Genomic DNA, 101,275 nt, shown 5'->3' with positions numbered 1-101,275 from the left:
TCCAGCCCAGTATTTCTCATGATGTACTCTGCACATAAGTTAAATAAGCAGGGTGACAGTATACAGCCTTGATGGATTCCTTTCCCTATTTGGAATCAGTCACTGGTTTAATGTCCAGTTCTAACTGTTGCTTCTTGACCTGCATACAGATTTCTCAGGAGGCAGATAGGTGGTCTGGTATTCCCATCTCTTGAAAAATTTTCCACAGTTTGTCATGATCCACACAGTCAAAGGCTTTGGCATAGTCAATAAAGCAGAAGGAGATATTTTTCTGGAACTCTCTTGCTTTTTCGATAATCCAATGGATGTTGGCAATTGAATCTCTGGCTCCTCTGCCTTTTCTAAATCCAGCCTGTTCACAGTTCATGTACTGTTGAAGCCTGGCTTGGAGAATTTCGAGCATTGCTTTACTAGCGTGTGAGATGAATGCAATTGTGCAGTAGTTTGAACATTCTTCAGCATTGCCCTTCTTTAGGATTGGAATGAAAACTAACCTTTTCCACTCCTGTGGCCACTGCTGAGTTTTCCAAATTTGCTGGCATATTGAGTGCAGCACTTTCAGAGCATCATCTTTTAGGATTTGAAATAGCTCAACTGGAATTCCATCACCTTCACTAACTTTGTCCCTAGTGATTAACCCTAAGGCCCACTTGACTTCACATTCCAGCATGTCTGGCTCTAGCTGAGTGATCACATCATTGTTGTCATCTGGGTCATGAAGATCTTTTTTGTATAGTTCTGTGTATTCTTGCCACCTCTTCTTAGTATCCTTTGCTTCTGTTAGGTCCATACCATTTCTGTCCTTTATTGTGCCGATCGTTGCATGAAATATTCCCATTTCATGTGTCTAATTTTCTTGAAGAGATCTCTAGTCTTTCCCATTCTATTGTTTTCCTCTATTTCTTATAAAAGTAAATAGACAATACAGTATTGTAAAGTAAAATAAAGTAAAAATAAAAATTTTTTTTAAATCCTAAAAAAAAATAAAAAAAGTAAATAGAGTTTTCTATTTCATATAAAATTACCATATAACCCAGCAATCCCACTACTGGCCCTATACCCTGAGAAAACCATAATCAAAAAAGACGTATGTGCCCCAGTGTTCATTGCAGCATTATTTATAATAGCTAGGACATGGAAGCAACGTAGATATTCATCAACAGATGAGTGGGTAAAGATGTAGTACATATATACAATGGAATATTAGTCATAAAAAGGAACAAATCTGAGTCAGTTTTAGTGAGGTGGATAAACCTAGAGCTTGCTATACAGAGTGAAGTAAGTCAAAAAGAGAAAAACTAATAATGCATGCATATGGAATCTAGAAAAATCGTACTGATGAACCTGGTTGCAGGCAGGAATAGAGATGCAGATACAGAACAGAATTGTAGATACAGTGGGGGAAGGAGAGGATGGAATAAATTGAAAGAGTAGCATTGAAACACACGCATTATCATATGTAAAATAGATAGTTAATGGGAAGTTGCTTTATAACACAGGGAGCTGAACTTGGTGCTCTGTAACAACCTAGAGGTGTGGCATGGAGTTCGAGGAGGGAGGGGCGTTCAAGAGGGAGGGGCTGTATGTATACTTGTGGCTGATTCTTGTTGTAAGGTAGAAACCAACACAATATTGTAAAGCAAATATCCTCCGGTTAAAATGTTTAAAAAAGAATAGGTTCCTTACTACCATCCTTCACTCTTCAGCTCCTTATAACCAGCCTTCCTCTCAATAACTCTCCTCTTCCTGATTTCACATATCTATATTTCGAAAAATGCAGCCTTTGGCCCCTTGACTCCTTACCTTAAAAGCTCTCCCGAAGTAATGTCATTCTCTCCCTTAGCTTCAGTCAGTACTTACTTATTGATGTTGTTCAGTCGCTAAGTCGTGTCCAGCTCTTTGTGACCCAATGGACACAGCACACCAGTCTTCCCTGTCCTTCTCTATCTCCTGGAGTTTGCTCAAATGCATGTCCATTGAGCTGATGATGCTATTTAACCATCTCATCCTCTGCTATTTAACCATCTCATCCTCTCATCCCTTCTCCTTTTGCCTTTAATCCTTCCCAGCATCAGGGTCTTTTATTAATGCTCCTAAATCCAGATCTCTCTTCTGAACATCACGCGCGTATTTCTAGGACATTTTAACTTGCCTATTCTTTGGGTCCACTAAATGTATTAGGTTTAAATGAAACATACTATCTTCCCTCCCCCATCCCAAGTCCTTTGGCTTATTCAGACCTTTCTCATTTCCAAACTTGGATCACTCCCTTCCACTCTATCTTTCTCTCTGTTGCCAGTGTGATTTTTCTGAAAGAGAAATCAGTTTACCCCTCCATTGCCTAAAACAATTCAGTGACTCCCCACTGCCCACAAGATGAAGTCAAATCTTCTTGGCACTCTGTGTAAGGACCTTGAGTCTCCCCCTCCAGCCTTATCTCCTGTTGCTCCTTGTGTATTCAAATCTCAAACTTGCAACACACACATTTTCTAACTAGACCCACCAACTGGTTGTTCTACCAGCTTGGGGCTTTGTTTCTGCCTCTGCCTTTACATGATATCACAAAAGACTTAACGACTAAAACAAAGTACTCCCTTGACATGCTGTTTTCTTTGCCTGAAATCCCATCCCCCTCCTCTCTGCCTAGAGATCCTGTATGTCCTTCAGGACTCAGCTTTGGTCTTTTTATGCACGTGTGCTCAGCTGTGTCCGACGCTTACAGCCTGGAGTGGGTTGCTGGTTCCTTCTCCAAGGGAATCTTCCAACCCAGGGATCAAACCCACATCTCCTGCATCTCCTGCATTGGCAGGCAGATTCTTTACCACTAGAGACTTCAGGGATGCCCCACGTCTTCTCGTTGATTCCTCCTCAACTTTCCTGAACAGAATTAGATGTTCCCTTCCCCAGAGAGCCTCCTTTGCACTCCCAGAGCTCTGCATTTTACGACATTCTATGGCAATTTCCTATTTACTTTTCTCTCTGTCCTGCTGGTCTATGCACTTCTGGAGTGAAAGAAGCAGTGCTTAATGTATCTTTCTGCACCCAGAACTTGGCTCAGTAAGTGAGACTCAGGAGTAAATGTTGTCTAGTGAAACAGAAAGGAGAAGAGTATGAGAGGAGATAAACTAGAAGCTTGATGTCAAAGGGATCTTTCTGTATTTTACAGATAAGGAAATAGGGGTGGAGCAGGTAACTCATTGTCCCAGAATCATGCGGCTAATTAAATGGCAACACTAAAACTGGACGCTAAATGTCCTGATTTCTTGTTCAGTAGTCTGTCAACTGTACCATATTAACTGAATATTCACTGTTTCACTTGAAATAAAGTTACAAGGCAGTGGCTCTTAGCTTTTTGTGGACCCATGCTCTCTTTAAGTGGAGAAGGCAATGGCACCCCACTCCAGTACTCTTGCCTGGAAAATCCCATGGACGGAGGAGCCTGGTGGGCTGCAGTCCATGGGGTCGCTAAGAGTCGGACATGACTGAGCGACTTCCCTTTCACTTTTCACTTTCATGCATTGGAGAAGGAAATGGCAACCCACTCCAGTGTTCTTGCCTGGAGAATCCCAGGGACGGGGGAGCCTGGCGGGCTGCCGTCTATGGGGTCGCACAGAGTCGGACACGACTGAAGCCACTTAGCAGCAGCAGCAGCAGCTCTCTTTGAGACTTTAGCGAAAGCTACAGGCTCTCTCCAAAAAAAAAAAAAAAATTGCACATACAATTTCACTTCCATTTTCAGGGGATTCAGAAAGTTAGTGGTTGAGTGAAGGATGACTGGAAGGAAGAAGAATCTAGAAATGGAGAGACCAGTGGAAGACTCATGCAGTAGTTGAGGAGTGAGACAGAGCAAGCAGGCTGCAAGAGTAGGGGGATAGAAAAGAAAGTCCAGCTTTCAGATGTGACCTGCAGGTGGGATGCATACAGCTGAGAAAAGAGGAAGCATTTAAGATGACTCAGGTTTCTGGTATAGATGTTAAGGAAGATGGTGATGCCACACATCAAATTAGGAGCTGCTGAGAGAATAGGTTTGAAGGGTAGATAATGTGTTTCATTTGACAGGTGTCTTAAATGTCTGCAGGCCATCAGGGTGGGGATGTCTACAGGAAGCTGGCAACAGCACAAGTACTTTCCACATCTACTCCTGCTGCTCTTCCTCAGGCCATCTGGATGATCTATTTTTCCCTGAACCAGATGCATACTTTCCTGCCTCCATCCCCTTTGTTCATCCCACGGACCTTACACATTCACCCTTATCCAAAATATTTCAAGGTCCAATTCAGGGGCGACTTTCTCTGTTAAGTTATTCCTGACACCACCAATGTGATCAATTTAATCTCTGACCTCTCTAAAAGCCTAAATTTTTCTCTGAACCTCTCTTACCATATTTTCTATTTTGAATTTCAGTTGTTTTATTGAGAAAAGGGCAGAAAAAGAGAGAGTAAGAAACCAAGGAAAGATAGCACAAATAAATGACAAATAGCAAGATGGAGAATTTAAACCTAGCTATATCAATAATCATATTAAATGTAAATGGTCTAAACACACCTATTAAAAGGCAGCATTTGTCAGATTGAATTATAAAGAGTGATATTAAACTATATACTGCCTACAAGAAACACCTTTAAATATAAAGATATGAATAGGTTAAAGGTAAAAGGATGGGAAAATATATGCCATGCTAACACTAATCAAAATAGAGTTGGAGTTACTATATTAATACTGTGCTAAAGTAGATTCCAAGGCAAAGGTATTAATAGAAATAAAGAGTATCATTTTTTAATAATAAAGAGGTCAATTAACAGAGATAAGTACATGAAGCAAACACTGATAGAACCGCAATGAGAAATGGACACAGTTATAATCAGAAATGTCAATAAACATCTCTCAACTCATAAGACAAGAAGACAGAAAATCAATAAAGATATAAAGGACTTGACCATCACTATCAACTCACTTGACCTAATTGACATTTATAGAACAGTCCACTCAACAACAATAGAATACACTTCTTTTTCAAGTGACATCGAAGACTTTCAAAGATAGACCATATCTTGGGCCATAAAAATGGGCTTGATAAATTTAAAAGAAATCAGATTGTACAAAATATATTCTCTGTCCACAGTAGTATTACATTATATATCAATAATAGAAAGATAGCTGGAAAATCTTGAAATATTTGGAAACTAAATAACACATTTCTAAGTAATTCATGGATAAAATAAGAAATCAAAAGAGAAATTAAAATTTTTGAACTGAATGAAAATAGGAACACAAACATAATCAGATCTGTGGGATGTATCTAAAGCAGTACTGAAAGGGAATTTACAGTTTTATCAACCTACTAACAGAAGAGAAAATATCCTCAAGTCAAAGATACCAGCTTCCACTCTACAAGATTAGGTGAAGAGTGCAAGTTAGGCCCCAAGTAAGTGAAAGAAAGGAAATACTAAAAATCAAGCAGAAATCAATGAAATAGAAAATTAATAGAGAAAATCAATGAAACCAACAGCTAGTTCTCAGAGAAGACAGGCAAAATAATAAATCTAGCCAGACTGATCAGAAAAAAAAACAAGAAAAAAAATACAAATGACTAATATCAGTAATGAAAGAGATGACATCACTACAGATTCTAAAGATGTTAAAAGGATATCAGAAAATAAGTATTAAGGTGGCTCTATGCCAATAAATTTGACAGTTTAGATGAATGTAAAAATCTCTTGAAAGTACCAATATGTCAAACTCACTTAAGAAGAAATAGATTATCTGAAACACCCTGTAACTATTAAAGAAATTAAATTGTAGTTAAAAACCTTCCCACAAAGAAAATGCCAGGTGTAAATGGCTTTACTGGTGACTTTTACCAAATATTTCAAAAAGAAACAATATCAATTTTATACAAGCTCTTCCAGAAAAGTAGAACACAGGGAATACTTCCCAAGTCATTATATAAAGCCAGCATTACTCTGACACTGGAATAAGACAAAGAAATTACAAGAAAACTACAAACCAATATCCAATATAAAATAAAGAATCCTTGACAAAATTTTAGCAAATCACATCCAACATCATGTAAAAAGGATAATACATCTGGGCCAAAAAATTCTAGTTGGATTTAACGTTTGAGACACTGAAAACATTTTAAAAGATTAAAAAGGAGGCAGAGGGAATACATGGTCATCTCAATATCTATCAAAAAAACATTTGACAAAAATTCAATATCAATTTCTAATTTCAAAAAACTTTTAATAAATTTGTAGCAATAATAGTGGGCATCTACAAAAAATTATGGGTAACATCATATTCAAAGACTGGTTCTCCTAAGATCAGGGAAAAAGCAAGGATGTATGTTCTCCCCACTTTTGTTCAACATTATGCTGGAGGTTCTAGCCAGTGTAATATGCCCCCCCAAAAAAAAAAATTGGAAAGATTAGAAAGGAAGGAGTAAGATTGCCTTTATTCAGAAACGACATAATCAGACTTCCCTGATAGTCCAGTGGTTAAGAATTTGCCTGCCAGTACAGGGGGCACAGGTCTGATCCCCGGTCTGGGAAGATCCCGCATGCCGTGGGGCAGCTAAGCCTGTGTGTCACAACTGCTGAAACCCACACACCTAGAGCCCACGCTCTGCAGTAAGAGAAGTCACTACAATGAGAAACCCACACGCTGCAAGCGGAGAGGAGCCCCCACACTTTGAAACTAGAGAAAAGCCGATAGGCAGCACTGAAGACCTAGCCCAGTCAATAAATAAAGGAATAATAAATGAATAATTTTTGCTGCTTCTGCTGCTGCTAAGTCACTTCAGTGGTGTCCAACTCTGTGCGACCCCATAGATGGCAGCCCACCAGGCTCCCCCGTCCCTGGGATTCTCCAGGCAAGAACACTGGGGGTTGCCATTTCCTCCTCCAATGCATGAAAGTGAAAAGTGAAAGTGAAGATGCTCAGTCGTGTCCGACTCTTGGCGACCCCATGGACTGCAGCCCACCAGGCTCCTCCGTCCATGGGATTTTCCAGGCAAGAGTACTGGAGTGGGGTGCCATTGCCTTACATAATCATCTTTAAAGAAAATTCAATGAAATCTTTTTAAAAAGTTATTAGAACTAATAACTAAGTTTAGCAAGTTTTAAATATATAAAATCAAAATGCAAAAATAAATTACATTTCTGAATACTAACTATATGAATTTCCTAAAGCTGTCAAAACAACAAAATATCACAAACTGAGATGGTTTCACACAGCAAAAATGTATTACCTCACAGTTCTCAAATCACTTATTATACGGTGGAGGTACGCGAGTCTGAGTGAACTCCGGGAGTTGGTGATGGACAGGGAGGCCTGGCGTGCTGCGATTCATGGGGTCGCAGAGTCGGACACGTCTGAGCGACTGAACTGAACTGAACCAGTAGACTGAAGGGATTGAATCTGGTGCACAGAGTGCCTGAAGAACCATGGACAGAAGTTCATAACACTGTGCAGGAGGAGTAACCAAAACCACCTCCAAGAAAAAGAAATGCAAGGCAAAGTCATTGTTGGAGGAGGCTTTACAAACAGCTGAGTAAAACTGAAACTTCCCTGGTAGCTCAGACGGTAAAGCATCTGCCTACTATGCGGAAAACCTGGGTTTGATCCCTAGGTCAGGAAGATCCCCTAGAGAAGGAAATGGCAACCAACTCCAATATGTGTGCCTGGAAAATCCCATGGACCAAGGAGCCTGGTGGACTACAGGCCATGGGATTGCAAAGAGTCGGACACAACTGAGCAACTCACTTCACTTCACTACAAACAGCTGAGAAAGGAAGAGAAGCCAAAGGCAGTGGAGAAAGGGAAAAATTATCCAACTAAATCCTGAGTGCCAGAAAATAGCAAGGAGAGATAAGAGGCCTTCTTAAATGAACAGTGCAAAGAAATAGAGAAAAACAATAGAGTGGGAAAGACTAGGGATCTCTTCAAGATAATTGGAGATATCTAGGGAACATTTCATGCAAGGATGGGAATGATAAAGCACAGAAACAGTAAGGATCTAATGGAAGCAGAAGAGATTAAGTAAAGGTGGCAAGAATACCCAGAAGAACTATACAAAAAAGATCTTAATGGCCCAGATAACCACGATGATGTGGTTACATTCCTAAAACCAAACATCCTGGAGTGTGAAATCAAGTGGGCCTTAGGAAACATCACTAGGAACAAAGTTAGTGGAGGTGATGGAATAACAGCTGAGCTATTTCAAATCCTAAAAGACGACACTGTTAAAGTGCTGTACTCAATAGGCCAGCAAATTTGGAAAATCAGCAGTGGCCACAGGACAGGAAAAGTCAGTTTTCATTCCAATCCCAAAGAAAGGAAAGGCCAAAGAATGTTCAAACTACCGCACAATTGCACTCATGGTAAAGCGTCTGTCTACAATGCAAGAGACCTGGGTTCAATCTCTGGGTCGGGAAGATTCCCTGGAGAAGAAAATGGCAACCCCCTCCAGTACTCTTGCCTAGAAAATCCCATGGACGGAGGAGCCTGATGCAGGCTACTGTCCATGGAGTCGCAAAGAGTTGGACACGACTGAGCGACTTCACTTTCACTTTCACATGCTAGTAAGATTATGCTCAAAACCCTTCAAGCTAAGCTTCAGCAGTACATGAATCAAGAACTTCCAGATGTACTACCTGGATTTAGAAAACACAGAGGAACCAGAGATCAAATTGCCAATATTCACTGGATCATCAAAAAAGAAAGAGAGTTCCAGAAAAACATCTACTTCAGCCTTTGTGTGGATCAGAACAAACTGGGGAGGATTCTTAAAGGGATAGGCATACTAGACCACCTTACCTGCCTCCTGAGAAACCTGTGTGCAGGTCAAGAAACAATAGTTAGAACTGGACATGGAACAATGAACTGGTTCAAAATTGAGAAAGGAGTATGACAAGGCTGTATATTATCACCCTGATTATTTAACTCATATGCAGAGTACATCATGTGAAATGCAGGCTGCGTGAAGCACAAGCTGGAATTAAAATTGGCAGGAGAAATATCAACAATTTCAGACATGCAAATGATACCACTCTAATTGCAGAAAGTGAAGAGGAACTAAAGAGCCCCTTGATGAAAGTGAAAGAGGAGAGTGAAAAAGTTGGTTTAAAACTCAACATTCAAAACACAAAGATCGTGGCATCCAGTTCCATCACTTCATGGCAAATAGATGGGGATAAAGTAGAAACCGTGAAAGATTTTATTTCCTTGGGCTCCAAAACCACTGCAGATGGTGACTGCAGCCATGAAATTAAGATGCTTGCTCCTTGGAAGAAAAGCTATGACAAATCTAAACAGTGTATTAAAAAGCAGAGACATCACTTTGATGACAAAGTTTTGTATAGTCAAAGCTATGGCTTTTCCAGTAGTCATGTACGGATGTGAGAGTTGGAGCATAAAGAAAGCTAAGCGCCAAAGAATTGATGCTTTTGAATTGTGGGGTTGGAGAAGGCTTTCGAGGGTCCCTTGGACTGCAAGATCAAACCAGTAAATCCTAAAAGAAATCAACCCTAAATATTCATTGGAAGGACTGATGCTGAAGCTGAAGCTCCAGTATTTTGGCCATCTGACGTGAAGAGATGACTCATTGGAAAAGACTCTGATGCTGGGAAAGATTGAAGACTGGAGGAGAAGTGGGTGAGAGAGGATGAGATGGTTGGATGGTATCACTGACTCAATGGACATAAGTTTGAGCAAGCTCCGAGAGATGGTGAAGGACAGGGAAGCCTGGTGTACTGCATTTCATGAGATCACAAAGAGTTGGAAACAACTTAGTAATTGAACACCAATATATGCATATCTGAGGTTTTTGCTATTTCTCCTGGCAATATTGACTGTAGCTTGTTTTTCATCCAGTCCGGCATTTCACATGATATAATCTGCATTTAAGGTAAACAAGCAGGGTGACTATATACAGCCTTGTCATACTCCTTTCTCGATTTTGAACCAGTTCATTGTTCCATGTCCAGTTCTAACTATTGTTTCTTGACCTGCACACAGGTTTCTCAGGAGGCAGGTAAGGTGGTCTAGTATGCCTATCCCTTTAAGAATCCTCCCCACTTTGTTGTGATCCATAGGGCTTCCCTGGTGGCTCAGAGGTTAAAGCGTCTGCCTCCAGTGTGGGAGACCCGGGTTCGATCCCTGGGTCGGGAAGATCACCTGCGGAAGGAAATGGTAACCCACTCCAGTATTCTTGCCTGGAGAATCCCATGGACGGAGAAGCCTGGTAGACTACAGTCCACAGAGTCGCAAAGAGTTGGACACGACTGAGCAACTTCACTACTACTACTACGCCACACAATCAAAGGCTTTAGCATAGTCAATGAAGCTGAAGTAGATGCTTTTCTGGAACTCTCTTGCTTTTTTGATGATCCAGTGAATGTTGGCGATTTGATCTCTGGTTCCTCTGTCTTTTCTAAATCCAGGTAGTACATCTGGAAGTTCTTGATTCATGTACTGCTGAAGCTTAGCTTGAAGGATTTTGAGCATAATCTTACTAGCATTGAGTGCAATTGTGCAGTAGTTTGAACATTCTTTGACCTTTCCTTTCTTGGGGATTGAAATGAAAACTGACTTTTCCTGTCCTGTAGCCACTGTTGAGTTTTCCAAATTTGCTGGCCTATTGAGTACAGCACTTTAACAGTGTCGTCTTTTAGGATTTGAAATAGCTCAGCTGTTATTCCATCATCTCCACTGACTTTGTTCCTAGTGATGTTTCCTAAGGCCCACTTGATTTCACACTCCAGGATGTTTGGTTTCAGGTAAGTAACCACATCATCGTGGTTATCTGGGCCATTAAGATCTTTTTTGTATAGTTCTTCTGTGTATTCTTGCTACCTCTTCTTAATCTCTTCTGCTTCCATTAGATCCTTACTGTTTCTGTGCTTTATCATTCCCATCCTTGCATGAAATGTTCCCTAGATATCTCCAATTATCTTGAAGAGATCTCTAGTCTTTCCCACTCTATTGTTTTTCTCTGTTTCTTTGCACTGTTCATTTAAGAAGGCCTCTTATCTCTCCTTGTTATTCTTTGGAACTCTTTTCTCATGACAAATAGAAGGGGAAAAAGTGGAAGCAATGACAGATTTTATGTTATTGGGCTCTAAAATCACTGTGGATGGTGACTGCAGCCACAAAATTAAAAGAAGCTTGCTCTTTGGAAGGAAAGCTGTGACAAAACTAGACAGCATATTAAAAAGCAGAGATATCACTTTTCTGACAAAGGTTCGTATAATCAAAGCTATGGTTTCTCCAGTGGTCATATTACAGATGTGAGAGGTGGACCATTAAGAAGACTGAGCGCTGAAGAATTGATGCTTTCGAATTGTGGTGCTGGAGAAGACTTTTGAGAGTCCCTTGGACTGCAAGGAGATCCAACCAGTCCATCCTAAAGAAAATCAACCCTGAATATTCATTGGAAGGACTGATGCTAAAGCTCCAATACTTTGACCACCTGATGTGAAGAGACAATTCATTGGAAAAGACCCTGATGCTGGGGAAGATTGAAGTCCAGAGGAGAAGGGGGTCAGAGAGGATGAGATGGTTGGATGGCATCACTGACTCGGTGGACATGAGTTTAAGCAAACTTTGGGAGATAGTGAAGGACAGGGAAGCCTGGCATGCTGCAGTCCGTAGGGTAGCAAAGAATTGGACGTGACTTAGCAGCTGAACAGTGACTCAGTTCTGGAAGCTAGAGGTCTGATATCAAGGGGTTGACAGGTCCATGTCTCTTCTGAAGGATCTGGGAGAGAATCCTTCCTTGCCTTTTTTAGCTTCTGTTGTTTTCTGGCAAGCCATGGGTTCCTTGGCTCATAAAAGCGTCACTCCAGTCTCTACCTCCGTTGTCACGTAGCCATCTGTTCCCTGTGGATTTTTACATTATCTTTCCCCTCTGTATGTTTGTGTCCAAATTTCCCTCTTTTTATAAGGACACCAACCATATTGGATTAAGGACCCACGCTACTTAAGTATGATCTCATCTTAACTCTAATTACACCTGTAGAGTCTATTTCCAAAGAAGTCCACATTCATAGGAACTGGGGGTTAGAATTTTTACTCTTGGGTGAGATACAATTTAGCCCATAACATTAGCAAAGAACACTCAAAAAATTAAAATTATAATTTATAATTGCCTTAAAAAATATAAAGTATTTAAGATAAGTCTGAGAAAAGATGTGCACTGAAAACTGGAAGACATTGCTGAGATGAATTAAATATGACCTAAATAAATGGGAAGATAAACATTGTTTATGGGTCAGAAAACTCAGTGTTAACATTTCAGTCCTCTCAAAATTGATCTAAATATTCAATGCAATCCCAAACAAAATCACAGCAATCCTTTTTTAATATAAATTGACAATATGATTCTAAACATGATATATAAATGCAAAGTACTTGGAACAGTCAAAACAACTTTGAGAAAGAAGAATGAATTTGAGCAATTTATATTATACAAATTCAATATTTGTTATAAAGCTATAGTAATCAAGACAGCATTGCATAGGCAAAAAGAAGATAAATAGATCAGTGGAACAGAATAAGGAGTTCATAAATAGATCCACATACATATGGTCAACTGATCGTTGATAAACATGCAAAGGATAGTCTTTTTAATATAGAGCATTTGGGTATCTACACATCCAGGAAAAGAACATCAATCCATATCTTATGTCATACACAAAAATTAATTCAAAGTTGATCACAAAACTAAATGTAAAACATAAAACTTCCAGGAGAAAATCTTTGTGACATTTGGATGGGAAAAAAGCTCTTAGATATGACATTCAAAATATGGTCCTTAAAAGATATAAAATGATAAATTGGACTTTACCAAAATTAAGAAGTTGTGGTTTCAAAAGACACATCCAACAGGTGAAAAGATAAGTCACAGACTCAGGGGAAGTATTTGCAAATCACATATTTGATGAAGAACTTATCCAGATTATAAAAATAATTCTCAAAATTAAAAAAAAGAAGTGATATATAAAAATATTGCAAAGGTATAAATAAAAATGCTCTTTTAATGAAAAAAGATGGATTGTTCAATAAATGGCATTGGGATAATTAGCTAATCATTGGGAAAAAGCAAAATTGGATTCCTATCTCGTTTCTTATATCTAATGAAATGCAGGCAGATCAAAGGGCCAAAGGTAAACAGCAGCAACACCAGAACAATAATTATAATATAAACACTAGAAGGAAGCCACGGAGTTTCTTTTTTATCTTATGATCTTGGAGCAGGGAAGGCCAAGGCCCAAAATACAGAGTCCATAGAAGAAAACAACTATAAATTTGACTAAATAAAAATGTTTTGCATGGCAAAATAGTTAGTATCTATAATTCTATAGATTTTACAATCCTATAATCCTACAATCAATTAGAATATTCCCAACAATCTAACAAAACAGTAAAACAATACTTACCACTTTACATCTACCTGAACAGCAAAACTTACAAGCAGGATAATGTCAGATGCTAGTGAGGTGGTAGGAATTAGAGATCATCACAAGCTGTTGGTGTGAAGATGCGTTGATACGTCTTACAGTACAGTTTAGAGGTGCCTCATACAATTAAATATGTGTGTAGTCTATAACCCAGTTCCACTCCTAGGAATATAGTCACAAAAAATGACCCTGCAAAGGATAAATAAACTGACATATTCAAGGATATCCATTGCAGAAAAAAGCTGGCAGGAAGATCTTATATAACAAATACATGGTATCAATAGAATATGCATATGGCATATGCAGATAAAAAAAAGAACTAGTTCAACATATGTTCAGTTACTTCAGTCGTGTTAGACTCTCTGCAACCCTGTGGACAGTAGCCTGCCTGGCTCCTCTGTCCATGGGATTCTCCAGGCAAGAATACTGGAGTGGGTAGCCATGCCCTCCTCCAGGGGCTCTTCCTGACCCACGGATCGAGCCTGTGTCTCCTGCATCACCTGCACTGCACGCAGACTTTTTACTACTGAGCCATCAGGGAAGCCCATATATCGAGTTTTAAATTCCATCTCACAGGAAAAGCAGAATAGGGTTTTAAAACACAGTGTTCAGTAAAAATTAAAAAATAAGATAACTTATACATCACAATACTGTCCTGAAATATAGAAACATGTAAAATAATGTAATGCACTGATCATGGATACACTCATGCATCAGTAAGGGGAGGAAAGGGAGATTCAAAGACGTGCACTAAGAAAATGAGTAGATTCCTATGGGAGGGGTGGCAAGGAGGATAGGGTCAAGGATGGGGAGGGAGGGCGCAACAAAAAGGGAGGCATGGGCAAATAACTCAGTGTGCCACAGACTGAGGCATTTGTTTGATAAAAGTATTGCAGTTGAACAAAAGCAGAACAGAAGCATTTTTGTTTTGCTTAAAATCAATTGTATTATTTCATTTTACTCTTATGTATTTATTTGGCTGCTTCAGGTCTCAGCTGCAGTACAGCAGCTTAGTTCCCCACAGCATGCGGGATCTTAGATCCGCAACCAGGGGTCAAACTGCATCCCATGCATTAGAAGGTGCCTTCTTTATCCCTGAAGTACCAGGGAAGTCCTCAACTGTATTTTTAAAAGCAAAAATATTGCATAAAAAGTTTAAAAGGTAAATGAAGAAGCTTTTTTCAATAAGCCAGTGATATGAACAGGCAATTCACAGAATAAACACAAACATCTAATAAGCATATGAAATCATCATCAACCTCAGATAAGGAAAATTCTAACTGAAGAAAAATTTAATACTTCTTTTGCCCATAAAGTTGTAAAAATTAAAAAAGAATGATAATATCCTTTGCTATGAAGGGTATGAAGAAATGTAGACTCTTGTGTGTGGTTGGAACTAGTATAGAAAATAACTTATGAGAACTTCATCTGAAAAGTCAAATGGACTGGAATAGATGAATACATATTCTCAAGGTAAATGGTAACAGGTGCGTGTTCAGAAAATATAGCAACAATGAAAGCATAATTTCTCTTAATATAATCACTGTTTATTGACTTTTGTTATGTGTTAGCACGGGGTTAAGGGCTTTACATGTTATCTCTAATAAGAATACAGATATTTGAAGATTTCAAGTAACTCACTCCAGGTCACACCAAAACCCATGTGATAGTAGATAGATGATCTCAGTACAATTCAACGTGGTGATTGAGATGTGCACAGAAACGTGCGTTGAAAGCTAAGAGGAAGCTTAGCTTCCGAGTTTGGGGTGTCCTGGAAGAGAAAACATCTCTGTTGTCTTGAAGGATGAGTAGGACAGACATAGGTGCAGTAAGCAGAGGAACCACAGGAGCAAAGGCACAGAGCTGGGAACGCTGTGGAGTGTGTCAGAGACCTCCCTAGAACATCAGAGAACCCAGTGAAGGCTGGGATGGTATTAATAGTCGGGGTGGAAAGGTTTGCAGGAGCTGCACCATGAAGGGACTCTCATGCCATGTTGAAGAATTTGGATTTTATTCCAGAAACAATGTTGTTGTTGTTCAGTCTCTAAGTCACGTCCGACTCTTTGATCATGGACTGCAACACACCAGGCTTCCCTGTCCTTCACTATCCCAGAGCTTCCTCAGATTCATGTCCACTGAGTTGGTGATGCTATCTCATCATCTTATCCTCTGCCGCCCTCTTCTCCTTTTGCCTTCAATCTTTCCCAGCATCAGGGTCTTTTCCAATGGGTCGGCTAGAAATAATAGGGAGCCCCTAAAGGATCTGATGAGTTTGGGTGAACTCCAGGAGTTGGTGATGGACAGGGAGGCCTGGCGTGCTGCAATTCATGGGGTCACAAAGAGTCGGCCACGACTGAGCGACTGAACTGAACTGAACTGAACTGAACTGAAAGGATCTGAGTCCAGAACTGTCCTGATTAGATATGCACTGGGGGTGGATCATTGGTGGCAGTCTGGCGGGTGGACTTAAGGAGAGGAAGCCAAGAGGCAAGGAGACAGCTTGGCAGCTGTCATAGTCCAGGCAGACAAAGCAGGGGTGGTACTGGTGGAAATACAAAAACAGTTCCAAGTCTCCTTTAGAAAGCAGAATGGATAGATGTTGATGATGGATTGGAGGTGGGAGCAGAAGTAAAGAAAAGCAGTCAGGGCAATTGCATGTGGATGGATCATTATTCATTTAAGAATACCAAGGGAAAAGTTGGGTTGAGGGGTGCAGAGAATAAGGGGGCCAGTTTAGGGTTATGAAGGTGGAGATTTCTGGGAGGTATCCTAGTAAAGAGGTCCAGCTCTTTAGTCACAAACCCAGAGAACTAGCTTCTTTCTGGACAGCTCCTCAATGGCTCTTTTAAAAAAAAAAAAAAAAGTATTGATTAGGCTGCACCAGGCCTTAGTTGCAGCACTCGGGAACCTTTCAGCTGTGTCATGCAAACATTTAGTTGCAGCATGTGGGATCTAGCTCCCTGACCAGGGAGAGAGTCTGAGCCCCTGAACTGGGAGCGTGGAGTCTTAGCCCCTGCACCCCCAGGGAATCCGCCCTCAGCAGCTGTTGTTCATCGTGTCCTTAGTATATCACCACTACTGCCACCATCCCCACCGCAGCCTCCGACAGTTCCTCCCTCCATTTTGTCAGTTTTGGAAGGCAGTACCGCCGTTCATTCGGGCTCCCAAGCCGGAAACCTGGGGGCTGTCTCTTAACCTAGCACATTTCATAAATCACCCAGTCCCACTGAATCTACATTTAAGTAGCCTTCCTAAATCTGTCCTCTCCTCTCCATTCCCTCTGCCACTGCCTAAATATTCTCTTTCTCTCAGCTGACCCTCTAAAACCGTTCACAGCACTACTGCTGCTTGCCTGTCTTCAGAACTGCCCTTAAAGTGATATTTCTAAACTGCAAATCTAACAGCGTTTATCCACCCTACTAGACAACATTTACTGGGCTTCCCAGGTGGCTGCAATACAGGATACACGTGTTCGATCCCAGGGTCAGGAAGATCCCCTGGAGGAAGGCATGGCAACCCACTCCACTATTTTTGCCTGGAGAATCCCATGAGTAGAGGAGCCTGGTGGACTACAGCCCGCAGAGTCACAGAGTCAGATACAACTGAAGCAACTGAACACACAGTCACAGACAGCATTTACTATTCTCCCATCTCTACGTGGCAAAGGACATGCTCCCTAGCATAGCAAACACCACTGCCATTCATCACTCTCCTGCCGCACCAGCCCGCTGCATTTTAAGTCCTAACAATACCAGAGTGTTCATAGTGTACTGTTGCTCACAAGGCCTCTTCAGGCCTCCATGCCTTCATATCTACAGTGTCTTCTACCTGGAATACTGCTGTCTCACGTAGGGTTTCCTGGGAAAGAGATTCTTACACACTGAGGTATATGCAGGAACTTGGGAATACCTGTTAGGTGTGAGAGAGGCTGGATTAAGCCGCAAGAGAAGTTGAAATACACTGTGACTGCAGAAGAGGCATCTGGCAATCCCATGGGGATTCTCGAGCTGGGCGAGCCCTTCATGGTTATCCCTGGAATGGGGCTGTGTAAACCCACACGCCAAGCAGTCCCTGCATCCACACTGCCTAGGGAGGGAGGGCAGTCTGAAGCAAGATGGCTTTCCTCCTCCACAGGCAGTTCTGGAGAGACTTGGCTGTGAGTCAACACTGCTGTATCTGGGGAGGGGAAGGCTTTGTCCAATGAAGGAGGAGCTTTGTAAAGGGGGGTCTTGGCAACATACTGCAGAATTCTCTGCAAGCACCTTCATAGATCTGGAAAACCCCATTCAGTCTTTGAAACCCAGCTCAGATTTTACCTGCTTCCTTCATCATCAACAGTCCCTCTGAATAAATCCTGACTTCTGATCCTCGCATAGGCTTTTCATCCTCGGGAAATGCATGTTTCCCTGTCTGCCGCCCCAGCAGATAGTGAGGAGGGTGTAGGCCTGTATTTCAGAAACTACAACAGTGTCTAGCCCACACTGGCTAGTTAATAAATGGACAATATACTGAATTAAATGGGATTGACTCGTGAAGGAGACAGCTACAAGGTTATAAAAGAAGGCTGGAGTTTAATCACCAGTAAGGATGGCAGAGAGGTACTCATCTCAGGTCCCCCTCACTCCTCTCACTTCACTTGGGAACCAGGTGAAACCCAAGAGTCCCAGATTAAAGCAAAACAAGGCTCTCCTGCTTGGAATAATCAAAGCAGGGCAGGAAGACTGTCACTTGTAAATAACCGTGAGGCTGATGGAGCTGAGAGGCAGAGGTAAAACCTAGAGGGAAGGAGAGGAAGTTAAACAGCTTCAGGCCTCTGCACCATACCTGACAACTGTCACTTAGATTCCAACATGAAAAGCGACAGAAAAACAAGCACACCGTCATATGCACATAGAGCTGCCGAAGAAGCAGTCAAGCATCCCCAGAGACAGAAACACACACACACACACACACACACACACACACACACACACACACACACACACACACACAATGAATAAAAATGGACACAGGAAAAGGCAATCTGAAAATTACAGAGCACTGTTATATGTAAATGAAACACCTATGAATTTCTGTCTGTATTTATCCCCAGACAGCAATCAACCCTCATTCACCTTCCAGAAACCTCTGGCTGGAACAGTAGTTTGGATTGCAGGTCCCACCACATCTCCTTCGTCCTTTGTCCCCAGTCTAGCATGGTCTTCTCGTTTCCTGTTTCTTAGCAGTTCCCACGCATAAATGCTTAAGCACAGCACGGCAGGTATGTGTGTATTTATAAGGGCCCTGGTGGCTCAGACAGTAAAGAATCCACCTGCAATGTGGGACACCTGGGTTTGATCCCTGGGTTGGGAAGATCCCCTGGAGGAAGGCATGGCCACCCACTCCTGTATTCTTGCCTGGAGAATCCCCATGGACAGAGGAGCCTGGCGGGTTGCAGTTTCGTCCATGGGGTGGTAAAAAGCAACTAAGCACAGCACAGCAGCTCCCAGCCAGAGGGAGAAATGTGAGAACATCCCTGAGTGTGGCCAGCAGGGGGCAGTGCTCCACAAGAAACAACCAGAACTGGCTTAAAGAAACCTGCTTTAAGTGAAGGAACAGGGAAGAGGAGGAGCAAGAGGTGCAACCAACACAGCGTTCTGATCATATTCCCGACCCGGGGCTCCCTGCTTTTCAGCTTCTGGGGCTCCCTGCTTTTCAGCTTCCGCAGCACCCACTCCCTCTTAGCTGCAATGTCTCCATGCTCAGTTTAGCAGAGGTCAGACTTTGGCTCTACTCAACTTTCCAGAGAAGCCCGAGCTAAGAGATCCACTCTCTAGTGCCACCCCCCCCCCCGCCCCCCGCACCGAGTCTCTTGTCCCCTCCTAGCCTATCATGGTTTCCAAGATGGTCAGGACTCCGGAGTTTTTGCTTGGACTCCTGACTGATGCCCGGGAACCCACACAGGGAGCTTGATTCCAAGGCCACCTCTTGGAGGAGCCAAGCATCCTCACTGACACCAAGAGCACAGCTGGTCTGGTGGCCCCTTCTCTTCTCTGGCCTGGCACACGGTACAGTGCACAAACTGGGCAACAGTACAGGTTGGCCCTCTTGCTTACTGCCCCTGAGGTCCCCTAAGTGAGCACTCGTCATCCTAAGCACTGCCAGGACGATCTCATTTAATCTTCCTAACTAACATCCCTGTGTTGTTGTTCAGGGGCCAAGTCGTGTCCGACTCTTTTCGACCCCATGGACTGCAGCATGCCAGGCTTCCCTATCCCTCACCATCTTCCAGAGAATGCCCAAGTTCGTGTCCATTGAATCAGTGACAATTCAGCATCCCTGCAAGGCAGGTCTTACCTTCCCATGTTACAGATGAAAAAGTTGAGGAGCAGGGAGGCATGTGCTTTGCTCGTTATGGCACAAAGCATAAAAGTTAAGGATGGGGCTAGAATGCAGGGCCTTCTCTCCCCTCCGACACAACTCTGCTGCTGCTGCTGTGGCCGCTACACCGCCTCCCTTCTCCCCAGCTCCCTCTCTGCTCTCTTACCTCTTCTCTCTGGCAAACTAACATTCAGAGATTGTGACCTTCCTATCAGCTTCTTTCTCCTGCCTCCAGTCCTCACTCAATCAGGTTTCAAGAGCTTACGGAAAGGACATAAGAAAGCAAGAGTCAGAAAGAGAAGGCAAAGAAGGCCAGCACCGCACTGGGAAGGAAGGAAGGTGAGTGAAAGAGGGAGAGGAGCCCTGTGCCCAGATGAAAGGGGCACAGGCAGGGTCTCCATTGTGTGGGTACAAAGGGGCCATATGCCTGGCAGCCTACACAGTGTGTGTGTGTGTGTGTGTGTGTGTGTGTGTGTGTGTGTGGAGGAGGGGAGGAGTGGCTAAGAGGTCCCCTTCAGCCTCTGAAACCCCTGAGGCCCTGCTGTCTGTCACTAGGGGTGGAGTTTACTGATAAAAGGGCAGAGGGGAGTAATTATGACAGACAGCACGGGAGGGTCAAGGCTGGAGTCAACCGGGGATATGGAAGAGGACTTGGAAAGCTGAAAGGGGCGGGGCTTGATGGGAAGGGGCTGGAGGAGGAAGGGGTAAGACCCATTTGCCAGGTGCCTCCAAACCACCCCTGCCCACCCACTGGCCCCACGTGCTGCATTTTGGAGGTTGTGAAATGAGGCCCCCCCAGATGCTTCTTCTACTAACCTTCCGTTCCTCCCCGCTCCCTGAATGTTAGCCCCGGAGTGCTCTCTCTCCCCTCATCCAGGGACTTCTACCTCCCTGACAGTCTCCTCTCCCAGGGCCTGGTCCCCTGCTCCCTTCCCCTCCCCTCCCCACCTCCTTCCTCTCCAGTCCCCTGGAGCAGAGCGGCAGCCGAGGCCAATTGATTATCTGAAGAAATTCGGAGCTAGCAGTAGAACAGCTGCAGCTGCCCCCTCTCACCACCTCCAGGCCCTCAGGGATCCTTGAGGGGAGGGGCCCAGTAACCCCTTCTGCTTTCCAGCGGGACACAGTGTTGAGAGAGAGGCAGGGCGCTCAGGGGACTGAGGTTGCTGTGCAGGGGAAAGCACAACGCCCTCGGGGCCAGGAATGGAAGACACTGGTTCTAAATCCACCATCACCTTTGCATTTTACCTGCTTTTTAGACAAGGGTGTTGGAGTCAGCAAATTCTGTTTTCCCTTCCAGCCCTGGCCCCTTGTAGTCCTCAGATTCTCCCTGGTCTCTGTGGCTCTAGGCAGAGCACATTTCATCAAAATCAGATGGGAAGGGAAGATGTCAGCCTCTTCCTCTATGGGAGTTCCTCCCTGAGTCTAACTCAAACTGCTCCTGCTGCTGATGTCATTCTTTGCCCATCAGAGATGACAAGAGCACCTATCAGGTGCTGAAGGACATCCCAGCATTTTCCACCCAGTGTTGGGACCTTATGGTTGAAAAGGATCTTCAAGTTCACCTAGCCAGTGTTTCATCTCTGCAGGAATGGCTCACTGGTAATTCTGCCTATTTGGACTCCTTATTCTTGAGGCAGGCACCGCCACTGCTGGACAGCTCCAGATGCTGCAAAGTTTTTTGGAGTTAAAAATCTGTTTCCTGTCACTTCCACCTGCTGGTCTTCATTCTGCCTCCCAGGGCCTTATAGAATGTCTGTTTTTGTTTTTCTTTCAATATTTGAAGATGGGTATCCTGCTGTCCCTAAGTCCACACTTGTAAAGGGCTTCCCTGGTGGCTCAAATGGTAAAGAATCTGCCGGCAGTGCATGAGACCTGGATTGTTCAATAAGTTCAATCCCTGGGTTGGGAAGATCCCTTGGAGAAGGAAGTGGATACCCACTCTAGTATTCTTGCCTGGAAAATTCCATGGACAGAGGAGCCTGGCGGGCTGCAGTCCATGGAGTCGCCAAAGTGGACACTACTGGGCAACATCCACTTTTTCTACACTCGTAAAGACACATGTCCTCCGTGTTTCACCTGTTCCTTCTCTGAAGTTATTGCCAGGCTTCACAGAAGTCAAGTGTGTGGTGCCTTCTTGACCACACAACTCTGAATACTCTCTAGTTTATCGAAGTTCCTGTTAAAATAGGAGTCCATAGAGCAGCACCTGGCAGGCTGGTTCATTTCAGAGAAGCAGAGAGGTCCTGGCAGTATAGGACACAGAAAAATCTGGGTGTGAACTTCCTCTCTTCCCCTGACTAGCTGTGTGACTTTGGGCAAGGCTCTTTTCCTCTCTGGACTCCAGTTCCCTCAACTATAAGGTAGCTTTAGAGCTGCTCCCAGAGCCCCTTTGCTATTCCTTCAGCTCCCCTTTGCATCCCTGCCCCTATTTCCCTCTTAGTCCCGGGGGCTCCACTGTGTTCTTCCCTGCATCCAAAAGCTGAGGAACACAAATGTGCCAAGAACTGTGACCTCGAGGAATTTTGACCCAGCTCAGAGGCGATAACGATTCATAGCCACGGCATGAATTGTTGCATAGCCCAGCAGCAGGGACCCACAGACACACGTTTAACATGGGTTTCACTAGGACACTCAGCTCTTTCTCTGATCCACAGAGAGCAGAAGCAGAAGCACAACATCAGAAGACTCAGGAAGTGTCCCTGGATGGGTATCAAGGTGGAGGTACTCCACTTTAGGTGGAGGAGTCTGGGACCTGCTACACATTCCCCTACACACTCTGGCACCCCTCTTCTCTCTTTTTTCATTTTCCCACCACAATGAGCTCTCATGACCCCATAAGAAGTCTTCAAAGCTTGGGACCCTCAATGCCTGCCCTGCCATAACCTGCAACCCAGCGTCCCAACCCAGTCGAATGATCCACAGCCATACCTGGTGCTAGAATGAGGTCACTTTAATTTTTCCTTGTATATGAAATCAGAATTTCAACAGGAGGGACTCACACATGGGACACAGACCCCTGAGGGCCCACTGTTGTGGGGGGGGGGGGTTTCTTAGGAAGAAGTGAGGATTGTGGGGGAGGGTTGGAAAGGGAAAAGAAGCAGGCAGGACTGGGGTGGGACTGTCTGGGGATGAAGGGAGCTGAAGAAGGATCCAGGAGTGCTGGCAGGGTAAAGGGGGTATCATCCCGAGGATTAGGGCGTCAGGACAGATGGGTCCTAGGAGGGGATATGGGTGTGGTGAGGGAAAGGGTCCCCACACACCTGGAGTTGCAGAAGGGACAAGAAAGGGAAGGGAATAACCAGGGAGGAAGTAAGGAAGGCCAGGCGAGGGCTGCCAGGAGCCTCCTCACTCCACCCCAAAGTGCACGACTCGGCAATAAATAGTCATATTTATAAATAAATAAGTAAATAAATAGATGAATAAATAATACGTAAATAAATAATATCCTTGTAGAGCTTAGGAGTTTGGTGTGAGGGAGGTGGAACATGGGAAGTGTGGGAGCGCATCTCTTCTACACAGGTTCTCTGGCCCTTCATTCTGTCACTGACCCCAGCTAGTGAGCAGGTGGGCTCAGCAACATGGGGGGAGGGCGGGGACAAGAGGGCCTCAAGGTGGGGTGGGGTAGGGGTCTCTCCCCTGCTAAAGGCAGCTTAAGGAAAGAGAAGAAAATACAATAAACAAGTCATGGGGCAGAAGAGCTGAGCTTTCCCAGAGGGCAATAATGGGGCATAACCCCTGCACCCAACAGGGAAACCAGTGTGGGCTTCTCACGTCTTCGTGGTGGGCGGGGAAGGAGGGAGCAGACCCGAGATCCAGCCCACCCACTGCCGGGGCCTTTTGCAGATCCTCTGGGCTGAGTCTGGGGACATGCTCCCCGACCCCCAGATCTAGGTTTCCCTTTCTCTAGCTGCACACAAGGAAGAAGCAAGTTGGGAGGCTTGGGTGGAAGGGGAAGGGAGAGGGCCAAATAGCTCAGAGAGGGCAAGGCACTCACTACCAAGTAAGAACCGAGGTCTGTATATGCTAAGCCTCAGGAAAGACGTAGAAAACAGGGAGTTTTCCCACAATTCCCAGCTACTGAGATGCCCCTCAGAGGAGTTAACTCCTGGAGCCCCGCCTCCCAGGACTAGACTGGGATGCTTAATAAAAAGCCCACCCCACTCTAATCCCAGCTTTCCCCCTTCCTGTTCTCATGCCCCTCCCTGCTATAGGCAGGAAAAGCTGGAGCGGGGTAGAAGGAGGGTGGGAGGCAGAGTTGGGGTCTGGGGAAGGGAGGGGGGAAGTCTCTGAAAATCTGGGACTAGGAGTAGAAGAGGGAGCAGCCCATAAGCAAGCCAAGACTATACCCCCAGCCCAGCAAACATTTCGAGCCAGCTGGGCCCCGACCGCTAACCGTGGAAGGTACCCACGAGAGGAGCCCTCTGGGTGCCTGGGTGAGTCAAAGAAAGTCGCCTCCATGACCCACCAGTGGGCTCTCTGCCTGGGCCCGGGGCCTGTGGGTACATGCCATGCCGAGGTACAGGGGCTCAGGAAGGAGAGGCCGTTCTAAGCAGTGAGAGGGTGAGACGGGTGGACCCGGCGGGGAGGCAGGCCGTGTTCACACGTCCAGCACGTGGTTCAGGTAGGAGATGTAGCAGATGGCCAGGCGCAGGATCTCAATCTTGGAAAGCTTCTTGTCGGGGGGCAGCGTGGGCAGCAGCTTGCGGAGCTCGGCGAAGGCCAAGTTGAAGGCTTCCACACGGATCCGCTCCCGCGTGGCATGGGCCGTGCGGTACTTGGCTGTGGCGCGCCGCCGGCGCCGACGCTCCTCGCGGCTCAAGTGCTGCAGGTCTTTCCGGCCCGGCTCTCCAGGTTCCAGGCCCCGGGCCGGGCCGCCCCTAGGCCCCCCGGGCCCCGCCCCGTCGGGGCCCGCCCCGCCCCCACAGTCGCTGAAGCCGGACTCGGTCTCAGAGTGGGTGAGAGGCAGGTCCAGCTCCATGGTGTCTGAGTTGAGCATCATGATGGATGCCCCCCGCCCAGTGAGATCAGGACCCCCTCCCCACCCCTCCCTCTGGGAGCCTGAAAGCTGGTGGCGGGAGGGGCAGGAAGGGCCTGGGGTGGGGAGGTCTGCCACTGAGCTCAGGAAGTCAGAAAACTTCAGGATTCCATGGTCAGGGTTCCGGGCGGGAGTCTGGAAGAAAGAAGGGGAAATGAGTGAGGTCAGAGGCAGGAAGGAGGGGACAGCTCAGAGACGCGGAGCCAGGAGGAAGGCTTAAGATGGGCTGGGAGGGGGAAGGTACTGTAATCTTGGGGAAAGGACAGCAGAAACATGGGGAGGATTGGGGGGTGGGGCGCAAGAGAGAGGAGCAGGTGGCCACAGTGTAAAGAGGAAAGCTGGAAAGAAGGGAGGAGACCCAGAAAGTCAGCAACTGGAAAGGAGGAGAACCCATGAGAAGAACACAGGGCAGGATAAAACTAAACAAGAGGATTAAAGACCTACACGTAGGACCTAACGCTGTAGCTCCTAGAAGCAACCGCAGAGGAAAAGCTTCATGACACTGGACTTGGTGATGATTTCTCACATGACACCAAAAGACCAAGAAACAAAAGCAGAAATAGACAAACGGGACTACATCAAACTTAAAGTCGCCTGTGCATCACAGGACACAATCAGCAGACTGAAAGGGCAGCAGGAGAGAATATTTGCAAATAATATGGATGATAAAGGATTAATATCCAGAGTAGTATCAAGAGCTCCCACAGTTCAATGAAGAAAAAAAAAAAACTTGACCAAGAAATGGGCAAAGGACTTGAAGACATTTCTCCCAAGATGATATACAAATGGCCAGCAAACATAAGAAAAGATTATCAACATCACTAATCATCAGAGAAATGCAAATCAAAATCACAATGAGATGTAACCTCACACTTGTTAGGATGATTATTGTCACACACACAAACACACACACACACACAACAGGATAGGGAGACATTGGGACACTTTGCCCTGTTGGTAGGATTGTAAAATGGTGCAACTTATGGAAAGAGTATGCAGTTTCCTTTAAAAATTAAAAACAGAAGTACCACATGATCTCACAATCCCACTTCTGTGTATATATGTCCAAGAGAATCGAAATCAGGATCTTGAAGAGATGTCTGCACCCCCATGTTCACTGTAGCATTATTCACAATAACTAAAATATGGAAACAACCCAAATGCCCATCAAAAGATGTACAGATTAAAACATGTGGCATATACTCACAATGGAATATTATTCAGCCTTAAAAGGGAAGAAAATCCTATCACCAGTGCTACAGTATGGAAGAACCTTGAGGACATTATGCAGAGTGAAATGAATCAGTTGCAAAAATACAAATATCCTTTGATTCCACTTCTATGATGTATCTAAGTAGTTAGCAGAAAGTAGAATGATGCTTCAGAGTCTGAGGCCAGGAGTTGGGGAGGTATTGCTAAAAAGTTACAGAGTTTCAAGTTTCCAAGATGAAAAAGTTCCAGAGCTCTGTTTCACAACAACATGAATATACTTAACATTATTGAACCATACGCTTAAAATTTCTAATTATATGTTATGTGTTTTTATCACAATAAAAAAATGTTTAATAATTAAAAGGACAGAGGACTGAGCAAGACTGGAGCCGCAGCTCCAAGGGAGATGGGCTATGGCCAAACCTCTCCCAGTTGTGAGGGGAACGTTGCAAGCCTTGGCCCTGCCACCCCCGTCCTCCCAGGGCCCCTCTCCACCCTGGCTGCTTCCGGATGTGTGTGTGGAGGGGTACGGGCGATAAACACACAGCCTGCCCTTTGTAGAGTGGACTAGGGCATTTGGCGCTCAGTCCTCCCCAGCCCCCAAACCCCACACAACAGGACCGTAGCAGACGTCCGATCCTACCACCCTGACCGCTAGAATCAGGGGGACGTAGCTCCTTGGGCAACGGTCCCCCTGCCCAGGACAGCCCCTTCCTCCAGCTCTGTCATCAGCACTCTCGACCTTGCTGCTCCCTGGCCCTTTTAGCAACTGTGCAAGGAAAACTGGGGAAAGGGAATGTGATCAGCTCTCCATTCCGCAGCCTCCCCCAGCTCAAAGGCAGTTCAGAGATGGTCTGCACAGGAGGATGGGGATAGCTTTGGGGACCTCTGTTTGGGGCGTGGCTAGGGTTTGCTTGTCTCTGGGAGCAGAGGAGGTCAGGGAGAGGCAGCTGGAACATGGGCCGGGAAAGGCTGAGGAAAGGGCTTCGCTCTGGGGGAATGTCAAGCCGAAACAGCGGATCACTCATTGTGAGCTCTATGGACCTAACTTCCAGAAACAGAAGCACAGAGGCTCCTTTGCCATCACCGTCTCCCCTTCCTCACCAGCCTGAGTTCTCCTGCCTGAAGCAGACCTTCACAGGGGTCAGGACTCCCCAGCCTTGCTCCGCCCCACCGTGCAGCAAAGAGGCTCAACCGAGTTGTTCACTAACAGTAAGCTCTGAGGGTTGAGGGGTGTGAGATCATCACCATCTGATGCATGTACACACACAACCATAACAAAAAACAGAAGGAGGTGAGTGCTGAAATTTAGGACACACTCCACACTCCAGGATTCAGAGGAACAGGAAAGAATGCATGGCGACAGCGCAGGAGGCCCTGAGGTCAGCGCCTCCCAGTATGTCTTCAGTGCTGCAGCCCCCCGCTCCCACGCTCCAGGAGTTCAGTGCCGGGTTCTCCACGCCGGTCACAGCCTGGTTCCCCCTCTCCCCGGCCCCCACATTCCTTCATCCCTGATCACTTTACCCTTCCTTCCCTCAGCCCACTCCATCTGCTCCCAACCGGACCCCAGTCCCATTGCCACCTGCCCCACTGTCCTCCCCAACTCCAATCTGCACAGCAGCGTCTATTTACCCATCAAGTCAGTCCTCGCCCCAAAATCCACTTCTGCTCTCAAAGTTCCAGGCTCCGAAGATCTGCAGTTCCAAGCATCCGGGGAAGGACTTCCAGCCCCGCTTCTGCCATCCCCAGCCCCACTGAGAATGATAGGCACAAAGAGTCCAAGGGGAGAAGTGGGTAAGAGGGAGGTCCAGGGATTCAGGGAGACACGGCACGAGACAGAACTAGAGGGAGGCTCTTGGAGAGGACTTGAGCCAGAGAACGGGAGGGACACGCCCAGCCTTCCCAGCCCGTGGTTCCCCCTTTACCTAGGAGGACCCTGTGAGGGGATCCAAACTGGCAGGACAGGGGGCCAGCGCTGACAGCCCCAGTCTCCTCTGGCTGCTCAGAGCTCATCCGTCTGCAAAGTTACTGACCAGCTTTCTAGACCTCTCCAGGGCAGCGTGGCATGGCTGCACCGGCTCCGGGGCAGACGAGAGGGGTACACATGTTGGGAATTAGAGGGCCCAGGTGGAGGTGGTGAGCTTAGCCAGGTGCTGGAGCCACCCACACTCACATGCACACACACACTCACAGACACACACCTGAGCTGGCCCAGCCCTATGTATATATATGGAGATGCGCACACACACCCCCAGCTCTCCATTGGCTGGCCCAGCCCTCCTTTCTCATCAATATTAAACAGCCAGGCCAGGCAGCCATTGGCAGAGAGATCTGGGAACCCCCCTGGGAGCTGGGGGCGGGGGCTGGCCCTGGGGGGGGCGGGGAGTGGGGGAGCAGGGACATCTGTTCTCCATGCATATTTCATAAGCAAGAAATGGAGAGCTGGGGAAGGGGTGGGGCTGGGGCGAGAGCCAGGGCAGGATCGCAGATGAACCCCCTCAGTCTCTCACACCAGAGGCGGCAGGGACAGAGGCCCCTGGCAAGCCAGGTTAAACCATGGTCCCATTCGGAGTCCCAGCTGGACTGCGATAGCCCCTTCCCCTGTCTCCTTTTCCCTGGGAGAAAGACTCCCCAAGGTGCTAACAGGGAAGTCCAGAAAAGAGCTAGTGGACAGCACTAAAGCACGGAAGAGGACCCTAGAGCCCTTACCCTCACCAAGCTCTCATTCTTTGCAAAGCTGGCTCCCACCAGCCCCCTTGCCAGGCTACCTGTGGCTACTGTTCAGGCCCCTGCCCTCATCACCCCTGAGACTCACCGCACCCTCTTATCCCAGCCCCCAGCCTCCCACCTACCCCATCACCAGAGGAGGAGTGGGGTCAGATGCCTGACGCAGATCCTACAAAGGGTTTTTCTAGGCTGGCTGGCCTAGTCGGACCCACTGGGAATTGGGGGCTCTCAGGAGGAAAGAGGTAAGGCTAAAAGGAGCAGAGCACAGGAGTGCCGAGAGAGGAGGAACCGGGGTGGGAAGGACATTGGGGGAGGAGGGCAGGGCACCCAGGCAGGCGCCAAGCATGCTGGGGCATCAGATGAGCAATGCAGAAAACCAGCTATAAAATAATATGCAAATGGGCATTGATTAAGTTCACATCAATAGCTCAGCTGCCTCCAGTCTGCGTGTGCATGTGTGTGCGTATCTGAGGGGGTGTGTTTGTGTGAGATGAAGGTGGCAGGAGCAGGGAGCAAGGGGAGCACCACAGAGAGGCAGTAGGCTTTGCTTCAGTACCTAAAGTTCTCTTCCCCACTCAGCTGTTGAGCGTCTTCCCTGAACCTTTGTGAAGATCCAGAAATGAACCATGGCTGGGAAGACTCCAGAGACTGTATGCTACAGTGAAGAAAGCTCTGTCGGCTGTGTGACTTTGGACAAGTAACTTAACCTCTTGAGCCTCAGTCATGTCCAACTCTTAGCGACCCTCTGGACTGCAGCCAGCCAGGCTCCTCTGTCCATGGAATTTTCCAGGTGAGAATGCTGGAGTGGGTTGCGATTTCCTTCTACAGGGGATCTTCCCGACCCAGGGATTGAACCCACATTTCTGGCATCCCCTGCATTGGCAAGTGGATTCTCTACCACTAGCACCGCCTGGGAAACCCTCTTAAACCTCAACCTTTCTTTTCTGTAAAATGGGATTAATTATAGCTGCCGCTTAGGTTGCCAGGGAGATTAAGTAAGATAATGCATGTCATGGGCCTGGCCCTTAGTAGGCGCATAGCCTACCTTCAGGCTTCTGGAAGCACCTGCCATTTCCCCGTTGCTGATCAACCTTTTCTGGGCTTTCTCCAGGGTAAGGCATTCCCAAAGGGGAGTCCTGTAATTCTTTCCCAAGCTCCCCCACCCCTCCCCACTCCCAGGTCTGGGAGGTGCCAAATCCCACCTGGGCAGGCCCAGACAGGTGCCCAGGCGCCAGCAGATGGGCTGAGCTGGAGGGGAAAGGAGGTTTGAGGAGGGGGGCTGGGGGGCAGGGGATCAGGTGGCATCTCAGTTCTTGCATCATCATTGCCATGGTGCTGATTAAAAACCAATCTCTACCTAATGAGCCCCCAGCAACAACAAGCCTACCTCCCCCACCCTCCTGTCCTCCACCCCATCCAAGGAAATTGGGTGACTAAGAGATTCAGGAGAGAGCGCCATGGAGGAGAGGAAAGACACAGGACAACTGGGAAATGGAAAGGAAACAGAGGAAAGGAAGCGGGAGACATGGGGAGACACTGAGACAGGGAAATGATGAGAAAACAGCGTTGTCAGGGCACAGACACGGGAAAGATGCAGAGGAGTGGGAAGACTCCTGATGGGGAGAAGGGTAGGGGGGACAGAGATGTGGGGAGAGACATGAAAAGAGGAGACGGTTAGGGAGACACAGAGCTGGGTGAGCTGTGGATGTGGAGAATACACAGATATTCAGGGACGGATAGAAGCTGATGCTGGGAGGGAGTCCGGAGGGCCTCTGAGACAGCATGGAGATACACAAGACACGAGGGAGGCAGAACGCAGAGGGTTGTGAGGAAACAATAAAATGACTGGAGACAGGGAGGCAAGGTGGGGAGACAGGACAAACAGAGCGAGAGTGAGGACGTTACTGGCATGGTGAGGCCTGGCTTCAAGGGTGAACGGGGAGAAGAACAGCAGCAGAGCCTGGAAGGACCCTAGAGGCAGAAAGGAACCGTGGTAGGGTGGAGATGGGAGACAGAAACCAAATCCTGCTCCCAGCCTCCCGCCTTGTGGGCAGTTTGGCTCAGATATGGTGGCTCTGCAGCCTCCATCCCTGCAGCACCCGCCCAGGCTGTGCCCAGCGCGAGTTGAGGGCTGAGGGTACAGACGGGAGAGAGCGTGCTCTAGGACCACCTCCGCCTCCTCTGCTGTCCTTCCAGGATCCTGGACTTTGGAGCCTCCAGCCCCAGTCTTCACTCAGAGATCAGTTTCTGTTCCTTGAGAGAGCAGCTAAGAACATAGGCATGTGATAAAGAGGGCTTCCCAGGTGGCACCTGTGGTAAAGAACCCACCTGCCAATGCCAGAGACACAAGAGACAGGGGTTCGTTGACCCCTGGGTCAAGAAGATCTCCTGGAGAAGGGCACGGCGACCCACTCCAGAATTCTTGCCTGGAGAATCCCACGGGCAGAGGAGCCTGGTGGGCTAGTCCACAGGGTCGCAGAGTTGGACGTGACTGAAGTGACTTAGCATGCACACACGCACATGAGATGATCATTGTGGTTTATTTGCTAATTCGTGTCCCACTCTTCCGACCCCATGGACTGTAGCCCACCAGGCTCCTTGCCCGTGGGATTCTCCAGGCAAGAATACCGGAGTGGGTCATCATGCCCTCCTCCAGGGCATCTTCCCGGCCTAGGGATCGAAGTCAGGTCTCCTGTGCTGCGGGCAGATTCTCTACCGGCTGAGCCACCACGTGGTGATGAGGAGCTAAAAACAAGCAGTGGTGGGCAGAGCTACTAATTCTTCTGAGCTTGGGACCGGCAGACCAGGGTCCGAGTCCTGGTGACCTTGGATACACCATTAACCTTGACTGAACCTACGTTGTCATCTGTGAAAGGGTGACAGTGTCACCTCCCTCATAGGGCTTTTGTGCTACTGTGCGTGGGCAAGTGTTAGGCCGCCTAAGCCCTTAGGTCGTGCACTGTGACTCAAAGGTGGCAAGAAGCTTCTCTGCACATGTATACGAGGCGTGATGACTGAGGGAGGCTGGGGGCAGCTCGGAGGTCAACCTGGGTTGCCAGCAGCCCCACGCCCTGAGTGTGGAGGAGAACCCTGGGAGTTGTATAAGGGCCTTTGCTGTGTTGGGGGCGGGGGGCAAGAGGATGGGGATGGGGGTGGGAGGGTGTGTGGCTCTGTGGCTTTATTGCTGTTTTGCATTTTACAAGGCATCCACTTTTTTCAGATTGGTACTCACTATCTCTTTTCATCACCACACTGCAGGCCTGTGAGGTAGGTGGTGGGGGAGGAAGGGGGTGGGGTAGAGAAGACACAGGGGCAGGGGCCTGCACCTTGAGGGTGGGGGTAGGGCCTGGAGGAGCTGGAAGCTGTGGGTTTGGCAGGAGAGGGGGTGACATATGTGGGGAGCCCTGGGGACCCAACCAGGCAAGCGACTGGCAGGGAGAGCAGACGGCATTAACCCTCGCTGTGCCACACCGCCCGACCCTCCCCCAGGAGTGGCTGGGGGGCAGGGCTGTTATCAGCTGTGCTGGGGTCACGGAGCCTCTGGGCTGGAGCCTCTGTGTGCCTAGGAAGCAGCGGCTGTCTTGGATCTCCTTCCTTCCCTCCTTGGCTGCTTCCAGGAGCTCTCCCTCTGTCTCCCTGTCTCCACCCCTCTGTGCCCCGAGGTGACAGCGGGTCTCTACCACCCTGGCGGACAGCGCAATCTGTCCCTTTCTCTGCCGCCAGCCCACTGGAAGCCCCTGAGCCCTCTCTCACTCCCGGGCCCCCTAGGCCTTGTCGCCTTTGTCTTCCCTCCGCTCTGCTCACCTCTCCCCAGCTCCGAGCCCATCCTCAATCTCATTAGGGCTTCCTCCGACCACTGCCCACCCCCCCCACCGCCCCCCGCCGCCTCTCCTACCCCCTCCCCCATCCATCTGTCTCCCCCAAGCCCTCCTCTTTGTGTCCACCCATCTGTCACCACCAGCTCTGCGCCCACTCCCCCTGGCCACGCCCGCCCGCCCGCCAGCCTGGCCTCTCTCCCCTCAGGCTCAGCTCCCTCGCAGGCTCCCGGGCTCCTTCCCTCCTTCAGCCCGATGAGGACTGCCTACTGCCACTTGCCCTTCCCTCCTTTCTTCTTTTCCCAGATGTCCTTTCGGCTCTGTTGTTCCTTCTTTCCCTCCAGTTTCTCTAACTCCCCCTCAGTTGATGGGGGAAGAAGGAGGGGACTCTGGGGTCCTGGCCCGCAGCCCCTGAGCAGCCAGCCGGCCAGAGCCAGCGCTGGTGACAGTTACTCACAGTTGCATCATCTCCTCAGGCCTCCTGAGGTGCCCCCTCCCCTCCAGCCTCCACGGCCTCTCTGGATGGGGACAGGGGCTCCAGCTGCCCCCTTCACCACAGCTATGTGCAAGCCCCTCTACCTTCTGAGCGTGGGGCTCTGGAAGAAATCAAATCCCACCTGACCCTGACCTTCCAAGGCTCTCTGCTTCCCAAAGGTCACTTCAGCAACCCCTACCAAGCTTGTTTTGAGTTGGGGAGGCTGAGTTTCAGGATGGCATTTCTACCACGCTGCGCCACTACCCACAGTCATCTGTCCCCGAGTTAGAGGGCGATCAGCCCCCCCCCCACCCCCACCCAGCCCCCACCGAGGCCTCCCTCTCCCATGGGAGAACTTTCTAACCACCTTAAAAAGCTTGTGAATCAGCCAACCCTTCAAGCCATCCCCTGTCCTGAGGGGTTTAAGATGAAAGGGAAAAGGGAAGAGAGGCGGCCAGAGCCGGGCAGGGCCTCAGAGGACAGCCTGGTCTGACTGCACACAGATGAAAACACTGGGGCCCAGAGAGGGGAGTGCCCTTTCCAAAGTCACACAGAGCGCTGGAGGCACTCCAGAAAATCTGGTCCTGAGCCCTTCCCACAACTTGAAACTCCTCCCTACATGCCTGCCCAGAGCAAACCCTCCATCCTCTGAACTCAGGTAGAACCTGTTTACAGCATGGGTTTTGCACGGAGCAAATGCTGCCTTGCCTGGTTATTTACCCCATGCTGCCATCGAGACTTTGGATCCCAAGTCCCTATGGGAAGGTGCCGTATCTCATACCCTTTTATGATGCTGGGACAGTGCCTTGCCCACTGTCAGGCTCAATAAATGTTTATTACCGCTGTAGCTGCCAGTGGAGATATAAGAAATGTCTCACACAGCTCTAATGTGCTGTGGAGCCTTCAGCAAGCCACGTCACTCCTCTGAGCTGCCGTTTCCCCATCTATCAAATGAGTTAGACCATAAACACAATTCCTAAGGTCTTATTATATGGTCCCTGAAAGAAACAAAGTCCTTTTAAACAAGGTGGGATGTTGGTGCAGAACACCAGACTCTGGATGGGAATACCTCCTCCCAGGGTGCGCCTCTGGGAGCAGTGACCCAGACGTTAGAAACAGGAAAGTAAAGCCTCTACTCGGAGAAGCTGGGAAAGAGAAACCAGGGAACAGAAGAGCCTTCGGTCTAGTTTCCAGGGACCAGGTGTCACAGAGGGGAGACAGGACAGACTGGGCCCCGGAGCAGGGTGGTCACTCACTCAACTGTGCACGAGGGTTGGGTGGAGGCGCAGTGTGAGCTGGCAGTGGGTAGGAGGCAGGGAGGGAAGCCCTGTGAGCAAGGTGCGGGGAAGGGAAGACAAATTTCAGGAGGCACAGGGCTGAGCAAGGCCTTGGACGGAGAGAGAAGGAGCCTAAGGAGTTAAGTCTGTGGCCTTACGATGCTGCTGGTCAGTCCTGTGTGGTTTTCGGGACACAGGAGGAGCCGGGGGAGGAGTCAGACTGTGGTCTGAGAGGGGACCCCAGTGAGGGTCTATGCCCCTTCCATGGAGGCCAAAAACCATGTTCTTTGGTTTTGTAAGTTTCGGGGAGAGGAGGGAGGGTGGGGTAGGCATAGTGCGGAAGGCGAAAGACAAGCTTTGCTGCAGATTCCTCCCGAGGTGGCGGGGACTGATATCCTGTATCCTTCTCTCCTGTCCCTTGATTCTTCCCAACCCTCTGCTTCCCTGTTCAGCCCCCTCACTGGTTCTCAGCCACTTCCCCACTTCCCGAAACTGCCAGCAGGATGAGGGAGCTTAGTGCTCTGTCCGCTGGGAGACCTGTTGGCCGAGGGAGGCGTGGAGTGGGCCCAGGCGATGGTGGCAGCTGTGCTCAGCTCCCGCCAGCACGGAGCAGCTTCTCCAGCTCAAACCGGGAGGGGTGTGGTGGAGGGAAAGCAGCGGGGTTTATTTCCCCCACAGCCCCAAACCCCAAACAGGCCCCCTGAGGGAACTTGGGAAAGAAACCTCGAGAAAAATCACCTCTCAGCAGGATTTGCAAAGGTAAATAGTTCAATCAGGAAACTAAGAGGGGTGCTTAGGACTCTGAAAATGGCCAGTTCTTTTCCATCTCTGCTGTCTTCACACACGTTGGAGACAGGCTCTTGGCCAGCAGTGAGGAGAAGGCTGGCTTCAGCTGCCACTCCTGCAGGTTCCACGCTCAGCTGATTCAGCCCCTTCCCAGCAACATCCAGCAGCTCTGCCACACTCCAGAATTCTGCCTGTGAGGACCCAGGGAATTCGAGTACCTACCTAGCGCACAGAGATCCTTTCTAGAAGGGTGTAAAACTGCTCGTTTTGGTCTACATCATGCCCACTGACAGAGCCCAGACTGCTTAGTGTGCCACCCAAGCGTCTTTGTGACCTGCCGCAACCTCACTGCCTCAGTTTCTATGGCTCAGGCACACTGAACAACCTACAGTCCTCAAACGTGACCCATGCCTTTTCCTGGCTCTGTGCTTCCACATCTGGCGAGCTCTAAATCACTGCCCAAGTGCTTCCTCTCCGCAGCTTTCTAAATGCCACCACCACTGCCTTGAACCCCTCCATGTGCTGCCAGAGCACTGTGGAGAGGCTGTGATTTCTCCATTACCCCTAGTTGTGAGTGTATGTTTCTCCCTTCCCCCCAGATGTGAGTTACTCAAGGGTCAGGGCTGCTTGCTGTACTCCATTCATCTCTGTACCCCAGCTTGGGTCTCAGACAGGGAAAGAAATGTCTGTCGAATGCAGACCAGGGGCCAGAAGGAACTCTTCTGCTAGTGTCTGCTGTTTTTGACAGTCATACTGCTGGGGTCCTCTGGGGACTGAGAAGAGAGCACGGTGGTTGCAATTCTACGTCTCTAACGTAGGGTCATTGAACAGGGGGCTGGGGAAAAAATAGGTAATGTTACGGGTTGTGTGGGGCAGTCTCTTTTAATGAAACTCGCTATTTATATATTTACATACACACATATACACACACACACACACACACACACAGAAAAAGGAAACAAAAATAGATATTACAGCATAATAAAAATTACAACCAAGTACTGTGGGCTGGAGGTGGGATGCCCCCCCCTCGCCCCCGGCAGCACACCCCCTTGATGTGCCATCTAAGGGCCTGGAGACGGGACAGCTGGAGGGAGACAGAAGGCTCAGCCCACAGATGGCCCTGTCCTCCTGAGGGCTTCCTTGTCATTTGTTCCTGGCATTCAACCCTTCATGTCCTTCCTGGTCAGGAAGGGAGAGGCGGGAGCAGGGAGCATGGGGAGGCACAAGACAGGAAGGAGAGAGAAAATGGACGCTGAAGAAGGGGAAGTTAGGGCAGGCAGCTCTAAACCACCATGGGGCAGGAGTCAGACAGGAGCAGGAAGCTTCTATTTGTCATCCCAAGATCAGGCAGGGGCAAGGAAGAAGGAACGGGGACGAGCAGACAGGAAGGGGGAGATGCGGGCGGTGGGTGACTCGATTATCTCTCATTGTCTCTTTCGGGCAGTTCCGCTTTATGTCAACGTCAAGTCTGAGCCAGGCCCAGAGAGGTTCCATGACAAACTAGTGGTTTATGTCCCCGTGGGACAGATGATCTAGGAAGCACACTGCAGAGCTGGCAGGAAAAGCTGGGGTCCTCTTCAGTAAGACACAGATCCTGGTTCCCGGGGAGTGATGAAAAGGACGTCGGCTTTGGCATTGATGCAGTAGGTGACGATGAGAGAGAAGACGAGGATGCCGAAGCCCACTATCAGGGTGATAAACTGCAGGAGGGCGCGGGCAGGGAAGGAGAGAGGTGTTCTCAGAACTCCGGGCAGCTGTGGTGACTGCTCGGGGCGGGGAGGCAGGGCTGGCTCTAAGCACCAAGTACTAAGCAATCACAGGCAACATCTCCCCAGTCTGGGGACTCAGTCTCCCCATTTGGGAAGAGGAGTAAAATACCTGTCCTTGCTTTTGCACTTTTTACGTAAATTTTAAGCATCCTGAAGGTAGGGCCATGACTTTGATTCTCTGGTGGCCAATAACGTGACTGTGACCGGTGCTCAATAAGCATTAGAGTGACGTTCTAGCTCTGTAGGTGGGTGTGCTGGGCGGGAGCGGAGCTGGGGAAGGGCTCCATACTGTCTCCTTGGGTCTCCATGGGTGCACACGGCCAGGATGAACACATCAGCAAACTGTCCGTGAGGACCAGCTTCCTAACGGCGCATGCTGGCTGACCAGGGACAGGTGTGCAGCAGGTTTTGGGGGCAAATGAGAGCTAGCAGGGGTAAGAGACAAGAGGCAATAGAGAGAGGTCAAAGAGACCTCTGCCACCCACCCTCCCTATCTCACCTCCAGCTCTTTGCTGGCTATCAGAAATATCCGTGCGCGGATGTCTTTCCAGCGGCTCTCGGTCCACGTCGAGTATTCGGTAGAGCCCCACTGCTCCAGTTCAAAGGCAGGGGACAAGGCCCTGGCCAGGCGTGCCGTGGAACGCACACACCGGGGGAGCCGGTCTGTCTCATTGGCGTTCAAAGGGCCCTGAACCCAGGTGTACTCGTACAGCTGCACAGGACACAGGTCACAGCAAGGGGCTGATGCAGACCTCTCTCACCCGCTCCCTTCACCATGTGGTTAGTCCGTTTTGACCCAGGGTGCTGCCTCTTCAGTACTCGAGTTCAATGGGCTGCATCCCTCCACCTCTCCACCCCAATCCCTTGGGTCCAACCAAGCCTAGGAGATCCAGCAACCGTCCCAGCGGAAGGAGGGGTAGAGGGGGCCCTGGGGTCCCCTCTGATGTCCACTACCACTCACATCCTTGTTTTCAGTGGGGACTTGACTCGGGTTCTGGCACTGCTCTCGGGTAAGGTCTAGCACCTTGCCGGTCAAGTTAGCCAAGGCATACTGTACAACGTAAGTGGCGTTGGTGGGGCTGGAGACAGCGATGTAATGCTGAAGAGGCCCGTCACCTGGGCGGAGACCACACGGAAAGGGGGGGATTCAGTGGGTGGAAGGGGGCGGGGCGGGGGGGGGGAGGCACAGATGGGCAGGGCCAGAGAGAGCCCAAGATTGGCAGCAGCCGGAGAAGAGAAAGTCAAGAGAAGAGAATCCAACAAATTTCAGGAGGAGGAAAGGAAAACGGGGGGCAAGAAAATAGAAAAAACAAAGAAGTAAAGATTAAGTCAAAATGATGACTTTTCCTGTATCCCTTCCCTTGGTTAAGGACTCCACCCCACACCAGGTACTCACCCAGGTAGGACCTGAGGTCTGGCCTGAGGATAGACTGGAACCATGAGTTATTGGCTCTAACCAGGAACCCATAGAGCAGGCGAGTAACCTAGGATGGGGATATGGGGGAGACTTGCAGCCCAAGCAAAGTTTTATTAGTGGAGATTTCAGTCATGGGGTAGGAACCAGACTGGCCAGACACTGGGGTAGGGAAAACGGTGGCTGGTGACAAGACACAGATGAGGCCCGCTGGGGGAACACCCAGGGCATCAGTGGTCCTCACCCACACATCCAGGCCTGCTAGATGCCAAGGTGTGGGAGACTACCAGGATGAAGGACGCAGTAGCCCACTGTGTGCCAGGGAAGCCGCTCAGCCGTGTCCAGCTCTGCGATCCCATGGACTATAGCCCACCAGGCTCCTCCATCCATGGCATTTTCCAGGCAAGAGTACTGGAGTGGGTTGCCATTTCCTTCTCCAGGGGATCTTCCCAACCCAGAGGTCCTGCATTGCAGGGAGACGCCTTACCGTCTGAGCCACCAGGGCAGACACACAGAAAGGAACCGGGGCCCACTTGCTCCTACCGTGTGGGGGTCAGCCTGTATGGTGTCCCTGAAGCTGGCTCCTCCTGCGAGCTGGTACAGTGTGCGTGCCAGCACCGTGGCTACACCTGCCAGAGCCTGCGGGAGGAGCAGAGGGGCTGAGTGGCCCAGATTCCCTGACCCCCAACACTGACACGTCAGCCTCGTGCACTGTGGCCCCCACGCACCCCCCAGCCCGGGTGCTACCTTGGCGGTGTCTGTCACAAAGTTCAGGTCCTCTTCGGGGCTCTGCCCTGCAGGGTAGGTCACATTGATGCTCTTAGCAGTGTCATAAATGCTTTGGTAATAGCTGTCAGGAAAGCCGGAATGAGCCTTGACTGCACTCAGCCAGGGCCCGGCCCTTTCCTCCCTCCACTGTCCCTTCTGCAGGAACTCGGGGTCTCATTTTCCCTCATCCGAGGATGAGGGGAGAGAGGAAATCAGGATTTCATACTGAAGAAGGAGCAGAGGCTGGGGAGGTAGGAATGCAGGTGAGAGTGCTTGAATACAAAGCCTTGTGTGACTGACAAGACAGAAGAGGCAAATGAGACCAAAATGCAGAATCTGCGCCTTCCTGGGAGATCCTAAAACATAAGCAACACTTCTGTGTCGTTTGGGTCAGAGATACAGGAGGGTGGCTGAGAGAACCCTACCACACATTATCAGAGCAATCGTATGACTGTTTCCACGCACATTCATATTGAAGGTGGCTGGGAGCAGAGGGTGACGAGCAGGCCTGTCCACAGACATGTAACACTACACAGGGTTAAACCACCTCAATACGCCTTGGAGCCCCAAGGAGGCAGATCTCAGAAGAGAAGGAAGGCGAGAGCTCCCAGCCTCTACCATCACTGAATAGCCTGCCCCACAAGGAATCAAGTCGATCACATGGTCAAGTCCAGTGTGTGCTCAAATGATGGATCACCTCTCACCACACAGTAGCACAGAAGATAGGTCTGGAGAAGAAAGCTGATCTTACGTTCTGGAACTGTCACCACCCCAAATAAATGAGAAGGTGCTACTGGGCAGAGGCTGGAGAACCAGAGCTTATGCATTTTGATTCAGAAACTCACTTGGGGGCTTCCCTGGTGGCTCAGTGGTAAAGCACCTGCCTGCCAGTGCAGGAGATGCCGACCCGATCCCTGGGCCAGGCAGACACCACATACCGCGCACCAACTCTGAGACTGCGCTCTGGAGCCCAGGGGCCCCAACTACCGAGACCAGGCAGCACGGCTACTCGGGCCCTCGGGCCCGTGCTCCACGACGCACTGAAAGGCCCACGCACGCAACCAGAGTGGCCCCCACGCACCACAGCTAGAGGAAAGCACAGCGACAAAGACCTAGTACCACCAAAAAAAAAAAAGTTAAAAAAAAAAAGAAACTCACTTGGCCTGTTGGAAGAAGGGAAGGGAGGCTGGGGGCCTAGCAGTCCAGCCTGAGTACAGTCCCATTGCCCTTGGCATCGAGTTAGCGGCAGTTTAGGGGTGTCAGGACTGGCAGAAAAGTGACTAGCATGGCCTTGCCCCAATCTCTGCAGCCCCCTCGGCTGCAGGAACATTTTTACACCCACACTGAACCACATGCAGTTACCACACAGTAAGAACATGTGACATTTCAGGGTGAGTACCATCTGTGTCCCCCGCGGGCCAGCCCCGGGCAGGGGACAGCTCCATGTCCTCCGGCCACGGGCTCCCCGTCACCACTGTACTGTGCATTTGTAACGATGCCCTCTGCTGGCAGCCCTGGGGAACTCGGGCTCCTGGAGAGCGTGGAGAGGTGGAACAACGGGTTAGGAGTACCGAGCTACGAAGGGACTCAGCTGAGGACTGCATTCTAAAATGAACTTCTAGTCCAACGAGAGGATCGTGTGAGATGAGAACAGGACACTGAGCAAAGAGCACAGATTGACCTGCGGTTCTGGAGAGGGTGGCATGGGGATAGGAGCGAGCAGGGGTTCCTCTTGACACAGGGACTCTGTTCCTCTGTGGGCCTCAAACTGCAGAACAGACTCTCTTCAGGAATGTCAAGGAGGCGGGCTGGGCAACTCTTACAGGTTATGGAAGGAATCAGAGTGGTCAGCAAGAACAACGCCAGAGACGTTTCGTGCCCGAAGAAATCGCTGCAGAGAAGACGGTGGCAGAGGCTGGGACTGATTCAGTCTCCTGAGGACGACAGTGGGGACAGCAGCGCTGCTCTGCTCCAGGGTGCTCAGGAGCGCCTCCACCTGGGAGAGGAGGGGCATGAGCTGACGGAGGCTGTGAGGGGAGGAAGCAGGAGGCCCCTCAGACCTGCAATGCTCCCCAACTTTCAAAGCAGCCCTAAATCCACCTGGATCTAAATCCTGCAAGCCTTTTGGTATCAAGCCTCTCTGGATTTTCCTGCAGCATCTACTATCCTGTTTAAATCACCACACAAAGAAGGAAGAGATCTGTGGTGGGTTTTTTTTTTTTTTCCCCATATTTATAGGTAAACCCAACTGTCCTCAGGACATTGTCTTAGCCGACGTGTTACTTATTATTTACTGTGCAGAACTGGAGGAGCAAAAAAATAATACAAAACAGTGCTGAGTGCCATACCAGTAGTCCACTCTAGGCTGTAAGAGGCACGGGGGGGTATTGAAGCTGGGCTGGCAGGAAGAGGACCTCAGGGACAAAACAGACCTATAGCTGTACTTTGAGGGAGAGAGGGTCTTGAACAAGAAGTGAGAAAAGTGGAAAACAGTTTGGGTAGGGAGTTTGACACAGCCAGGAATGGGGCAGGGTAAGCAGGACAGCCGGGTCCCTGGGGTAGCAGAGAAGAAAGGAGATACCCACACCCTGTCCTAAGTGGGCAGTGATAGTTCGCTAGGTACCGAATGATCAGAGAACTACCCATCCCAGGGAATAGTGACAAGAGCTGAGCTCATGGTTTTCCCGGGGAACTGGAACAGGTGGGGAGTTCACCCTTTAGTCAACACCCAACCTAAGGTCCTGTCTTACACGCCCTGGAGGCTGGTGGGGATAAGGCCAGGGCAAGCCCATATTTTGAGCTGCTGAAACAGGAAGTGAGGGGAAGAGATGCTCAGGTTACCTGGTTTAGTACAGTTTCATTTTTCTGAGACATGGGGTCTGTGTGCATCCAAAGCTCTAGTGAGTTTCTTAAGGCCACCTGGAGGTAAGACGAAGGAGCAACGTTTATAGTTAAGTTTCCCCTTCTGGCCCATACCAGGAAGAAAGGAGTGGGAGCAGAAGTCAAGGGAAGGGGCGGCAGCACCTTCAGTGAGGACGAGGGAGTAGCTGAGGGAAAGCTTTGAGGAGGAAAGGAAGAGTAGGGAGGAGACGTGCCACACACCTGTCCCAGCTCCACAAATGAGTCGATGTTCTCTAGCTGCACAGGAAAACTGCCCTTCTCCATGTCGTAGACCATTCTCGAGCTGCCAATGTAGTCAAAAGTTTCCTGAGGGGCACAGACAGGTGGGAAAGGGAACAGAGATCCCATAGCATGAGGGCAGCCTCAGTGACCTGGGGCCAGATCCTCAGAGCTCTAGGCACAAAGGCTACTACTGTCCGCGCTATCTCAGCTGCCGGCCAGCCGAGTCACACGACCCTGCCCTCCTCCCTACCCTGCCTCCCAGCTGCAGCGAGGCCTCACATGTGTGTGTCTCAGGACTTCTTGAGCCCAGACATGGGGAGGGCAACAGTGGCAGAGACCCAAGGCGGACACCAGCTGTTATGTGCCTGCTTCTTGCTTCTCCCCTCACCTCCACCCACTTAGCCACAGATGCTGGTTCCCCTACTCCGTGGCCAGGCTGTGGCGGCGGTAGGGAGAGGCGGGAGCCTCAGGGCTCCTGGGTCCACAGAATAAAAAGACTCCATCAGTGGGGGAGTGAGGGAGTTGGCAGTTTAGCAATTCTGGGTCAGGGTGCAAATGCTTCCTGTGATGAGGGAGCCTGAAGGGGAGACTTTCCAGGAGCTGAATAACAACTAGACCAAGTGCTGAGATCTTCCCCAAACCACAGCCCTTCTCACCTTTACTACCTGCTTCTTCCTGCCATCCCACCCCAGCGAAAGAGCCCTCACCCCTTGGAAGAAGACAAACATGACGTTGCGGGGCAGGGTGGCCACGTCAGGTGCCTTCTGCAGGGCTTCAGCTGCAGCCAGCTGCGTGATGAAGGAGGCGACGGCGCTTTCAGCCCCTGGGGCCACGTTCCAGAAAAAAGAACGGCTGTCCAGCTGGGCGCAGCAGACAAGGCAGAGGGGGTACACTTTGAAAATGGAAATTCGAGCCAGACCCTAGTCCCCCTTCCCCTGCTCTGGCCAAGAAAACATCCATATCCTGGGGCAATGGCTAGATGCCCACAGTCCAGAGCCTGCTCCGTCTGAGGCTCCCCACGGTAGCAACTTAGACACCTGATAACCCCGTCCTTTCTGTGCCAGTCCTGCCCACCCCAATCGGGCCAACACTCACTCGGGTGGCAGCCACCACAACCCTGTCATCGGGCTCCAGCATCCTAGATGTATTTATAGGCTTCAGCATGCTCCATACATTGAAGTCGGACAGGGGGTCACAGACGACTTCTGAACAGGACACAGTAAGGGAGAAGGCGGCTGCGGAGGCGGCCTCTGACCAGGGCCCCGCGGACTCTGCGAGTCACTTCCCTGACTCCGTTCTTCCACATCACTTTCTCTGCCACTGGAGACAACCTACCTTGATTTGTGTGGAACCATTCTGGTTCTTCCGCCTGGTGCCCCCTGCTCTGCCCAGCGCCCCCTGCTCGGCCCACCCCACCCGGCCCCTACAGCGGTCTCAGCCACGCCCGCTGGCCGCCCCTTTGGCCCACCCCAGGCAGCCAGCTCACCCCGACGTGCCCCACCTGGGCTGATGGTGAATGAGCTCTGGATGAGGTTGCGGCGCATGCAGGTGACGGTGCTGACGACGGCGTGCATGTGCGAGAAGAGCTGCATGGCACACAGCGGGAAGGCGGGCGCCGAGCCGTTTGGACTCAGGTTGTGATCTCGGTAGCACTACAAGGGGAGGAGGACCCCGGTGAGGCTGGAGCTGTAGTGTCCCTCCCATACCCCCAAAAGGAGGAAGGCCCGGCTCCATCCTTCAGCCGCTCCCACATCTGTCCCTGAGCTACAGGACTGTGCCCTGTCTGGTACAACCACAGGGGCTATAAGGTCAAAGAGAACAAGTCACCAAGGGTCACAGACTCAACGACTTAGCTGGGGCTGATGAAATTACCCTATACCAAATGGCCTGGCTCAATATGGAGCTTGTTTCTAGTATGATTTGCTGTAAAGAGCACCAAACTGGGAGATGAAAAAGCAAATTCAAGACAGCCTGGACATCAACTCACCATGAAACTTTTGCACAAACCTCTTAACTGCTCTGTGTATCAAAATTAGAGAACATTAGCTTAGAATTAGAGAACACTAGAGCTAAAAAGAACTTCAGAAATTACTAAACTGAATCTCTCAATTCCTAGTCCAATGCTCTTTCTTACCATACAAAGTGTTCTTAATCATGGCTCTACAGCTTATCTCATATTAAATATTCTTTATGTTTTGTTCTAGTCTAAAAGCCTTTAATGTTATACTTTAAGGCAGAAGAGAAATAGGAGAGGGGAATATGAAAAAAATAAACCTCTTGGCTCTTCTTAGGGCAACGGCCTTTCAGAGGGTAGACTAGTACAATGAGGCTCCCTCCAAACAGGAGGAGAGCCTAACAAATAATTCTAAGTAAGAAGTGCTAAGAGCTGGCGGAGTCATTACCTGCTTAATGACATTAGTTTCATTTTCATCTTCAAGAAGAAAGATGGGGAAACTGAAATCTTCATAAGCCAAGCCGTCGCCCACCTTGTTCCACTGAAAGGCTTTGCAGTGAGCAAACTGTGACCCATAAGAGTCGGAGTAAATACCTGAAAGGGAGGACAGGAGATAGGATGTTGGGACACCAAGCACTTAGAAACCAGGTAAGGGAGGAGGGCTAGGATATCACAGGGTTGGGACTAAGAGCTCCAAAGGAGGGAGTGACTCAAAAAGAAGTAAGCATCAACTTCTCATCACCTACAGTAAAACAGACACTGGTATCAGGGACCCCTAGGCTAGCCAGTTGGGGATCTAAACACGTGACAGAAAGGGAGAGTGGAAGGTAAACAGAGGATGGGGGAGCAGGAGACAGAAGAGATGAGTGGCAAAGACAAAGAAATCTTCTGTTTGGGAGGTAGCTGCTCACGGTATACACAAACACGTACTCCTTCATAACCTCCACCCCCCAGAGAACGAAGCAACGATGAGCTCTGGGTGACAGCAGTCTGCCCTGACCCACTGGGGCTTACCAAACCCATCATTGGGACATTGCACACTGGGAGAGAAGCCTGAGGCAGGACTGGGCTTGGCTAAAGACACTGCAAGACCAGCAATTCGGCCGGATCTCCCCTTCAGCTTCTCCATCACATCCCTGGAATAGGGAGACAATGCCATGAACGAAGGCGGGGAGATTATCAGGCAGCCTGACATCCTGCCCTCTAGGGTGGAAACAAATGCAGAATTAGGGGCATCACCACTGCTGACTCATTTCTTGTCTTTCAGCTTCTGCATGAAAACTATGACCTAATCTGAGCTCAAGGCTTCATCTCATCTACCATATCTCTGTACATCCCTTTCCTTCCTGGGGTCCTTACGCACCTAGAGTTCTACTTACAAGGTCACTGGGACTCCTTTTGATGGCACATCTTTTGCTCTGAGTACCAACCCACCCCCTGCCTGGCAGGACCAGGGCAGCTTACACTCACAAGCTGGAAAACTGTTCACTGACTCTCCCCTTGTCTGGATGCATTTGCCCAGCAGGAACACCGAGTTCTTACCTGGTAAAGAGTGTGCCCTCTAGCAGAACCACGTAAGGGGGGTTAGGGCCATCAGTCAACACCCACTGCAGGTCCTCTTTCTTCTCTACTACGTGGATAACCCCTGTGTCCCCACTAATGGAAGCTGCCAGGATAGAATGAGTTAAATTAAAGCATCTACAGCTAACAATTCTGACTTTGCCTCACTGATTCGGCAGATTATTCACCACCACCACCACCACCCCCTGCCCCCCACTTCCAAAATATCACAAGACTCTGGGTTAATGCAGCCAACTCTAGAGTGAAACTGAAGGGCAGAACTGCCCTGGTTCCATCTGAAGATTACTAGGAAGAAATGGAGGACAAAAGAGCTCAGAAGTCTTATTACAGGCCTTGCTTATTAAATGTCAGAAAGGCTCTGTGATCTTCATTTTCTTGTCCTCTTCCCTCAACCTCACTAAGGCTTATATATGAGATCCTGTAGCAGTAGACACCAAAGTTTTTTAATATGTGTTTTCTCCAGGAAATGGCAGGCTCTAGATGTCAAGCCTGGAGTTCCAGCACTAAATCTTCTTTTGTGCAGACTTCCATGCCCTCATAGCCTCCATGGATCTCCATTCCTTTGCCCTATTTGGGTAAGACTTCACTTGCTTTTGGTCAGTTTTGGGTAAGGTTAAATCAAGAGGTTCAAGGAGATCTGTAGAACAGAACTTCCCAAATGATGGTCCTCAAAGAGATTAGATGTGCTGATATTAAAGTCCTCTCATTTCTGGGGACCAAGCATCTCCAAAGACCTTAGGCTGTTCACCCCAGGCCAGGAGCAGACACATATATTACTCCAGGATGCTTTACGGATAACTTGGAAGTATCTCATACCATAGGGAAAGAGTTAAAGAAAAGGAACGCAAAGAAAGCTATAGATTACCCCTTTTGAGCACTTTCAAAAGGGTCCAATAGAAACAGCATCAGAAACAGAAAATCAAACCTAGGTCTTTTACTCCAAATTTAAGAGGGTGTAGCTTGCTCAGGATGGACAGATATGCAGTAAGATTTAGAAATAAGTAGGCTGAAAAGGAAACAAGATCCTAATGAGGAAGTGGCCAGAGACCAGCCCCGCCCCTCTCGCCTCTCTGTATTGGCTCCAGGCTTTATGTCCACAGGCTACTGCTTTGCTTCCCACAGGGCTGCTCTAAGGACATGTAGCCGAAGGACTCAGTGCCAGAGGGGATACTGTAGAGCTCAGCTTCAGGAGGATGGGAGCCTAGCTTTTTGCACTAAAGTGGAGTTCCAGCAAGACCAGCAATACAGTCCGATCTCAGTCCACACTGCACCTGACTCCCCTCTCCTCACAAGACTAGTTTAAGAATGAGGTCCAACAAAAATTTTACTTGGAGCTGTTTGGAACCAGTTAACCCACTCCCAGTACTTGCTGTAACAAGGACATGGATAATTAACACAGAATATAGCCAAGGGATGGGTGGGTAGAAGAACAGTAATTGCCACCTTGAGCAAGTTCTTCACTTCCAATGTCTAGTTTTCTCCAACCAAATGAGAAGGTTTCAGACAATTACAAAGTACTGCTGAGATGGCACTTAGCATCACCAATAAACATCTATTAAAGGTGATCTGACTTTCAGCTTTGTGCACTTATATTCCAACCATTTTTACAGGAATGAACAGATTCAGAGGGAACCAATTTGATGAAGAAGCCAAGATCTGACTTTAAGTTTCCTGCATCCCTGCCAAAAACTACATTCTACCAAAGCTACTATCCAACAAACAAAATTTGAAGACAACAGGTTAAGTAACAAGGAACTGGAGAATTCGGCCTTTTGATTACAACTTTTTTCCCCTCGTAGTTTTATAACCATAACATGTTGACATGGGACACATTTATAAAACATAAAGACAAATTTAAATGCTTTATTATTTCCTCTTGCAACTATTTGGCTTTCTCAATGTCTTCTTCTTCAAAGGGTTCACTGCCTTAAAGAAGCTCATTTTGGTTCCAAAAAGAGCATTCAGAGTGCAGATGATGACTGGACTTCATAGAATATGAGGCTTTTTCTCCTAAGAAAGAGTATAGCTTTCTACCTAACTTACTGGGTGGTTAAGAGTCCTAGATTAGAACTTAGACCACCAAATCCAAGCTTCATCACTGACCAGCAGGACAATCTTAGAAGTTACTCACTTCTCTAAGTCTCTGCTTCATATTGGTAAGATGGAGGGTAATAACAGGGGGGGCTACTTCATGAGGTTGTTGTGATGGTTAAATGAGATGCACATATAACAAGTTTAGCATGTAGTATTTCCTCAATGTTTGTTCTTATTAATTACCTCGCCTGGTTTGACAAATGGTTCTCTACCACCTACTACCCTCATCGCCTAGTTTGTGTTGAGGTTCCCCACAAGACTTGAATCATTACACCCAGGGGACAGACTGAAATGTCAACAGCCACGAACACAGCTCCCAATCTCAACTCACACTGGCAGCCAATCTGATGTGTAGCATTAAGCAGACGGACACAGGGAGCTGTTTTATTTAAGGGGATGTAGATCTTCCTCTCCACTGAGTTTCCTTCGCACAAACCTGATCAGAAGATATAAAAAATGTAAGAAGAAATTGGAAGACATTGGTGATAGCCTCTGTCAGACCACAACTAGGTTGAATGGTTTTGGGTATATCATACTTTCCAAAATGGGACTGATGTCTACCCTTCTCACCTCCTGGGAACATTACTGGAACAAATAAATGCACTCAGCTATGTACCACATACGGTTGCTACAAATCATAAAGCAACTGACATTGAAGCTTAAAGAGGAAACACTTGATTCATCAAAACAAAGGCATTTAACATTAGATGTACCTGCTTCTGGTTGCATACTCCACCACACTTCCATTTTTCTACTCTGTATATACATCACTAATTAGTTAATAAACTGGTGCCAGTCTAAGAATATAGATTACAACAACAACAAAAGTCTCCCTGAGACATTTTTCCAGGAATCTGAACAGAACTGGGAGAAAACTTATGCCATATCCCCTGCCAGTTAATCTAATATCAGTAAGTAATTTGTGTGTGCCCACAGTGTGGGGCAGCTAGTTTTTCCTTTGTTGTTGTTGTTTAGTCACTAAGTCCAGTGCCACTCTTTTGTGACCCCATGGACTGTAGTCCCCCAGGCTCCTCTGTCCATGGGATTTCCTAGGCAAGAATACTGGAGTGGGTTGCCATTTCCTTCCCCAGGGGATCTTTACCGACCCAGGGATCTAATCAGCGTCTCCTGCATTAGCAGGCGGATTCATTATCACTGAGCCAACAGGGAAGCCCAGTTTCTCCTTTGGAGGTCTTTAACACAAACAATCTCAATTTGGGGGACGGTATCATCATGTTTATAAACAAGCATGTTTGCATTTTAGGGCCTCATATACCAGAAAGTAAATGCGTGTAGGCAAACACCTGTGCACAGTATAAATGCCTAAAGTTCCTTGAGTCATTATTTCACAGCATAAACAGTTAAAAGAACTAATATCTTACCTTAGTCTCACTTTATTAATGGGACAAACCGAGGTGAAGCACAGGGACGCGTGTTTACGGTGGAATCAACCGAGAAAGAAATAAGGCATCTACCTTCCTTAGCGCTGCAATGCACCCACAGAACCAGGCGCTTTCATCTTAAAAGTCTAAACGCATTGGAAAGAAAGCTGAACTCTTAACACTTGTCCTTTCTGATTTTGAATGGGGTGGCTGGGCCGTGGGGGAAACGAGGTATCCGGACAAAGTGGGAGAGAGTTGAGCTGGAAGTTCAAGAAGAGGCCTGGAAGAGGAAATCGGGAGACTTGACCTGCCGCGGGGGAGAGGGGACCCTCAAGTCCAGGCAAAGGGGGAACTTCTGTTGTAGGAACGAAAAAAAGAGGATTTACAGGGTGGGGGGACGGAGGGGCTGCTGGGACCAGATGGGAGACGGCAGCGCTCGCGGCTGGGCAGATCCGGAGGGTTCTCCTTACAGACTGGAGCTCACGGGCAGGGGAGGCCTCACCTGCCAGTAGGGCGCAGAAAGACAGAAGGCGAAGAAGACTCCTACTTCCCGGGTCAGCCACAGAGCCGCCCCCAGCGGTGGCCATCTTGCCTCTCGGCTGAGCGGAAGCCTCAATTCCCACCTTCTCCGGCAGTGGCCTCTCTAGGCGAACCTTGGCTTCGTCTCTATGGCCCGGAGCTCCTGGGGCCGGAAGTTCGTATCCGCGGAACTTCCGGGAGTCGGGGCGGAGGGACGCTGACGTGGAGGCAACCAAAGGGCGGCAGGGAGTGTCAGGACTCGGATTAACAACTCGGAGCCTGAAGGATGCTAACCAAATTTGAGACCAAGAGTGCGCGGGTCAAAGGTAATGGAGATTAAAAGAGGGGGCGCGGAGGCTGGATGTCAGGGGCAGCCCTGTCACTGGGGAAGAGAGAGGGAAGATTTAACGGGCTGAATTGGGCCCACCGTACGAACCTAGAGGAACCTGAGACAGAGGGAGGCTTTTAGGCCTGGCGGCGATTCACCTGCAGTCCTGTCGCCTTTGGTTTGCCCTTGGGATTTGGTTTAACTGTAGTGGTTAACGCACCGCAGGAGGTTCGTTTGGCTCGCCCCCTGTTTCTTTCTCCTCCCCTCTCCTGGGTCCTGTACTGCTACTTTTATTCTGATCCCAAAGCTCTATACAGTCAGCAAAAACAAGACCGGGAGCTGACTGTGGTTCAGATCATGAACTCTTTATTGCCAAATTCAGACTTAAATTGAAGAAAGTAGGGAAAATAACTAGACCATTCAGTTATGACCTAAATCAAATCCCTTATGATTATACAGTGGAAGTGAGAAATAGATTTAAGAGCCTAGATCTGATAGATAGAGTGCCTGATGAACTGTGGACGGAGGTTCGTGACATTGTACAAGAGACAGGGATTAAGATCATCCCCATGGAAAAGAAATGCAAAAAAGCAAAATGACTATCTGGGGAGGCCTTACAAATAGCTGTGAAAAGAAGAGAAGCAAAAAGCAAAGGAGAAAAGGAAAGCTATAAGTATCTGAATGCAGAGTTCCAAAGAATAGCAAGGAGAGATAAGAAAGCCTTCCTCAGCGATCAACGCAAAGAAATAGAGGAAAATAACAGAATGGGAAAGACTAGAGATCTCTTCAAGAAAATTAGAGATACCAAGAGAACATTTCATGGAAAGATAGGCTCGATAAAGGACAGAAATGGTATAGACCTAACAGAAGCGGAAGATATTAAGAAGAGGTGGCAAGAATACACGGAAGAACTGTACAAAAAAGATCTTCATGACCCAGATAATCACAATGGTGTGATCACTCACCTAGAGCCAAACATCCTGGAATGTGAAGTCAAGTGGGCCTTAGAAAGCATCACTGTGAACAAAGCTAGTGGAGGTGATGGAATTCCAGCTGAGCTATTTCAACTCCTGAAAGATGATGCTGTGAAAGTGCTACACTCAGTATGCCAGCAAACAGAAAACTCAGCAGTGGCCACAGGACTGGAAAAGGTCAGTTTTCATTCCAATCCCAAAGAAAGGCAATGCCAAAGAATGCTCAAACTATCGCACAAATACACTCATCTCACATGCTAGTAAAGTAATGCTCAAAATTCTCCAAGCCAGGCTTCAGCAATACGTGAACCGTGAACTTCCAGACGTTCAAGCTGGTTTTAGAAAAGGCAGAGGAACCAGAGATCAAATGGCCAACATCCGCTGGATCATGGAGAAAGGAAGAGAGTTCCAGAAAAGCATCTATTTCTGCTTTATTGACTACGCCAAAGCCTTTGACTGTGTGGATCACAACAAACTGTGGAAAATTCTGAGAGATGGGAATACCAGACCACCTAACCTGCCTCTTGAGAAACCTATATGCAGGTCAGGAAGCAGCAGTTAGAACTGGACATGGAACAACAGACTGGTTCCAAATAGGAAAAGGAGTACGTCATGGCTGTATATTGTCACCCTGCTTATTTAACTTCTATGCAGAATACATCATGAGAAACGCAGGGCTGGAAGAAGCATAAACTGGAATCAAGATTGCCAGGAGAAATATGAATAGCCTCAGATATGCAGATGACACCACCCTTATGGCAGAAAGTGAAGAGGAACTCAAAAGCCTCTTGATGAAAGTGAAAGAGGAGAGTGAAAAAGTTGGCTTAAAGCTCAACATTCAGAAAACGAAGATCATGGCATCTGGTCCCATCACTTCATGGGAAATAGATGGGAAACAGTGGAAACAGTGTCAGACTTTATTTTTGGGGGCTCCAAAATCACTGCAGATGGTGACTGCAGCCATGAAATTAAAAGACAGTTACTCCTTGGAAGGAAAGTTATGACCAACCTAGACAGCATATTCAAAAGCAGAAACATTACTTTGTCAACAAAGGTCTATCTAGTCAAGGCTATGGTTTTTCCAGTAGTCATGTATGGATGTGAGAGTTGGACTGTGAAGAAAGCTGAGCACCGAAGAACTGATGCTTTTGAACTGTGATGTTGGAGAAGACTCTTGAGCAACTGAACTGAATTGGATTTGAATTTCAGATAAAAAGTAACATTTTAGTATTTTTGGTTGTTTGTCTGAAATTCAAATTTAATTGGACATCTTTTATTTTTATTTCCTGAGTATGACAGCTCTAAAACTTGTGCGTCACTGAATGTAGGTGGATTGCAAACTGCTATTGCAGTAGTAGTCTCTTAGAATGTTAGAATGGCAGAGTCAGAGATTTGGGGGAAAGATTTGTACCTTGACTATTTACTAATATAAATTTTTTTTAAAAAAAAGATGCAGTATAGCAAAGTGGTTAGAAACTCGCTGTATGCAGTCATATGGGCTTACTTTGGAATTCGGAAACATTCAGTAATGAACTCGGAGAAGGCAATGGCAACCCACTGCAGTACTCTTCCCTGAAAAATCCCATGGACGGAGGAGCCTGATAGGCTGCAGTCCATGGGGTCACTGGTAGTCGGACACAACTGAGCAACTTTACTTTCACTTTTCACGTTCATGCATTGGAGAAGGAAATGGCAGCCCACTCCAGTGTTCTTGCCTGGAGAATCCCAGGGACGGGGGAGCCTGATGGGCTGCTGCCTATGGGATTGCACAGAGTTGGACACAACTGAAGCGACTTAGCAGCAGCAGCAGCAGTAATGAACTGCAGGACTTTGGGCAACTTAACATTTCTAAATCTTATTTCCTTATTTGTAATACATGAATAATTAACATTCTTTTTTAGAGAGAATTAAAATGAGAAAGTATATAAAAGATGACTGGCGTAGACTCAGTAGCTCAAAAACTGGAGCCATTATTAATGTAAGAATAAATTTTGAGACGTTTCTATGTCTCTTGGGAATCTTGATCATAAAGAGGAGTGCCATTAAGAATTCCTGGACGGTTGAAATGTGTCTTTATAATCCTTCAGCTTTCTCTTCTGCTCCTAATTTCCTTATCAGGCATAGGGGAGAAAATTGGCCAGGGAGGGGATATCGAGATATTTGAGAGTTAATATCTATTAATGAATGTTCCTGTATATAATGGGAGTGAGAGTGGGGAATGAGCAACCTAATGGAAAACGGACAGCTTAGAAGAAGAAATAAAAGTGTTAAATAAATAAATGAAAATACTCTTTCCCTCACTAGTAATGAAAGAAGTGGTGTTAAAGTACTAAAACAAAACAACAAATAACTGATAACATCCCATTCTCAGTACCTTCAGAAACTTGGTGAGACTGTATATTGATACAGTCTTTTTGCAGTTAAATAGTATCTACCAAAATGTTAAATGCACATACCCCTGTTCCTGAACAAATCTCATTTCTAGTCTTTAGTGTAAATCAGTAATAATACAAACAGACTGGATTATGTGTGGAAACATTTTCATTGGATCATCTTTTCTGGTAGATAAAAGGGGAAAAAACTTATATGCCCATTAGTAGAATAGTTTAAAAAGTGGTGTATTTGTACATTGCAGTCATTAAAAAAAGGGGGCTAAGTCTAGATGTACTTAAAATGTTATGAGATACATTGAAGTTGAAGTGAAGTGACGTCGCTCAGTCGTGTCCAACTCTTTGCGACCCCATGGACTGTAGCCTATCAGGCTCCTCCATCCATAGGATTTTCCAGGCAAGAGTGCTGGAGTGGATTGCCATTTCCTTCTCCAGGGGATCTTCCCGACCCAGGAATCGAACCCAGGTCTCCCACATTGCAGGCAGACACTTTACCATCTGAGCCACCAGGGAAGCCCCATGAGATACATTATATGAGATGCTTTATATGTAGTTAAGTGAAAACAAGTTTGTAGAATATTATAATGTTATCTCCATTTTCATAAAACAATATGGATTGCATTAAAAACCTGAAAGTATAGTCTCCAAACTTCTGTGGACTCCCATTTCCAGTGATAATGGAGTAACAGAGACCAAGTTTATCTTCCCACCTTAAATATCTGCACAACTGAACAAAACATGTGAAACAAAGGTTTTCAGGCTTTGGAAAACAGGCAGTGCAGGAGAGTGATTCTTTCTTGTTCAGTCACTCAGTCATGTCCCAACTCTTTTGCGACCCAAATGGACTGTAGCTCACCAGACTCCTTTGTCTGTGGAATTTTCCAGGTAAGAATACTGGAATGGGTTGCCATTTCTTACTCCATGGGAATGACTCTTGAGAAAAGGGAAATAAACAAGATGAGTCCGGCTTCCCTCATGGCTCAGTAGTAAAGAATGCCTGCCAATGCAGAAGACACGGGTTCAATCCCTAGTCTGGGAAGATCCCACATGCCACAAAACAGCTAAGCCTGTGAGGCTTAACAGCTGTTGAGCCTGTGCTCTAGGACTTGGGAGCCTCAACTACTGAGCCCATGTGCCTCAGTACTGAAGCTCGCGTGCCCAAGAGCCTGTGCTCCACAAGAGAAGTCACTGCAATGAGAAGACCACACACTGCAATGAAGAGTAGCCCTTGCCCACCACAACTCGAGAAGAACCTGCACAGCAGAAAAAGACCCAGCACAGCCATAAATAAATAAGTAAAATTACTTTTAAAAAAATCAAGATGAGTCCTATGATTGTGTTAGCTTGTTACCTGGAGAGAGTTTCCAGGCTGAAGTACAGGGATGGGGAGAAGAGCCCTGTGGTCTCACTGAGAAGACAAGAGTTTAGAGTTCGGGGAAGCTGAGATAGCTAGAATTTGCTGGACAAAATACTAGAGAAGGAAGAACTGCACAGAGGAACTTGAAGTTCTGCAGGGGATCCTGGCAGGCCTTTGTCCGAGTACTAACGCATGTGAGGAAATAAACCAGGGCCTGGGAAAGAACCGCTGGAGAGGAGAAGACAGAACTATCCGTGGAGCTCACATAGAGCTGGGAGTAATTTGTGTTCCCACTGGCCAGTATAGACCTCCTAATACTATAGGGCATCATATAGAGATCTCAAATGGGTATTGCTTTAACAGTGATGCCAGATTAGGTCTAGGCTAAAGGCTGCTGTGGACTCATTCAAAACTTAAAAAGCAAACCTCAAAAGGATCGACTAATTCCAAGTAACTACATTCTAAACCAGAGCCCAGCAGTATTTAAGGAAATATAACAAAAAATCCAACACATGATACCATATAAGTCACAATGTGTGGCATCCAGTGAATGAATATATAAACCCAGTTTTTACCTAGCTGTCCCATTTTCTTATCACAGTTGGCAGGAGGTGACATTGTGGGGCTTGCTTTGCTCATTGGATCATTGTCTTTTTTTTTTTTTTTTTCCTAAATCCAGGACTCAGCTTTCACCCCAAAAGACCCTGGATCCTGACCAGTTTACACAATGGGGTCATCCAGTTATGGGACTATCGGATGTGTACCCTCATTGACAAGTTTGATGAACATGATGGTAAGATAACAGTTTCTAGGAAGAGGCTAAAAGAAATATAAGTATTGTTTTCTGGAGCAGTTTAACCTTTCTTTAGGATTAAAGAACGTGGGAGGGATAGAACTGGAAAATTCTGAATAAGAATCACCTTGGAGACTTGGAGCATAACTGTCTTTTTAACATGTATTGCCTGCTTTCTTCCCTAGGTCCAGTACGAGGCATTGACTTCCATAAGCAGCAGCCACTGTTTGTCTCTGGAGGAGATGATTATAAGATTAAGGTATAGTGGGTCTGTCATGACTGGGAGTAAAGGACAGGCGATGTGAAGTTTGGGAATCACAGAAGGGACTGAAAAGCCAGATGTCTCATTCATATAGAGCTCACGCTTTTTATCCAGAGCACTTATCCAGTGAACATTTATTGAATGTTTACTATGTTGCAGGTGCTGGTTTTTATTTTTAGAATTCAAAAGTAAATAAGAAATGGTCTCTGTTCTCAAGGAGCTTTTATTCTAATGGAGGAGTTAAATATTCACCCTAATAATAGAGTGTACAGATTAGTGAATATACCATAGATAAACAATGAAATGGGTAAGGACAATCTAGGTACAAGAACAAAAAGCATGACATAGCTGGATACATTTGAGAAACTATAATTAGTTTTGGATAAAATCTGGAAGAAAGGTGAGAGGAGCAGAAGATGAGCAGGGCCAGATTATGGAGTATCTCTCTGTAGTACTCAGAAGTTTGTATGTTATTAAACAAATAACAAGGAGCCATTAAAGGAGTTTAAATAGAGGAGTGATACTAGATTCACGTTTACGTATTTATTTATTTGGCTGTGCTGGGTCTTCGTTGCTGTGCAAGCTTTTCTCTGGTTGCGTGAGTCGGGGCTACTCTCTACTCTCTACGTGCAGGCTCCTCATTGTGGTTTCTTCTCTTGCTGTGGGCACAGGCTCTAGAGTGCATGGGCTCAGGAGCTGAGCGTGTGCACAGGCATAGTTCCTCCATGGCATGTGGGATCTTCCCGAACCAGGAATCAGATCTGTGTCTCCTGTATTGGCAGGCCGTTTCTCACCACTGAGTCACCAGGGAAGCCCCCAGGTTTACACTTCTTTAAAAAAAAATAGGTTACTTAAATGGCAATATAGAGAGAAGATTGGATGACTTGGGCAAGACTGGAGGCAGATACTAGTTAGGAGACCATTGCAAAAGTCCACGTGGGAAAGGGGCAGAGCATGAGCTTTGGCAGTAACATTAAAAATGCAGAGGAGATGATGCATCCAACCACACCAGAGAAACTTACTTCATGGAAAAAATAATCTTTTTCAAAAGCTGCCTTAGGAAGCTATAAATTATACATTAGGACTTACATGACAGGCATGAGGAGTGACAGCTGCCTGTAGAGAAATTGTGCATTAGAATGATAGGGAGGACAGCTCCCTTCCTAGATTTTAGGCACTGATCCTGGGGGCAGGCAGTAGAAGCTTGGACCACCTGATGGGCCTCAGAAGCTCCTCAGGCTGTCCCTCCCTGGTCATATTTCTAGTAAAGTGATGACCATAGAGTATTAAGAATGGTTAACTTGGGTTCTTCATGATCTGTTTAAGACAAACACTGAGTGACATTTAAGAAAACATTTTTTTCCCAAAGTCATTAGTACTTTTGAAAATGAATTATCTTTCATTTACTTGCAGTGTTCAGATCAGTAGAGCAAATCAGTAGAGACAGTTGATTAATGCTTGTCTGGAGGTTGAGGGGATTGGGAGAAAATAAGGAATGACTCCTAATGGGTATCGTTTTCATTTGGTGATAATGAAATGTTCTAAAATTGATTGTGCCAATGGTTAAATAACTATGTATTAAGAACTACTGAATTCTAGAATGGGTGAATTATATGGATTTGAATTATATCTGAAAGATGTTATTAAATAAAGGAATTATCTAATTGATGGCTATGTAGTGCTGTCATGCTGGGGTTTATATTTCTCTGATGAAAGTAGGATCATCTTGAAAAGCCATGTTTGTGGACTGTCATATTTTTTGCTATACCAGGTAAAGGTAGCATTAGTATAATCCTGATTTACAAACAGTAAGACAGGAATCACAAATGGCCCGGGTCTAAAAACCCTACAGGTCTTTCAGAATTCATAGTTCTGGAACTTGATAGAGGCCTATAAAGGAATCAAGATGATTTGAAGCAAGAAATAATGAAAGTTCAAAAAACTGAACTCTATATAAGGGAGAAAAAGCTAGTTACACGATAGTATTTATGGTATGATCTAATTTTTGGGTGAAAGTCAAACTCCACTGTATACATGTGTATTTATTTATAGATAACTCATGAAGGTGAGGATATTCTAATATTTTCACTTTTCTTGTTATTTATCTTTTCTCATTTCTGCCGCACATCCCTTTTGTGCACCTACTAAGTGTTAACTGCTACATTAGATGCTGGAGGAGTAGTGTTGAGCATGATGGACAAGGACCCTGCCTTTAGGGAGCTTACATTCTTGTTTGGAAATGCTGGATTTGGGGTTATTCAGATTTGTTACAGGAAATGGCTTACTTGTGATTTATGAAAGAAAACAATTTTTAAGTAAAAATAGGAAAAAACAGTAATAGCCTGGCCTGGATAGATTATAAACAAGCATTAAATTTTATAGAAGGAAAAAAAGCATCTGACTTCTTTTTATACTTTGGGGAGTTTTTCTGCATGGGAAGTGTGAGCTATCTTACCTTTATGGTCTTGGTTTCAGCATCTTTCTCAATTGTGTCCATTGATGCCTGATGCTTGGTAGCTGTGTTAACTTCTTATCTAAATATGATATTTTTCTGCTTAGCTCAGCCTATCTGAGCAATGTTGTATTTTCCATAGTGTTGAGTTAAAGTATATTTGCATGATAGATGAGTACAGACCATGAATGTATGGGCATCATTTGCCACCAAGCCTAACAAAAGGTGATGCTATATGTTATATTATTGTTTCCTTTGAAGTCATATCTGTCCTACTTTTTTTACCCACAATTAAGGTGATAGGTAAGCACCAAGTAAGGGGTCTGTTTTCAAGCTAAGAACACAATTATTCAGTAGAAGAGTTTCAAGCTGAGCCTTAGATAAACATTTTGTCTTATTAAAAAGATATGATTTCTTCCCAGAAAAAAAGAAAAACCTTTCCCACACGTGTGTAGCCGACTTACATTTTCATTCGTAGTCTTTTCCCCTCCAACCTTAAACAAGATTCCTTGTCAAGATTTCTACCTATTTAAAGATGTCAAAAAATAAATCCCAGCTTGTTTATTGAGAAACCTGGGCCTCACAACTTAATGTCCTTATTCCTTTAGTTGAATTTTTCTCTTTGCAGGTGTGGAATTACAAGCTTCGGCGCTGTCTCTTCACATTGCTTGGGCACTTAGACTACATCCGCACTACGTTTTTTCATCATGTAAGTAACTGTTGTGGCTCTGGTTTGGAGCACTCTTCAGTTTCCCTGTAGGAATCTTCTCCATGCTCCTGAAGAATGCTTTTGATAACAGAATCACGTTATTGATTCTTCTAGGATCTGTGGAGTGTTGGCCTCTCTGCTTTGTTTCCTTGTGTAAGAGGAAGCACTCAGGGTTATATTTGAATTTAATTGGATTCAGTGGCCTTTATGAGGAAGGTATTGATTCTCTGTTGGGAAAAGTAGAGATTTGATTTTAAATTTGCTGAACTGGCAAACAGAAGTTTGCAGGCTAATCACATGTGGGGTGTTACTAAGTAGGTGTTCTTGGAGGAATGTCAAGATAAGATGCCATTTTGATGCTAACTAATGTTTTGACTGGCATTCCAGTTGAGCTATTTCAAATCCTGAAAGATGATGCTGTGAAAGTGCTGCACTCAATATGCCAGCAAACTTAGAAAACTCAGCAGTGGCCACAGGACTGGAAAAGGTCAGTTTTCATTCCAATCCCAAAGAAAGGCAATGCCAAAGAATGCTCAAACTACCACACAATGGCACTCATCTCACACGCTAGTAAAGTAATGCTCAAAATTCTCCAAGCCAGACTTCAGCAATACGTGAACTGTGAACTTCCAGATGTTCAAGTTGGTTTTAGAAAAGGTAGAGGAACCAGAGATCAAATTGCCAACATCTGCTGGATCATTGAAAAAGCAAGAGAATACTAGGAAAACATCTATTTCTGTTTTATTGACTACGCCAAAGCCTTTGACTGTGTGGATCCCAACGAACTGTGGAAAATTCTGAAAGAGATGGGAATACAGACCACCTGACCTGCCTCTTGAGAAACCTATATGCAGGTCAGGAAGCAGCAGTTAGAACTGGACATGGAACAACAGACTGGTTCCAAATAGGAAAAGGAGTACGTCAAGGCTGTATATTGTCACCCTGCTTATTTAACTTCTACGCAGAGTACATCATGAAAAACGCAGGGCTGAAAGAAGCACAAACTGGAATCAAGATTGCCGGAAGAAATATCAATAACCTCAGATATGCAGATGACACTACCCTTATGGCAGAAAGTGAAGAGGAACTCAAAAGCCTCTTGATGAAAGTGAAAGAGGAGAGTGAAAAAGTTGGCTTAAAGATCAACATTCAGAAAACGAAGATCATGGCATCTGGTCCCATCACTTCATGGGAAATAGATGGGGAAACAGTGGAAACAGTGTCAGACTTTATTTTTGGGGGCTCCAAAATCACTGCAGATGGTGACTGCAGCCATGAAATTAAAAGACACTCTTGGAAGGAAAGTTATGACCAACCTAGATAGCATATTCAAAAGCAGAAACATTACTTTGTCAACAAAGGTCCATCTGGTCAAGGCTATTGTTTTTCCAGTAGTAATGTATAGGTGTGAGAGTTGGACTGTGAAGAAAGCTGAGTGCAAAAGAATTGACGCTTTTGAACTGTGGTGTTGGAGAAGACTCTTGAGAGTCCCTTGGACTGCAAGGAGATCGAACCAGTCCATTCTAAAGGAGATCAGCCCTGGGTGTTCTTTTGGAAGGAATGATGCTAAAGCTGAAACTCCAATATTTTGGCCACCTTATGCAAAGAGTTGACTCATTGGAAAAGACTCTGATGCTAGGAGGGATTGGGGGCAGGAGGAAAACGGGACGACAGAGGATGAGATGGCTGGATGGCATCACGGACTCAATGGACGTGAGTCTGAGTGAACTTCGGGAGTTAGTGATGGACAAAGGAGGCCTGGTGTGCTGCGATTCATGGGGTTGCAAAGAGTCGGACACGACTGAGCGACTGAACTGAACTGACTGAATGTTTTGAAGCATTGACAATCGTGTGCTTTTATCCTAGGATTTTAGGGTCTGGTAGAGGCTGTTCCCTTAGCCAAGCTTACTACCTTTTTTGATTTGTTAGGTTTCATAGTAGACAGATACTGAGTTAAAGATTAAGACTCCCAGCCTCTTAATCTCATCCGATCCTGACTGGATTTCTCTATAATTATTAATACATGCTATTAGAATTAACTTGTACTATTCCTGACTCTTAGTAAACTTAAGTTCTTGAATTAAGTAAGAAAGTGTATAGCAAAATAAACAATAAACTCCAGGCTAATTACACTGTATCTCCTTTTTTTAAATTAAAAAGAATTAGGGTAGAATAGGAGAAGATGAATGTGAAAATTATAGCTGAAATAGTTGAGAAAGATAACCATTCAATAGGCAACCTATTCAGAAGGAACTGTTTGTCATTGCCACGAAGGGCTCGTTGAAGACTCTTGCCCAGAACAAGTTACCTTTCAGCTGGAACTTACAAAAAGCTTGTTTTCTTTTATTTTTTTCAGTTTAGTAAGTGTGTGTGTACCTTGTGCTTGTTAAGTTCTTTGTTAAACACTGGAGAGACAACTGTGACTAAGAAATACTTCCTTCTCTTAAAAAGTTTAAAGACTGTAAAAGGGATGAATTGTTTTTACATGTTACTTTCTGCTTTCTTTTCTGAGACTCAGGAATTTTTTGAGACTGGATGGTCTGGCAGGGACAAGTCAGACTGTAAAACAATATTCCAATCTTAGAGTTAAATAGAGATCATTTCACAGGATCTTGATTTATAAGATTAACTTTATAAATATAAATGACATATACATAAGCATATATGTAAAAGTAAATGTAAATATTATACTATTTGTCTCTGAGAATCTCTTATGGTCTTGCTTCCACTCTTAAGCCTTATGGTTGAAAGTACTAAAGTTGGGAAGAGCTGGTAGCATGGTTAGGAGAAATAGACCACTAGCTTGGCAACTCAGCATCGTTTAAAGACTAGCTGAGATGTCACATAATGAGATTATTTCCTCCACAGAGAGAATTGGAACCTGGAAGGACATGTCTGTTAATGTTCAACCCCTTTGTCTGGAATATTTTTCAGGAATATCCTTGGATTCTGAGTGCCTCAGATGATCAGACCATCCGAGTGTGGAATTGGCAGTCTAGAACCTGTGTCTGGTAAAGCCGAGGATAGAGAGCTCAAAAAAACCTTCATTTCTAGTTTTTTCATAGTCAACTTCTCTTTAGAACAATCATCTCCTGTCCCTAATGGGCCATGTTTGCTGATTAATTAGATTGTATTTGTAAGACACTCTTGTATATAAAAAGATAAATACAGAAGCAACCTCATTAGTAGTATGTGAACCTGGATTTTCTGATCATTTCTTTCCAGGGGAAAGAAGTCATATAGCTAGGCTTTTGGGACAAAATTTTTAGCTGGTTTTCAGTTCTGTTTCCAAGAAACCTGAATCGGGGTCTAAACCTCTGTCTTGCCTTGTGTTTGGTTATAGAGATTTTTATAAGTATGTAAGGACCATTTAAAGTGACATCCTTTAAAAGGGATACCCCCTTAAAATCTTAACAGTTTTAGTAGGAATAAGATTTCATTTATTTTGATATTTTAATGCATCTTTAATGAGAGGAATGCTGTGCAGTCTCAGTTGTTTTGAAACTAGTAATAAACACTGAAACATTACAAGCAAGAGGAGAGCCAAGCTTGAAACAGCCTACTCTGCTTACTATTATTAATTCAGAATTGTTAGGATGACTTGCCTTGGCCTCCAGAAGAGTGTACTTGGAGGTGCACCTGTTAAGTGTGGAATATGGCGTTTGACAGGTAGGAGCCTGTTGGTTCCTGCCTCTGATTTGGTATTGTCTGTCTTTCCCTCTTGCAGTGTGTTAACAGGGCACAATCATTACGTCATGTGCGCCCAGTTCCACCCTTCAGAAGACCTGGTCGTGTCAGCCAGCCTGGACCAGACTGTGCGCGTTTGGGATATTTCTGGTGAGCTGCCCAAGTTCAGGGGACAGCCTAGTTGTGTCTGGCGCAAAACTGCAATTGCTTAAAATAGTCAGGGTAGTTGAGTTGGAACAGAAAAATTAGAGTATTCTGTTTTCATGTAATAGTGTCTTTGTTTCTGAGGATATTAAATGTGCTTTGACGGTTCATGTTAGAAGTATTCTAAGGAAAGTGGTTGCTCTGGAAAATTTAATTTTAAGAAAATGCCACATTTTAGTTAGATCAGTCTTTGTACTGTTGGGAGTATTTAAGAATCAAGCTTTCCACTAAAATAAGAAAAATCTTTGACAGAAATGAATTTTGGGTATAGATTAGTACAGGGAAACAGGGCTTTTAGATCCTGTGGCTTCATTTAGAAATAGGAAAATCCTTCTATTATTATCTACTGTAAAGAGAATGAGGGTTGGAGGAAAGATTTTCATGTCCAGAAAACCTTTTAACAGGTAGACTTCTAGGATGAAAAATTAACTAACTTGTAGATTTTGAGTAGTTGGGATAATTCCTCCTTTCACAGTTTATATACAGTATCTTAATTTGGGGATAAGAATTTAAATTTTTAGGACTGTATAGAGGAGAACTGAGAATTTAAATGCAGAGAAAGGGCTGTACCTATGAGATTGACATACTGGAAAAACGGAAGTGCTTTGTTGAGAAATTCAGTAGGGAAATGAAACTAAATGTTATAGTTCTCTGCCTGGTTAAATTTATTTAGCAGTTGCTAAATTGTTTCTAGTTGTTTGTTGCCTTAGAAATTCTTAGAGATTGGACTCTGGAAAGTCCATGGTTAGTCCACAGAGCACTATTTTCATTCTGTGAAAAGAAGGACTCCTCATAGGTCTTTACCTGGTTCTTTGTGGTAACAAAGAAAGTTGATAACTTTTCCCAACTCCTTGTGTCGTGGTGGGCTGGAGCAGTATGATATTAATACTTGCTGTTCTAACAAACCATTAATAAACAGCAAGTTGAAAATTTGGATTCCTGGGTATAACATTTGGAATGTTGTAATAGCAGTTATTTAAGATTCTGTAGTATGGAAACAAGCCAAGGGGAAGATGAGGATAGTTGGAAAGTAAAAGCTCTGCCTCATGCTCTGCAGTTTTCAGAAGTTCAGAATTAAGAAAGAAGTGGTATAAACAAGATTGTATTGGAGACAGGGCAGTCGCACTCTGTTCTGCTAAGGGCTTCTGCCATTGCAGTTTTTCGTCAGACTAGCTAGGTTTTTTGAAGTACACCCAGATGTGACCAGCCATGCCAGCAGGAAGAGGTAGGCACAGGCACTGTGGATCCTGTGCCCTCTCCTCACTGCTAGTACCAGGGAGCTTATTATTCACTCCTCCAGTAACCAATCTTTGACTTTCAGTAGTTTTTAACTGTGCATACTTTCAAAGCACCCTCTCTGTCTCAGCATTTAGGAGCCAAATGGGGCTGGATCTCAGTTTATGCTGTTTCAGCTGACCAGGGGCAGTTACTTAGACTAGCCTTTCTCAACTGGGGATCTGTGAGAGAGTTAGCTGCTACTGAGACACTTTTTAGTGACTGTTTTCTCAGTTCTAAGAATGGTGTACAAGTACTGCCATTCTAAATCAGAGAAGTGAATTTGTTATATGCATAAACCGATCCTTAGACCACTGGGGCTTAAATCTTTCCTAGAGCATGGGGATGAGAAGGGCCTTACACTGCTCCACTCTTTAAGAGTAATGTTTATGCCACCTGAAGCTGGCAGAGCAGTTTCCTTGTGACCTAGCTAAAGCAATTTGGGGTCCTTAGATAAATGGATTCTCTTTGGTCATCATGAAATGCCCAGGGTAAGAAATCATTTTCTTCACTTTCATAGGAAAACATATTTGCATCAGAATCAAAGGCCCTAAATCAGAGAAGAGAGGGAGAAAGTATGACCCTAGTTGGGGTTTATGCTTGCTCTTGAATGTATAAAGTGCATGGATTACTATATAATAACATTACATTTGCTATACTAAGTATTTGTGGTACTGAAAATTTTGTACTAATGTTACTAATGTTAATGCTCTCTCTACCATTTCTAAGTGTTTTTCTGTGCTCACAACTCTCTTGATTTCCAGTAACCCCTTAACCAGAGTGGAAGAAGATGCTTTGGTATTTAACCAAGTGGAAGGAGCCTTTGGGAGAGACTTATACATTCTTCCTCCTCTAGAAGTCAGCATACTCTTTTTAGCAGGGTTCTTTTGCCTTGGTTCAAATAAATCTGAACCAGGAAGAGAAATTACCAGTCAGCTTTGTTAGGAACTAGAGCTAATATTGACAGTATTTCCAAGAGGAAAAAATCAGTTCTGAGTCAGAAGACAAAATCCCTCAAATCTAGAGGACTGGTTAAAATTCTAATCTTTCCTAGTACCTCTCTTTGAAGAGGGACACTCTCTGCGCTAAGTAAATAATAAGAAAACAGAGATCTTTAGGGAAAACCTGTGTTCTAGATACCTCTCCCATGAGGATTAAGCCAGGGGGCTTAGCGTAACCTGATCTTTTATATTAGCCTGCGCAAAAAATATTTGTTTAAAAGGGAATATATTTACGACCTAGATTTTTAAAATGTTATTTTTTTAGCTTGAGCTTCCAAGTAAATTGACAGTGAAATTATTTTAATGTGCTTATACTTTTGCATGTCAAGCCCATGTAATTCAGGCTTAATCTTTGAAGTGACTACTAAAAAAGTATTAATTTGCTGCCAAATCCTGTGCTTATGCCTCTCTTTTTACTACTTCCCCTGGTTCCCATTGGGAAGTGTGCATCGAACTGGTCCATTCTGAGAGTGTCCTCCCCTCCCTCTGGATTTGAGTAGCTGCTGTAGAAATTTTCCATCTGTTGTTCAGTCCTAGTGAGTAGCTTGTTGAAGGCTCAAATATTTCTTCTCAGAGTATCTTTTCACTGCCTGTCACTATTCATCTATCTGTTTTTGCTCTCTCCCTTTTCCTGGATTGTTACAAGCAATCACAACAAAGGCTTCCATTCTGTCATACAGCTTTCCTTTTAATATGTTTGTTGAAGCTTATTGGAGGTGAAGTTCCTCACAGCTGTCTGTCTTTGTATCTTCCTTTGAATCTGTTTCATGCATCAGACTCATTAGAAAATGTTGACAGATCCCATTAAAGGGATAAAGTGAAATAAGTGAAAAGAGGCATCCCTGTGATAATGTATTTATGAAGCCTTGGAAGAATACTTATTTTATTTTTTTAAGCATTGGCTTTATTTCTGTGTACCAGTTGGCTAAATGCTTATCATGGACAGGGTACAAGATAAGTAAAACTGTTGTGCCCTTTTAAGCACTTGCTTCTCTAATGCTGATGTTTATATGCCATTATAATAGAAAAGTTACTTTGTAATTTTAAAACAGTGAAGATAAATACAGTCATTGAACTTAATTTTTTGTACTTTCTTACAGGTGCCAACATTTAGACTTAAAACTACTTAAGTTTTGTTTTCAATGATAGCTTTTTTCCCCCTTCTATTACAGATATTTGGCTTTTTAATTTTGTAAATGCCAAGTAGTTTCATTTTCTTCTCCCCACCTTCCAAATACTCCAGAAGATAGGATTTTAGTCCCAGTTGCATTTTCTTATCTATAAACTGGTATTATTATACCTACTTGCCTACCTCAGAGGGTTGTTAATCAGATCAACTTTGAAAACTGCAAGATGCTTTTCACCTGTAAGGTAGTAGTGTTATTGTAATTTGGGTTCTGACTATAGCACAGATAATTCAGATTTTAAAGACAGATTGTTGCTGAGCCATAAGTGTCAGTCCTATACACATAAGACTCACCTTCTCCTGGAGTCTTTTTTCTGTTGTTTTCGAAGTACAGGCTGATTTCTCCATGTAGCTTCTGAAAATTTTAATGACAAAATACATATGTTCAGATCTATAACCAGTCTCTTGAGCAAGTGTCTAAAGGAATAATGAGAGTTTTAATCATTTTGTCCACTGCCCAAGAGTCAAGAAGGAAATAAGAATACACTTTTTGCAGTTTATAGTTTTACAGTATCATCCACCAAATAAACTGTTTTATATTTGAGATACATAAGAGCTCTTGCATCTTTCTTTGGTCTCTTTAAATTTCTTTTTCCCTTTTCCCTTAATTTTAGTATATCAGTGTACCTTTGGGTGCTTCGATTACTGTGCTCTTTTTGGTAACATTATGTTTACATCTTTCATCCCACTCCTCACCCCTTCAAAGGTCTAAGGAAAAAAAACCTGTCCCCTGGTGCAGTGGAGTCAGATGTGAGAGGAATAACTGGGGTTGATCTGTTTGGAACTACGGATGCAGTGGTGAAGCATGTACTAGAGGTACTTATCTCTATAGCCAGTGGCTGGATATGGGCTCTTCTCCAGGGAAGCAGTGACAGTATGCTGTTCATGTATTCATTCCTTCAGCAAAGACTTATGCAGGGCTTACTGAGTGCCAGGTGCCATTTGAGGCACTGAAAATAGAATGGTAGGTGAGCCAGTAGACAGCTGAAGTTTAAATGCTACCTGAGGGAGAATCATGTTACCTTTTAAACCCGCTGGGGAGAGAGGGAGAAAGCTGGCATAGGCTCCATCATCATCCCAAAGCAGAGTCCATTGTCAAGCCTCTTGGGAAAGGGGAGGATAGTTAATCAAATTTATTGAGAACCAGCCATGTGTAAGTAACTTGTTTGCATGGTGGGAAAATAGAAAGGCATAAGAGAAAGAAACTAGATTTTTTAAAGTAATCTTTACAGCTGTCTGCTGGTAGAGATACTATTAACTTCCTTTTGCAGATGAAAAATGTGAGATTTAGAGAAAGTAAGTTATTTACCAAAATCTACATGTGTCTTGAAAAAGGAAATGGCAACCCATTCAAGTATTCTTGTCTGAAGAATTCCATGGACAGAGGAACCTGGCAGGCTACAGTCCATGGGGTTGCAAAGAGTCAGACACAACTGAGTGACTAACACACATTCATTCACACACACACACACACACACTCAAACACACACGTGTCTAGTAAATTGAAGAACTGAATTTTGAATTTGTATCTGTCTGACTCCAAAACCCAGGTGTTTTTCACCACAGTATGGTACCTCAAAAATACTGCTAATTTGACACTACTTTATCTGTGATTCCGATACAGATTATAAACTTATAAATAGGTTTATAAGATATCTTATAAAAGATATCTTAAAATCAGCAGTTCTTAAACTTTTTGGTCTGAGAACCTTGTTATACTCTTAAAACTTATTGAGGACCCCAGAGAGTTTTTATGTGCATATTTGTCAGTTTTTACCATATTTGAAATTGAAACCAAGAACTTTTAAAAATGTGAGATATATAAGGATATAATCTATTAGCCATCAAAGCAGTGACATCATCACATGTCATGTAACCTCTGTAAAACTGTATATGCATGGGAAAATAAGAGTGAAAAGGGTAAATAACATTTTAGTATTATTATGAAAATCATTTTTAACATTGCTGGGGTTTCCTAAAAAGTTCTTGGGGATAGTTTCTTGACCGCACTTTGAGAATTTCTTCATTAAGTTACAGAATTGGTCTTTATTTTTGAGATGCTAATAGCTGGTTGGAGAAATACAATACAATTGGCCAGTAACAAAGCAAGGCAGTATATCCCAAATGCAAATGAAGCTGAATTTGGAGGAGAAGGGCTTTGGGAATTCCCATGAGAGTTTGGGAATAATATTGGATAAATTGATGTAGTTAGTGACTCTCATGGTCAAATCTTACAGCAGCAGTCCCTTGAGTCTTTTTCACATGGAGTGAAAATCAGAGACATCTTTTATGACCATGAGCATGGTCCATTGGCCCATTGCTTTGAGTAATGGATATGAAGAATCACTTTTTTTGGTTTTGCAAACCACTTTTTTTTTGGTACAGGGTCATGATCGTGGAGTTAACTGGGCTGCATTTCACCCTACTATGCCACTCATTGTATCTGGGGCAGATGACCGTCAAGTGAAGATCTGGCGTATGAATGGTGAGTGAATTAACAGTGTTATCATACCTAAAATATTGGCTACTGACCAGCAAGCTGAAAAAGTCAGGGGTTCTGGATTTAGTGACCCATTTTTCAACCTTAGGTTGTTATGCTTATCCTGGGACCGTGACAGTTGCTCTATTCCCTTTTTTTCATTTGATGGTATCCTGATTTGGAGGAGTATGAATGTAATTTTAAATGAGAATTCCATTTATTCAACAGCTATTTATTGAGTACCTACTTTGTACTAACCATTGTTCAAGGCTCTGAAGATACAATGATGACTGAACCAGATAAACTTCCTGCCATATGAAGCTTCTATAACGGCAGCTAGTGACGGCAGAATAAGATGAAGAATGACAGAGAAGAGGTGCTATAGTCGAGAGGCGGGTCAGAATGAAACAAAGAAGTACTTAGAGACATAAATGAAGAAAATTGACCTATTAGAAAGAAGTGGAATACTACTTAAGACTTTGTAGTATCTAGCATTTGGTTAAAGGATGTCATAATTCAAAATCCCAAACTTAAGAGTAGTAGGGAATTGTGGTGACCTAGTTCTTTTTTGTCTTTCAGAATCAAAGGCATGGGAAGTTGATACCTGCCGAGGCCATTACAACAATGTATCTTGTGCTGTCTTCCACCCTCGTCAAGAGTTGATCCTCAGCAATTCTGAGGACAAGAGTATCCGAGTCTGGGACATGTCTAAGCGGTAAGGGGGTTATAGTGGTGTGTGACCAAACCCAGGAGAAAGCTCCTTTCTCTCTTTTACTCTGTTCTTTTTAAAAATCAGATTAAGAATTTTTGTTTCTTACCATCCTCTGCATATAGAAAAATCAAATTATATTTTATGAAAACTTGAAGGTGATAGGGTAACAGGCAGGAAGGCCAGGGGTCTCCAAACAGAGGAAATAGCCTCAAGTGTCAGACATTTTTATTTCTCTTAAGCGGCAGGAGGAAACAAACTAGTGATATTTTTTCCCTTCTCTATACAAATTTAAAAGGAGGTTTCTCTTAAAATACTGTGTTGCCGTAATGACACCTGGTTTCACCTGAAGTTAACTATTCTCAAACCTTGAGATAGCCAACTCATTTTTTATGGAAATGTTTGTCTTAAGCTATGCTAATGTTCCCCAAACTCTGTCTTCAAGTCAGTCCTGCCTAATAGCTCAGAACCTACTTGACAAACCAGTATGTTATACTCAAGATATTCTTGCCCTAATCTATGTAAACGAAACTATTTGTGTGGTAACCTGTCCCTCTACAAGATTCAAGTTAATCATTTTATGGCCCAGGATGAACCATTTGGTGCCAAGATTATCCCAAAATGCATCTTATGAGTGAGGGGCCTGGTACCATTCTGAGTTTTAAGACATTCCTTTCCTTTATTAACAGGCTGCTAGTGACTATATAACATCCACCTGAAGACTAACAGGGGGGTAACTCTTTCTGCCCCCTTCTGATGCCTATGCCAAAAGCTTTCTCTATCTCCTTTATACTTTAATAAAACTTTATTACACAAAAGCTCTGAGTGATCAAGCCTCGTCTCTGGCCCCAGATTGAATTCTTCTCCTCCGGGGGCCAAAAATCCCGGTGTCTTTGTGTGATTCAACAGCAACCTTTCAAAGGGACCCAGAGATTAGCCATCATTTACAAATTTTCCATCAAATAGAAATTTCTGCTTTGTATTTCTGTTCTTTTTCTGCTTTGTATTTAAGCAGTTTCTTCTGTAGCTACAGAAATAAGGAATATTAAATGAAAACAGTATGGTAGAAAATTATGATGAGTGGAGAAGTCTTAATATCAAAATAATAGTGTCAGTTTAAAGTCCTCTTTCTGTTCTTTGGTAGAATTTGTGACTGTCTTTATTTAAAATATGCCCCTTCACTGTACTTGATTTACTTTTTAATCATTGTGTTGGTCTACCACTCTTGTATGTGATAGGCTGAAGTTTTCTTGGAAATTAATATTTTTCTTTGTATACCTTTTGCTTTCCTAGGACTGGAGTTCAGACATTCCGCAGGGACCATGATCGTTTCTGGGTCTTAGCTGCCCACCCTAACCTTAACCTCTTTGCAGCAGGTAAGGGTCATTTCTTCTCTTTTTCCCTTTGGTTCAGTTTTTAAGACTTGAGAGTTTTTCTCCATTAACTTTGTCTCCAATAAATATATAGTAGGATGACAAGGAAAAGTAAAAGTCTAAGAGCCATGTAGTTGAAGCTTTTCTCCTTTCCCCCCCTATATCTTCTTGGCACAGTGTTCTTTTGGTGTTCTTTTTCCTCCAAAATTCATTTAATAAGGAAGCCCATTCTCTCTCTCTTTTTTGGGTGGGTGGGGGGCACACCATGTGGCTTGTGGAATCTTAGTTTCCTGACCAGGGATTGAACCTGGGCCCTTGGCAGTGAAAGCACTGGGTCCTAACTACTGGACTGCCAGGGAATTCTCCTAAAGCCCATTCTCTTTGATTAGTACCTTAGTTCTTTTTTGATTAGGAGACTTAGAGACTAATACTGGACACTTGAGGTTCTCAGACTGAGGAGCTAGAAGCTGAGTGTTACACATTCATTTAGCAGCTGCATACTGAGTGTCAGCCCTAGTCTGGGTGCGGGTATTCCAGCAGTGTATAAAGCAATGTCCCTTACTTTATGGAACTTTTTGAGTTATAATAATTTAATATATTGTATTTGGTTTGTTAATATTTTGTTAAGGATTTTTGCGTCTATGCTCATCAGGGATATTGGCCTTTTTTTGGCTTCGTATGGTCTTTGTCAGCTTTTAGTATCAAGGCAATGTTTTATTCATTAAATGAGTTAGGAAGTGTTCTTTCCACTTCAGTCTTTGGAATAATTTGAGAAGGATAGGTGTTAACTCTCAGTGTTGGTAGAATTTGCCAGTGAAACCATCTGGACCTGGACTTGTGTTTTTGGGGAGTTTGTGGGTTACTGATTCAATTTTGTTTGTAGCATTTGGTCTATCCAGGTTTTCTGTTTCTACATGACCCTTTTTTTTCTAGGTTGTCTAATTTGTTGGCATATCATTGTGGTATTCTCTTATAATCCTTTGTATTTCTGTGGTATCAGTTGTAAATTTTCCTCTTTCATTTCTAATTTTATTTGGGCTTTCTTTTTCTGTGATGAGTCTGGCTAAGGGTTTGTAGATTTTATCTTTCAGAGAGCCAGTTCTTAATTTTTTTCCTTTTTTTTTTTGGTCTCTATTTCATTTATTTCTGCTCTAATCTTTATCGTTTCTTCTTCATACTCACTGACCTTTGCTCATTCTTCATTTTCTGGGTTTTTTAATATATTTAGATTGCTTGAGATTTTTCTTTTCTTGGGAACAGACCTGTTTCACTGTGAACTTCCTCTTAGAGCTGCTTTTGCTGTGTCATATAGATTTTGTTTCCATTTTCATTATTTCCAGCTATTATTTCTTCTTTGTTATTTTTGTTGACCCATTTGTTGTTTGTAGCTTATAGTTTAGTCTCTGTTTGTGTTTTATCTAGATTTCTTCTTGTAGTTGATTTCTAGGTTCATACTTTTGTGGTTGAATAAGTAACTTGAAATTATTTCAGTCTTAAATGTATTGAGCCTTGTTTTGTGGCCTAGCTTGTGATCTGTCCTGGAGAATGTTCAGTGTGCACTTGAAAAAAATGTTCAGTTCAGTTCACTCAGTCGTGTCCAACTCTGCAACCCCATGGACTGCAGCATGCCAGGCTTCCCTGTCCATCACCAACTCCCAGATGGAAAAGAATGTATTCTGTTGCTTTTGGATGGAATGTTCTCTATTAATTCTGTCTGGAAGTGTGTCATATAAGATCAGTGTTTCCCTATTGATTTTCTGTCTGTATATGACCTGTTCATTGATGTTGGTAGAATATAGTGTCCTTTACTATTATTGTGTTGTCACTTTCTCCCTTTATGTCAGTTTCTCCCTTTATTTCTATTAATGTTTGGTTTATATATTTAGGTTTTCCTGTGTTGTGTGCTTAAATGTTTGCAAATATTATATCCTCTTGTTGGATTGACCCCTTTATCATTATGTAATGCCCTTTGTCTTTTGATATGATCTTTGTTTTGAAATCTATTTTGTCTAATATGAGAAATGTCCCAATTTTCTTTTCTTTTACATTTCCATTCCTTCACTTTCAGTCTGTGTGTGTCTTTAAATCTGAAGTGAATCTCTTGTAGGCAGCATATAGATCTCATTTTTTTTTTATCCATTCAGCCACCCTAAGTCTTTTGGTTGACACATTTAGTCCATTTACATTTAAAATAATTATTGATAAGTATGTGCTTATTGGAGGAGGGCATAGCGGTCCACTCTAGTACTCTTGCCTGGAGAATGTCATGGACAGAGGAGGAGACTGGAGAGCTATAGGCCATAGGATCGCAAAGGGTCAGACACGACTGAAATGACTTAGCACAGCACAGCATGGCATGTGCTTATTGACATTATGTTCATTTTTTTCTGGTTTTTGTAGTTCTTCCCTGTTTCTGTCTTGTTCTCTTGGTTTCTTCCCTTGCAGTTTGATGGATTCCTTTAGTGTTAGTATGTGTGGATTTGTTTCTCTTTATTTTTTGTCTATCCATTGTTGTTACCATAAAGTTCGTATATATTGAACTGTATATATATATGTCTATTTTAAGCTGATAGTCACTTAAGTTCAAAGAGATTCCAAAAGCGCTCCATTTTTAACACACACCTCATTTGTTTTTGATGTCATGTTTTTGTTTTGTGTATCCCTTAACTATTTTTTTTTTAATTTTTATTTATTTATTGTTTTGTTGGGACTTAGTTGCAGCACACAGGATCTTTCATTGCAGTGTGCAGGCTTCTTTCTACTTGTGATATTCAGGTTCAGTAGTTGTGGCTTGGGAGCTTAGATCTCACACCCTGCATGTGGCATCTTAGCTCTCCGACCAGGGATTGAACCCACATCCCCTGCAGTGGAAGGCAGATTCTTAACCACTGGACCACACAGGGAAGTCCCTCCCTTAACTATTTATTATAGTTGATTGTACTACACCTGACCCTTTAACAGTGTGGCAATTAGGGGCACTGACCATCTGTGCAATCTAAAACGTGTGTATAAGTTTACAGTTGAATCTCTGGATGTGTGGTTCCATATTTGAAGATTCAACCAACCATGGATTATGTAGTATTATCATACATATTTAGTGCAAAAGAACTGCATATAAGTGAGCCCGTGCAGTTAAAACCCACATTGTTTAAGGGTCAGCTGTTCTCCCTGTCTTTAACCTTCATATTAGCTTTTTAAGTGGTTGATCCACTGCTTTTACTATGTGTTTGCTTTTACTAGTGAGATTTTTCCTTTCATTCATTTATTTTTTTAAATTTTATTATATTTTATTATTACATTTTATTTTTTATTTTGTTTTTTCATTCATTTTTCTTATTTCTAGTTGTGGCCTTTTCTGCTTAAAGGAGGCCTTAACATTTCTTGTAAGGCTGCTTTAGTTGTGGTGAATTCTGTTAAGGTTTTGCTCGTCTGAGAAACTCTCCAATTCTGGATGATAGCTTTGCTGGATAAGTAGTACGTCTTTTCCTCTCAGCACTTTAAATGTATCGTGCCATTCCTTTCTGGCCTGTAAAATCAGCTGATAGTCTTACAGGATTTTTCTTATATGTGATTGTTTTTCTCCTGCAGCCTTTGAGATTCTGTCTTTAACTCTTGCCATTTTAATTAAAATACATCATGGTGAAGATCTCTTTGGGTTCATCTTATTTGGGAATCTCTGTACTTCCTGGCCCTTGATATCTATTTCCACAGGTTAGGGAAGTTTTCAGTCATTATTATTCAAATAAATTTTCCATTCCTTTCTCTCCTTTGGGAATCCTATAATGCGAAAGTTAGTATGTTTGGTGTTGTCCCAGGAGTCCCTTAAGTCTCCTCACTTAAAAGAATCTTTTTTGCTGTTCCGATTGGTTGATTTCCACTATTCTGTCTTACAGATTGCATATCTATTCTTCTGTTTCATCTAATTTGTTGATTCCCTGTAGCGTAATTTTTCAGTTATTGTAGTCTTCACTTTTGATTGGTTTTCTTATATTTTCCAAGTCTTTGTGGAGTTATCACTGAGTTCTTCCATTCTTCTCTCAAGTTTGGTGGGCGTTATTATGATTGCTTCTTTGAACTCTTTATCAGGTAAATTACTTACCTCTTTCATTAGGGTTTTTTTCTGGGGTTTGTTTTGTTTGAAACATCCTGTCTCTTCATTTTGAATGACTTTTGGCATTTGTTTCTATGGATTTAAGCAAAACAGCTACCTTTCCTGGTCTTAAAGAGTGGCCTTGTGTGAGAGCATCTCCTGTGTAGAACGCACCTGGCGGCTGTGGCAGGCTGGCTGGAGCTGGAGTGCACGTGGGCAGGCGTAGTCCCTGGGGAGTGTGGGCTGGTAGCCGTCTTGCTGGGGTGGCTGGGGCTGGAAATGGGCCTGGGGCAGTCCCTGGGGAGCGCTGTGCCTGAGGCCATGGAACTTTTATTTGTAGTGAAGGGAAGTAGACCCATAAAACAATGAATATGTGAAACATTGTGTGGTGAAAACTGCTTTAAAGGGGAGTTAAGCAAAAGTGGGTGGGAGAGAGAGGGGAGAGTGTGGGACTGCTGCTTCAGGAAAGTGAAGGGGATGACAGATGCAGTGACAATAGGAACAGCAGGTACAGAGACCGTGACGTGAGAGATGCCTAGCATGTGAGGAGCATCAGAGTGGCCAGTAATGCAGCATGGACTTTGCCTTGTAGGCCACTAGAATTTAAGATTTTATCCTGAATGAATGGAAAGCCATTGGAAGGTATTGGGTAGGGAAGTGACATGATCTGGTTTATGTGTGGAGTGCACACTTGGAGGACAAAGATTGAAAGTTTTTCTGAAGGATGGATAATGCTGGTAGAGAAAAGTGAAACGTTTTTAAAAAACAGAATGAGGAAGTCTTTTTAAACTAATATCCATTTGTTCAGTACATACCTTTTATGTTCATTATATGATAGTGACTGGGGAATGATGGAAGTTATTGTAATTTATGCTTTCAGGGAGCTCAGTATATAGTGGGGGTGATATACCTAAACAATTACAGTGCAAGGTAAGTGCTATGATGGAGGTTTGTACAGGCTGTTAGGAGAACACAAAGGAGGACTTGTCTAATGTGCCAGTATGATAGCGTGAGTATTGGGAAAGGATTTACAGGTGTTCACTTGAATAAAAATTCCAAGAATTGTGGGAATTCAGACAAGGATTGCATTTAAATGTCTTAACTTTGTTTGTAGCATACATACACAGTCATTATCTTCATGTATCTGCTGTTTCCAGTTTTCTTTCTTACCTGCAGCTAATTCTTTCCTCCCTTTCCCTGTGGCCCAGGCCATGATGGTGGCATGATTGTATTTAAACTGGAACGAGAACGGCCAGCCTATGCTGTTCATGGCAATATGCTCCATTATGTCAAGGACCGATTCTTACGTCAGTTGGATTTCAACAGCTCCAAAGATGTAGCTGTGATGCAGTTGAGGAGGTAAATTAGACTTAATTCTTCCCTCCAAATTGTCTCATCTGTTACCATGATACAGTACCTACAAATTGGACGCTTGTTCTTTTAACAACATTTTGGATCTCATCTCCTGTCACAGATAGAATCCCCAGGGGCATGTTGGGCAAGGTCATGAGACAAATGGGAGCGCCCCTGTTAAGAATGTTAGAGATCCTGAGGAAAGGAAATCATACAGCCAGTTGGGCAGGTGTCTTGAAAACTGGAGAAAGTTTCCTGGTTGAGAGTAGCCCAACTTGGTGACAGACCTGTTTGCCTTTATTTGGCATTTCTTTTCTATAACTCTTTCTTTGCTCTTTGGCAAAATGCACACAACTCTAAACCAGAATATATGTCTCTGGAAACTCTTAACTCTGAAGATATGATAACCTCTGGGGTGCCTGGGAAAAGGAGCTATCCTCTTGGAAAGCCAGCTGTATTAGCATGCTGAAACATTCATGGTAGCAAGCTTTGGCATAAGGGTTTGACAGTCACCCTCCAGCATTACTACAATAAAAAGATGGGTTTATGTTAATATTCCAAGGGACAGGAGAAACTAGCCCAGAGCAAATCACATCATGTTACTCTGTGGTGTCCACTGCAATTATGTGTAGGAATTTGTACCCAGGAAGAACCAGTCCCACTCACTACAGTGAGTGCTCAACATACCTTCTGCTGAATAAGTAGACTTGTACTAGGTGAGCTTTTTAAAAACACTTCACTCAAAGCTAAAAGAGGGGAGTCCCTAAGTCTTAAAGGAAGGAAGAAATGGATGCATTATTCATTAATTTTCTATTCTTGATTATAAAAGTGATAAGTATATGTGTAAAGATTAGATAAGAAGGAAGTATAGGAGTAATGCCTTTTTTCCTGTTTTCATTATATCTCTTTCCTAAATTTCTTTTTTCTTGGTATACGGATCTCTAGTGGTTCCAAGTTTCCAGTGTTCAGTATGTCGTACAATCCAGCAGAAAATGCAGTCCTACTCTGTACAGTAAGTAAACCTCCTAGCATTTCCTCATTTCCCATAGGTCTGTTTCTCATGCCCTTAGAGGATCTCTGATGGCTTCTTAGAATCTATTTAATGGTCATTTTGAGAGCGCTGAAATAGTAAACAAAGGCTCAAACCAGGTAGACTTCAGTTCTCATGTTCAGGGTTTGTGTACTTACATCTGTCATAAGGTTGACAACTTCTAAACTTAATGGAGCATGAAGTTGAATCACCCAAATCACCAAAAGTAATTTGAAAGTATGTTTGGGGCTATATCCTATGCAAAGGAGATGCTTATCTTGATCTCTCTATTTGGGTGAAAATAGTAGAGCGGATTTTGAGAAGCATTCCTTTCATTATTGTTATCTTGGGGCCTCATTTCTTGCCATACAATTTTTTTTAAAAAGAAACAACATTCTAATTTTAGTTCCCTGGTTGCCAAATCAGAAGAATGAAAACTTCTTTTTCCCAATAGGACTTCTAGTTTCTGATCCCAGTCCTTTTTCAATATGTAACTGTCCCATATTTTCCTCCTGGCAATTTTCTTTAATGTCTTTTTTTTCCCTTCAAACAGACTTTAAGTTGATGAGTTTCCTCAGGTGGGCCATTGGAATATTGGTCTCTTAATCTGTTAATTTGTGGAATAGAGAGCAGTCCTTGCTTTCATTCAGAAACTATCTGTGTCTTTGGAAGATAAAAGGAAAAGTTGCAAAGAGTTGGACATGACTTAGCGACTCTAACAACAGCAACAAAACTTATGTGAATGCTGAGTTCTCTGGCAATGCGCCCTATAATTTTTAGCTGTAGAAGCATCCAAATGTCCTCTGAGTGAAGGGTGTGAAGAGTATAGTTTCAGATTGCTGTCTGTGTAATGATACTGTTTTCTGTGTCAGAGTAAACTGGTATCCTGGGGACTCCTACTAACAATTTAATTTCTCCCATTCCTCTACAGAGAGCCAGCAATTTAGAAAATAGTACCTATGACTTGTATACCATCCCCAAGGATGCTGACTCCCAGAATCCTGATGGTAGGCATCTCTTTGTGTACCCAGCTCTGCTCCTAGCTCTCCTCACCCACATCGTCTCTTCTCTTCAAGTTTTTCATTCCATCCCCAGGCCATGGCCACATCACTCATGCCTGTTGGCAGGTGCTGCTGCCAATTGCATCGGAGGCGACCACAGTGTGAAATATTCATGTTCCTCCTCCATTTCATTACTCCAGCTAGATATATATATTTTATAATTTGGTTATTAGACACTCTCCATTTTCTCTTTCAGCACAGCATGTTATCCTAGTTTATTGTCAGCTGATATGACTTTCACCCTGGTAGTTTCATTTATTTAAAAATGTGGTTCCAATCTTGCAATGTCTCATCCTGGGACTAGGGATTTATGCCCTCCCATCCATATCCAGATCCGATTTGCTTCCTTTTGCATGTCAAAATGATGAGGCTGTTAACAGCCCCACACCCCACCAGGGATCCCAGGATCCAGCTGAGACCCTGCCTGCCTCTTTCATCACCACCATCCCTTGTTAATGTCCTTACCATTAGCACTTGCTGACAGAACATTCTCAGAGTAGATTTGAGCCTCACTATGCTTCCTTTAGTGTACTTCCTCCGGTGGATTTGTAGGTCAGAGGCTTGCGCCCCAGGTCCCTACTCTTAACAGCATACTTCCATGACATTCCAGACCCTATCAACAAAGTCTGAGAGATATTTTGCTAGTTCTGCCCTATTGTGGGTGCTCCTCTGTCATTATTGCTGCTAATATGATCACTGTTCTGTAAGTGTGGTCATGGTGAGAAGAGAGAAAACCTATATGTCTTTGGTATCCATAAATGAAAATTCTCTCTCATAAATTAATCAGTTGAGCCATTTCTGACCAATTTTTATTTGGTCCCTGCTTATCCATCCCCTTGCTTCCCTTCCCCATCTGTTTACAGTTAATAGAGTCTAAAATATTTTTGCTTTCTCTTATAACCACTTTTATTTTCTCCTTTCCATTTTATGAGGGAGATGATAATAAAGGAATAAAGATACAGTCCAATGATAGGGAGCATAGAGGAAGAGAAAGAGCAAAAGCTTGAATAATGTGGTTCTCCAGCCCCTGGAAAATGGGGCTTTGGGTTGTGATAATAATTAATTTTGTTAAAATTGCCTGAGACCTCTGGTTGTCAAGGGGTGGCCTGGCAAGGCTGGCCAGTGTGTATTGTCCAGTGTCCTGCTGATACTGATAGATAGAGTATTTAGTGCATCCTTCTGTGTATCCCCTTTGAAGTTTCCCAGGGGGTGGAGTGCCTATTTAGAATTCTAATTAGTCAGTGAAATACTTGGAAACTGAGAAGCATTTTGTAACTTTCTTCCTGGTATTAAGAATGATTGATTGACATTAATGGAGCAACAACTTGGTGCAAAATTCTGCCCAGCATAGAGCTGCCTGGATTTAGTTAGGAACTCTGTGCCCCACCCTGCTCTACTAGGAGGTCTGTATTTGCATGTTAAAAGCAGCAGAGCAGCTGGGTCCTGGAGAGAGAGCTGTATCTCTCCTCTAGCTTGTTGAGACAGGAGGTCCAAGATACTCACAGGCTGCTTGCTTTGTGCCACAGCTTGGCCAGAGAGGCCCTGCTCGTTAGCTTGATGGAGTGTGCTGTCTCCCAAGATGGGTGGTCCTTCTCTGCCAGTATATGGTGTTGGCTCAAATCACTTGGCCTAGAGAAAAGAGACTTGGCAGGGGTAGAGGTTGGAGTTTGGAGGGGACTGGTGGGGAAAAGTCCCTGACAATAGCCTCAGGTTATGGCTGAATTAGTTAGGAAGCAGCTGAACTGGCAAAGCCAACATGGCAGCCAGCAAGACTGGCAGCTTCATGGCACCTGACTGTGTCACCTGCCAGTGGCTTACCACATGCTCCTGCCCTTTGGTTTTGTTCTTCTTAGCTCCTGAAGGGAAACGATCCTCAGGCCTGACAGCTGTTTGGGTTGCTCGAAATCGGTTTGCTGTCCTAGATCGGATGCATTCGGTGAGTTAAGACTAAAAAAAGGGAAATTAATTTGGGAAGTGTAGTGGCAGTGACCTCTGTATTGCAAAATAAATGCATGATTTTTCTCTTATTCTCCCTTGGGTAGCTGTTTTCCTTGTGTATTAGCTTCTTTCTCCTAAAAAAAAGTGAAAGTGTTAGTCCCTTAGTTGTGTCCCCACAGACACAACAAAGTGTTAGTCCCCGTTGTGACCCCACGGATTGCAGCCTGCCAGGCATCTCTGTCCATGGGATTCTCCAGGCAAGAAGAGGTAGGAGTAGGTAACCTTTCCCTTCTCCAGGGGATCTTCCTGACCCAGGGATTGAAGCCAGGTCTTCTGTACTGCAGGCAGATTGTTTACCGTCTGAGCCACCAGGGAAGCCCTCTTTCTCCTTAGTTCTACCCCATACCCCTTGGGGATAAAAGGCCTTAAAAGTGATTTGATTGGATGGAGGACCACTGTGGCTCTGGGCTTAAGAACCAAGCAAAGCCCACTCCTCATTACACAGGGGCCAAAAAAACATCAAATTTGAAATAGATGAGCTGGGAAGTCCCTGGCGGTCCAGTAGTTAGGACTTAGTGCTTTTACTGCCGGGGCCAGAGTTCAGTCCCTGGTCAGAGAACTAAGATCCTGCAAGCCATGCAGCTTGGGCCTGACCTCCACCCCGCACCCCACCCCCAGTAGGCGAGCTGGATAAGGAGTAGATCCTCTGCCTTACCCTACTACATCCACTGGTATTTAAAATGTAAGGGATTCTAAAAATGTTAAGCAAAGCTCTCTTGAGAAAATATTTAACAAAAATTTAAGCCCCAGAAGTGCTCCGTTCTCTCTCTGGTTGATTAAGGAATTCAGATTTTAGTTAGACCTCATAGGATATTTCAATTGAAGAAAGAAAAAAGGCTATTAAGACCCTATCAAGAGGATCTTAGCTAGAGTGGTCTACATATAGTGGTGATTGACCTGGACAGCCAGAAAAAAAAAAATGGTTTATCAAAGCTGAGGAATAATTGCTAAGGGACATTGTCACCTGTCATCATCTTACATGTATTCCTCTTAACCCTACCTTTTATATTCATTTCAGCTTCTGATCAAGAATCTAAAGAATGAGATCACCAAAAAGGTACAGGTGCCTAACTGCGATGAGATTTTTTATGCTGGCACAGGCAACCTCCTGCTTCGAGATGCAGAATCCATCACGCTCTTTGATGTACAGCAGAAGCGGTAACATGTCAGATATCCCTAAGCAGACAGGTTTATAGTGGGGGAGAATGGAAATCTTTAGTGGGAGCTTTTTTCCCCAAGTAAGTTTGACTTGTGGCTTGGCCAGTTTTTGTGCTATAATTCCAAGGCTCTTTCTCATCACTTTTTTCCCTCTGTGATCACCCTCCATCCTGTACACACACACACACACAAGCGTTACAAAGGGCTTGTTAATTTGTTTTCAGAGCATTTATCTGAACAAAGATAGCTCTTGGGACTTAGAATAATAGGATCACAGGAATGAATGGCATAGTTCCTATACTTAAAGGAGCTTATGGTGCAGTGGTGAAAATAGACATACACAAGTTCCGAATAACACATGGAAATGAGGGTCATGGAGTTGAGGAAGGTGGAAGTGTACAGTATAAGCCAAAATACTTGTCACCGAACTGTAATACAAAAATACTTATTTAGTATTAAGAAATTAGGGGGAGAATGGATACATATGTATCTACGGCTGAGTCCCTTTGCTATTCACTTGAAACTGCCACAACACTGTTAATCAGCTATATGCCAGTACAAAATGTTTTCGGTGTTAAAAAATTAATTAAATGCTAAAAAAAAAAGAAGAAATTAGGATTTACATTAATTTGGAGATGAAAAGGAGGAAAGTCATAACCTGGAACAGGGGAATCAGGCCCACTCATATTTGCCGTTCTCTCTATCCCAGGACTCTGGCATCTGTGAAGATTTCCAAGGTGAAATACGTTATCTGGTCAGCAGACATGTCCCATGTAGCACTATTGGCCAAACATGGTAAGTCTTCATTATATCCACCCTGATTTAGAGACCAGCCCCTCCCTCCCCATCCCTGCCAGTCTGCTTCACTCACCCTGTCCAGCAGAGCACTCATGTCCTATGCCTCTTACAGCCATTGTGATCTGTAACCGCAAACTGGAGGCTCTATGTAACATTCATGAGAACATTCGTGTCAAGAGTGGGGCCTGGGATGAGAGTGGGGTATTTATCTATACCACAAGCAACCACATCAAATATGCTGTCACCACTGGGTAAGTTAATTATCTGAAAATACAGAATGGGAGAAAGTGGCTTCTTAAAATCACTATCCTGTCTCAAGAGACATACTGAAGTCCTCTTTGAACTGTCTTTATGGAGAAGCATTGTTTGGCATATATATGCTGGAGGCATCAGAGCATTCTTTTTTCAGCTCTTTTAAAATTGTGTGAAATATGACACAAATATAGAAAATTATACATATTATAAATATATGAAATAGCAAACAGTTATATAATGAACATCTGTGTAACTGCCACCCAAGTTAAGAAATAGAACGTTTCCCTTTGCCATGTGGTCCCTATTGATCACAACCCTGTCTCTTCACCACACAAAACGTTATTCTGACTTTTATGATAATTTCTTCCTTGCTTTTCTTTGCAATTTTACCACCATTATTTTATCAATAAAATAATGATTTAATTTTGCCTGCTTTTGATCTTCATATTAATTAAATCATGCTGAATATATTATTTCATATTTTGCTTGTTTTGCTCAATATACTGTTTGTAAGATTCATCCATGTTATAGCTCTAATTTACTTGTTTTCATTGTTGTATAATACTGTTATATGAATATAGCACAGTTTATCAGTTCTATGCTAGACCGCTAGTTGGGCGATTTCTAGGTTGTGGCTGTTAGGAACAGTGTTCTCTTAAACATTCTTATATGTACTCTGGTTCCTATGCACATACATTGCTCTAGGGCATTTCCCTCAAGCAGAATTGCTGGGTCATAGAACATGCTTATCTTCACATTTGCTCACTAATGTGAAAGAGTGGTTTTAGCAATTTGCACATCCCGCCCAGCATTGTATAAAAGTTTCCTTGCTTGTCACCCTGGCCGGCACTTGCCTTTGTCAGACTCATTTTTGACTGGCAGATATGTGATGTATTTTGTAATTTTACATCACTATTATCTCATTCCCAAGGAGATTGGACAACTTTTTTTATTTAGCCATCCATCAGTATTTCCTTTCCTATGAATTTTGTTCAAGGCTTTTTTTTTTTTTTTTAATTTTATTTAAAATCTTTAATTCTTACATGCGTTCCCAAACATGAACCCCCTCCCACCTCCCTCCCCATAACATCTCTGTGGGTCATCCCCATGCACCAGCCCCAAGCATGCTGTATCCTGCGTCAGACATAGACTGGTGATTCAATTCTTACATGATAGTATACATGTTACAATGCCATTCTCCCGAATCATCCCACCCTCTCCCTCTCCCTCTGAGTCCAAAAGTCCGTTATACACATCTGTGTCTTTTTTCCTGTCTTGCATACAGGGTTGTCATTGCCATCTTCCTAAATTCCATATATATGTGTTAGTATACTGTATTGGTGTTTTTCTTTCTGACTTACTTCACTCTGTATAATCGGCTCCAGTTTCATCCATCCCATTAGAACTGATTCAAATGAATTCTTTTTAACGGCTGAGTAATACTCCATTGTGTATATGTACCACAGCTTTCTTATCCATTCATCTGCTGATGGACATCTAGGTTGTTTCCATGTTCTGGCTATTATAAACAGTGCTGCGATGAACATTGGGGTACATGTGTCTCTTTCAATTCTGGTTTCCTTGGTGTGTATGCCCAGCAGTGGGATTGCTGGGTCATAAGGTAGTTCTATTTGCAATTTTTTAAGGAATCTCCACACTGTTCTCCATAGTGGCTGTACTAGTTTGCATTCCCACCAACAGTGTAGGAGGGTTCCCTTTTCTCCACACCCTCTCCAGCATTTATTGCTTACAGATTTTTGGATCGCAGCCATTCTGACTGGTGTGAAGTGGTACCTCATGGTGGTTTTGATTTGCATTTCTCTAATAATGAGTGATGTTGAGCATCTTTTCATGTGTTTGTTAGCCATCCGTATGTCTTCTTTGGAGAAATGTCTATTTAGTTCTTTGGCCCATTTTTTGATTGGGTCGTTTATTTTTCTGGAATTGAGCTGCATAAGTTGCTTGTATATTTTTGAGATTAGTTGTTTGTCAGTTGCTTCATTTGCTATTATTTTCTCCCATTCAGAAGGCTGTCTTTTCACCTTGCTTATATTTTCCTTTGTTGTGCAGAAGCTTTTAATTTTAATTAGATCCCATTTGTTTATTTTTGCTTTTATTTCTGGAATTCTGGGAGGTGGATCATAGAGGATCCTGCTGTGATTTATGTCTGAGAGTGTTTTGCCTACATTCTCCTCTAGGAGTTTTATAGTTTCTGGTCTTACGTTTAGATCTTTAATCCATTTTGAGTTTATTTTTGTGTGCGGTGTTAGAAAGTGATCTAGTTTCATTCTTTTACAAGTGGTTGACCAGTTTTCCCAGCACCACTTGTTAAAGAGATTGTCTTTACTCCATTGTATATTCTTGCCTCCTTTGTCAAAGATAAGGTGTCCATATGTGTGTGGATTTATCTCTGGGCTTTCTATTTTGTCCCATTGATCTATATGTCTGTCTTTGTGCCAGTACCATACTGTCTTGATGACTGTGGCTTTGTAGTAGAACCTGAAGTCAGGCAAGTTGATTCCTCCAGTTCCATTCTTCTTTCTCAAGATTGCTTTGGCAATTCGAGGTTTTTGTATTTCCATAGAAATCTTGAAATTATTTGTTCTAGTTCTGTGAAAAATGTGGCTGGTAGCTTGATAGGGATTGCATTGAATTTGTAAATTGCTTTGGGTAGTATACTCATTTTCACTATATTGATTCTTCCAATCCATGAACATGGTATATTTCTCCATCTATTAGTGTCCTCTTTGATTTCTTTCATCAGTGTTTTATAGTTTTCTATATATAGGTCTTTAGTTTCTTTAGGTAGATATATTCCTAAGTATTTTATTCTTTTCGTTGCAATGGTGAATGGAATTGTTTCCTTAATTTCTTTTTCTACTTTCTCATTATTAGTGTATAGGAATGCAAGGGATTTCTGTGTGTTGATTTTATATCCTGCTACTTTACTATATTCATTGATGACCTCTAGTAATTTTCTGGTGGAGTCTTTAGGGTTTTCCATGTAGAGGATCATGTCATCTGCAAACAGTGAGAGTTTTACTTCTTCTTTTCCAATTTGGATTCCTTTTATTTCTTTTTCTGCTCTGATTGCTGTGGCCAAAACTTCCAGAACTATGTTGAATAGTAGCGGTGAAAGTGGACACCCTTGTCTTGTTCCTGACTTTAGGGGAAATGCTTTCAATTTTTCACCATTGAGGATAATGTTTGCTGTGGGTTTGTCATAGATAGCTTTTATTATGTTGAGGTATGTTCCTTCTATTCCTGCTTTCTGGAGAGTTTTTATCATAAATGGATGTTGAATTTTGTCAAAGGCCTTCTCTGCATCTATTGAGATAATCGTATGGTTTTTATTTTTCAATTTGTTAATGTGGTGAATTACATTGATTGATTTGCGGATATTGAAGAATCCTTGCATCCCTGGGATAAAGCCCACTTGGTCATGGTGTATGATCTTTTTAATGTGTTGTTGGATTCTGATTGCTAGAATTTTGTTGAGGATTTTTGCATCTATGTTCATCAGTGATATTGGCCTGTAGTTTTCTTTTTTTGTGACATCTTTGTCAGGTTTTGGTATTAGGGTGATGGTGGCCTCATAGAATGAGTTTGGAAGTTTACCTTCCTCTGCAATTTCTGGAAGAGTTTGAGTAGGATAGGTGTTAGCTCTTCTCGAAATTTTTGGTAGAATTCAGCTGTGAAGCCATCTGGACCTGGGCTTTTGTTTGCTGGAAGATTTCTGATTACAGTTTCAATTTCCATGCTTGTGATGGGTCTGTTAAGATTTTCTGTTTCTTCCTGGTTCAGTTTTGGAAAATTGTATTTTCTAAGAATTTGTCCATTTCTTCCGCGTTGTCCATTTTATTGGCATACAACTGCTGATAGTAGTCTCTTATGATCCTTTGTATTTCTGTGTTGTCTGTTGTGATCTCTCCATTTTCATTTCTAATTTTATTGATTTGATTTTTCTCTCTTTGCTTCTTGATGAGTCTGGCTAATGGTTTGTCAATTTTATTTATCCTTTCAAAGAACCAGCTTTTGGCTTTGTTGATTTTTGCTATGGTCTCTTTTGTTTCTTTTGCATTTATTTCTGCCCTAATTTTTAAGATTTCTTTCCTTCTACTAACTCTGGGGTTCTCCAGTTCTTCCTTTTCTATTGCTTTAGTTGTAGAGTTAGGTTATTTATTTGACTTTTTTCTTGTTTCTTGAGGTATGCCTGTATTGCTATGAACTTTCCTCTTAGCACTGCTTTTATAGTGTCCCACAGGTTTTGGGTTGTTGTGTTTTCATTTTCATTAGTTTCTATGCATATTTTGATTTCTTTTTTGATTTCTTCTGTGATTTTTTGGTTATTCAGAAGTGTGTTGTTCAACCTCCATATGTTAGAATTTTTAATAGTTTTTCTCCTGTAATTGAGATCTAATCTTAATGCATTATGGTCAGAAAAGATGCTTGGAATGATTTTGCTTTTTTTGAATTTATCAAGTTTAGATTTATGGCCCAGGATGTGATCTATCCTGGAGAAGGTTCCATGAGCACTTGAAAAAAGGTGAAATTCATTGTTTGGGGGTGAAATGTCCTATAGATATCAATTAGGTCTAACTGATCTAATGTATCATTTAAAGTTTGTGTTTCTTTGTTAATTTTCTGTTTAGTTGATCTGTCCGTAGGTGTGAGTGGGGTATTAAAGTCTCCCACTATTATTGTGTTATTGTTGATTTCCTCTTTCATACTTGTTAGCATTTGTCTGACATATTGCAGTGCTCCTATATTGGGTGCATATATATTTATAATTGTTATATCTTCTTGGATTGATCCTTTGATCATTATGTAGTGGCCTTCTTTGTCTCTTTTCACAGCCTTTGTTTTAAAGTCTATTTTATCGGATATGAGTATTGCCACTCCTGCTTTCTTTTGGTCTCTATTTGCGTGGTATATCTTTTTCCAGCCCTTCACTTTCAGTCTGTATGTGTCCCTTGTTTTGAGGTGGGTCTCTTGTAAGCAGCATATAGAGGGGTCTTGTTTTTGTATCCATTCGGCCACTCTTTGCCTTTTGGTTGGGGCGTTCAGCCCATTCACGTTTAAGGTAATTATTGATAAGTATGATCCTGTTACCATTTACTTTATTGTTTTGGGTTCGGGTTTATACACCCTTTTTGTGTTTCCTGTCTAGAGAATATCCTTTAGAATTTGTTGGAGAGCTGGTTTGGTGGTGCTGAATTCTCTCAGCTTTTGCTTGTCTGTAAAGCTTTTGATTTCTCCTTCGTATTTGAATGAGATCCTTGCTGGGTAGAGTAATCTGGGCTGTAGGTTATTGTCTTTCATCACTTTAAGTATGTCTTGCCTCCTGGCCTGAAGAGTTTCTATTGAAAGATCAGCTGTTATCCTTATGGGAATCCCCTTGTGTGTTATTTGTTGTTTTTCCCTTGCTGCTTTTAATATTTGTTCTTTGTGTTTGATCTTTGTTAATTTGATTAATATGTGTCTTGGGGTGTTTCGCCTTGGGTTTATCCTATTTGGAACTCTCTGTGTTTCTTGGACTTGGGTGATTATTTCCTTCCCCATTTTAGGGAAGTTTTCAACTATTATCTCCTCAAGGATTTTCTCATGATCTTTCTTTCTGTCTTCTTCTTCTGGGACTCCTATAATTCGAATGTTGGAGCGTTTCATATTGTCCTGGAGGTCTCTGAGATTGTCCTCGTTTCTTTTAATTCGTTTTTCTTGTTTCCTCTCTGATTCATTTATTTCTACCATTCTATCTTCTATTTCACTAATCCTATCTTCTGCCTCCATTATTCTACTATTTGTTGCCTCCAGAGTGTTTCTGATCTCATTTATTGCGTTATTCATTATATTTTGACTCTTTTTTATTCTAGGTCCTTGTTAAACCTTTCTTGCATCTTCTCAATCCTTGTCTCTAGGCTATTTATCTGTGATTCCATTTTGATTTCAAGATTTTGGATCATTTTCATTATCAATATTCGGAATTCCTTCTCAGGTAGATTCCCTACTTCTTCCTCTTTTGTTTGGTTTGGTGGGCAACTCTTCTGTTCCTTTACCTGCTGAGTATTCCTCTGTCTCTTCATCCTGGTTATATTGCTGCATTTGGGGTGGCCTTTTTATATTCTGGTAATTTGTGGAGTTCTCTTTATTATGGAGCTTCCTCACTGTGGGTGGGGTTCTATCAGTGGCTTGTCAAGGTTTCCTGGTTAGGGAGGCTTGTGTTGGAGTTCTGGTGGGTGGAGCTGGGTTTCTTCTCTTTTTAGATGCCACCAGCTGATCCATCCAGTACGCTAATCTGAGTTGACCAATGAAGGCAAAGTCTTTCCCTGCTGTAGCAAACCTTGGTCAAGTTCCTTGAACTATGTCCTTCAATTTTCTCATCTGTGATACATCTGCACTGAGGACTTGGTTGTGTCTACCTGTTCAAGGCTTTTATCCTTCATTTAAATAAGTTATCCTTGTTCTTTTATTATAGGAGTTCTTTATTTATTTGAATATCGATCCTTTGTGATGGCAATGTATTACAAATACTAATATCACCTCCCATTCTGTTGCATATTTTTTGATTCTTTTGAGATCCTTTAATGAACAGATGTTCTTAATGTAGTTGAGTTTATGCATCTTATCATTTATGGATATCAAGTTTTGTGTCCTATTTAAGAAATCTTTATTGACTCCAAGATCATAAGAACATTCTTTTACCTCTTCCTATGACAACTTTATAGTTTTGCCTTTTGCATCTAGGTCTATAATCTACCTGAAGTTGATTTTTGTATATAGTGTAAGGTGTAGTGAGTGGGCTCAGCTTTACTTTTTCATAAGGACACTCAGTTTTGTACCAACATCATGTATTGAAAAATACCAACTTTTCCCCATAGTTCTGCAGAGCTATCTTTGTGATATATGAATCACATTTACAGAAATACAAAGATGTGTTTTCTTGTGGTCTTTTGTCTATCTATGATCGAATTCTGCATTGTCTTGAGTGTTATCGTTTTGTAAGTCTTTACATCTGGTAAAAGAAAGTGAAAGTATTAGTCTCTCAGTTGTGTCTGACTGTCTCAGGGGACTATAGCCCCCAGGCTCCTCTGTCCATGGAATTCTCCAGGCAAGAATATTGGAGTGGGTTGCCATAGTAGGTCCACAAATCTTTTCCACTTTAATTTTAGTTTATTAGGCTATTTTCAAATAATTTGAATTTCTCTATTGTATTTTTGTTTTCTATTTCTTAATTTCTACTATTGGCTTTATTTTTTTCCTTCCAAGTATATTCTTTGTTTTAACTTTTAAAAGAACAATAAAATTTTTGAGATGGATACTTATTAATTTTTAGTCTTTATCCTAATATTAAACATATAGAGCTCATTAATTTTTGAGTATTCTAATATGTGAGTACTTAACATTATAAATTATCCTTCAAGTATTGTGTTAGCTACAGTCACAAGTTTTCATTTGTAAACTTTTAATTTTCGTTTAGTTTAAAACATCACATGCCTTGCGTCATTTCTTTGTCAGGAGTCTTCACATGTACCTGTCTTCTGCTCTCACTCACAGCTTATAAGGAAGGATTGACCTGTTCATGGTGGTCTAGTGGTGCTTCCCTGGTGGCTCAGTGGTAAACGAATCTGCCTGCAGTGCAGGAGACCCGGGTTCAGTCCCTGGGTCCGGAAGATCCCCTGGAGGAGGGCATGCCAACCCAATCCAGTACTCTTCTAGAGAATCCCATGGACAGAGGAGCCCGACAGGCTACAGTCCCTAGCGTCAGAGAGTCGGACACAACTGAAGTGACTAAGCAGTTGCAGCAGTGGTCTAGTGATTCTATATCAGAACTTAAGATTCTTAACTTTCAGGTCTGGTTCTGATAGCTGTGTCTCTTAGATTGTAGAGTATTAGCTTATAAAGAGAAATCATACCATCTGCCCCATCTTTTCCCACTTCACACAAGAGAATAAAATAAGTCTGGCATTTAGTTCTGCTCTTTTTTGATTTCACTTCACATCTATACCATTGTTCAAATGGCACTTGAGAAAGGGATAATGAGAAGATAAAAGACTAGGTACTAGACTTGTCTTACTTCCATATAGGCTGGATTTACCCATGCATTTGCTGAAAATTGTGCTTTTTAACTCTTATTCTTAGGGACTATGGGATCATCCGAACTCTGGATTTACCTATCTACGTCACGCGGGTGAAGGGCAACAATGTATATTGCCTGGACAGGGAGTGTCGTCCTCGGGTGCTCACCATTGATCCCACTGAGTTCAAGTTCAAACTGGCCCTGATAAACAGAAAATATGACGAGGTATGAAATGAGGAAGCATATTAGGAGTATTGAGAGGGGCAGTGCTCCTTTTTTCCTATAAATGATCTCTATTTCCTGCCTACCCCACCCCAAATGTCTAGGTGCTACACATGGTGAGGAATGCAAAACTCGTAGGCCAGTCTATCATTGCTTATCTTCAGAAGAAGGGATATCCTGAAGTGGCGCTGCATTTCGTCAAGGATGAGAAAACTCGCTTCAGTCTGGCACTGGAGTGTGGAAACACCGAGGTGAGAGAAGTAGTTATAAGCCCCGTATTGTGGTAGAGGAGGCGAAGGGGTTCCCGTGGCCTTGGGAAGACATTATTCTGGGCTTGCTTCTTCAGCCCGTGTAATGAATTTTAGGATTTTTTAAGTCATTGAGCCATCTTCCTGTTGCTTATTTGCCCATTTTTGCTTCTGCCACAGCATTTCTACTGTTGTTGTCATTCTGAGTTAGTCTGAATTCAGTAACTTTTACAACAGAAGCACGATAGCATAGAATTGGAAAAATCTCATTGTTTCCTTGACCTTGATCTGCCGATTGGCTGCTTGGATGAAGGAACACTTACTAAAGGTTGAGGTCTAGAGTCTGTGAACATTATTTTTAAATGGATGGAAATAGTTCTGAACTTCCTTCTTCCATTACTTCTTCTGAGGAGCCACATTGTTCATCAGACCTGGCAGATAGGAAATATGATAGCTAAGCAAGAATTGACTGTATGGAATCAGCAACTGCTAAAAGATGATTTTGTTGTAAATTTCTGAGGAGGAGGATAATGTGATGTGATACTTCGATCCATGGATCCTAAGGGATCCTATTTGTTGATTGAATTTTCAGTAGAATTACTGAAAGCAAAGCTAGGTAGAATGAAGTATAAAGAGCTGCTTGGGAGATTTATTTAGAGATGGACATTTTGACTGCAGACCCTGGTTTTCAGTCATAATAACCTCCAACTTGTTACCTCTAATCCTGGGGATTCTTTAGATTGCTCTGGAAGCAGCCAAAGCACTGGATGACAAGAACTGCTGGGAAAAGCTGGGAGAGGTGGCCTTACTACAGGGGAACCACCAGATCGTGGAAATGTGCTATCAGCGTACCAAAAACTTTGACAAACTTTCCTTCTTGTACCTTATCACTGGCAACCTAGAGAAACTTCGCAAGATGATGAAGATTGGTGAGACCCCAGAAACTAAGGATAGGAAGAGGGGTCCTTGTGGGGAGGAAGATGGCAAATAGAGGCAAGAGAGAACCTGAGAGAGAAGACCTAACTTAGTGCCTCTTACTGTCTTGGTGCAGCTGAGATCCGAAAGGACATGAGTGGCCATTATCAGAATGCTCTCTACCTAGGAGATGTGTCCGAGCGAGTGCGGATCCTGAAGAACTGTGGACAGAGTAAGTATCCAGAGCTCACATGGGGTGGGGGTGGCCTTAGGAAGTACTTCCTTTATGGCAAGTTATTCATGTATAGTGGTGAGGAGATTTCCTTCATTGCACATTTTTCAGAAGAGACCACATGCTCCTACCATGCTCAGAAGACTTCCTTCAAAGCCAAATGGAGGGACAGCCAGAAAATATAGTTTTTCTAGACACTGGTAGGAAAATAGCTAATATCATGGAGAAAGTAGATTTTAAAAGATCCTGGAGCAGATACTATAGTAAATGTAGTTGGTTGAATGCCGTTAGAGTTTTTATTATTTACTTCAAGTCTGGGGGTTTTACTCATATTTATTTTATATTTAAGGGATATTTTTTGAGAACCCACTGTATACACCAGGCATTACACTAGCACTTGAGATACACTAGGGAATAAGAAAGGTGAAAGATATGGTTTGGACCAAGGTGCTACCTGTGGACCGCTGAGCAATGGTCAGATTTGGCATACATTTTAAAGGTTGAACCAACATAATTTGTTGAAGGGGACTGATGTGAGACGTGAAAGAGAAGAGAAAGGAGTGAGTTCAAGGTTCTTGTTAACACTGATAGATCTTAAGGATAAGCAACTATTTTAGTTATTTATTGCTGTGTAGCTGGTTACCCAAAACAGTAGTTTAAAACAATAAACACTGATTATCTCAGTTTGCAGTGCCTCTGGCTCACTAGCTTTCATTAGGCTGCAATCAAGGTGTTGGCCAAGACTGCAGACTTCCCAAGGCTCAAGTGGAGGAGGATCCACTCCCACGTTCACTGTGTGGCTGTGGGCAAGCCTTGGGTCCTTACTAGCTATTTGCTGGGAGACGTCAGTTTTCTGCTATCTAGGCTTTTCCACAGGGCAGTTCACAGTATGGCAGCTGGTTTCCCTTAGAGCAGGTGGGGGCACCTCAGACTAAGCCATATCTTTGTATCCTAATTTCAGAAATGACATCCCATCATTTCTCCCACGTGCTGGTCATTAGAAGTGAGTCAGTAAGTCCAGCCCACACTTAAGGGAAGCGGATTATGCCAGGACTTGAATACCGGGAGGCTGACATCAGGACGCTGATGGGGGTACACTTGGAAATGCACGTTTACCACACAGTCTGTTTTCTTCACAGAGTCACTGGCCTATCTCACAGCTGCTACCCACGGCTTAGACGAAGAAGCTGAGAGCCTGAAGGAGACATTTGACCCAGAGAAGGAGACAGTGAGTCTTTATGTAAAGTGTCTCTGATTACAGGATTAACTCTGATATCTTGGGACTATTTAAACTTACAGATGTCACTCCCACTGAGATCAAAGAAAGCTCCATGACCTCCCCTACAATGTTCATGAGAGCTTTTGCTTTTAACCTTCTTCTGCCTTCCAGATCCCAGACATTGACCCTAATGCCAAGTTGCTTCAGCCACCTGCACCTATCATGCCGTTGGATACCAACTGGCCCTTATTGACTGTGTCCAAAGGGTTCTTTGAGGGCTCCATTGCCAGCAAGGGTAAATGTCCACTTCTTCCATAACATTTTTGTTGTGTGCTTGTTTTGTGAGAAACTGTTCTAGAGAGTACCCTTAGCCATAATGTCCTTTCTCTCTGTTCTTTTTTCTGTGTGATGCCTCATGGAGCACTGAGATGCCAATCAGAGTTATTGTACAGCCTTTTAAACACTAAATAAAAGCATGCTGAGATCATGAAAATTCAGAAAATAGGAGGGAAAGAGCTCTCTTAGTTCATGCTTCTAACAACCACTGTTAACTTTTGGTGTATTTTCTTAGGTTTTACCATATATGTAGTCATACTCTCCTTTCTGTGTTTTATCATTCATGACATACAATCTTGAGATACAAACCTCAGCTCCCTCAGTTCTGTCATGTGAGTATACCCACTGCCACTCTTATCTTTACCCTGTTTGCTTGGAAAAGTCTACTGATGTGTTTCTTCCGAGTTTCTTGGCAACTAAGAACCTACCTAAATAGACCTTGGGTATTTTGTGCCTAGTGCTGCTCTTTCCTCCATATCCTCTCCTCTAACCTTTGTCCTCACGCCCTGTTTACACAGTGGTGGTGCTAACTTAGCAAAGATCTCAGCAAGAAATGCCAAGAATTGGTAGCAAAGGCTTGTTAGTAAAAAGATGGTTTAAGAGGAAGTTTTTGGTAGCAGGAAGGTCAGTTTTTTTCATCTCTCTTCTATTCCTTCATTCTGTGAAACCTATGCTAACCTGCAAGTTAGCATGACATAGATACCACAAAAACAAATAATAAACAAAAACAGTAAGTAGACAAAGCATTGGCACCTGCTTCTGTAGGGATACATCTTGCCTGCAGAGGAGGCCGGATCTCAGAGTTAACCAACAGTAACCAGCTCCTTTCTGTCCCTTCGCGCTGTAGGGAAGGGAGGCGCGCTGGCTGCTGACATCGACATTGACACTGTTGGTACTGAGGGCTGGGGAGAGGATGCCGAGCTGCAGCTGGATGAAGGTAAGATGCTCATCTCGGACTGTTCTGGGCAGATCGGCTCCTTGGAGTGGGACTGGGCGGTGGGCAATTCTGCAGGGTCCTGGGCAATGGGATCCCAACATTTTCTTGCCTTTGGCTAAAATTGTCATGTTGCAAATCTTATTTTGTGCCTGGATTTTCCTTACAGATGGGTTTGTGGAGGCTACAGAAGGTTTGGGGGATGATGCTCTTGGCAAGGGACAAGAAGAAGGAGGAGGCTGGGATGTGGAAGAAGATCTGGAGCTTCCTCCTGAGCTGGTAGGTGGAATTCTCACCCTTGTATGGTTCTCTCCATTTCCCCCTGTGGAGGCCTTGTCACCCCCTGACCCCTGTCCTAAGGACCCCAAAAGGGAGGACATCTAGATCCTCCTAACCTGCTCTTTATCTCCCACTTGAAAGATAGAAGAACATAACTAGGGTTGTACAATGGCAGCTTATGAAAAGGCAGCAAGCTTTTTTGTGTGAATTGGAGCTTTTGGTATACAGCTTTTGTTAGAGCTACTGAAATTTCTACTATTTTGAGAATCATCTTCCACAACCACCACCCCTCACCAGCAGAGGCTGGGAATAAGATAAAGTTTTGTTTAGATTTATCAGGACAAATTGATGCTTTTGAACTGTGGTGTTGGAGAAGACTCTCAAGAGTCCCTTGGACTGCAAGGAGATCCAACCAGTCCATTCTAAAGGAAATCAGTCCTAAATATTCATTGGAAGGACTGATGCTGAAGCTGAAACTCCAATACTTTGGCCACCTGATGCGAAGAGCTGACTCATTGGAAAAGACCCTGATACTGGGAAGGATTGAAGGTGGGAGGAGAAGGGGACGACAGAGGATAAGATGGTTGGATGGCATCGCCGACTCATTGGGCATGAGTTTGAGTAGACAGGGAGTTGGTGATGGACAGGGAGGCCTGGCGTGCTGCAGTCCATGGGGTTGCAAAGAGCCGGATGCTACTGTGCGACTGAACTGATCAGGACAAATTGCTTGAATGACTTAAAAAATGATTCATTTCTCTTTTTCCCCTAGGATATACCCTCCGGGGCAGCTGGTGGAGCTGAGGATGGGTTCTTTGTGCCCCCAACCAAGGGAACCAGCCCAACTCAGGTAAGCAGAGAAATATAGCCCTGTAGGGATAAATGTTTCTAAGGTGGCTGTACTTGATTACATGTGTAAAGAATATTGACACTCTTCTGTTACAGATACAGAGTAGGATTGTTGGGAAGAGAAAGAGCAAAATTTCACTTGTCTTGGGTTTTCTGTTCCTTGTTAGATCTGGTGTAATAACTCTCAGCTTCCAGTTGATCACATCCTGGCCGGCTCTTTTGAAACAGCCATGCGAGTGAGTCTTAAAGTTACCTTGGCTTTCACTGAATGTGCCTGGGGTCCCAGGGGGAGGGCTGACTCATCTTAACCAGATAACAAGGGCAGAGGTGTATATGTATCACCTCTTATCTGCTTTCAGTACGGCTTAGTAATCTCTTAAAGTGGATTCTTCCAGCCATTTTCCACTGGTTTATAGCCTGCTTTCTGGCTCACATCAGTGAAGTCAGCACCCCTTCACCCCTTCATGAACAGGTGTGTGTTTTGAACACTAGGCCATGTGCTGTGGTAGCAATAACAGTACCAACAGCTGCAGCAACCACTAACATTTAATGCTGACTGTTTGCCAGTCACTATCATGAATGCCTTATGGGTATTATTAAATGAAGTAGATCCTATAATTTAATATAATTTATTGATGAAGAACCAAGTAGAGAGAACTTAACTTAAATACCTTGCCCAAGGTCAACTGGTTTTTAAGTAGCAGAGCTCAGATCCCTATGTTTCCTTCCTCTTGGATTCCAGCTCCTTCACGACCAAGTAGGGGTAACCCAGTTTGGCCCCTACAAGCAACTGTTCCTGCAGACCTATGCCCGAGGCCGTACCACCTATCAGGCTCTGCCCTGCCTGCCCTCCATGTATGGCTATCCTAATCGCAACTGGTAAGGCCCCTTGCTTCTCTCTGTTCCAGCTTGTGGTAGATATTCCAGATGGTAGCCTCAGGGAATATCAGCATTGTCCCAAAGCTGATGTTTCCTAGTAGGAAAAGATCTTTGGCTTGCCACTTTTCCCTGGCTTTTTTCACTGTAGGCCGTTGTGATCGTGTTTCCAGAAGTTAGGTTGAAGTGGGCTCCTAATCATCCTGTCTTCTTTCTGCTTTTCTCTTTCAGGAAGGATGCAGGGCTGAAGAATGGTGTACCAGCTGTGGGCCTGAAGCTTAATGACCTCATCCAACGGTTGCAGCTGTGCTACCAGCTCACCACAGTTGGCAAGTTTGAGGAGGCTGTGGAAAAATTCCGTTCCATTTTACTCAGTGTGCCACTTCTTGTTGTGGACAATAAACAAGAGATTGCAGAGGTAAGAGCAGTCTAGCTGCTTGTCATAGTGCTAGGCACCCCCCTAGTCTTGCATCTGTACCGTGACCTTCTTTTGTCCCCTCTCTCCAGGCTCAGCAGCTTATCACCATTTGCCGTGAGTACATTGTGGGTTTGTCCATGGAGATAGAAAGGAAGAAACTGCCCAAAGAAACTCTAGAACAGCAGAAGCGCATCTGTGAGGTAAGCCCTCTGAGCAGTACAGAGGCATTGTCCCTTTTACCCTCTGAATGAATGAATAGTAAGTCACTTCAGTCATGTCTGACTCTTTGCAACCCTCTGGGCTGTAGCCCGCCAGGCTCCTCTGTCCATGGGATTCTCCAGGCAAGAACACTGGAGTGGGTTGCCATTTCCATCTCCAGGGGATCTTCCCCACCCAGGGATCGAACCCGGGTCTCTTACCTCTCCTGCCCTGGCAGGTGGGCTCTTTACTGCTAGTGCCACCTGGGAAGCCTCTATGGAGTTTGAATTCTTTAGGTCTCAATATGGGGAGTGAGAGAAATTTGCACCTGTTTCTGTGACAGTAGTATGTATTTCTCCACCCTTCTTCCTCATCCCATAAGTTCTCTATAACTAGGAGGCAGAAGCTTTCTCTGTTTTATAGCCAGTCCGGTGTTTATTTGGTGGTTTTGTTGTGTTTTTAATGCGTGTGCAACAACTTATAAATGATCTATCCTAGCTTTAGCATCAGCCTGACATATGGTCCTCTTTCTGTCCACCAGATGGCAGCCTATTTCACCCACTCAAACCTGCAGCCAGTGCACATGATCCTGGTGTTGCGTACAGCCCTCAACCTCTTCTTCAAGCTCAAGAACTTTAAGACTGCTGCCACCTTTGCTCGGCGCCTGTTGGAACTTGGACCCAAGCCGGAGGTGGCTCAACAGGTATATGGGAACTCCTTCAGTGAGCATAGGAGAACTGGATCTCCTTTTACATGGAGGGGGTCAAAGACCAAGGTTCTTGTCTCAGAAACAAAGTGCTGTATTACAGCATTCAACAAAAGAGGCAACAAGATGCCATCCTCTGTTTACATACAGAGGATGAGGACCTCTGTATGGCATGCTGCTGCTAAGTCGCTTCAGTCATTTCCAACTCTGTGCAACCCCATAGACGGCAGCCCACCAGGCTCCCCTGTCCCTGGGATTCTCCAGGCAAGAACATTGGGGTGGGTTGCCATTTCCTTCTCCAGTGCGTGAAAGTGAAAAGTGAAAGTGAAGTCGCTCAGCTGTGTCCGACTCTTAGCCACCCCATGGACTGCAGCCTACCAGGCTTCTCCATCCATGTCATTTTCCAGGCAAGAGTACTGGAGTGGGGTGCCATTGCCTTCTCTGTGTATGGCATGAGGACCCCCTTTTTATTCCTGGAAACTAAACAAATACCTTACTCAGACATGGCTCCACTCTGAAAGTATGACCTGTGACATCAAATAGCTCCTCTGTAGCTGAAAGTCAGCCCCGAACTGTCCTTAAGTTCTAGGTTTCTCCTTATCAACACTAGTTACCTCTATATATATACATGTCCCATTACTTGTGCTTTCTGAAAGCTTTTTTATTTGGGCAGTGAAAGCCAGTTTTAACCCTTTCATGGCCAACCCTGAGAATTCTCAGACTTAGTGGAGAAGTATGGGTCTAGTTAGCCTTCCCCTGTAGCTCAGCTGGTAAAAGAATCCACCTGCACTGCGGGAGACCTGGGTTCAATCGTTGGGTTGGGAAGATCCCCTGGAGAAGGGAAAGGCTACCCACTCCAGTATTCTGGCCTGGAGAATTCCATGAACTGTATAGTCCATGGGGTCGCAAAAGTTGGACACGACTGAGCAACTTTTACTTCACTTCACTATGGGTCTAGTTCCATAGGGCCACTTTGGGATAGAAAAGGAAAAACCCTAATACAATAGGAATGGCAATTATTATTCCTTCATATGACCTGTGCAGAGAACTTACTCTGTATTCAGTCAGTACAATTGCTTCTTACATCAAAGAAGCTACTAACCATGGTGTTGAGGTCATTTGAGTTGTGGTGTGCAGTTTTCAGTCCTTTTAAACAAAACGTTCCTTCCCTCCCTTAGACCCGCAAAATCCTGTCTGCCTGTGAGAAAAACCCCACAGATGCCTATCAGCTCAATTATGACATGCACAACCCTTTCGACATCTGTGCTGCATCTTATCGGCCCATCTACCGTGGAAAGCCAGTGGAGAAATGTCCGCTCAGTGGGGCCTGCTATTCCCCTGAGTTTAAAGGTCAGATCTGCAAGGTCACTACGGTAAGTACTGTCCTTGAGAAATGAATCTAGAATATTGAGGGAAGGGGAAAGAAGGCATATTGGTCCTTTGGTTCCCTGTATTCCTGCCTCACACCTTAAGGTGATGACATTGGAGAAAGGTAGAACTTCTCCCCACCACTCCTTACGATCAGTAACCATAACAAAGCACTCTCCTGTCCTCACTAGGAGGGCAGGGAGTAGACCCTCTAGGCTTCTCACCCTCAAAATCCCCTAATTTTTTTTCTTCTTCCATAGGTGACAGAGATTGGCAAAGATGTGATTGGTTTGAGGATCAGCCCTCTGCAGTTTCGCTGAGGCCCCTTTCTGTGTATAGGGTCAAACACCATGTTTCCTGCATCTTCCTTAACTACTGTTCATGTTGGTGTTTAGTTCTCCCTGCCCTAAAATCTAATGTCCTTTTCTCTTCTTGTATGGCTAATCAAGTCTAAACCTGACTTTTTTTTTTGCCTCTGAGAACTTCTCATCTTCTCAAGGTGACTTATAGTTGTGGTCACACTTAGCCTTGCCTTCCCAGCGTAGATCTTTCAAAGAACATTTGTGATGAACATTTAAATAGTAAATTCCTTCAATATTTATCCTTTCCCTTTCCACCCCATGTGTGCCTTTTGTTAGAAAGAAATGAGATGTAATAAATAAGATAGCGTCTTTTACTCAGTCATAGCAAGCTCTTAGCCATCCCCATTTTCCTTGGACATTCAAACTCCTAAGCAGATAGAGCCTCTCTGTGCCCAGAAACTTGAAGTCTGAGAAGAAAGTGTTTGTTTTCCCAGAAATGCATATCACTTTTTGTTGATTTATTCTTTCTAAACATTGTTCTTGTATTTTGTTTCTCACACAAAATAAAGTAGATTTTTATGAGAGTTTTGTGGCTTGTCATTTGTTTCCTGGACATACTCACATTCCTCCTTACTTCATGTAGCTGCCCCATCCAAGCAGATATCTTTCCTTCAATAATTATTTTTAATTACAAAGGTAGTAAATACCTAGTGATTTTTTTGTTTTTAAAGTAAACTGTGAGAATGGGAGAAAGCAAGTAGTTCCCTATTCCATTGTTGACTGCAACCTTCCATCCATTGCTAATTAGTAATACACTGTATATAGTACAACATATTTTGCTTGTCATGTAGTAAGATTAATTTGGTAGAGTGATATAGTGTACCTTTGATTAAAATATATACTGTCATTTCAAATTCATGTTTTCAATAAACAGTACATTTAGTTCACAAATCAATAAATTTAGAAAGCTATTCAGTAATGTCTTCCTCCTCTGCTTTCCCTCAGCCACCCAGTTCCTATCACCTTCCCCAAAACAGGTAACTGCCGTTCTTAGCTTCCTTAAATCCTGCCAGAGGTTTTTTTTTAAATGTATATACAAGCAGATGTCAATGTGTTCTTCCCTATCCCCCTACTGTATCTAAATGGAAGCATACTACTTAAGGATTTTAAGTTGCCTTTTTATTGATGGATATACTTATTGATTGATATTTGACTGTTATAAACAGTGGTGCAATGAACATCTTGAACATACATTGTACAGGTGGGGAAAGTGAGCCTGGAGGATAAACTAGAATTGTGTGATTCCTACATCAAAGAGTGCAGGCCTGTGTGTCTTTTTAGCTTTAAAAGATACTTTCTTGCTACTTCCTTGGTGGTCCAGTGGTTAAGACTGTACTTCCACTCTATGGGGCACAGGTTCAAT

General features: G+C 44.3%; 3 protein-coding genes across 6 annotated transcripts; 1 reads left to right on the top strand and 2 right to left on the bottom strand.

Moving 5' to 3' along the window:
- Nucleotides 1-22,752: 22,752 nt before the first annotated feature.
- On the bottom strand, nucleotides 22,753-28,238 carry NHLH1 (nescient helix-loop-helix 1). Of its 2 annotated transcripts, XM_042256505.2 has the most exons (3): nucleotides 27,993-28,238; nucleotides 27,700-27,821; nucleotides 22,753-24,990 (listed from the first exon to the last, which is right to left on the bottom strand). In XM_042256505.2, exon 3 carries the CDS (start codon nucleotides 24,817-24,819, stop codon nucleotides 24,418-24,420), a length of 402 nt encoding a protein of 133 aa, XP_042112439.1. In that variant the 5' UTR covers nucleotides 24,820-24,990; nucleotides 27,700-27,821; nucleotides 27,993-28,238; the 3' UTR covers nucleotides 22,753-24,417. The 2 variants fall into 2 exon arrangements, with proteins under 2 accessions (XP_042112439.1, XP_042112435.1); XM_042256501.2 differs by lacking the exon at nucleotides 27,700-27,821.
- A 7,772-nt stretch (nucleotides 28,239-36,010) lies between these two features.
- NCSTN (nicastrin) lies at nucleotides 36,011-49,836 on the bottom strand. Of its 2 annotated transcripts, none has more exons than XM_012184363.4 (17): nucleotides 49,236-49,836; nucleotides 48,185-48,289; nucleotides 45,721-45,844; nucleotides 45,193-45,314; nucleotides 44,627-44,772; nucleotides 43,726-43,876; nucleotides 43,320-43,429; nucleotides 42,932-43,084; nucleotides 42,204-42,308; nucleotides 41,943-42,020; nucleotides 40,925-41,097; nucleotides 39,081-39,183; nucleotides 38,877-38,972; nucleotides 38,316-38,403; nucleotides 37,881-38,035; nucleotides 37,419-37,631; nucleotides 36,011-36,850 (listed from the first exon to the last, which is right to left on the bottom strand). In XM_012184363.4, exons 4-17 carry the CDS (start codon nucleotides 45,305-45,307, stop codon nucleotides 36,728-36,730), a joined length of 1,809 nt encoding a protein of 602 aa, XP_012039753.3. In that variant the 5' UTR covers nucleotides 45,308-45,314; nucleotides 45,721-45,844; nucleotides 48,185-48,289; nucleotides 49,236-49,836; the 3' UTR covers nucleotides 36,011-36,727. The 2 variants fall into 2 exon arrangements, with proteins under 2 accessions (XP_012039753.3, XP_004002720.3); XM_004002671.4 differs by having other exon boundaries at nucleotides 49,738-49,836.
- Nucleotides 49,837-49,951: 115 nt separating this feature from the next.
- On the top strand, nucleotides 49,952-100,436 carry COPA (COPI coat complex subunit alpha). Of its 2 annotated transcripts, none has more exons than XM_004002669.6 (33): nucleotides 49,952-50,080; nucleotides 55,483-55,596; nucleotides 55,782-55,855; nucleotides 58,939-59,019; nucleotides 61,954-62,030; nucleotides 62,747-62,856; nucleotides 67,079-67,188; nucleotides 68,758-68,857; nucleotides 69,431-69,566; nucleotides 70,854-70,936; nucleotides 76,232-76,382; nucleotides 77,322-77,388; nucleotides 78,338-78,413; nucleotides 80,321-80,403; nucleotides 81,484-81,623; nucleotides 82,333-82,418; nucleotides 82,534-82,672; nucleotides 90,816-90,978; nucleotides 91,080-91,226; nucleotides 91,963-92,152; nucleotides 92,275-92,370; nucleotides 93,510-93,598; nucleotides 93,761-93,884; nucleotides 94,773-94,862; nucleotides 95,029-95,138; nucleotides 95,908-95,985; nucleotides 96,152-96,220; nucleotides 96,727-96,863; nucleotides 97,092-97,278; nucleotides 97,368-97,478; nucleotides 98,018-98,179; nucleotides 99,361-99,555; nucleotides 99,811-100,436. In XM_004002669.6, exons 1-33 carry the CDS (start codon nucleotides 50,041-50,043, stop codon nucleotides 99,868-99,870), a joined length of 3,675 nt encoding a protein of 1,224 aa, XP_004002718.1. In that variant the 5' UTR covers nucleotides 49,952-50,040; the 3' UTR covers nucleotides 99,871-100,436. The 2 variants fall into 2 exon arrangements, with proteins under 2 accessions (XP_004002718.1, XP_004002719.1); XM_004002670.6 differs by having other exon boundaries at nucleotides 82,507-82,672.
- Nucleotides 100,437-101,275: the final 839 nt, after the last annotated feature.

Source organism: Ovis aries, chromosome 1, assembly GCF_016772045.2.
Source record: "Ovis aries strain OAR_USU_Benz2616 breed Rambouillet chromosome 1, ARS-UI_Ramb_v3.0, whole genome shotgun sequence".
NCBI classification, from domain to species: Eukaryota; Metazoa; Chordata; class Mammalia; order Artiodactyla; family Bovidae; genus Ovis; species Ovis aries.
This window is presented reverse-complemented; position numbering and strand designations above follow the sequence as displayed.

What these genes read in the sequence shown, in the direction of transcription:
- COPA (XM_004002670.6), top strand. Translation starts at nt 50,041, where the DNA reads ATGCTAACCAAATTTGAGACCAAGAGTGCGCGGGTCAAAG. An exon ending in CAGTCTAGAACCTGTGTCTG is followed by an intron (nt 62,031 to 62,746) that starts GTAAAGCCGAGG and finishes TCCCTCTTGCAG; the next exon opens with TGTGTTAACAGGGCACAATC. An exon ending in TGGAGCTTCCTCCTGAGCTG is followed by an intron (nt 95,139 to 95,907) that starts GTAGGTGGAATT and finishes TTTTTCCCCTAG; the next exon opens with GATATACCCTCCGGGGCAGC.
- NCSTN (XM_004002671.4), bottom strand. Translation starts at nt 49,822, where the DNA reads ATGGCCACCGCTGGGGGCGGCTCTGTGGCTGACCCGGGAAGTAGGAGT. An exon ending in TACAGGCTGACCCCCACACG is followed by an intron (nt 38,404 to 38,876) that starts GTAGGAGCAAGT and finishes TCCCCATCCTAG; the next exon opens with GTTACTCGCCTGCTCTATGG. An exon ending in TCCCCACTGAAAACAAGGAT is followed by an intron (nt 37,632 to 37,880) that starts GTGAGTGGTAGT and finishes TGTCCTGTGCAG; the next exon opens with CTGTACGAGTACACCTGGGT.
- NHLH1 (XM_042256505.2), bottom strand. Translation starts at nt 24,819, where the DNA reads ATGATGCTCAACTCAGACACCATGGAGCTGGACCTGCCTCTCACCCAC.